This window comes from Nesoenas mayeri, assembly GCF_963082525.1.
Source record: "Nesoenas mayeri genome assembly, chromosome: 1".
NCBI classification, from domain to species: Eukaryota; Metazoa; Chordata; class Aves; order Columbiformes; family Columbidae; genus Nesoenas; species Nesoenas mayeri.
The window spans coordinates 81,196,302-81,340,480 of record NC_137541.1 but is presented as its reverse complement, the minus strand read 5'-3'; the positions used below and the strand labels follow the sequence as shown (position 1 = coordinate 81,340,480).

The 144,179-nt window shown below is 40.2% G+C and overlaps 1 protein-coding gene across 2 annotated transcripts; it reads right to left on the bottom strand.

Moving 5' to 3' along the window:
• Positions 1 to 37,006: 37,006 nt before the first annotated feature.
• Positions 37,007 to 138,263, bottom strand: RERG (RAS like estrogen regulated growth inhibitor; the record flags this gene model as incomplete). Of its 2 annotated transcripts, XM_080363480.1 has the most annotated exons (4): positions 37,007 to 37,414; positions 38,122 to 38,195; positions 52,872 to 52,928; positions 138,203 to 138,263. In XM_080363480.1, 4 exons carry the CDS (start codon positions 138,261 to 138,263, stop codon positions 37,007 to 37,009), a joined length of 600 nt encoding a protein of 199 aa, XP_080219606.1. The 2 variants fall into 2 exon arrangements, with proteins under 2 accessions (XP_080219606.1, XP_080219607.1); XM_080363481.1 differs by lacking the exon at positions 52,872 to 52,928.
• Positions 138,264 to 144,179: the final 5,916 nt, after the last annotated feature.

The following is a 144,179-nucleotide window of genomic DNA, read 5'->3' as shown; positions in this document are numbered from 1 at the left end:
TCGGCAAATGATTGTTGGTATTTGCTATGCACCCAGTTGAGCTCATCAGTTCAACATGTGTCCGAGCTCTTTTCACTAAATAAGGGCAAAATTTTCCACTCCATTTGGCTCTGTGTTTTGTGCAGTCATGGCACCAGTGGAAGCCTTCTGTACGATGCAGCTGTAGACCATGCAACTGATATTGAGCTGCTTGAGCTGAAGACTTCTAGCAAGGGGGAAGAGCCTGATCTCCCAAAGACAACCAGGATGCTGGCTTATATTGTACAATGTAGTCAGGCAACGAGCTACTCAAGCTGGCAGTAGTAAAAGGGACAGGAAAGGGGGAAGTTGAAGCAAGGCACAAGCTGGATAACATAGGCTAGCTAAATGACTGCTGAACAGCTTTTCTGTGATTGCAAGTGAAAGAGCAAGTTCTCTCAATAGTGGGTCCATTTAAGCAAAACAAACTTACTTGAGTGCTGCTCTCTGGGAGTTAGATCATTTAGGAAATGAGTAATTCTGGTGAGACTTGAGGACATTAGTGTGTTCAGTACTAGCACCTAATAAAACTGTGCTGAAACACAGATTGTAAGTAATGACAGATTCCATTAATCCATACCAACAACTTTATCTCATGTATACTTTAATTAGAGTTGCAGAGTAACTAAATAATTCCTTTCAAGTAAGCACTGAGTAGTCTTGTTGATTATCTGAACTACAGCTGCATCTGCAAACTAGGCTGGAAATCTCCAGGGAACACACTTTTCATTAAATTTCTAATTCTTCCCTTTTCTAGCTATACTGTGAAAATGAGAGCATCCTGCTAATAAGAGAAGCACGTGAAAATGAAAGGGGTATGTGGAAAAATAACAAATTCTCTTTGTCCTGGTTTCCACTGGTATAGAATTATTTTTTTCCTGGTACATGGTAGACTGTTGTATTTTGGATTTAGAATGAGAATAATGCAGATAATACACTGATGTTTTAGTTCTTGCTAAGTAGTCAAGGACTTTTCAGCTTCTTACACTGTGCCAGGTGCACAAGAAGCTAGGGGAGGGGCACAACTGTGACTGCTGACCCAAACTGGCTAAAGGTATATTCCATGCCATATGAAGTCATGCTCAGTATATGTTTTGGAGGAAGAAGGAAGAGGGAGGATGTTCAGAGTCATGGCATTTGTCTTCCCAAGTAACGGTTACATGTGATGAAGCCCGGATTTCCTGGAGATGGCTGAACACCTGTCTGCCCATGGGAAGCAGTGAATTAATTCCTGGTTTTGCTTTGCTTGCATGTGTGGCTTTTGCTTTATTTATTAAACTGCCTTTATCTCAACTCTCACATTTTCTCACTTTTCTGATTCTCCGCCCCATCCCAATGAGGCTGAGTGGGCAAATGGCTGCAAGATACTCAGTTGCCAGCTTGGATTAAACCACAACACCCTCCTACCAACCTTAAAAACATTTAATGTTGGATTTTATGAAAAGAATGAGAAAAATGATTGATGAGTTCTGAATTTATCTGCTGAGGTTCAGCCATTCCTAGGACTTTGCTAACATCAACAGGCTCAGTGCCAGGGAGATGTGCTCATTTCTCAGCAATGACCTTTCTAAAAGTCAAACTTTTCATACTCTCTTTGGCAGCAGATGGCTTTGCTTTCTCGTTACTATGTTGTCAACTGTATCAGTAAATATAATGCAGATTATGAGCAGATATTTGCGATTGGGATAATCTGAGTGTATTAGCTCTATTTGGAAGGAGTCTGGCCAAGTAAACAAATTATCAACATATTTCATAGAGGCCATCCAACCAACAAAGAGATCTGTAACTGACAAGATGATCTGCATGCCGAGACTTAATCTAAAAAATATACTTTACTTAAAATTAGCTAGGAAACTTCAGATAAAAGAGGGCTTAAAGATTTCATTGTCTGACATACAGCTAATCCTATATGTCAGAGCTGAGCAAACCAGCTCTGCTATACATAAGTTGTCAGCTTGAACTACTATAGCTAGTACGTAGACACCCTTAATGACATTATATCTAAGTTATCATTTCTCCTTTCTCTGCACCTGATGGCTAATACAATCAATGGTGTTAATATTTATCTTTTTTTTAATTCCATTTTCTCATTTAACAAAGCTCATCTGCTGTCCACTCAATTTCCATGTTTGTCTGGATATTCTCCTTGGGCAATACTTTCTTTTTCCCTGAGAGAAAAGAAGGACCCCTGGTGTCCCTCATAAAGATTCACAGTACAAAGTCTTTATTCCCCTCCTCAACGTTACGGGTTGGTCCTCTTTGGTTTCATCAGTCATAGTGTCCATCAGCATCTTTGCATGTAAAAGGCATATGTATACTTCTTCAATCTCTAATAAATGTTGTTTGACTTGAGAAATCCAGTTAACATTACACGGCTGGCATAGGAAACTGAGAGAAGAATGGCAAGAAAAGTATTTCCTTCATAAACATTTGTAAGGTAAATTTATTCTCCTGACTAAGTAAACCTTGTCTTGTGTCCAGCCCTACTGCCTTGCAATTGCAGTAATTTGAGGTGAAAAGTTAATGAAGGTGAGCAGGGAGAAGGGTGAAGAGAGCACAGAGCCTTAATTAATGTCATCCAACTTGGCACATGTGCACTGCAACAAACCACGCGATGCCAGGCAAAAACCACAGGGACATGCCCTTCCTCTGTGTCATGACTGATGTGTCCTAGCTAGCATCTGTACATTTTAGAGAGACATCAGTGAAGGCAAGGAATCCAAATAGGTAACTTGTCATTTAGTATCTACTATCCACAATCAATTTCCTTTTTTTGCTTCCCACCTTTTGGATTTCTTCTATTGTCTCCTTGATGAGAGAAGCTTCTAACATCAAAACCTGGTTTCCTTTCTCCCTTTGGTTTGGCAGCTGCAGCCTGTTTGGCAGTATGTATTGTCAGACTGCTCAGTGTTTTATTTCTGCTATGGAGAAATGTATGGCATGAGTCAGAATTTGAATTGCGTAAATTAATTTATTACTTCTGTATTCTTGGTGAGGTGGTGGTTGTTTGTTGTTTTTTGTTTGTTTGTTTGTTTGTTTTTTAATACTATATTGGTGGAAAATGACCTTGTTCCAGAAGCGATATTGTTGGTTGCAAGTCTTAGTCTGGGTCCTGGTAGCAGCTGCAGTGGAGGAAGAATTGCTTCTGAAGGAAAAGAAGAAACCCACAGAGTGAACCATATATAAAATCTTAATTACTACTGTTCTAAGCCACTGACACACTTGGTTGCTGAATCTGAGATGAAATGTGAGCAGCATATCACATGAAGAATGAAGAAGTACACCATTATCTCTTAACCATAATGGAACCTTACAGACAAATGATAGGCTTTTACATGGTGAGGTGGTAAAATGCAGCTTCACTTTTGGATTAGTCTGGGGACAGCTGATGCTGATTTATATGTTACTGAGGTGGCTTGGCAACAATATTTTTTCTAAATGTTAAACAAATTCATAAGGCCAGAGATTCTTCATCTTGCCTAGAAGGCTATTTTGCAGTTTTCCCACCTCTGATTATGTAATTGGTCAGTATTACAAAGACTGGCAATGATCTTTGCATCTCTTATTAACACAACTCCACTTTTTTTCTCCTCCATCCACAACCCTGTTGCTTTGGCTGCTTCTTCTGACCTTTTATATTGCTGCAGTTAGACAAGCTATGAAAATATACACCTTACTTCCAGCACTTCTGCATTAAATGGATTAAAAATTCTTTCTGTCACTTCCGTATCAATGTAGTAGCAAAGATCTTACAGGGAAATTAATGGAAATGTTCCACTGTGCTCTAGGCAGATGATATGGATATACAGGAAAAACAAATTCCTGTCCCTGCTTAGCACCTGCTGTACCCAAAAGATAATAGTTACCTTGTAAGTAATTGGAAAGAATGAGTTTCTCTCTTCATCAAGCTGTTTTCTGAATTGCATTTTTCTCCGCATAAACTCCCTTCAGAAAGCATGCCTGGTAAATAATTAGAATTGCAGATTGTAGCATGTTGCTTGAAGATGCTCTTAGAATTAAGATGACAAATGGTGATTAGTGTATAAATGAAGCCACAGCTATTCCACTGACCTTCAAAATGTAGTTCTATCATGAACAGAAAACAGACTTGGACGTTTTCTCAGTTCCATCAGAGTCAGGCTCACCCTTTAGAAATGCAGGATGCACTATTTTTAATGCAGAGTGACAGCAATGGTTTGATCGTTAACGGCAATGTGGTTTTGAGAGTTCATATTTCTAAAGTGTTTTGTACACATGTGCTGTGTAGGTGCTTATGAAATTAAGAATAGCTGAAATTAAGAACATGTGGTTCCTCCACCTTGAACGGGACCATATTATGAATGCCTGTATTTCTCAGACACTGTATGTTGATTTCAGTGAACTTTGGATCAATCTTTTCTAGACTGCTTTTAGATATTAATCCTATCCAGTAAATTCACACAACCTATTCTACCTAGAGGTGGCTCCTTCTGTGACAAACCATATGCACAGGTGATTTAGAAAATTATCAGAGATTACCTGATGCTAGTTCCAAACGTGTTAGAGTGCTCTCCAGAGGATGCCACAGAGGTGGTCAAACTGCAAATTTCTTAACCAGTTTCGAAGTCGGAAAACTTCTGGATTCAGAATTTTATTCCAGAGATACACTTACTGCCAGGTATTTTGATCCTCATCCTTTTCTTGGCAGCTACCCTGAAGGCATCAGTGACAATACAGTAGAAGTGACCTCTTATATTTCTGATCGTGCAGCCTGTTTTGGATAGACTGAAACAGCAATATTTTCTATATTGTACATTTAATTTCATTAAAGGACATATGTTTGTAATTCTAAGGAACAATGATATATCTCAGCCTTGTTTTAAAAATAGTGGCAATATGTCTTATCCAAAGAAAAATTGTCCAAGTGTTGAAAATTCTGGCAAGTCTCAGAATAAACTGTTGGAAGGCCCTGACCATAAATCCACTTGCTTTTCTGCACAAGATCCAGTATTTTATCTCGTCAGCCTAGAATCACTGATAACTACTTTTTAGTGTGAGAAGGCTCACATTATATATCACGCAGAAAATGCTGAAGAAAGTCAAATGGTGTGGCAGGTTTGCTATAGTGGGTATCGCAATGTGAGTAAATGGAAATCAGAATTAAATGCTGATAGGATAACACAAGTTTTTTGGTTTAGTATGTTCTACATTTATTGAAAAGTTTGGGTAAGTGATCAGCATCAAAACCGCTGGTGAAGTACTGAGATTCTGATGCAACAGCAGCTTCTGTATTTGAATGGATTCCCAGGATCTGCACGTGGCAGCCTACTTTTTGTCCAGTTTACATTGGTTATCTCTTGATAGAAGGAAACTTTATAGGATTCAAACCCCCATGTCTTAGGCTGATTAGTTGCTTCTTGTTTGGGGGAACTAGCGCTTCATCAACAATGCTGAAAAGCTGCTCTGGACATTTCTTACTCTCAATTCAGACCTCTTGCTGCTAAGTGGCAACAAGCAGCAGCAAAGAGAGCTTGAGAGTGTCTTAACTCTTCAAATAATTTATTGATTCTGCAGTGACAGAAGCCACTAACCACCACAATTCACCGTGGCTTTACAGTTCATCCTTGGTTTTTGCAAAACTATTCAGATTAGAGAGGATGCTCCTTTCACTCCATTGCTCTTACTAACAAGAAGCAGTGAACACAACATCTAAGGACACTGGCACCTGGAGTTTTAAATCAAAGTTGATATGAAAACAAATTCTAAACTCATGCACAAAATATTTTTCTGAAAGTGTGGCTACTGTCACCCAGGAGTAAAGATAGATTATTCTTCCTGATGCTATCAGGCTTGTCAATTTACAGGTTTGTTAGCTTCTTGTGACTATACATTTGAATGCTACTATATAAGGAAAAGTATACTCAAACAGCTCCTGCTTAATTTTGTTTGGATGCTTCAGCTGAGGCGACTAACACAGGATTCCTGTTGAAAGTTTTATGAAAATCAAAATTTGAAGGCATTTCCCCTGGTGAAATAATCATATACTATTATACTATACTATACTATACTGGAACACAAGAGGTTCCACTTAAATTTGAGAAAAAACTTCTTCTCAGTAAGGGTGACAGAGCACTGGAACAGGCTGCCCAGGGGGGTTGTGGAGTCTCCTTCTCTGGAGACATTCAAGACCCACCTGGACATGTTCCTGTGCAACCTCACCTAGGCGTTCCTGCTCCAGCAGGGGGATTGGACTAGATGATCTTTTGAGGTCCCTTCCAATCCCAAACATACTGTGATACTGTGATACTGTGATACTGTGATACTGTGATACTGTGATACTGTGATACTGTGATACTGTGATACTATACTATACTATACTATACTATACTATACTATACTATACTATACTATTATACTATTTTCCCCAAAACAAGCTTTGGTCTAAGAGATGGCTTTCAGTCCACTGGAGAAAGAGAATCTTGGAGCTACTGCTCCAGAGGAAGTGATAAACTGAGAAAGTAAGTTACTCAGCAAAATAAGCTGCTGTCTTGAACAGTGCTTTGATACCTGAGAGGAGGTGGGCAGGGTGTGGGGAGAACAGGAGGCAGGAAGAGAGTGGGAGGGAGAAGTGAGCCAGAGGGTAAGGGATGTAAAGGGGAAGGCAACATCTTAAAGAAGTGCAGGCTGAGGCGTGATCTTGCTGAAACTGGTTGCTATGTGAAAGGATCTTATGTGCTGTTGGATGTCCTTCTGAATGAAGAGCTCTGTGTATCGTCACCTGCAGTTTCTGAGCAATGAAAGCCTGGTATCATTAATAAGATATGAAGCACTTGCTCCACCTGTACTTGACAACCAGGTAGTGTATAGTCATTTCTGAATGAAATGAAATGAACTGCTACTTGACCAGACAGCACTGAATTGTGAATGGTAACATGCACTTATTAGTCTTAATGTCTTTGCCAGAGCTGACTTATTTGTTCCTGTTGCCAGTTCTGCAGACACCTTCCCAATAGCTGAATGTCCCCACTAACTTTGTTCAGATCCCCAGTGATATTGTAGAAGAAATGTGGTTTAATTTATGCTTCTAGTGCTCTCATTTTAAATAAGGATGTGACTTAAAAACACACTCATTGATTTTCCAGTCATGCCAGCTGTAAATACCAGACTGATAGTGGGTTGATTTAGTATTCTTGGTACCAGTGCTCAGCTCCAGTTTTTGAAATTGAGGGTTGAGAACTGAAAAAATATTTTAGAAGACATGGGAGGATGTAACGTGTCAGGACTGATTAAATTGAAAATATACTGCAAAAGCTGAAGGGGTTGGAGATGGGAAAGTTTCTAAACAAAAGAGAATATAGGAAAGGCTGTGCGACCAGTGAGACCTGGGCAGGCTGGAGAGTTGGATGGGGAAAAATTTAATGAAATATAACAAGGGCAAGGGTAGGGTATTACACCTGGGCAGGAGCCAACCCCGGGTTCCAATGTAAGCTGGGGAGTGACCTGTAGGAGAGCAGTGTAGGGGAAAGTGACCTGGGGGTCCTGGTGGACAGCAGAATGACCAAGAGCCAGCACTGTGCCTTTGTGGCCAAAAAGGCCAATGGCATCCTGGGGTGTATTAGAAGGGGGGTGGTTAGTAGGTCGAGAGAGGTTCTCCTGCCCCTCTACTCTGCCCTGGTGAGACCACACCTGGAATATGGTGTCCAGTTCTGGGCCCCTCAGTTCAAGAAGGACAGGGAACTGCTGGAGAGAGTCCAGCACAGAGCAACAAAGATGATTAAGGGAGTGGAGCATCTCCCGTATGAGGAAAGGCTGAGGGAGCTGGGGCTCTTGAGCTTGGAGAAGAGGAGACTGAGGGGTGACCTCATTAATGTTTATCAATATGTAAAGGGTGAGTGTCACGAGGATGGAGCCAGACTCTTCTCAGTGACAACCAATTGTAGGACAAGGGGCAATGGGTACAAACTGGAACACAGAAGGTTCCACTTAAATATGAGAAGAAACTTCTTAGTGAGGGTGACAGAACACTGGAAGAGGCTGCCCAGGGAGGTTGTGGAGTCTCCTTCTCTGGAGACATTCAAAACCTGCCTGGACACATTCCTGTGTAACCTCACCTAGGTGTTCTAGTTCCAGAGGGGGGATTGGACTAGATGATCCTTTGAGGTCCCTTCTAATCCCTAACATTCTGTGATTCTATGAAGTATAGAAGTTGCCATACTTCAGCCAATTGATATGTATTATTCCTCACTTATCAATTCACTTTTAACAACATCTTGTTATGGTTTTAGACTTAATATTTGGATTTTCTTTTGAGACCCTATTCCCAGTTTGAACTGTTTCAAGTCTGTACTCAAATCAAAGAAGAGCACAGTTTGTACTTTGCTGTGTACACAAATGTTCTTCTCTTTGGTTAATCATTTCAGTGCGAGGAGAGAGCGGAGTGGCTGGTTTGTTTATTTTTTATGAATGCAGTACCCATTAAAACACAAGATTTAACTCTTGTTAAGGACTCTGGTTCCAGTGCAGTGAAGGAAGCACTTGGACTTTAGTTTTGACTGATTAAGGGTAAAGAAATCAACATTCAGTTTCATGCAGAGATCTTGCTCTTTCTGTGCCTTGGTTGCTTATTTCCAAAAGAGGGATATTAGTAGTTCTTCTCTCACAACGAAGCAGTGAAGTAATGCACAATAGTTTCGGTTACCCACGTAGCTCAAGCATGGGAGATGCAAAAGTACCGGTGACTCAAGGCTAGAATTTACACTGAGAGTAGTCAGAGGCTTCTATTTCAGTGCTTTTTGGCTCTGACTCTATGTTAGAACATATTGTATAGTGCTGCACCCAGCCTAATCCTTTTCTGGGACAAAAATAACTGTGAAAATGCTATAGACCATGTCTGTACTGTATGTAATTACATGCTGACTTGGAAAGAAAATATTGCATTTTGCCTTCAAGCGAGTTCTCAGTTGTAGGAGCAGAAAAGTAAATCTGCTTATGTTCAGGCTGAAATTATAGAGGACTTTTGTTAGAAAAGGAAGTCTGTCTTCTCTGCAGTGGTTAGGAAAGGGAGTGGAAGCTCTCTATGATCAGGGCTGTTCTTTCCAACCATCTGGCAGAAGTGGTGACTAAGACAAAAATATCTGAGAACAACAATGAAGAGGAGACTGAGGTGCTTGAAAGGTGGGCCTTCACATGATGGGATGAAGTAGAGGGAAAGGAAAATTGAGGTTGACTGTCAAGAAACAGATTTCAAACAAAAATTGTGGAAATGCTTCTTGCTTGAGTTACTTAATGACAGAGCATGCTACTGCCTGTTTTGTGGAGGCAGGAAATTGGTGTCTGCCTATTGAGGTGAGTCAGGGATGCTTGATTTGTTCAAAAACATTTCATTAGGGTGTGCTTAAAAAGAAATAATTGCAGGGTTTATATAACTTCTATCTCTTCCTCCTAAAGACGTAATTTCAGAAAAGCCCAGAGTCTAGGTTGCATGGGGAATAAAGATGATTTTAAATGTCTATTTCACATTAAAATTTGTATAAGTGTTCTGAAGGTCATGGAATTCATATGGTGCCAGAGGCAGGATGTCTAATTGGGCACTTGACCATTTCTCCACCCCCAGATCTGTTAACCCAGCTTATATGGACAGTGGAACAGATTTGAAGGGAGGAGTGGAGTTTTCTGCTCTTTCTCTCCTGGGATGACTGCTGCCTGTGTGTAGAGTCTTTTTCCTTTTGCACAGTGGCTAGTAGTTCACTTTCACCCCTGCTCAGATGGATCCTTTAGCATCACCCTGGGGATGGTGTGAGTTGTACTTACCACATGCACATAAAACCACAGAAGATTTTCCTTCTTTGGTTTGACTTGAACTGTTGAGGCATGAGAGAATTGCTAGAGAACATTTGGCTCTGTGTTTTCCTCATAATGTTTCTTTAATGACTTGAGAATGACCCAGTGTCAGGACCCAAAGGGACAGAAGTTATTCTGTATCCTCTGAGCTGAAAGGTTAGTACTGAATTAACAAAGTTTGGCTTTGTGCATAGCTACATATAGTAATTGTGGGCTTCTATCTCTGCATGATTCCTTCATCTGTTGTAACAGCCACAAGTCATATATAAATAAATAAAGGGCTTCAACTGCTGTGATACTCTTCTTTGATACAGTTATAGACAGAGCATTGTAGAGCTTGTGTAAAATGCTGCTGGTTTTTGTTTCGTTGGTTGGGTTGGTTTTTTTGTTGTTGTTTGGTTGGTTTTTTCCTCTTTTCAAGCTGTAGCATATCTGACCCTCCAGCAATTCTTTTTTCCAAAACTACTCTAAGATACTGCAAACACAATGGTACTTTAATCTTCATGAAAATGACCTCTGTGAAAAGTCTGCTTGGATTAGACTAGCCTTTCTTTTGTTGAGGAGGAGCAGGAAATTTTCCCAATATTCTCCCTCAAACCATTTAAGTGTGTGTGTCTGCGTGTATAAGTTCAAAATTGTTAGAATTTATATATTCATATATATGAAAGTATAAAAATTGTATGTATGTATAACACCTGAATGTCACTATTACTTGGCAATGCTCTCGTTTCTCTGTATTTCGGTTATGTAACATTTTATTCTCACAGTCTGCTTTCTGAATGGGAGTGCATTGGCATCCACTTAGTTGACTTATCTGTAGTTATCTCTTCAGACATTTATAATTTAGCCCACACACACTGGAGGAGTGAAATTAAATTGCAAAACCACAGGTCATTACTGGCCAGAAACCTGGCTGCATTTCAGGGAAATTCATCAAAGCTTAAAAGGTAAAGGCAGGCTGGTCTGATCCACCCTCAAAGAACACACAGGTGTTGAAGAAAGTGGTGTTGATGGTTTAACATGTCTTTCTACACTCAGGGTTGCTGCAGCTCAATGTGCTAGAGATGCTGTTTCTTAATAAATGTTAACCTGAGTTTTCTCTGATATTGACAGCTGACTATGTGCTTCCAGCTGAAACAGTTTTTAGCTAGCTGAAGGCAAGCCACAGCTGAAGCAAAACAAATAGAAGTACATATTTTCTAAGATGCTGTATCCAAATTACCTCTAAAATGCTAAGGTGTTCAGGTCCTTCCTTAATAATAAGGAGGCAGAATGGGAAAGAAACAAACCTTCAGCATTTATTTAGCTACATCCACAATACTGATCTCTCAAGGTAGCTATTAGCAGCATGTACTCCCCCCAAACCCTGATCAGATACTTCCACTGGGTGTCTGTGAATTATATATGTGCTTTGCACCATCTAAATTCACCACAGTCCCTTCTGTTGTCCTCATCTCCTCTCTAGCATTTGTCATGCTTCACTGAAACAGCTTTACAAAAGTGAGTGAAGAGATTTGTATGTATGAGAGTGTTTTGATAGCAAAAGATTGATGAGCCTGACGACTTATTTTGCAGATGTGTGGCAACCCATCATTTCACTGGGCTTGTCACTGTTTCTCCAGAGAACTTTGCTGACTGTCTCATTAGATCCTCTTCTCACAAGAACTATTTTCTGTGCTTTTCATACTGTAGAAACCACAGAGTAAAATGTGCCTGTTGAAAGAGTGAGATATAGTTGATTGCAGAAGTGCAGCATGAATTCTATATGTGAAAAGGAAAAGTCTGTCAAGGCAGCTGCCCTTTTTGAGCCTGTCAAGAGAAAAAGGCAGGCTGCAGTTTGACTAGTCATCTACAACCCACATCTCAATTACTAATCCTCTGCTTTTGGAATCAGAGCAAAAAACATGGTGAGTGCTGCCTAAAGCAGCAAAGCACCAGTGACAGAAGCTTCATCCATTTTCTTCTCTGGCTTTTCTTATTTACGCATTGATGAGACATGACCTCAGTCACCATTTAGAAACTGGTGATATGACAACTCACAGTGGCCTTTTGCTGTCATTAAATCCCTCCCATTCCTCTCACAAAGTCTGTCTGATGCAAAGTAATTATGATGTGGATGCTTTTCTTATTTCTTTACTTCTGCCTCTATGGCTGGAGCGAAGGTTTCTTCTTCTGATGCCCTCTAAGTACAAAACTTCCACCACAGTTTTCAACAGAGTTAAACCAGTTCAGTTGTTCAGAGAAGTATTTTTGTCCTGGTTTTGTTAAAAACAAGACTGGTTGTCTTTTAGTGATTTTTTCTTTTAGCTAAGTTTAGGTGGCTGTACTTTTCTGAGTTTTAGCCTGCATATTTTTTCCTAGGATGCTGTACTCAGTGCTGATAAGAAGGCCAACGGAATGCTGAAGAAGCTCATGTTTAGATTTATTACTATGGTAGTCAAGAAAGACTGATAAGTTTTCCCACATTCCGATGTGAGAGGGGCGTGTTTGAGGAGGGGTCAATGGAGCAGGTGACTAGAACTGACCAACGGAAGTATTCCATCCCATAATAGTCATACCTCCTATAGAAGAGGGTGATCACGAGGGTCACGCACTCTTTGACCATGGCCGGCATCTAGAGAGGACCCTGTCTGTCTGCCTGTGATCTACAGGCGTCAGGCCCTGCATCCGTGCAACCAGGTTCCAGTTTGCTGTGGAGTCCCACCCATGACTTCCAGGGGCCAGACCTGCACCTGGTGGAGCCACGCCAGCTCCGCGCACCCAGCTCCACCGCTGCTGGAGTGACGCCAACTCCACATCGAGCACTTGAGATTGGTTTTGTATATTTTGTATATATATTCTCTATTTATTAGTAGCATTAGTAAAACCCTTAACTCTCCAACTTGAAGTCTCTCTTCCTTTCCTCTTATCTTTCCAATCATCTTTCCGATCTAAAGGAAGGGGTGGCAGGAAATGAGGGGATAACAGGGAGCGTCTGCCACAGTTTATTGCCGCCTTGCTTTAAACTGTAATAATTTTGTACCTTGATTTGTTTTGCTTTATCTTCTGTCTGCATATTCTTCTTTTAAATAGAAAGAGGCCATGACAAGCTTAATTTATGGCCTGCTGCTCAGTTGGAATTATCTCATATTTTCTGCTGCCCTTACTTAATCTGATCTGTGGAGTTCAGAATAGGTTGACCATGTTGTTGCAACTTGAGATAACTGGCTCTTATTCCCAGCTATGGAACAAATTATCTTTGTGACCCCCATATTCTCGATTGCTTTTTGAAATGTGCATGGGTTAATTCTCTGTCTCATGATACAGTGACAGGCTCTGTGACATTTTCTGTATTCCTAGAAAAGTGGGTGCCTTGCTCTTATTATTAATATGTATTATAATGCAGGTTATCAACCTTCTATGAGCTGACTAAATCCAACCAAATAACTGTGTTGCACTTGTCTATAGTGTCTTTGAAAGCAAGTAATCTGGCATGCTACCATGCTCTGAAAATCAAACTATATGTCATATCACTGAAGACCTCTAGCTTGCAGAAATTCTCCCCTGTCAGCTGTGTGGGCAGCTGTGTTACAAACAAGAAAACCTATCCAGGGGCAAGTGTTTGCAGTCATAAAGTTGGATCTTAGGAAAGGTAGTATGAATGGCAACAAAAGGTAAATGGAGTTAAATATTAAGCATTTATTTGCTCCACATATAAGTACTCCTGGCAGTAGTTAAACCAGTTTCTTTTCCATCTGTTGGGGAAGATGTTGCACTGTCAACAGTCCCTTGTGGTGTTTGGATTTTGCCATTAAGCTTCCATCCACCATCTTTAACATAGTAGCATTTAGGTGTTTAATGCATGCTTATGCAGGACCTCACTTATTATTATTTCACTTGCATTTTTTTTTTCTTTTGGGATGTGATTCCCTCATCCCATTTCCCCTCCTGCTTAACTCTGAGACATTCCATGTTCTTTGGTGTTGAGTGCTTTCAGTGTTGAGACCTGTGTTTCTGTACATAAGATGTTGAAAAGTTTTCTAGACTGTTACAGGTCCATCTGCTGTATAAATGCTGTATATTACCATTTTGAGTACTAATAAAAATATCATTTTCACTTCCTTCTTGGAAGATAACCACCTTCCTTATTCCTTGTAGGCAATGTGTGAAACTGCAGTAATGTGCAGCACGCTGGGGTTTGTCCATCTACAGACTGACAAATGGATGTCCCTGGGCTTTGGAGCAGTTTGTAACAGGGGGAAATATCTGCTGTGCACCCTAGAGTTCAATGACATTGATGCATGTTTGGTCTGTAGGGTTTTGATGGCTGGCCACCTCCCCATCAGGAACACCGTGCCACTAGGTAGCAGTGCTGCCGAGGCCTACCCTCTGGTGGGGACTGCTATTGGCAGGGGATTCCCAAAAGAAAAGTGGCAATTTTAAATTAATGAACATTTTTCAGCTGTAAACTGATCTGAGAAAGTCAAGTGCTGTAATCTTGTCTTCTTGTTTGTTCAACTGTGGAAGTGAGCCCATGTAAAAATCGGGTCCATAAACTTTGCTAACAATTTTAATTTTGCATCTTATACCTTTTTGAATCTTAGTGTACTTTTTTTTTTTTTTTTTCTTAATACGGAAGCCATATACTGTGCCTCAGAAAGATGTGGATACATTTTTTTGCTTTACATTTTGAAAACCCGATGAAATTCAGAAGTCATATTCTGAAACTTTGAAATACATAACCAGTCAAATGCAGGTGGATCTATCTTGAAGGTTGTTTTCTCAAGTAACGTAATTATAGAAACATATTATACATAATATTATTGTGTCCTTTAATTTTGTTTTATGACTTGTTCTAAGTTATTAATATATCCAGGAACTACACTGGCAAGTATTCAAATATTTATTCAGGGAATCTAAATTAATTGTCTGAAGTGAAGGGTGATCTTTCCTCTCTTTCCATTTTTTCAAACAGACTATTTCACATAAAATGGAAAAATTATTTTGAGTTGCTTTATTGACTTATTTCGGTGCATACCAGAGATAGATTGTTGCATTGTATTATTTGCTGAGAACCAGCTCTGAAGGCAGTCAGCAAAAGAGCATGTGGGAATGTGCATGGGTTTTTCTGCATTTTTAAAAAAATAATCTTGCAGGAGGGAAAGACCACTTCACTTTGTTTAACATTTTTTGGCAAAAAACAAAGGTATCTTCAGGCCTGAGACTGTTGATCAGCAGTGTCAGTTTTCTTTTCTGCTTTCTAGTTGCTGCCAATAACGCTTGACTGTTCCCTTCTCCATCCCCTCTGCATGTAGTGCTCCACACCTATTTTTACTAATAACATGTACAGCGAAACCTGTTTTCTTAATCTATTCTGATATCCTATTCTCCCAAGGTAGCAAAATTTGATTAAATATGGTCACCCGAGCTCCACTGCATTGCCTTCCTCTGCAAAGGTTGCAAATAGGCTGTTTAGCCACCTTCTTCCTCCCTGTGGTTCATTCTCCCCTCTGGTTCGAGCAATTGTTTCCCCGAAGGCAGCTCCATGACCCAAAGACAGTAAGGAAGTCTTTTGGGACATCCAGCAGTGCCACTGCAACTGAGGTCCCAAAGGGAAAGACATTTTAGGTTGTTCCCACAATCCAGCAAAAATGCTTTCTCTTGACTAATTATTTTCTTCAGGGCATGCCTTATCTCCTCTCCTTCTAAAACCTTTTTCTCAAAATTAAGAACTGACCTGTTGACCTTAGTCCCTCCATCATTATAATTTTATTTCTCTGCTATTTTGTGCTACTTCAGCAATGTAAAATTATCTTCTATGTTACTCAAACAGCTGGTGGAGAAAAGGGTTAGTTAAGACTATGGAAATTTTCTGAGCTGGACTTCAAACTCTGCTTAGTTTACATATTTGCAGGCATATGAATCTAGGTATCAATATTGCCCAACCTGCATGTTGCAAGAGAATTTAAATCTGAAAAGGATCCAAATTTGAGGGATGTTCAGACCTAATGTTTCTGATCTGCTCATGGAAGATACAGGTTCCAGCTGTGAAATCTGAAACTTTGTTTATATTTCAATTTCTTTCCACAGTTTTGAATCCTTCTCTGACAATAATACAATTCCAGCGAAGGGACACTGGAACAGAAACAACACCAACTTTTTCTTTAGCCACCTGGCTACCAGGTAGACAAGAACATGCTTGCTACAGAATGCTTGCCTTGGTAGAAACCAGAAACTTCCACCAACCTTCCAAAGCATACATTGATCAATAGTATGTTTCTGACTAAATCCCACTTGTTCAGCACTCTGGGCCTCACTTGGAGTCACACTGAGGAGAATGCTGGACCCACAGAGTCTGTTCATTGTTGTTTTGAAATCCAAAAGAGAGAGAAAGTTGATTATGTCAGCATCTTCTTCAATCTGTAATTCATCTTGCTGCTTCCTTTAGTAAATACTCAAGATGACAAGAATTCTTGTAAATTCTGTTTCATTATACATCAAAGTGTTGGCCATGCTATTGTACTGTTTTAAAAGATGCAACCATAGCAAAACTACCTATGAGAAAAGTTCTGAGAAAAACTTTACCTGTTCATAAAAATAATTTTATTAATAGGTGTTTATGTAAGATTCTAATGGCATTATAAAATTATAAAATTAAAATTGTCTGGAACTATATCTGGCAAAGCAAAGTTTGAAAATCTAAATATTTGTCACTTTTTCAGACATAATCCATCATTACTCTTTGACCTACCTTTGCTAATCTTCTCTGATCAATACCTCAAACCTGTCATCTAACACATTTCATATATGAATCTCAAATAAGGGCATATGCCATTTGCCCCATTTACAAATAAAAACCAGTTTCATAGAGCTGAACTGATTTTACCACTGTCACTCAGAAGAAAAAGACTCCAGGACTGCTGCCTGCAGAGTGTCTGGAGTCTTTATAATGCAATGTATCGGGGTTTGTCCTTTTTTTTTTTCTTCCCCACAAAGGTTAGTTACCCTTTCTTAGCAATCTAATCCTTTCATAATGTCTTCACATTTAGATTGAATACATGGAGATGGTGGAAATAATTTCTATCACTGTCTGTGGAACGTGGGATTCAAGGGGTTATGAAAACTAGTTGACATTGAAGAGTAAGAAGAGGGAACTGTTAATCTTTCTTCTGTTGTCTAGTAAAATTTTCAAGGCTTTGTGTACCAAAACAAGCTGCCAGGGTAACTACAGCACAGATACATTTACTATTTGCCTTCAACTCTGGTGACCTAGTTCTGTGATTGAGAGCACAGAAGCAGACCATACTGTCTCCAGTTATGGTCTCCTCATCCTGATGATCTGGATCTACGTGAGTAGTTTCTTTCCAGTGTGTTATAACCATGCAGTTTCAGCCTCCTAGGGTGAAGTTCCCTGGATTTTATCACTATGTAGATAGTACATTTCCAATAAATAGTACAAAATGTCAGAGGGTGTGACTGAGGTGTACTTGAACCAAGCAAGGCAACTCCACTAATAAATTACAGCTCAGGAATCTTGAGGGGGTTGATAAGCATTACTGTCTTTTCAAATGAACAATCAGAGCTCAGGGCCAATGTAGATGTAAGTTTTATAGCAGAATCCAAAGTAGATTGCTGATCTTTCAATTCCTAGATAATTTCTTAATATTTCTTAGTGGGTTTAGATGGACTCAAAAAGAGACCTATTCCCTTCTGCTGACAAACTGTCTGTGTAAACCATCACTGGAGTGATCACTCGACCACTTAAGGAACCTGAACATACGTAAGTCCATGCGACCTGACGAGATGCATCCCACAGTCCTGAGTGAACTGGCTGATATAGTTGCCAAGCCAGTCTCCATGATCCACTTTTAAAAAGGGTAGAAAAGAGGACCCCAGGAACTACTAACCTGTCAGCCCCACCTCTGTGCCTGGGAAGATAATGGAACAGATCCTCCTAGAAGCTATGCTAAGGCACATGAAGGGCAGGGAGGTGATTTGAGACTGCCAGCATGGCTTCACCAAGGGCAATTCCTACCTGAACAACCTAGTGGCCTTCTACAATGGAGTAATTACACCAGTGGATGTGGAGGGGTTGCTGTTAGATGGAGATTTGTTACTGAACCAACCAGGAATTTCAAGGCTGGGAACAGGACCTGCTGTGGGAGAGAAACAACTCCGAAATAACAAGGCCCGAACGTAGTGTAAATCAACGAACCTATCAGCAGTGAGACTTCGGCGCATGGACAGCTTGTGAACATAGATGATATCCAATTAGCGAATGCATGCTTAGAGCGTGGACGTGTGATCAGAGAATAATTGCATATATAAGGAGGCTTGTTTCTGTAATAAATGGCTTTGCGTGATTCACATTGAATCGGAGTGCTGAGTCCTTTATTCACTCCAACAAATGGTGTGACCCTGACGTGATGCTCTGAACGGCATATCACTATGATTGGGGAAAAGCCTGGAGTGGCCTAGCCAGAGGCGGATCAGCTGGACTGAGAACCCAGCAGAGGCATATGGACATTCTGCAGATAAATTTGCCGAAGAAATCACCGGAAAAGGTGAGCAGCTAGGGCAGGAGGAGGGAAGAGTGAAGCTCCTCCTGATATTCTCTCTGTGAGAGGACTTAAATGTTAAGAAAGTAACATACACAGACTGTTAGTTTGGTGTAGAACTAATGGCTACCTGGCAGAAACTGAGAAGGCTTTTAAACTTGAACTTTGGGATGATATAGGGCAGAAATTATGGGATAAGGTCAGCAATGGAGGTAAAGAAGCTAAATCGTTAGCAACTATATGGAAGGTTACAATTACCACCTTAAAAGATCTAAAGGCTGAACGGTCTGCTTCTGCTGGAGTTTTTGCAGCTTTGCAGCCTGATAAGAAACCTGAAAGTCGCTATGAAGTTTAGCCGGCTCGTGTCTTTGATACCCTCCCTACTCCATCCCCTGTTGTGCCTTCGGCGCTCCCGTTGGCTCAGCAGTCCGGGACGGGGGGAGGAAAAATGCCAAGTGGGTGGCCTCCTACTCAATTACCCAACCCTGCTGAGAATAGCAAGTCCAAAGAATTGGAGTCAGACAACGTGCCCAAGGAACCTGTGAAAGCTGAGAATGCTAAAGTCATAAACAAGTGTACTATCAGTCCTTTTACCAATTTGTATCTGCCTTTACCACCTTTTAATCCTCCAACTTCCACAAGAAAGCAGAAGGAGTCACCGGATAAGAACTGGGCAAAAGAACTGTGTGAAAGATTAGATCAGCTAATAGCGAGTGAATCGAGCAGTCGGCAATGTGGTTATGATGATCGTGACGTGAAAGGGGATGCGCCTGGGGACTCAGGTTATACAAATAATTATGATGCTAGAAAACATTGGCAAGAATGTGCACTGTTCTGAACCCCACTGTTACTAATGATTCTCCAGCACCATTCAAGTCTGTGTTATCTGATGACTCGGATGAGGGTCTGCAGCATTTTTTTTTGAAAAGTTAACAGGAAAAAGAGTATGTGTACATGTTGCCTCGAGATCAGATAAAAACTATGAAAGACTCAAGCAAAATTAGACCTATGTAACGTAACGGCTATAGATCATTTAGGACGGAACAATGGGGACTCATTGAAAGGGGCAGGTATCCCACAACTCTTGGAACAGACACTAATTGACACACCACAATTACAGGCGCTATTAGTTTCTGAAATCCTGAGGCAGTCAACGGATCTTGCATATTAAGCTATGATAAACGTGCCTGAAACAACAAAGCAGCCAAATCTTTTATAACTACTATCAGGGTCCCAGTGAGAATTACATGGAATTTATTGACCAACTTCAAGAGGCCATCAATAAGCAGGTTGAAAACTTAGAAGTTAAGGAAGCACTGGTGTTGAAATTCGCAGTAGAGAATGCTAATATTTGCTATCAACATGTTATCTGCGAGTTTTACAGTACATATTATGTACTCCTGTGTATTGCCTCTCTGAAAATTAAGCAGCTTGTCAGGAATGTGAGTTAATTGTTTTACTAGTTGTTTTTAAGTGTGCCGTAAAACCTTCTCCCCATTTTTCCCAATCACACTGCAAGCAGCCCTGTGCTTTCCACCCTCCCTGCCTCTTCTCATGGTTTTTACTTGCAAGATGGGGTCAGAAATTAGTGTTTTCAGTCGTGTTCCTAAGTAATCGGTATTGGGAGGTGTTTTAGAACATAGGAAAGCACTTGGAAATAGAAGATATTGAAATTAGTGTTGGCTGCTGTATAAGTTTGAATGATTGGGAAGTGTCTGGAGAATAGAATCTTGAAGTATAACACTTTGTTGCAATTAATGTTGTTTTTAAGGTGAGAAGAGCAGGACAAAAATGAATCTCTACAAGAGATCATTAAATCATTTCAGACAGTTTTACAGGCGGAACAATTTGAACTTCAACAAGCTGAGAGAGTTAAGTGATAACATACAGGTCAGAAAACTTGCTGAAGTCTGCAAGATGCTTTCTTTATTAACCTGTTTTCTTTGTGGGTACCTGTTTAAGCATGTTGCAGTTTTGGTAGGTCTTTGTTATATGGTACGATAAGTTCACAGACTGCTAAATCATGAGAATCCATTGACTCAAAATGTGCATGTGTGATAATACAGAAGACCATGAGTAATTTAGTTCATTACTGCATGAATGTGATGGTAAAATTTTTGTGTGTAGTAGCTGTTATTTTTCTTCCTAGCATGCTAGCTTTATTCTGGTATCCAGAATTGCGCAACTCTGCGATAGGCTGTGTCTCATCTCGATGTGCTGGATTTGGCTCTTTTGTATGCACACCATGTAAAGAATTCTGGTTTTGGGATAACAGTGGTAGCGCACCAGACGAGACACTAAAAAAAAAAAAATCCTTGCCCAGACCAGCTTGCTACAGCGGCGGGGGGGTGGGTGCCGATGGGGCTCCAGTGCGCACTGACCTGTTTTTTCAGGGAGACCCAGAGGTACTTCCACCTGGCTGAGTAGTAAGCAGTTCAAAGGTGCAACGCAAAAATTGAGATATTGTCTTAATTTAGTGTAACTGTGATCCATCTGCATATTTGAACTTGGTATTTGGTTTTTATATCTGAGCTCAGTATTTTAATTTGCATATATATATATTTGGTACCAAAAGAATTTTGTCTGGGGAGATAATTACAAAATGGGAACCGGTTCCACTACTGAAATACCACCTTGCTTCCCCTTAGGATGCATCCTTACAAATTAGAGTAATTGCTTATATTGTTATCTAATAATTTTGAGACCAGAAAAGAATTTAAGTTGTTAAACTTTGATTAGCATTGAATTTATGTGTTTGTTGGAGGTATGGGAACTAAAACTAAATGCTATGATACATGTGAATTTGGAAGAGGTTATATTTAAAAGTTGCTAGAATATTAATTGATTTGGATCTAGGAAAATAGAATAATAGATTTATGTTTATTATACTGGTTTTTGACATCTGTAAATTGTGAAAAGTAAATGGAGCTAAGGAATGTAACTATTGCTGAGCTACTTGGAAGTGCATATAAAGTGTATTATGGTTGGAATGAAATGGGAAAACAAAAGATCAAAATATCCCAGGCCTGTGTGAAGCTGCAAGATAAATTCAGCTCATTGTAACTGAGGAGTTTGCCAGAGCCTCCTACTTTGTACTAGCGATTACACCAGCTGTGTGGCCTTGGCTATATCTAAACTGCAGCAAAAAGAGTAAGGAAAAAAAATAATAGAAAAACCTGGCTGCCCGCTTTCAAGGCGGTAAAAGGGGGGTTTTCTCTCCCTCACACTGCAGCGATGTTGTAATACTGAATGGAGCAGCCTGAGGGTGAAATTTAAAGGCATCCCTAGCAGATCCGTAGTTCTAATGAAACTCAAAAATTAAACCAAAAATTTGTTAATAGACTTATTCTCTGGTAACTAGTTGTAAAAGACTTCTTAGTAAATTCACCGTGATAGTTTTTGAGATCATGAGAAAGAAAGAAAGAAAGACTGTTTTTATTTTTTGAGACCAATCGAATGCCAAATTTGGAACAAAGTTTTGCCATATGAATTCTTGTATTTGCCAGAAAGCCCTGTACCTCTCTTGGGTCAAGTTTTGTTAAGTAAATTGTAAGCTCAAATAATGTTTTCTGAGAATTCTGTATAGTTGCATGTCCTACAAGAAGCTATGTGGATGGTGCAGACCTGCTTGCTGCAAGTGAGAAATCTCCAAGGACATTTCAAATGCTGTATTTCCACTACTATTAACAGCCAGTGTTTCAATAAAGCAAACACTACACTGATAGAACTGAAACAGGACTTCGATCCGATAAGGGAAAACAATATCCAATAAATATGACAACAAAAATGGAATTAGAGACTTTGATGAATAAATTTCTGACAACCTTACAATCTAACTGCATTCGATTGGACTTGCAGATTTGTCTATGAAACAACCTGTGGCTATTGTTGGACAGTATGATGAGAATGCTAGCAGACTGATATACCAATTGTTACTCTGATCAAGAAAATGCAGGAAATGAATTTAAGTCTTAATAGGCCATGATCCTTTTGTTATATATGTACCATTTGTGAAATTTAATTTTGATTTTAGGTTTGTAATCTATGTCCTTGTAAATTGCACTAGCTGGTTTTCTTAATAGCACAGCTTTTAGCATGCATAAATGTAAATTGCTGCAGAACCTGCAAGTCTTTAACATCAGGTCACAGACCATACTTGTATTTAGTCTGATCCTACATACTTGCAAAGTTTTTGTTGATGGTTCTGGGAAGTCTCATAAAGCTTAAGTGGTTTGGTGTGAAGATAACAGATGGCATCATTCTGTGAAAATTATTGAAGGTTCAACCCAATTAGCAGAACTTGGCGCAGCTTTACATTACTTAGAGCTTTTTAAGGAGGAACCTCTAAATTTGATTCGTGATTTTGAGTACGTACTCAATATCCAACGCACGTATCTGATTCCGAACTTTCTCTTTTTTTTTAAGAAAAAAAAAAGGGGGGGAAGTAGGGGAAACACCACAAAACCAACTGTCAAAAGCATTGTATGTGATGAAACACTTTGCAAGTATGACCCAAAACCATGCTAAATCAGAATGAACCTACATTAGTTATGGTCAAATCACTAGTTAATGGTAAATGGAAAAGGCCACATCGATTGATAACCTGGGGAAAAGGTTATGTTTGGTCATTACAGGCCAAGGATCGAAGTGGATTCCCACGAAATGGGTCAAGCCATGGCTGAATAAAGACAACAAAGATTTAATGAATGCAGGTGGACAGGAGGGAGATAAGTTGTGAGGACTGTTTCAGACGTAAACCATGAATCCTAATTCAGTGTTATAGATGCTCACAGACCTGGTGATCTAGAAGCCTATTAGCAAGCAGGTGGTGTACTTTCTGTGGAGAATGGCAATTTGAACAAATAGCAGGAGAGCCAAAAGGGCGATATTACACTTAGATAGTCAATGCAAAAATGAGGTAAAATTATGAGACATTCCTACCATAGTACCTACTGCACTTTTTCTCACTGATCTAGCAGCTGGTAAAGCTTTAGGAGACATATTAAAGTTCAGCTATTGTTCTTTTAAATAGGTTAATTTAACTCTTGAAATACTAATAATAGATGTTGATGGTATTAGACATGTTACTCTACAAAATCACGCAGTTATAAATGTTCTACTTTTAACATTAGGATTATGGTTGTGCTGTATTAACTTATTTGTTTATTCTAAATCTATTAATAAGTGCTTTAGACAAACTAGAACCGTACATTAATAAGATGGCCGTAGTAAAGTTAAGGTTTGACATATAGCTTATAAGTTTTGGAATAAGTGGGTAGTTGTTTGATCTTATTAAATAAGGCTTAATTGCATTATATGTAACTGTAATTATTGTGTTAATCATGTGCTGTATATTGTAGTGTATTTCAAAGATGATTCAGCACGCTGCGAATGGGGCCTGGCTGGTTCAAGAAGAAAAAAGGGGGAATTGTGGAGGGGTTGCTGTTAGATGGAGATTTGATACTGAACCAGCCAGGAATTTCAAGGCTGGGAACAGGACCTGCTGTGGAGAGAAGCAACTCTGAAATAACAAGGCCCGAACGTGGTGTAAATCAACGGACCTATCGGCAGTGAGACTTCAGCACGTAGACAGCTCGTGAACATAGATGATATCCAATTAGCGAAGGCATGCTTGGAGCGTGGACGCGTGATCAGAGAATAGTTGCATATATAAGGAGGCTTTTTTCTGTAATAAATGGCTTTGCGTGATTCACATTGAATAGGAATGCTGAGCCCTTTATTCACTCCAACAAGTGGACAAAGGAAGGGCTACAGATGTAATCTATCTGGACTTCTGTGAAGCCTTTGACAGTCCCCCAATAACGTCCTTCTCTCTACATTGGAGAGGTATGGTTTTGATGAATGGATATTTTGGTGGATGAGGAACTGGCTAGATGGTCGCACCCAGACATCAGGAAGAATTTTTTTACAATAAGGGTCGTGAAACACTGGAGCAAGATGCCCAGGGAAGTGGTAAATGCCCCATCCCCGGAAACATTCAAGGCCAGACTGGATGGGGCTCTGAGCAACCCGGTCTAGTTGAAGAAGTCCCTGCTCATTGTCAGGTGGTTGGACTAGATGACCTTCAAAGATGCCTTCCAACCTGAACTATTCTATGATTCATGTACTAGATCATTTTGATATGTAAAATGAAAAAAAAGAAACATCAGTCATTCATTAGAGAGAATGAGAAGCCACCACTATTCTTGCTATTATTTCACAGACTGATGAACTCATGGATCCAATTCAGTATGACTTTCAGCACTGCCAACTGGGACAGTGGAATGACAAGCAGCTCTTGGGTGAATTTTCTGTTCTCTATTCACAGCGTTGTGTCTGGCTAATTTTTCTTAGGGCAAAAATCCACCGAGGACAGGAAAAGAACAGTGGAGCAACTGTGATCTCAGTGAGAAAGCCACAAAGCTTAGTTTCAACATGCTATATTTTAAAATTCACTTGGCTTGCCCCCTCCCATCACCAGTTAAGTATTTGTTTCCAAAATACAAAGAAATTTTGTTTGAACATGAAATTTTGTTAAGCATTATATAAGGTGGTCTTTTCAGGATGGTTAGCTGACTTCCTATGGACAAGGAACAATTGCCAGTGGAGAAGAAGCAAAGCTAGTGACTGGAGACAATAGAGTTTGTGTACTTTCAGCTTTCATATTCACCAGAAACAGCTGACATTAGAAGCAATAAAATAATTTGATTTCATTGTCTAATCAATCCTTTTCCTTTCAACATATAGTGCTAAGAAGATGCTAATTATGAGGCTATGCTTTTCTGTTGCCCTAATATAAATTCTCATTATCGTGAGTGAGAATAAGGAAATAGACTGCCGTAATGCAATGATGAAAATTTGTGCATGATGCCATCACAGGAAAATTCACCAGAAGAAAAGGGAAGTAACAAGCAACAGGAATATTTTATTTTAGATTTTTTTTTCTGCATAGAGGCCAAAATTTGAGGTGTGCCAAGTATTACAGCCCTAATCCTGTCTGGTGCTAGCTATTTGCTCAACACTAGCTGGAATACATGGAAGAGAAAGTAAATCTCTCAGTGCCAAGGAACTTGATTTAAGTAACATACTTTGAACTCTTCTGTTAAATGTCTTGGAAAGAACGGGTTTTGACTTGGAAAGAAGACTATTTTTTTGACTGAATTGAAAGTGAGAAGTTGCCTACGCAGAAGGGTAGAGAAAGAAAACACACAGGCCTTAAATGGTGTCATTAATTTAGTTAGAAGAGTGCAAGACAGGTTAATAGACCCAAGATGGCGGCAGCTTTTGGGGAGTTGCCAAAGCCTCAGTACTGACAATTTTTGTTGTTATCCCTATGACTTTTATCCTAATGACTTTTGTTGTTATCCTAATGACTTTTTTAAAGGGATATGATTGGTCTGAAGATTACTATGGTGGTGTGGACCTGTCTTCAGATGTTTGAACAGGTAGGAGAAAATTTGTAACAAAAAGCTTTTAATAATGAGCCTCTCTGCCCCCCCACCCCTCCCACAAATATCTAACTGTGGTGTTAATGTTCATGAAATTTTTTTATCAACAAAACTGGAGAAAAATAGTTGCTTTTGAAAAAGCATCTTGATATAGGTTAATCATTCTGGTAGGAACAGGACCCTCACCTCTTTCAATTTATTTAGTCCAGAGGAAGGGGAACTCAGTTTTTTGAGAGGAGCTGCTTCTTGATTTTTATTTTCTTTTTCAATCCTAGCATCAGAGGGTCTTCAGATGGTTACCACCCTCTTTTCCATGGCAGGATGTCTGGGTGAGGCATGCTGTAGAGGCAAATATTTAAAATTTCTCATAGAATTGCAAGATAACCTAGGTTGGAAGGGACCTAGTCTACTATCCACTCAGAGGAGGGCAAGCTAACATCATGTTCCAGAAAAGGGTTTTCCTTTTCCTCTTTTGTATGACAAGCTATGCTTTCTTTAAAGAATACATTATCCATGTGAAAAAAATAAACCAGTTAAAAATGCTTTTATCAGCTAGTATTTGTGTGTCTGTGTGTTCAAATTATGCAATACCATCACTTCACTTTGTTAGGAGTGATGACATACAGGAGTCAGGATTTATTTTCAAGATATGACAGTTCTTCCTGAACTGAATCTCCAGATGTTAGTGTGTCCTGTAAGACTTAGTCATTGCCGTACCCACACAGTAGTCTAACATAAGCTTTAAAAGAATTCTTGAGATAGACTCAATTGGCAATTTTATTGCAGCCTCACGAATATTTAGGTCATTTTTTGCTCTCTCTCTGCAGTCACAAGATTTAAAACCTGTGACAATGAAAGGTTCATAGAATCATAGAATAATTTCAGTTGGAAGAGACCATCAGGATCATCAAATCCAACCATAACCTAATTCTAACACTAAACCACGTCCCAAAGAACTTCATTTAAACACCTTTTAAACACCTCCCGGGATGGTGACTCCACCACTTGCCTGGACAGCCTGTTCGAATGCCTGACAACCCTTTCTGTGAAAAATTTTTTCATAATATCCAATCTAAACCTCCCCTCACACAAATTGAGGCCATTTCCTCTTGTCCTATCACTTGCTACTTGGGAGATGAGACCAACAGCCTCTGTGCTACAACCCCCCCTCAGGTAGTTGTAGACAGCAATAAGGTCTTCCTCCAGCCTCCTTTTCTCCAGGCTAAACAGCCCCAGCTCTCTCAATCATTCCTCATCAGACTTGTGCTCCATACCCCTCACCAGCTTTATCACCCTCCTCTGCACTCTCTCTAGTACTGCAATGTCCTTTTTATGATGAGGGGCCCAAAACTGAACACATTATTCAAGGTGGGTCCTGACCAGCACCGAGTACATCAGCACAATCACTTCTCCAGTCTTGCTGGCCATACTATTCCTGATACAAGCCAGGATGCTGTTGGACTTTTTGGCCACCTAGGCACACTGCTGGCTCATATTCAGACGGCTGTTAATCAACACCTGTAGGTCATTTTCTACCAGGTAGTTTTCTAGCCAATCTTCCCCAAACTTGTAGCACTGCCTGGGGTTGTTGTGTCCCAAGTGCAGGACCTGGCACTTGGCTTTGTTAAACCTCATCTACTGGCCTCAGTCCAACAATCCAGCCAGTCCAGATCCCTCTGTGTGGTCTTCCTACCCTCAAGCAGATCAACACTTCCACCCAATTTGGTGTTGTCTGCAAACTTACTAAAGGTGCATTCAATTCTCTCATCCAGATCATTGATAAAGAGATTAGATAGAACTGGACTCAATACTGAGCCCTGGGGAACACCACTGTGACCAGCCACCAACTGGATTTTTTTCCATTCATCACAACTCTTTATGCCCGGCCGTGCAGCCAGTTCTTTATCCACTGAAGAGTACACTCACCCATCTTCAAGTATTGTTTTTGATCCATGACACAGGACCTCAAGAAAATCCCTGTGTCATGAGAATGATAGCAACCTGGTCTCATAAGAACTGTGGTGACAGCTTTTACAAAGCACTGTCTACCCACTAGTAGAATAAAGTCGGCAATTCTTTTAAGGCAGTTGGGCAATTAGATAGGCTCAGTTATGACTAGTGTGATATGGATTCACTGTGCCTTTTTGATGAGATTATAAATCTTAATTTCTCATTTTAATGCCTACTGTCTCCAAGATGTGGAGTTCAGGCTCCCATTATGCCAGGAGTTGTATACATATTTAACATGATATGCCACAGAAATATGAAAAGGGATTAGGGGGTCAGTAAACTGGTATTCCTTGCATCTGATAAAGGGAGGAGAAGTATAAGAGTAAAGATTCAGATCCAAAATTTACTGAAAACATACTATGAATGATTTTTATTAATAAAACAGTTTAGTTCAGTAAACTATGAAATAGGTCTTCATTAATTTATTTGCTCAGCATCAAAGTCGTAAGGCAGTCTGAAAACTGAACTTAGTCTCAGTGAATGTCTTTAGGGTGTGAATTGCTATGTATTCTAGACATGTCTTGCTGTATAACTTCGTATTTGAAAAGAAAAAAAAAAATTCAGAAAATTGCGTCTCAGCAGTGTTGTTGATACATGCACCAGTCTTTGGTAGTTCTAAAAACTTTTCCTGACTACTATGAAAGTCTTCCATTGCTACAAGTTCATTTCAAGTAATTAGAAGCATCTTATTTCCTTCTTGGAATTTCATAGCCACAGTAATTGCATGTTGAAAACACCATGCTTTTTTGTGCTCTTTGTGTTTAAAGTTCAGACTGGGTCATGGAAGCAACTGGATCAAATCCATGAAGAAACATGTGTGAAAAGTCCATAGCCTTTCTGCATTGAAGTTGAAAAGCATGCTGTGGCTTTAAATCAAGTGCAGATGATAGATTAAGAGACATCATCTGCAGCTGGAGTTGTTGGTCAGCTGAGTGGTGTGGCCAAGAACATGTCTTGGCAAGCCACATTGAAGATCCATGATGATGCAGATACAAGGCTTGCAAACCCCACTGATGTGGTATGTTTCTTCTCAAAAAGCAATTGCATTAGAAGCTTTTCTTTGAGATACAGTAACTAGTTTTTTGAAATATCTTTCTGGAGGCTGAAGGAGCCTCAGGAGACTGTTCTACCCCTTCCTCAGTGACTAGTGATGTGAGGTGGCCAGCCTCAGCCATAGTAACACAAGGTGGCATCATGTAATCTGAGGAGGGTAATGGAGCGTTCAGCAACAAACTTTCCCCTCTGGATCCCCAGGTAAGCACAGAGTGGAACACAGCCTTAAATATCTCTGTGCCATCTAAATGGCAAACAGACATTCAAATGTGTGAGTGGAAGCAAATGAGCTCTGGACAACATAGACGTTATTTTCTGACTTGAGACCCGGACTAAACAGGCAGAAGGAATAACTCACGGAACAAAAAGCACGTGCCACATTTCCATCTGAAATGTAGTGACAGCTTTGGAAATGTGTCAGTGCATTATATTGGCTCTGACCTTTGTATCTCATTTAGCCTTCCTGCAAGGGAAGCTAAATCTCATTCGACAAATCTCCAAAGCTTGCTTTACCTCAAAGGAGCCATTTCAGTATACTAATAATTATTGAACAAACAAACAAGAACACACAAAAACCCCAACCAAAACCAACCAACCAATCAAGTCCCCAGAAAAAACAATGCACACACAAAACTCAAACACACTAACAAAACAAACTCAAAAATCCACCCCCAAATCACTATCTTTTTGCATCAAAAATTTTCACGTTTTTCCTTGAAGAGGACAAAGACATTAAAAGAGCCCCAAATTTGGTGGTGAAAACTTTGGGCCAACAGATGGATGAAGCATGGCAGAGAGCATCCTGCCTGTTGTGCTACAGATGTGTTCATTACCTTCTGGACTTCTGTCTGCAGTCATCTCTCAAATCCCAAGAAATGCTTAAGGGCAACTAAGGTAAATTAAACATTGTAATCCTTCAGTCTCTAGCTCCTTTTTCTACTGACATATGCTTGCAAAAAATTGGAGTGGTAGTAGTTTTAGTGGGAAAATAATCTGAAACCAGGCTGGTACCTAACTCTTTGCTTCAGAATGATGACAAACCTAGCCCAGAAATGAAGACCTGATGGCCTCCTACCAAAACATACCATTTCATCCATCTCCTTTTTCTTCCCAGGAGTAATAATTATTTCAAAAGAATCCAAGATTAAATCTCAGATAACAGCTCATCACTATGTATAAATGTCAGAGTCCATCAGGGAGTTTTAATTAGCTATTTTTCTAGCAAGTCTGGATCTCTCTCTTCACTACCTTTCTTCATCTTTAAAACAACATTTTGTCATTTCTGATTTCATCCACTAGATGTTTCTTATTGAGTTATAAACTTTGAATGTTTTACCTCCACATCAGGGAAATACTGTCCTTCAGAGAAAGTCCCTGAAGAAAGTTGCAGGCTTTTTGCATTTAGTGTGGCTATTTCAAATACTGAAAAACACACAAAAAAAAGGAAAAGGAGACTCATGGATCTATTAAAAGAAATTGAGATCTTATACAACTTATCCAACATTCTTTGTTCTTTTCAGTTCACACGAGCATATAATTTTTTTTGTTTAAGGATTTCTGTTAAATACATTTGGCATAATAAAACTATGCGTATTTAATATTGTTGATAATACTGCTTTGGCTTTGAATTCTATTCTACAGAAGTGAAATACGCTCTGCTTTGAGAGTGCAAAAAAGAAATAATTTGGATTGGAGTAGATATAAACTTTTATGCCAGATTTGTACTGAATTGAGTTGAACTTTTACATGAATGTGATTGAGACTATATTTGTCCTTAGGAGGGACAAGATTTTTGGATACCAAGCTTCACTGTTCACTGTTCTAGCAAGGGCTTTTGCATGGAACTACAGAAAGCTCTGCACAGAGAAATCCTACGAAGAAGAATTTTTTTTTTTTTTTTTGAGCACAGACTGAATAGAACTGAAAGCTTCACATGAGTTTTCTGGATTGTTTTGAAAGTAGAAACCAGTGACTCAGAGGATGTGTTCTATTGCTGACATTTCACAAGCCACTGTGATAACTTAAGACAACCAATTTACCTTTTCTATGCCCAGTCACCTCCTTTATTGAAAACAAAAAAAGTGGTGTTTTTTTTTTTAGTTAGATTTGCAAAAATAAACAAACCCAACTCTAAAAATCAAAATATTCAACTTCCTCTAATTACTTATTTTGGTCAGATCACCTCTGTGCCGGTGTTAATGTACTAAAACTTGCAATTGCTTTTCAGGAAAATGTGAATTTCACCGTTATGTTCCTTTGGGGTTATTTATTGTTTCTTTTATTTGTTTTTTTCCTGTCGAAAGTTCCTTCTCTCTGTCTCCTTGGTATACCTTGTAGCAATGACAATTTTGATTAGGCTAGAGGAAGCAGGATGGAGTTAAACAATGTGTACTAACAAAGTAGTTTGATAATAAACCATTAATTTCTACCCATATATCCTCAGTACTTAGAACTTCCAAGATTTTGAAATTAGGTTCTCTATATTCCTGATACTATATAAATAAAATGAAAAATGAAAAAAAAAAAAGCGTAGGTTTGGTCTGTGAGGTATAATTTTAGGTCTGCCTACAGATGGTTTTGATTTTTTGGATTGTTATCATTACGCACGTTAATATTTCATGGTGGGATGTAGCTGTTCCTAGTGATACACAATGTTTCAGTCTGGCTTAGGACCATGCTACTTGAGAAAGTGGTCTACACTTTAACTACTAGATGATCCTTTATCAACAGAAATGGATTCTCAACCCTTCAGAGCAGCTATGCTCAGTTTTAAGAATTTACATCCAGAGGCATTTGTAAATATTGCATTATTGTGAGAGGGACCTCCAAGAAGCAAAACAGACTATTTGCTCATACAATATCCCTGGATATCAGAGTATATTGACATCTGTCATTTAAAACAAATGAACAAACAGACAACCACCACCACAACAAAACCAACCAAAAACCCACACCACCTTATTTTAAAACAATAGGAGTTCGAAAAGAAAAATGCTGCTTTGGGGAAATTAGTAGAGGTGAGAGAGACTTGTTCAAAACAAACAGGTAGAAGACCAAACTCCCATCATATTATCCAATTTATTAGATGACAGTCAGTAGTGTAAACTTACCTTCCAGTTTCCTACTGGTCTACTTCTGACCAAAAATGGAGGATAGTTCAAGTGGACAAATGAGGTTGGCTATTTGAGTGTTTTTTCCACATGTCAACTACCAAGGCTATGAACCAGGGGCTTGACCCATCCCCTGCATAACCCCACTGGGAACTTAGCCTGTCTCTTTTTGCTGTGAGCTGCAGTAATAACTTTCCTCATGTGGAACTGCATTTACTGAAACCAGAGTGAACTGGCCTCACAAAAGGCATTGTTATCACCTCCTAGTAACCTTGCAAAGCACAGGATGACAAGATGCTGCTGTGTGTTTTCACAACCCTGCAGTAATTAGTGTTTGGCACCTGTAATGGAAATAAAGTGCATAACTTCAGAATTTTCAAAATGGCACTGTTTTCATTATATGCTTAGTTTTTCAAAGAACATAGAGGCAGATACATCAAAATGCCAAGAAACTTTTTTGAATTAAAGCCTCTTTTTTCTTTTCTTCTCAAGGTATGCAAATAGATTGAGCCATTAAAGAGAAAGATAAAAGGAAACTCAAACACTGTTTATACACAGCCTTTATGACTGCAGCTAGTAATTTTGTAGGAAACATTGTTTTGACTGGAGCAAGTTATAGTGCAGCTTGACATAACTCAAGGCTCCTTTGCAGTGCTACAGAGGCAGCGACTGGAAAGATGCCTTACCTAGTTTTGGAAGGTTTCACCTCACAGCACAGACCCTGCATCCAGACTTCATGCGGTGGTCTGCACAGGTGGCATTCTTATACCCTTACCCTAGCCCTAATCCCTAACCCTAGCCCCTGCTGCCATTCAGCTGCTTATGCTCATGCTTTGGGTTACTTAGTTGGCCCATGTTTGGAGGAAAAGAAGAGAGTGGATTACAGCTGGTTCCCCTCTTCTGCAATGGAGCTTCCTCTGGTACAGCTTAATACCCGCACTATATGTGATTGAATACCACTGACATAACGTACCTTAAATAAGGTACATATAATGTACCTTCAGAACAGCACTGCATTGTATTTACCCTTAGAAAATGGGCAGAGCTGTCAGCATGAAAAAGTGCTGTTGTCAAAATAACTTGCATAGATCTCCTGAACCTTTTAGCCCAAGATTTTTCCTGAGAAGCTTGGGATCAAGATCCTTGTTATTTAGGTAGCAGGACAGAGTTTGGGTGGAGGGTTTCACTGAGGTAACTTTTTTTTTAATAACCCTGACACTGTAGCTTTTCTCATCAGCCTTGAAATAGTTAGCAAGGACATTCAGTTCTGTACTTCACAGTAGATGCTGCCTGACCTCTCGATTCTGGGCCTAACAGCCAAGTAAGTTCAAATAAACTGTTCCAAATGCAGAAGTGCTAATTCAGGCAAAATTCACTGTTTGTTTTCTTTAGGTAAAGACTAAATCAAAACTGAATCAGGACTTTTGGAATTGGCACCTTAAAAGCTGAAAGACAACACTTCAGAGACAATTAATAGAAGATCAATGCATTAGAGTTCAGTACAGAGAGCACAATTTTTTTATTTTTTTTTTAATATATATATTATCTACAAGCACAAGCTTTCATATTTTTAATGTAAAAATGCATACAGATCATAATATATATAAAAATCAACTAGCCTTGTAGCAAACTGCCAGATGCAACTATCCCCAGGTTTGGGGACAACTTGTCTGGATCCAAGTGCAAACCCAGTGGCTGATCTTCACTTCCATCTGTGGTTGCACTGAACCCCCAGATATGAAGATTCTCAAACTTCCAGGGAAGTCTTGGTTCCCGATCCAGGTCTTGCAGCATGGGCATGACTAACTCTTCATCAATTGAAGATAAATATTTAAAAACTTCATAAATGACAATCAACTTGTTGTAGGTAACAAGTATCCATTTAACCTGTCCTCCCCCTTCTTGTTTATCATCCTTTCCATCCTCTCTCTGCAAAAATGATAACAGGCAGAGGAGAGGAATTTAATGTTAGCATCATCTATGTACATTTATATAGCAGCAGTAGAAACAGAATTTAAACTGTTGATGTCTGCTGCAGAAAGGCTACTATATGTGGGTTCATGGTACATTTGGCCTTCTCAATGCTTGGGCACTTTTTTGGCTCAATTTGTACATTGTAGAAATATGACACATTTCTAGCATAGCCAATGATATGTTGCAACATTGTGAGCAACAGTAAATCAGACTGCATTTAATAATATGTAATATGTATAAACAGATTATAATATACTATACTATAAATGGCTTGACAAGCAGCCCATTAAACCAAGGAAAAAAATAATGAGCAATTAAGTAAAGAAATTTCTGTTTGCGTGGGAGGAAAGGTCACAAAATAGCATCCTCCTTTTGGACTGAGTGGTCATCATGTTCAACAACTTCCAAATTTAGTCTTTGCAAAGGAATGTTACTATTTTTCTTAGAGGTTCTTTGCGTAACAAGTCATGTCTACACAGTGGAACATTTTCTTTCACCACGATTTTATAACTTCTCCATGCAGACATTAGAAAAAATTATATAATTTGCTGAGATTCTTTTGGAAAGTATTTGGTCCACAACTTAGCCTCTCCTTAATTTCAACTCTCCTAATATGAATATGGTTATTTTATTTTCTCTTGTAATTCATATATTACCTTTCTGTATTTTAAATACAACATTACTCTGAAACCCAAGAAAGGTTTTCAGAGAAAAGAACTGCTGAAGTTGTCTTAGAGAGGGATAAACCAATAGAACAATGACATAACAACTTACCTCATCAGCTCTGTCGCCATGGAATTGCAGGTAAGAATTTTGTTTACTTCAGATTCACGCAATAGCACTGACTTGTAAGATAACTGAATGACTTAGTGAAATGCTCACTCTGGCTTCTAACATACAAACATACATGTTTGCAAGTTCAGACCTTCCTCTTATGAATACTGATGTGTGAACAGGCACTACCTCTTTCTTTTACACTTGTATTGATTCTGAATTACTAATAGGACTAAAAATGGCAAAACTTCTCTTATTTTTGTTTTTAGCAAAAGGTAGAGATATGATCAATAGCTGGGGAATAGGTGTGTCATGGAGACAGTGATGTCACTTTTTGCAAGAACCTCCTGCTTGGAAGCACATGGTGAAGTTTCTATTGCGGTGTGTGTAGCTGGTATATGGCAACATATCCGAATGTGAAGACCAAAATATAGATATTGATTCTAGAAGAATGGAATGAATTTTTCCTTTTTAGAATGGGAGAAACAGAGAAAATAAACAACAGTACAAATAAAATATACACCTGAACATGGTGTTCTTTGACGCTGGTTGGGTAAAATATACAGATGACAGACTTTAAAAAAAATTACTTTGGTAAAGTATCTTTATGCAAACCCTTTTGAAAAGTCTTGACTTACAACTTTTGTCTTTCCACAGGGATAGATAGGCTTGATTCTCTAGACAGTTCCACCTCTTCTGTGGCTACCTATAACTGTATAAAAAGCTGTCCAACCAGACATCCTTACTCTTCTACATCTGTGGCAATTTGTGTTTGATAGGCTTTTGGTGTTACTTCCTCACAGAGGCAAATAACCATATGAAGTACTAAGCAGTGGAGAATAAAGTTGTAAGCAGTTGCTACAAGATGGCTGTTCCTCAAAGAAGAATACTGTTAATATACCCATTTATTATCCCAACCTTTGGATGTGGTTCTACATAGTGCCAGTCTGATCTTCACACTTCACAGCCCAAAGAGATGCAACACAACTGGTGGGAGATGAGCACAATCTGAATTAAAGTCTTTCAGGCTCAGTTACATAGTTAGTATACAGTTAATAAGCCAAGTAACAAGGCAAAATTTGATAGCTGGCTTAAATTAGATGCATAGGGGTGCAGACGAGAGGATTAAAAAAATGGACACCTTATATTGCAGGCACAAAAATCCAGTAAAATGTACTTTCAACTGAATGTGCCAGACAGAGTCACAAAAAATCTGTGCTAGTTTAAACCAAAGAGTGCTTCAAGCAACATCTGCAAGTTTAAACAGCTGAAAATTATGGCCTTTTGGTATGGTAGAGGCCATTCACATCTGATTTACATTTGGACTTAGATTTTAAATACTTGCCTTTGCATGGATTCAGTTCCTCTTTAGTATAAAACAGAATAAGAGGAACTACTTGAATTTAAATAAGACCAAAACAAAAATGTAAACAAAAGCTAAAAACTACTCATAACTAAATCAATAGTAATATGGTTATTTTTTTAGTTTGATTTCCTAACACATAGACTCCCATTTCCCTAAGTACAGTACTGCACTTTTAGTGGGAAATGCTGAAATGTCACTGGACTAGATGATTATTTATTGATGAATTCTGCAGTTTCAGAGGGTCTGGAAAAGCAGCTGAACTTCAGCTCTGTTGAAATCTGTGTCTTCATGGCTAAACACTCCAATAAAAAGACCTATATTTTGTGCATACTTCTCTAAGCACTCATAGGTTTGAAAAAAATAACAACAAGGAAGGACAGTTTGGAGTAAAAGCACACAATGCACCAATCTGGTGAAAGATGTCAAATGAACTTTCTGGTAAAACACAGCAGCCTCTACGTGTATTCAGTCCTTGAGAACACCAGTTGTCATGGTTGTTGATGGACTGAGGACTGAATCTTACTTTCCAACAGCTATTGAGCAGCTGGCTGGCTGGAAATGATGTTTAGGCACTACTGAGTTGCAGGGGATTGGAGCCAGCCTTATAGAAGCAGAACGCACTGTCGGTGCCAATACCCACAATCATCTAGTCCTTTGGAGTTTGCCGCCTTTTTTTTTTTCTACCCTCCCGCACCCCCTTCCCCCACATTAGCCAGAAGCAGTGTGGCTAGATACATTTTATAACAGGAAAAAATCTGACCCCATGTTACTCAAAAAGGTGGTGTGGTTTGCCTTTTCTATTTTTTTAATTGTAAAGCTTTGATCATTTTTAATTAAATGTGCTCTGCCTGCCTTGTCACTACTCCAAGTGAATATGGTCTAAAATGCTACTCTGGCTTAGCTGCTGATCTTTGTAAGCATCTTATTAATTGCCTGCTTGACATGGGTAGTGGAGCTTCGTCTCCGAGTCTTGCCCTGGACCATCTTTCGACGCCGTACCTCACGACAGAGCTCATAGAAGGCCTCCATAATGTTGCCCTCTCCTGTGCAAGCAGAGCACTCATAAAAAGCACATGCTAGTTCTGTGGCCAGCTTTTCACCTTCTTCTGTGCTGACCTGCCTGGAGTGATCCAAGTCTGCTTTGTTCCCCACCAGGATCAGGGTGACATTTTTGGGTTTTTTAACTTCATCCAGCAAGTTCTTAAGTGGCAGCACTTCCTCAAAGCTGCCTCTGTCTGTGATGTCATAAACTAGCACAAAGCCTTCACCCCATCGCACATGTCCTTCTTTCTGAATAGCGTCCTCCTGTTTTGAAAAAACAGACACTAGCCTCAGGAATTTGATTAATGAAGAAGACACCAGGTCACCAAATAGACATTGGTTCTCCAAAGCCATGTACATCTGCTTTACTTGATACTTCACGCACATCCCCTTTTTTATCATGCAGCCTAAGAGATCTACTCTATCAAGGTGTCTTGGGCTGCCTGTGGGCAAGCTGGTAGCAGGCAACTAGAACAGAGTGTCTGCTCAATGATACACAGCACACAAACCACACAGTACTGTGCAGCCTGAGCATCCGCCATGTTTTGAAAGGAAGGGAGACCTGGCTATGGCAAACCTGCTCTTTATTTTGGTGGGAATCATTGACTGAGGCTGTCAAACTTCACCACTTGAATGCAGAAATAGACTATGACTTCATGCATAGTAATAATGTGTTGCTGGGTTGGCCTTCAATCATGGAATGAAAATAAAATCATTTTGACCCCAGCATAAACCCTGACTTCGTTTGTTCTTCCAGTATTCAAAAACTCTTAAGCAGGGTCCCTTGCAGAAGGGTCTGGATCCAGCATGCTGGGTCCAGCTGCAAGCTGATGGTGGTAGAGGACGGAGAGCTCTGCACAGAAGCAAATCTCTGTCCCTGGAAGTGGAGCACACCTGCCACCCACCACATTGCTGCCACCACCACACTATCTGAGCCAAGATATAGGATAATAGTACGTGTACCCACGCACCTGACCAGCTGTATCTAGTATCTCCATGGAAACCACTTCATCATCAATGGTAGCTTGGTGACGATACGTAGACTCTAAAATAAGAACACATTTTGTGAAATATACTAAAAGAAGGTGTAGGGGGTTTTGGTTGGTTGGTTGGGTTTTTTTGTATCTTCCTTACAGCTATCCCTGCACAAGACCTGACATGTGACATACAGCTTCCCTAAATTTTATTTCTTGGAGCTCTTCCAGCCATTCTGGACCACACTCAAGTCTTCCTTTCTACAATGGTCACTGTTTTACCTCTCCCCATATGTCACAACTCTTTCTCTCCCATGTCTTATACCTGCAAAGGCTGTGACTTTGGATCCTGCACTCTTTGCCCAAAAAAAGGACAGAGTTTCCTGTGGCAAAGAGCTCTGCAAGGCTGCAGCCCATTTTCCACATTTACTCATAGGGAAGGCTGCCACCTATGAAACTAAAATACCACTACTCTCAAAGTATCCAGCTCAAAAGTCTGTCACTGCTTAGGCTGAAGTCTGACAAGTTTAAAACCAGTATGGTTTCAAATCAAGGAAAAAAACAACTAAGCTGAGGCCTTATACTATGATAAAATTACAGAACAGTTAGCTGTTTTAGGAATGTCTCTTTGAAACATGCTGAAATCATTACACTCCCCTCTTCTAACAAGGGCTCAAGCAGTGATTTCCCTGTGTATGATTTATAAGGATAACCACAGTGGGTATTAAGTATTCACACTATGCTACACGATAAAAAGAGAACATATTTGCTGTGTCCTAGGTTCTGGAACCAAGCAACTAAAAAGAAAAGTAATGACAAAAGGACTTATTTTATCTTAATGAGCTGATAAGTTCAATTTGATAGCATTTGACCTAAAACTTGGAAAATTATCTGTGCTAACATTCAGATTTATTACTGTTGCCAGCTCACAGATGTCCTATATCAAAAGGCAAATGTGTATGCTGTAAAACTGTGGCCAGTGACTATGAATACTCTGCATTGTCAGAGACACAGTTCTTTTATTCGGTGCAAATCTCTTCTATAGGAATGAAGGATATATTTAAGAAAACACATTTTTTTAATTTGAACTTCTGAAAGGACTCCTTTGGTGAATGTAATTGTTTATTACATACTTCAGAATGTCACCTCTTCATAGTGATGAATGTTTCAATGCTGTCAGTTTCGTAAGCACTCTCTTCCCAAACCAAAAATATCAGTTCCCTCCTGTCACACCTTAATTGCTTTAAGTAGCCCAGCTGCCTCTAATAGGGACAAATGGTCAACTTTATTAGGCAGATGGCAAGTTACCTTGCTGTAGGGTTTCAGGCAATGAAGACTAGGTTTTTTAAAGGCTCTAAATACCTCTTCTGTTTAGTATTGCAAGGTTCATGAAGGAGTTGTATCTCTGTAATCCTGAGGTTATATCTATACATATGAGTAAGATTTATCTAAGTCTTTCAGTGATGTGTCTTATCTGTCCCTTTGGTTCACCCTCCTAGCTGCAGCAGTTTCCCCAGGAGAACGCAGAGAAGGCAGGAGCTCTAGTTTGGTGTGGAAGCTGTGGTGATAACCCTTCAACCAGTTATTTCAACAGCTAAAATGTTCAGTGCTAGGCTGAAACTCCCTGTGCAGCACTTGATGTCCAAGGTCATTTAAGAACTTAGATTTTGTTTCTTTTGGGGAAGAAGAGGTGGCTCTCTAGGTGAGTAATGTGATATTAGTTCTTCCTTGTTTAGGCATTGGAATGCTTAAATACCCTTAACCATTTGGCCCTGCTTGACAAGTAGCTGCTGAGAATTGGTTCACACAACTTGAGAAAGCGCTCACCCTACCGCATTTGCAGTTTATCTGTGAAATGTCCTTCTTAGGAGGCAGAGTGCAGCAGTCTGTACAGCTGTTATCTGTGAAATGGGAGAATAAATCTCAAGGAGATTTCTGCTTGTTGCAGAAAAGCAGCATGATTCTTAGATGATACGTGAGTTTTTAAATAGTACTCTGGTGGCATTTTATGCTGCAAGTTTAACTCATTTTGGCTGCTCATGTTGGGATGGAATTTTATCTTGGAAGAGTAGCACTGATTTGAGTCAGATTAGTGTAAATGTATCTTAGTAAATGTGTGTCTGTTCCTGTGCTTTGGAATGTGTGGTATCTGGGTGAATTTTCATGAAGAGTGTAAAACAGCTGGACATTTAAAGCAGTTTTTGGTGTCATTACAGATATGGCTTCTCCTTCAAGGGAACAGAATCATCTGAAGAATTTGGTCATCTTACTGCTATAAGCCCTGAAGTTGTGATTTCCAATTTGTTCACATCTATCCCACTTCACAAATACATTGCCTTGCTTTGAGATTTATTAATGTCATTTTCCCTGTGGCACTTTTTTTTTTTTTTTTTTTTTTGAGACATGCAGCTAGAGAGACATTAGTTGACTTGAGATACCTCCTAGGTCACTAAATAAAATCATTAGCAACACAGGTGTCTGTGTCTCAGCTAAGCAACCTTGACTCCTATTGGAGCTGATGAAGTAAAATAGGTGCTGGATATAGCTCATTTGATCTCCTAGGATAAATCACACTCCAGAAGTACTTTAAAGTCTAATGTTGGTCAGATCAATCCAGGCTGTAAATATCTTATGCCTGCATCATCACGGTCATGTAGAGAGAGTAAAGCGTAACACTGTACCAGTGGCTACCTAAATGACTAGAGGCAATTTTCTGAATTTTAGATTGTCATTTGCACCAGGTGGCACCTGTATATTATATTTATATCTATATGGCTACTATCTCATGGAGGGAAAAGAAATCTCAGGGCTGTGTTTTGCTCTTCATAGACTCAGTGTCAAAACTGCTAACCTCAAAACAGAGTTGTGGAGCTGCTGCTGTTGACTTAGTTGTGGTGTGCCTTACACAGCTAGTGCTATGGAAATAGTCATATCTGGTGGTTTGCCCTGCTTCAGTATAAGTAAATCTGACCCTTTCTTGTTGGTTTGGGAGTGCGCTGTGCTTCTGTTTATATTCCCAATAACTAGATGAAAGGTGCTGATGATTGTGGCTTTGAAAGCTGATGTCAGATTTCAGGGTCCCACTTGGTTACAAAGCTGCAATCCTCCAGCATCCTTGCTGTGCAAAGCACTCTTGGTTCTCACAGTTCTACCATTTCAAAAATTTACATTTATTCCAGAAACTTTTAGAGCTGTCAAAAGGCACGAGAAACATGTTGGAAAGTGGTAACAGTTGGTTTAGTTTTAAGTCTACAATATATTGTAACAATAGTTTGTTAATAGTAGCTGGAAAAAAAAATTCAAATTACCACAGCTGCTGAATAATTATGGAAATAATCTATTTTTTGAAGGGGGGGAGGTGGGGAATGCTCCCCTGGGGCTCTATGTGTTGATAAGCATATTATAATACCAATCTCCCTATTCTTCTAAACAATATGATTTTTAAAAATGCAGGAAAAAGAACTACTAAAATTTTACCTAGAGAAAACATTGAACCCCGTGATCCATAGACTGTCCATGGATGTGATGTTCGGTTACACCTTGACCACATCGTAGCCTTGTGCTATGCTTATTGTAACACAGTTAATAGAGTTTTGGCCTATAAGACTTAGTTGCTCATTTATTAAACCCATTTGTCCAGGACTGTCCTGATCTATTGAATATATCTATTCCAAAATATTATATTTTCTAAAGAAAAACTGTCTTCTGAGAAGTAATTGCTAGATCTTGATTTATATTTGCAGTGATGTAAAAAAACTGTTTTCAGTACTTGTTTATTTTGAACAGGCAAAAAATTTGGGGGCTATGTCACAACTCTGGAATTAAATATTTGCATTGTAAGGGTTTATTGCTTTTAGGAAAACACTTGTAGGTAAATCAGCTGAGATGGAGCAATGACATAAACCATTTAACATGTAAACTTAAGTAACAGATTGGTCTCTCTTGTTTGATTTTAAGTACAGAGGGACCCAAACTCAGAATTTTAGTTAATTTTTGTCAAGAAAGGTTAATAAAACAAACTTATAAAAATGCACTAAGAAACTTGGGTCTCATGGTGACTTTCAGACAGTTGGATCTGTGAACTGAAAGAGACCTAGACAAAAGAGCTTTTGTGTAATAATTATAGCTGAGTTTCCAGACGAAAAACCTACAGCTAATAGTCATGAACTTCTAAGCTACGTTTTATGGCAATGCAGCAGTATTTTTAAAAGACTAAAATTTCCCATAATTATCTCTGATTACATAATAAAAGTTCCTTTTTTTTTTTTTTTTTTCCTTAAATAAACTCCTTGCTCATTTAGACTCCTGTAAGCTTTGACATCCATCAGGATGGCACCTGTCTCTACCACATTTGAGAACAGTGACTTTGACAGCTTATTTGTAAAACAATTTACGTCCATTACTAACCCTGGTGCTGTTTGATATGCTCTCCAGAGACTTCCTTCAGCCTGCCTTTGTGAAATCTGTCTCTCTCTGCATTTCCTTGCTGCTTCAGGAACATTCCAGCTTTTAGAAAGCTGTAAGTTGAATGTACCTTCCTGACTTGGAAAGTCTCCCCTGCCTTCTTCCTTCCCCTGCCCTAGCTCTTCTCAAAACTCAACGGAATGTATTTTTGTTGCTTGCATCTGGTTGTTGCTTACTCCATCAATTATTTACCTCACAAGAGGGTTTTTATTCTGCAACCATCTGTGGTTTTACAGTAAGCACAGTACTGTCCTTGTGTATTTAGAACATATTTCTAATGCTGATGCAGCGTATCCCCACACATCTCTCTATTAACTGATATTACAGACCCCAAAATAAGCACAGTTATTTATCAGTAATACCATCAAATGATATGCCATGCATTGTTATTGCAATCATTATCACACATAAAGGAAGAAAAAAATATTCAAAAAAAAGTTACTGAAAAGAAACTATTGTGACTCTGGCACCTCTGATAATTGGAATTGGACTCATCAATGTCATGTTTCTGTGTGAGTAACCCCAAGACTCTGGAAATACAGAAGAAAAAGTTCCAGGAGGTTGTACAGTACCTGTGACATGCTTTATATGTATGACTACCATATTACATGAACATTCTTGTCAAGCTACAAATTTAAACCAAAATGTGTATGAAAGAATGTGGTATTTGCAGTGATATTTAATTGAACTCTAGGGACTCTAGCCTGCTCCACGTGCAGTCTGCTGTTGTGAATGCTGCTTTTGAAATTGATATGGTGAAGTTCAATGGAGTTTATTTTCTTACTTCATTTTTGGCTCTTTTGGCTGCTTTCTACAAGACTATATTTGCTGTAATCAGAGTTGTGATTGCAGTACAGCAGGTATTCCCAAACTAGTCAGATTAAAGCTGAGCATTAAAAAGTCATGTGGGAGGCACTGCAGGCAGTGAGTGTGTCTCACTGCTGAGCTGCTTTTAGTTGCCTGAAAAGGCCAATGCAAAGCTCTCAAATATTTCTGTCTTCTATAAATCCAGGTTGGGCAGAGGGCAGAGACCCTATTAATGCTGCTAAGGAGGCACAAGGCAGAAGAGCCAGTGTATGCTCTAGGTAGTCTGCAGGCATGTGCCTTTGCACAAGTCAAGCTGCAGGGGTGTCCCTGGTCCATCCAGACAAGCAAATTCTATTAGTAGGTGATCTTAGATTAAGCTCCAGGGGCTGTGAGGACTCATGGGGGCCATGGGATGCTCTGTGGAGCACAGGGACAAATGAAAGAAAAACCCAGCAACTGCAGTATGAAATATGGAGAACAAATTCAGAACAAATGAGGCTTCATTAGGTCTGCTTCTTAGTGAGCAGTTTGGGTTTTATCACGTTTTTCTATTCTTAATAAAGTGGGAAGGAAAATAGACGACTAGTGCATCCATAACTCCACTAGACTATGAAGTTCTCATCTTGCTATGGAAAGATCTGTTGCATCTTCAAAATTTGCTTTTTAGGTAGAACGCATGGGAGATATAAATCTAGTCTTGAGAAAAGCATTTTTTTTCTTGAAGTGTTGGTGTTTTCAATAAATAATATTTTGACCTCCAAACAGAAATCCAAGAATACAGTTCTCTTGAAGATACCTCTAAAAATAATGGGAAGTGTGTCTATTTGTTGGCTTCTGCTGCATATGATTTTTCTGCTCCTTGTGAACACTGGCTGTTTTTTGAGGAGAAGGGGAGTGGTGCTATATTTCCTTCCTTATCAGTTCTGTCCTCATCAAGCTTGTACTGAGATAGGCAGAGAAAATGTGCACAGATACCTGGGAACTGAATGAGTTAAGGCATGCTAAAACAGTTGATAAAAATAACCAACTAAGCTGAAGCAGTGGTAACTAGCAGGGGGAAAGCTTCAAGGCTTAAACTGTGTGGGGTTGTTGCTGTTTTTTAATTTTCTAATTTAAACTTTCCCATCAATGCTGAGCAGAGGCGTTAGTTCCTGGTGGGAATTATGCCTGTGACAAGTTTAATTCTAAATAAACCATTTTGCACCACGTTTTTTTGTTTGATTGTGGCAAAAAGTCTTTGTTAGCAAAGCTGTGAGTTTCACCTTATTTCTGCCAATATAAATGAAAACTACCCAGTGAGACTTTTCTCACACCTAAAATAAGCAAAGCAAAAGTCTGCTCTCCTGAAGGTGCAAAAGCAAACACTGGAAACTTCTTCTCATCTGGAGAACATTTCAGAATATGATGAGCAAGAAAAGCAGGGGCAAAATATTTTGCAGCTGTAGCTATAGCCGGAACAGCCCGTGCCATTCCTGGTATTTGTTGTCTGTTGAGCTACTGTAAAAAGGCAATCTTTTAATTACTGACATCAGGAACATCTTTATCTTGAGACTTGTATGAAAGAAATCAAACTACATTTTCAGATAACTGCGTCCCATGTTATTTTAAGAATCTTCTTCCGCTCCTCTCAATTACAATTTCATCATTTCGAGCCTTTGTTGAGCATGTTAGAAGCCAGTGTTGGGGGATTAAGGTGCTCTAGGTCATATCAGTCCATTTCCTTACAAACACCTCAGAAAAATTATGAATGTTTTCACAGCTTATTGCCATAATACATTCCATGTAAAATCCTACTGCTGAGTAATATAGTAAAAATGATATAGCATATTAAGTGAATATCAAGTTAAGGTTTCTACTGTTTTGAAGTGGGGAAAAATAAAAGCCCAGAAAGATACTTAATGAGGCACGCTCTCAGCTATTGAGGACTGAATCTATTAAGCCCTGAGGCAGAAGGAATGAGTAATTTTGTTAATGAAAATTTAGGATGTTGATAGCTAGACTCTGGCTTGAAAATAATGCTGTTTTCCAGCAATTTATTAAGTGTCTACACATTTGTCACAGTACTCCCTGAAAACAGGTTGGCAGCCATTCCTCCTAGCCCCAAATGGTTGGTTACCATTACATCTCACTTTGGCTGAAAGCCCGTGCTGGACCACATGTGCTATTGTGCTATTCCTAGCTTGTGCTTGGATAAGCTGAAGTTGTCAACATGGGTTTCAGATGAAATACACATCTTGTGATCTTCAGCAGCAAAAGCAAACCTGGGGAGAGCTGAGTGAACTAGAGAGAAAATATTGTCCTTGAGTACCTTGTATTTGGTTCTGAGGATCTGAGCTCTCTTTCATGGCTGCATTGGCACGAAGTTCGCCTAGAAAGATAGTTCTTGTATCTTTTCTTGCTGGAGTAAATTATTTTTAGTGAAGTCTTGCACAGCTATGCTGCTTCTGGTTCTCATCCGTTTTGATAGAAGCTAGTTTGGATATATTCCTACTCTGCTCTGTTGTTTATACCGATCTGTATATACCGGGTTCAGAAAAGAGACTAAGGCTAACAACATTCGCTAGGGTTGTAATGTTAATTACATGATGTATGCTACCTGCAAGCTTCCTTTGTGAGCCTTTAACTACACCGTTTTGCTAAAAGTAACCCCAGCTACAGATGTGGTTACACAGGCAAAACTACACTTGTAATGTAAAAATAATCTTCCTTGCAACAAGCTTTCCAATGGGAAAAGCCTTCTTGCCAATGTAAACAGTATCTTCACAAAGTGTTTTATGTTGTTCTTGCCACAGCAGTGAAATTTAAGCTGGTCTAAAGGAGACAAAGTTCTCTGCTCTCAGATAATTCAGGGCGCTAACAGATGTATCTCTCTCAGATCTCTCTGGTGTAGCTTTCCACAGTCCTTTGGCTGCTTCATGTCATGTTGCACAAGTACAAGGCTTTCATGAGTCTTTCATAAGTTAACAGGACAGCAATTTACACCACCTTATCTCCTATCATTGCTGCTTTACTAATACCTACACATTTTACTCATGCTGTCTTATGGGCTGAATGTATGTTCAATTAGGTAGCAGTTTATGGAAACAGCGCCTTTTTTTTCCCCTCCCAGCTGAAAAAGAGTGAACAAAAGCCTGAGTGACTTAAAGAAATTGTAACATAGTTGGACTAAATACTCTTTAAAAATGTGTGGCAGAATGCAAACCCCCTCTGTCCCCCTCCCTCCTTCAGTATGCAAGGAGTAGGCACATCTCCCTCCCTCTGCTACTTGAGGCTAACAGCTTCTTTTGTTTGGCCCCAGAGCACCCTGGCCAGGGCCATTAGAAGAAGGGAGTGCCGAGGCGCCAGTGAGCCGCTGGGCTCCTGCGGCTGGTGTGGGGGACGTTTAGAGGCTTCAGGGGCACCCACAGCCAGTGTGGGGGTGCAGAGAAGGTTCTAGAATGCCTACAGTCAGATCTGATCAGCCAATATAAAAACAGGATTCTCGTCAAGACTCCGCCCATTGTCGCGGGTCTCTCGGAGCACGAGCCAGATGCTGCCGCCTAGAGCCCCCCTCCCCGGGATGGAGACTCCGCTTGCCTGCCACCATGGGTGTGAGTAAAACTTCTCGCAGCATTGCGAGTACATTTATACTTTCCGTGCACATTTGCATGCGTAACTTTCCGTGCTCAATACGAGCACGTGTATAAATTATTTCCTCACACAATCGCGAGTGTATTTTCCTTCCGTGCTTCCACATAAGCACGTGTAATATTCCATGCACATTTGCACGTGTAAGTAAATTAACCCTCGCAGGATTGCGAGTGTATTACAAATTTACCCTCGCGGAATCGCGAGTGTACACTTTCCCTATTCACTACGAGTACATGTATCTCTTTAAAAATAATCCCGCACCGTGTTCAGGCAAGTGTGTATTCGTCTTGGACTCAGGGCCGGCTCCGGCATTGTTTTGAGTGAAGCCATGTGCATGCACACTGTGGACCGCCTGTTGTATTAGTTGCTGCCCCTTAATAATTTTCCTCAACTGATATCCGAACCTTTATTTAAATCACTTTGGAGTGCTAAAACCCTGTTTCTCACCAGTTTAATAAAAGTTGTTTTGGACCCTGTTGTCCCTTAAACTAACCTCGCGGTACCTCCATGACAAAATGTCACTATTAAATCTAGTGGTCCTTGCAAAATTATAGTTTTTCTTAAGACTCATGTTTCTTTATGGTTACCTCTGCTTCTTCAAAGTAATGAATAGTCTTTTATCTATCCCATTCAAATTAAATGAACTCTTTTCTATCTCTCTTTGCCTTCACAGATGGGCCAATCTGTCATCCACTGTTCTGCCAGTTATCTGCTCAGAGACAGTTTTCCTTTCAGAGGATTAGCAAAGTTGTATGAAATACGTGAACAGCTAGAGAAAGAAATCTAGGGGTAGTGCAAGAAAGCCAACTGACTTTTAGAAAGGTCAGCAAAAATGTTAACTCCTTGGTTACTGTTATTTGCATAAGTAGGCTTTTGTTTAAAATTCAGTCTTTGAAGGAAGGCTTGGTGTTTCCGTACACCTTTGGTATGAGTGTTTTAACTCCGTAAGTATTAGTTACTTAAAGGATTTAAAACGCTTCTAAGAGATGAAGGATTTTATAAGTTTGAAGCAAAGGCAGAGAGATTGCAGGCAACAAATCAGTGACAGAATCAAGAAAATATCTGAGGAACCCGTCTCCTGCACTTCCTTGGGGTTCTATTTGTTTGTTTTTCTTCCCTGTACAGCAAAAAAAAGGGCATTTTAAGTTCCTGCACCTCAAAGCACCTGATTCTCCCAACTGTACATAAAAATGTTAATTCATAACTAATTACACAATCTAGTTCATAATCCCCTCTTTTATGAATCTTGAATATCCCGGCTCTCTTTCTACTTGGGCAAATTGTCCTGATTATGGTAGAACAATGAATATCTTCTCAGTGAAATACTGTAAAATTTATTTTAAAAAGCTTTCACTTAGCTATAGCTAGAATTTTCTTCTTTCATCACATGGTCCAGGACATTCTCCCTGCCTGTCATAGCTTATGGAGGCAGGTAATTTGCTGTTGCCCATGAAGTATTATTCTGCAGGCCATCAGTGCTGTCTGTCTGCTGATGTGATGGCTCTTTGGGCTTCATTCTCCTTTCCCCACCCCTGTCACCCCCTCAGGAAAAAAATAAATTGACCTGTTCCCTTGATGACTTTGATTCATCACCTCCAATTTTAAAATCAATTAAATATAACTTTTATTTTTGTTTGATGGCAAGCCACAGTATCTCTCCAGCTTTGAGGTCAGGTGAAGACACCCTAAATTCCAGGCACTGCTACTTGCTCATAGATGAAATTGCTGAGATTCAGACTGTTATTCCTGTTTACTAGCACTGAGGGGAGCAGCTACTCCCAGCAGCCTTGAAAATCACAGTGTGAAGCCCTGGGTCACTGAGGTCCATGGGAGTCCCACAATCAGGCCAACTAAAGGTCTTTGCACCTCTACCTTGAACGTCATCCCCATAGAATATGTCTATTCCTGAGATGATGCTGGCTGGCAGATGTTGTGCATTTTTACACTTCCATTGTTGCAGCAGCAGCCAAGTTGATGAAGCCCTGAGAGGTCCACTTGCAGTGGCACTGCTGTGAGACCAGTGGCTTGCCAGCTGCAAACTCTCCCTGAGCCAAGCCACCTTGGTGGCAGGCAAAGTGTCAGCCTACTGCCACCCAGTTCCTGGCAAGCGCTGCTGAAATGGTACATAGGAATGCTGGTTTCCTGCTGCTTCTATGAATCTCTCAAAAGAAAGATTTATCAACAGAAATATAGTATGAATTTCCAGTTGTGTATTCAATCTACCACAGATGTGTTGCTTATCTTCATGAAGCACTTCTAGGCTGTGGCTTAAATGGTGCCCTAACCAGGCCAGGTATTTTTAAGCCTTCTACCACAACACTGTATTTGCTTATTAATTTGCAAATTGTGTTCTATTTAAAAAAAATAAAAACATTAATGAATTTTGGTGAAATTCATATGGTAACCCGATCCCCTTTCTCAGTACATATTTAACAGCTAAAGAAGACTAGGTTTAATGCCAAAATAATATATTCAATATTTTGGAAAAAAAGCATATATATTTATTTAAAATATGCACTTCCAGGCCATTTCTACATAGAGCTCTCTCATTGAACATTCTAATTCTGTTTCATGCATGACATAGGTGTGTGATTTACTATAAAGACTGAAAGTGGAAATTCATTCACAGAATGGTCACGGAATTACTGGGGTTGGAAGAGACCTCTAGACACCATCTATTCCAACCCACCTGCTAAAGCAGGTTCATCTAGAATAGATGGCAGAAGACCACCTTCAATCACGAGATTCACCTCAATAATGCCAGGTAACCACTTAGCCAAAGGGATTAGGCACTTTAAAAAAAAAAAAAAAAAAAAGAAAAACACACCAAGTTGTTGACACTGACTTGCCAGTTAAGCAGAAATGATGGATAGGTCAAGACTGGTGGTTAACATTCCTCAGAAAACGACCTTTGCTGCAGTTGTTACCCCTTGGCTTAGAAAAATAAAACAAAAAGCACGGTGCTATGTACTTTCATGAAGATGCAGCTGTCCTACTCATGCTTGCACAGACCCAACATCATGCACAAAAGTGGCAGAACTGCAAAGCCCTGACTTCAGCAGCAACCCCATGTGCCAAAGCTTGCAGGATTCAGTGATGGTCTTCCTGCCAGAAAATGTTATTTTGTGGTTTGTAATTTGGCTCTTGAAGACAGAGCGGTATATCCAGATGCTGCTAAAAATATGGTCCTTCATTTCCTTCTGGCAGGTTAGAGCAGTAAAGACTGTTTATAAGGTGTGATTTTTCCTTTCCAGTGAAAATGTGCTACCCTTGAATTAAAAGAGAACAAGGTTTTATAGCCTGATGCTTAGCTTAGCATAATGTTGAATTTCCATCAGACCTTATACAGCTTGGTGACAGCTGTCCTAAAAATAGGAATTACCTGAGGATTCCTTACATCAGCAGGCTAATGGGTGGTTCAAAACTTGACATAAGGAATAAACTATAAATATGACATTTTTGTCACAGCCCCAGTAATTTTTACCAGAACCTCCTGTTGCTTAGTAGCTACATAGTTTGCATGTGTTTTACCCCTGCCCTTTCAAAATTATTTGACAAAACTGCTTATTCTCCCTGTAAGGAAAATGGGTCTGACTGACACAAACTTTTTATATTGGTAGAATATGTAGATATCCCTCTTTCCATCCAACTGCCAGTCCATGACTGCTAAGAAAAAAAACCATGCATTCCACTAAAACTTTTCAGTAAATTAAGCTTGGAGATGCTAACAGGCAACTGGACACTAAATCATGATCATGATAAAGACAGAAATGCTTTCTTTCAAGCACTGTTTCTCAAAGCTTTTGAAGCTATGGTCCCTTTCTGATTTATCTCTGAAGGTCTGAATAGTGGTTAGAATTTCAAGAGACTTTTTTGATTTTTCTTTCCAAACTTCAGAGCCTCCTTTGAATCCCATTGTGATCCATAGTTTGAAAATAGAATACTTTAAAAAAACAATCTCTGATGGGCAGCTTCCACCAGAGATTATTGTGATTAAGAAATAACTTACTGCCAAGAGTTTATTAGTTTTTTAATTTCTCAATCCTTTTCCTCTGAGCAACTTAAACCATTTAGCTTCACAATAACTGTAATACATAACTTAGGCTGCTATCCTCTAAACTAGATGAGAACATAGATTTCAGTAAGTCAGAAGAGATTTAATTTTTGTTTTATTGAGATGGGACTGTTGTCTGCATTAAAGCTTTCTGTGTCGCAAACAGAAGATTATTAGATTCCTGAGGGGCATGGTTAATTTGCAGTTGTATTCATTTGTAAAGCAGAAACAAACGTGAAGTCTTGCATACATAAAGGGCATGGGGCCTTCATAAGGGTGCAAAAAAATACCTTGCAGCTTGCTAATATAGTTTGTATTTAAACAAGGCAACAAGGATAATTTTGCATATGCAGTGTTCCTGTAAGAAATTAATGAATTTGGACTACACTGATGCAAAACACTTTATATAGTTTTATTGTCAAGTTCTTAAAATGATGTAATAGTGATAGAGATGTAAAGAACTGATACTAATAATACTAATAGGACATTATAATGAATATTTCACTGTGCAGTACAAGACAGGTGACACGTAATTCACTGATTAATATATTGATATTAGGCAATAGAAGAATGCTTTTGAGTTCAGGTTGATCTGAGAATTATTTTCCCAGGATGAGATTTCTGATACCTTAACAGATGAAAATACTTAGTACTATACTGGATACTTTGCTTTGTTGAAAGGGCTGCCTGGGTTTTGCAATAAATGGATTAAACTTCATCTTTTGTTTCTGCTGTGCAAGCTTGATTTGTTTTCTGCTTCTTTAGTGAGACCTCTTAGAAAAAGAGCCTTAAGAAAGAAATAGATATTTAACTGTATGATCTGTATTTGAGCCTCCAAAGAAAGGTTAGGAATGAGATCTCAACAGATTGCCAGAGAAAAGGAAATTTCATGCGCAAATCACTGAGGTATTGAAGGTGCCTTCTAAAATGTGACTCATCTCAGACTTCTTGGCATGAGTTTTCTCTGGTGCAGGGCATTCAAGTATAGGGTGTTTAAAAAAGATGAACCCAATTTGAAATCACTGTATCTCTGCAACCATGAATCGTCCATGAATGAAACTCTTACTGCTTGAAAAGTCAGGGCATAGAGTTGTTTGTTTGTTTGTTTGTCTTTTTAAAAAGGCTACTAAAACTTGATAACTCAGTAAAAACCATTTGTAAATTTTTGTGTAATTGTAACATGCTGCCATTGTGAAATATACTGCTTTAAAATTGGGTCCATCTTTTTGAAATGCCTTATATATGCTAACTTAGCAAAAACTAAGAAACTGGACCTTGGCCCAAACTTTAAAGCAAGGCCTCTAATTCAGAGAAACAGTATGACATCTCTTTCTGACAGATCTGTGTCAGCTTCTCAAAAAAATTCGAGGGGAAAAAAAAAAAGGTACGTAATTTTTTTTTCCCCTTGAATTTTTTGAGATCTGTATCCCAGCCATCTTATTCTCTAGCAACTGATGTTTGGGTTACCCAAAAGCAGAAAACTGATCTCACACTAAATAATTTTCAGTGTGAAATACTAATGTAATTGCTTTCAATGGCAAAATTCCCACTGACTTCTGTGTGGGCAGAAATGTGCCTCATATATTAATTCTGCTTTCATCCTTGTTACTGCTTCTCTGTTCTGCCATCTTAGGTAATAATTTGTTTCAGCTTTAAATGGCCATAGAGAAGATTTTTTACAGCAAATTTAAAGGTTGACTGAGGCTTGGAATTTTAACTCTATGAATTTCCATTACTTCAACTGTGCAATTATATACAGCATTCCATGTGTACAGAATAAAGTGCAACCTACCTAGTGTTGGGTCATACTCCCAGATGAACCGTTTGGTCAGGAAGCGTACAACGAGAGCTGGAGGAACAAAAAGATTCCAGGTGAGATGTGTAAGTCATCAACTCATCTGGTTTTACAAGCAAACTTCTCTGTGTGAATGGGCATATTGCAGTTCCCCTGAACTGTGAGCAGAAATCCAAGGTTGCTCATTGCAGCAGTTGAGACCTTTTCACTGTTGTGAACCCCTTTACACTTTTGGAAGGGGGGAAATAAGATGAAAAAAGAACCCCAAACATGTTACAGCATTAATCATTCATTCATGTAACAATGCAGGACAAAGAACACCAGGAGGTTTTCAATGGTAGTCGCTCACTTGTTTCCACTTTTTTGTTTTGGTCACGATAGCTTCTGTCTTTAAAAAGCAAAACCAACCATTTTCAGTGCTATGAGCAGATGATCATTGAAAAAAAATACTGTTTTGGATCCTTGAGATTTCCCATAACGAGTGGAAAAAAGCTTGGCAGTTTTTTATTCAGGATGCTTTGAACCATCTGACCTAGTGGTATTGAAAATAATTTAATTTTTGAAAACTTTCCCTTCAGATTTTAAACCTTGTAAGGTAAACATAATTGGCTAAATAGCTTCCTTCTGTGTTTTGACATGCCTTCCTTGCAACAATTTACTTCCATGTTTTGCCTACTTGTCACTTGAAGCAATCAGCTATAATATTTTAAAGCAATGGTCAACAAGTGCTATTCATGAATTTGCAGAAGTAGAAATAAAGCTTTAGATTTTTAGAGCACTGGATAACAAGTTATCCGTTTCAGTTTATGGGCTAAGATCTTGCTACTTTTGTTCTTACATTTAATTTTTTCTACCTCTCCACTTCCTTTAAAAAAAAAAAAAGTAACTTTTAAAGTCTTTGTCAGGATATTGATTATATTCTAATTTAAAATTAAGCAGTACCTTGAATTTGTGGTGGTATAAACAAAGCATTCACCACTGCCAACTATTAAAAACCCTTTCTGCATTTCCAAAACAGAGGTAGAGGCATCAGTGCAGTAGCTATGACTGCAATGATTTCAGCTATAGGAAAAATTTTGCTTGTTGTCAACCCTATGAGATTGTTCTGTTTTTCTTTCAGTTGCAGAAGGGAAGTAAAATGTGACAGCTAAACCCAGTTCTGATCCTTTTCAAAATTAAAGCCACCAGAATCCCCCACATCCCAGATTTCTGTGCCCAAGAGTAGGACAAGGCAACACTCTGCAGAATAAATAAAATTAATCAAGCTTTGCTTAATTGGAACCTGGTTTTTAAATACAATCAGAACATTAGTTTCCAGGAATATTTAACTATGCCTCACACTTGAAGGGGTAACAAGCTGATCCTGAGGAAATGAGAACACTACACAAGAAGCATTTTTATATTGGTGTTATGATTTTGGAGGCAGCCTAAATGAAGGAGGTGAGAGGACAACAAGCAATAAGAATGAAAGGTTGAACTAAACCACAATTGTTGAGATGAGCCTGGGAAAAAGGAGGTACGCCTCTGCATGCTGGATGAAATGGTACAGGCACTGAGTGCTACAGAGATGAAGAAAAAGAGATCACAGATATGACCTCTGGTGAGGCAGAAAAACAGTAGATTGTATTCATCTCCAGTAGGGAGGCCTGTATGCAGAAATAACAAATAATCACATATGAAGGAGAAACCTGAAGAAAAGAAAGGAAGGGTGGGAAGTGGCTGCCACATGCAGGACCAGATGGCAACTAGTCTCCCTTGCTAGCAGGTCTCAGTGGGGAGCACAGCAAGCCCAGTGAGTCGCTTGCCAGGCACTGCCAGCTCTTGCGTAAGACTTGCTTGCGTCTGGTGAAGGGAAAAAAGTGTCACTTCAGCACTCTAGGTGACTAAGAAGTGTCAGCTTCAGACCCAGGTGCTCTGTGCCATTTTTGGGGGCGTGCACATGGGGAGCCATGCAGAGCTGCTCTTCCTGCAGGGCTAGCTCTGCTCGGCCTCTCCACTTCTGGCCTGGCCTATTCTCTCCTGCTCTCCTTCATGGCAATGGTCACAGCCCATCCTATGGAGCTTCTCACTTCCACACTATTTCACAGGGCTGAAGATTAGATGTTTAAACTATTCCAGCTGAGGTAAACTGTGAGGTAAAAAGTCCTGCTGAAGACATCATCATGGATGGAAAATAAGCAACAGAGATCTTCTTGTAGTATAATGACATCCATATTAGGACCATGACTTCAGAAGTTACTTTGTCTAAGAATTGCCACATTAACTCTGAGAGCCAAGGAGAGCATTTCTGCATAGGCTAATATATATATATATATATACATACATATATATATATATATATGTATATATATATATATATACAAAAAATATTATTTCCTAAGGAAAATACTCTTGATCTACTGTCTGTTCTGTTTATAACTATTGCAAACTATGTGGGATGGAAAATGTCTTCACTTTTGCCTCATTAGGGTTGCTTAGCCGATGAGCCCCTGACATCTAGTTGAGTACTAAAATGATGTATTTGACTTTGAATGTTTTCAGTCAAATCAGATAGCAATGAGAAGAGAGGTAGGAAGGGCATTCAAGTGCTTGGGCTGTCAGTTTGGAGACCAGCTTGCTGGCTTGTGCCAACTGCCCTAGTAGTGATCCCTCTAGAGCAAGGGTATTACTGTGGAGCCTTTTTGTTTATGCTGAGCTCATTTACTGCCAGATTACACCCCTTTTTTAGTAAAATAACTTCTGCCAGCAGAAGAACTGTAGCACTCAGACTTGTGCTGCTGTCATAAACGACACTTTGGGCAAAGCAGTAAAACTTCCATGTGTCCTTAGCAATGCTGCATACAAAGAGCTGAGATGGGCATTAATTCCTTCTCACTTAGCAAAGACGTATGCACCCTCTTTGACCTGGCAGCCTTAATTTAGTTATGCTTAACTCTAATACTAATAATAAGCCAAAAATAACCCAATATACTAAAACCAATAATCTGAATGCCAGGTTTTGATTCAAACTAAAATTGAGGTTGAGAATGTCTGAAATGCATTGTTTTCTGATTAAATTAGGTGACTAATTCCAATGTTCATATTAAAATGACCATTTCCAGTGCTCATTCTCAAAGAAAATGAAATGCATTTTGAAGGAGGGTTAAGACTGGAATTGATGCAGCACATGATAGTGGATTTCATAGTCCTCCACTGAGACTAGTCCAGGCCTTTCCTCAAACACTTACTGCTTGTGAAATACAAGAATTTGCAGGCTTAGAAGCAGAGACTCTCCAAAAACCTGCAATTTGGATTCCCACTGTGTTTTTTGGAGACAGGACTGTTACCTAAGGGAATTGATGTAACGTCCCGGCAAAGGAAGAACAGACTCATGTCTCTTTCTGCCTTTCCCTACACCCTCACTTCCAAGTCAGCTGTTGTGTTCAGGGTTTAAATTAGGGTAGAACTTGGTCCAGGATTTTCATTCACTCATGTTTAAGCCCTCTGCTTTAGAAGTTTTTCTTGGAGAAGAAACATGACTATCTGTCAAATATATTTGCAGTCTAACTCCATTGAAGACAAAGAAGTTATATCAGGAATTAACTTGGCATATAAACTGACATTATCAACCACATAATTCGTCAATTTCTTTGGGACCTGTGTGGCTGACTCCCTTAATCAGCTTTAAAAGTCTCAGTCCATATCTGTAGGAACTTTTTTTCTGGTGGTGTTTTGTGCCTTGCTTTAGGTCTTTGTTTGAATTTAGTAACATATAAATGCTCTGGCTAAATTTACAATCTGTCTGAATACATATCTCCATGAACTTGTTATTGTTCCAACTAATACAGGCTAAGCTTTTGGGGGCAGAATGGAAGAAGGGTTTTATTTGAAAAACACCCCCCTTCCCTAAAAGCTACAGAGTTCAAAGTTATTCTAAGAAAATAACAGTTCTCTGCAGTGAAATAACTGTATGATGACTCTTTTACACCATGAGAATTTTCAGCTATAAAAATGGCCTGAAACTAGGCCCTTTATTTCACATATCAACAAGTCCATTCCTGGTGCCATGATGATGTGTCATCAGTAAACCGTATTTGGCAGGAGGCACCAGAGTGGTTAAAACCAGAGGTTATAATGATCAAAAGGCACTTTCACAAACCAAGTATTTCATTTTTTTTTAAGCATATATTTTTGTTAGAGAGTTCATCCCCCATTCACCCTCTTGGACGCCCTTCATTTATTGAAATTCCAGTCCCCTTGGAATACGTGGTGAGCTCCAGCCTGCTGGATGGTGGTGCCACAGGATTCTGGCAGGAGATGCACTGCCTTCTTAAACAGCTCTGTGTCCAGCTTTGGGAAGTAATGGTTTCTTTTAAAAACACTACCAACTGAATTTACTACTGAAACTGCAGGTTTTTTGGGGAGGGGTGCATGGGAAAGTATAAACTTGTAATGCAGAGTAATTTTCTGATCCTGGTATGTCATGGATGTAAACATGCAGTCATTACTTCTGGCTCTGCATATGTGGGTCAGGGTTTCACCCAGTTTTGACAGTATCTCTGGCAATTCAGTGATGTGGGGATATGAGCAGTGAGTGAGACATCAACAGGAGGATTTTTCTGCCTTCCCTGTTCTCTTGGTTCATTCACTATGGACACTTCTGATGTTAAGACCTAACGTAAATTCAATGGAGCAAAATGAGATCAGTGAGAGGAAAACAAAGGAAGAATTATACCCCAAAAATGGTCTGTTTTACACTACCTTTCTGTCTCAAACTGCATATTTTACACATATTTTAATCGCTGTCTCATGCAATGAAGTGTTTAGAGAAATCACTGTGTATTCTTGTGCATTTTGTTTGGTAACAGCACAGTGAAGTCCTCCACTGAGTGATGATATAAATTTTAAAAATATGTATACGTTTATACATAAATATCAGAGAGAATCAGAGGAGTGAAAGTGAGAAAACTCAAGGGTTAAGATAAAGGCAGTTTAAAAAGTAAAGCAAAAGCTGCACACACAAGCAAAGCAAAACAAGAAATTCATTCACTACTTTCCAAGGGCAGGCAGGTGTTCAGCCATCTCCAGGACAGCAGGGCTCCATCACACCTAACTGTTACTTGGGAAGGCAAACACTGTAACTCTGAACATCTCCTTTGCCCCCCGCCCCAGGTTCCTTTTCTTCCCCTACCTTTATATATTGAGCATGGCATCACATGGTATGGAATACCCCTTTGGCCAGTTTGAGTCAGCTGTCCCATCTGTGTCTCCTCCAAACCTTTTGTGCACTACCCACGTTCTCCTTGGCACGCCTCTATGAGAAGCTGATAAGTCCTTGACTGCTTAGCAGCAACTAAACCAGTGTGTTATCAACATTATTCTCATACTAAATCCAAAACACACCACTATACCAGCTACTAGGAAGAAAATGAACTCTACCTCAGCTGAAACCAGGACACTCACCAGACAGCACAGGTGGGATGCCCAGGCTTAGGGGTGCTACCTGCCTGTGTATGCACTGGCATTGAGTCTTGTGGGAGCTCCAGCCCTTCTGCAATATCTAGCTATGCCACATCCTGCTTTCATAGGCTTGCAGCGTTTGCACTGATTGAGTGAGACATTAGGGAATTGTTGGTTTGTCCCTTTACTGAGATGTCTGGCTTCCCATGCTAGAGGCAAAATTTGCCACTATTCAGAGATAGGGGAGAAAGCAATCTTGGCATAGGCATGTTAGCAGAATGAAGGCCACTTCCCTTATTCAGTACCAAATAAAGAAAATGCAGGAGTCATTTATCAAAATTTTTGATTATAACCACATCCTAATGTTAATAGCAGAATGTGTTTCTTGTCTTGCTTCTGGTGTGGTAGTTTCATGAGAAAAAGAATCTCTCTGTATATTCATCTGGAATAGTCAACCACGAATTCTGCAAAATACACCTTTATGATAGTCATTCCTCCCATCACCACTGAACAGGAGGATTTTTGTAGTAATGTTCTGTCCGTTGCTTTCAGTGCTGGAGGCATTTTTTTTTACAACAGCTGGAATACAAGGAGGAGGTTTAATTTATATTATCCTGTTCTGAAATATACTGTTGTAATACAAGATTGTTTATTTTACAGGGCACCACTCGTAAAAAAGATAAATTATCAGACTGATGTGTCTAATGTTTTTGATCATTTTAGGAACATAGTGTATAATAACCATACTTCTACCATTTCTCCTCTCTTGACTTCACTGTATAAGTTATTATGTTGTCTCTTTGTGAAACCTAAACTTTCTGGTGTGCTATTACTAACACATATGGTTTTTCAAAACATAGTTAATGGTAACACCTCCAGATGTCTGTGTCTGAGACAGTATATTTCTGATTGGGCTGTAGAGCAAGTCTTAAGGATGAAATCACACAAATAACTATTGCTTTTCTAGAAAACTGATACATGCTGTTTTGAAAGACACTGGGCAAAGTAAAGTAGAATAGGATTCTCAGTCTAAAACTTTAACATAAGCCCAAACCCTCCCATCTCAAGGTGAAAAAAAAAAAAAAAGGTGATTTATTTGGGAAAGAATTGAAAAAATAAATAAAATATTTTCAGAAGAAAGAAGGAAAGAAGGGGTGGAAAGATTTTTTTTTTTTCTTCAAAAATCCAGTCCTCCAATCCTTCATTAGGACACTGGCAAGATGACAACATTTTCAGGGGGCCGTAGCTTTTTTTTTTTTTTTCCCCTTGCATTTCTCCCAGTGATGACTTCAGAAAATATCCTACTTTCTTCTTTTTGTCAAATTAGTTTGTCATCTTTAAAAGGAAAAAGAAAGAAAGAAAATAACGGATCGCAGGATGATCTGTTTATTGTGAAAGCATTTTTGTATGAATGAATTTTTGTTGGAAAATGCACTTTGAACAGAAAGGCCATTTTTTGGAAGTGAGCTAGTTTTTTAGATTTCTTTTTCAAAGGAAATGCCTGAACACCTCACCATTTGTTCTTAAAGAAACTGTAACTTAGGAAATGTAGATTTAAATCAAACAAACAAACCCAGCCTCACTAGCCTACCTTTTGTTCTTTTATTCACTGCAGTGTTATTTTGTATTGTACTGGAGAAATGGACTAAATTGTGGGGCTTTTTAACCAGATCCGCTGTTACAGGGAGATGGCAAAGATACGCTTTCTTGGCTGTAGCATCCACCAGCTACTCAGTTTCAGATTATCTGTATGTCCCAAAAGGGCTCAAAGTTGATTTTGCGCTGCCGGTGGTGAGCAGGTGCAGGCAATGTGAGTTACGTGAGTGGCATTCCTGAAGGAAAGGCCTGGCTGGCCATCTGGGTGGTGTCTTGAGCTGCTCCTAGAACAGTGTGGAGCTGCTGCCTCATTCTCTGACAGTGCAAAGGGAGGAACATGCATGAGCACAGAAGGAAGCCACAGACAGTATGGGAGAGTGGGGATTTTTGTTGCTGTTGTGTTTTTTGTTTTGTTGTGGGTTTTTTGTTTGTTTTGTTTCAGTTTTGTTTTATTTTTTGGTTGTTGTTTTTTGTTTGGTTTTGTTATGTTTTTTTAATGCTGTTGTTATTTTTTTAATTTTTGTTGTTGTTTTGTTTTGCTTTATTTAAGGCTCTCCTTCAGCTCTTCCTATGACTCTTGCTCTGATCCCTTCCCCTGCTCAGATGGCAAGACATGAATAGGAGAAACTGGAAGAAAGGGCAGAAAAGTGAAGTTGCCTTATTAGAGAAGGTCTGCATGTCCTGGGAGAGCTGTGCACGCCTTCCACAGGGAGTAGGGGAAGAAGTGTGGTCTAATGCCCAAAAGAGATGAAGAAATTTTGCCAACAAAGTGAAAAGCCAGCTCTGTGTGAATCTTTGGTCAGCATAGAGGCTGGTCAACAATGCCCAGGTCTTCTGCAAGAGCATCCTGCTGGCCAGCAGCAACCTGGCTGTAAATCCTTATCCCTGCTTATCAGGAGTCCACTACAAAAAAGCTCAATGAGCTGGATGAGCACTTGATAGTTTTGGGGGCTGGCTGGTGTTTCAGCATCCCACTGACTGCTGTTTGTGCTAGGAGCAAAAGACATTTTGTTTCCTGGGGTATGTCCTGATCTGACAAACACATTTTGGAAAGATGAAACATACTCTTTTGCTACTAGGCTGATGACATAGTGCAATGCTAAATGTTTAAAAATGGGGTTTTATCAGGCCCTGGTGAGTCAGTCTGAATGAGAGGGCAGTTAGCATACTGTGAGCAAGGCCACTGGCATTAATTCTGGATCACTGCCTGTATTTGTAACCTTCACAATGGCAAAAAGTACCTTTGTGAAAGTGCCTTGCTGTGCTACTGTTTCACCAAGTCTGTATATGTGAGCACAAATGGTAACTAGAAATGGCAGAAAGTCTACCTTCTCCCATTTATCTCAGAAACCCAGTGATGTAAAGGGATGCAAAGGTCTCCATTTCATTTTGGTAGACAGCACTGGGTGTTTCTGTGTGGTCAGTCTGAACAGATTATCACTCTCTTCTCAGCCAAACTGTAACTCATCTTAATTTAAGTCTATGTGCAGTTTATCAGATGAGACTAGATCTCACATCAAATGAAAAACAAGCTGTTCCCTGGGTTTTTCTGTAATATACTTCATTTCTTTTACATCCACACCCTGGCTTTCTGGGTCTGGCTCCATGAAAATGTCAGATAACCTGGAAAAACTTTACATTGCAATTACAATCCAGCTGGAGTAGGATATACAGTAAAATCTTGAAAGATCATATGTCCTGTGCAATTTCCGGATTTCTTTGACAAAGGAGCTTAGGTGAACACTAAAAGCTTGTATCAGCCTTATTGACTGATTTGTGGCTCATCAATCGATACAGGCATGCCTGTAAGGTGCCTGTGTCACAGGAAAATGAAGAATTAGGGCAACAAAATACATTGAAAACTGACTCATGCATTTTTCATGATCCTCTTACTTATAGGACCTAAGCATTGATAAATGTTGCATCTTTTTAATACACTGTACAATACAATATTTATGGGAACCCGTTCTTTTCAAATTGTGCTATTAGTTGATCTTGCATTGCAGCTCCTCGGCTACCTGGAATTTTGAAGGCAGAAGATAAGGAAGTTTTCTTTCTGACAGGCTCATTGCCAAGTACCTGAACTAGACAGCTGGAGAAGTTCCCAGAAAAATGAATGGAGAAAGGCATGTAAGAACAGATACATCAGACAGTGACATAAACCACAATGGTTTTCAGGCTTGTATGACTAGTTAGTAGCAACATAGTGTATAATCTTCCAACTCCCTCTAGCATCTGATGGAAAGCGGTAGCAAATGTCCTGACAGCTGTTCTCATGTTTTATCTATGCTTTTTCTTTTTTTCACCCTCCCTCGTTTTCTCTATGTTGTTAAGACATCTGCTCCTGTTAATTGCTTGCCACCTGGAATTTTGAACTTTTGTTTGTACCAGCAATCTTTTTTCTTTTTTTTTTTTTTTACGGCAAACAATTTTGTCATTACACATGAAGAATTAAGAGACACAGCAGTAGGAGCAGAGAAGCTCTTTAAGAGGCAAAGGTATCATTTCCAGAGTAGGGTTTGTGATACTAAACAAGAAGAAAAGTGAATGACAGAAAGGCTGTGATCAACAGTCGAAGTAAAACATAAGTTAAATGCTATGGACCACATGCTTCTTTCTCACAGTACAAAGAAGTATGTGCAAAGTGGAGAAATGATTAGCTGAAGAAGAAAGCTCAATCTGAATAAAGGTTTTCTAACAGGCTGTAGAGGTGCTCATTTCTAGAAGCAAAAAAAACGATCTTAAGGGAGATGAGACTGGTAAGCCACCTTAAGGGGATGTAACAGCATCAGTTCTTTTCTTTTGTAGAGCAGGCTGGAAGAGCAGGTGTGTTCGGAGAACAGCTCTTCATAAATCACTAGTGACCAAATCCTGTTTAAATCTGAAGCCTAATTGATGATCTGCCTAATCTCACATCACTACTCATCCCATACAATCACTGTCAGTAGGAAGATTAATACACCCCACAACCTGGAAGTAATGATTTCCTATCAGAGCTATGGCATGTTACAATGGGCAAAAATAAACACTGCTATGTGGTCCACCGAGTATACTACAGCATGGTGTGCTTGGTTCCCAGTACTAGTAACACCATTAGATGAACTTAAATTAATTCATTGTTTTGATAAACAACTATCATCTCTTATGTCTGGCTGCAACTACAACTTTATAAGCACTCATTTAGTGCCTGTAATAATGTAGGAGTTATTATTAGCCTTCTGCTTGGAATCTGGACACACAATCCTGGGAACTGTTCAGAGTAAACTTTAAAATTATGTGTGTGTGTGTGGCAGAAGTAAAGCATGATCTAAATTTAAATGGTAAATTTCTGCTTTCCTTTTCAATGTTTAATGACATTCAGCTAATAAACACCATATGTCTCCAAACAAAATAAAAGACACAGTAGTAGATAATGGATGTTGTAAAACCTCTGACTTATCTCAAGTCTGAAGCTTGGAGGATTAACATAACTTAGTTTATGATGCTCACGACAGCTGCCAGGAAACCTGGCCCTGCCCCGTCAGACTGCAATAGCTACAGGGAGTGTTATCCTCGTCTCAGCTATGTAACTATATACATTTAGTTAAAGGTCTGCTTTAAGAGGAAGCTCTGTGACTTTTATTCATGGTGAATAAGTTATACTCCAAAAATGTGAGTTGCTATCTGTGTGAGATCCTCTTGTCCATAGAAATTACACAGATAGAAAAGATAACAAGTCATAGATTCAGGAATCTTCCAGTGATTACCTCATTCAGTGGTTTATCCAGTTTAAAGTGACCTTACTGATGGGATTTTCTTCATTCCTTTTACATGAGGCTGCAAACACCAAGTTCCTGTTTATTCCACGGGGATGTTAAAGATTCCACAGCAGTTTTGCAAGTGCATTGTGTCATCTTCCCCTGATAGGAACCTCTCCTCCTTCCTGAGGGTCTGTAGGTACATGCTGCTGCAGTGGATACAGTGTCAGGGTCTCAGAGATACTTCAGGACCAAGGAAGTTTGTAATTATGGTGGTAGTAGCTTCTATTTTCTCAGACCAGCATGACAAACCTCTCATTGCTGAGTTTTATTTTCCACGCTTTTTTTTAAGAACACTTCCTCAGTTTCACCCCATGGTCTTTTTAGAGTGAGTAGAGAGAATATAAACAATTTCACTTTCTCTGCCAGCACTTGGATAAAATAATATACATTTATTTTTCCTGTTACTGCCCTGCAGAGTGCTGTTTACTGACTGCAGCAATCTGCATTTGCTTAGCCATTCACAATGACATCATATGAGCTGTGAGGAAACTCAGCCATGGGAATCTGCAATTTGACAAGTAAGAAAACCTCAAATTGCTCATAATGAAGGCTGATACAGTGGCTAGGGAGCCAATCCAAGACATGGTTTACATTCCTGCTTTGCCATGCTTTCTGTTTGGCTTTGGCCAGACTAATGGGTGATCACATTTTCAAATCTCAGTGTGCCCAGCAGGGCAGAGAGGTAGCCAGCATGATGCCCAATAGCATTTAAATGGTGTTGGTCTCTAAGGATGTCCTTCCCCAGTGTTCTCTCATCCATCTCCCCCCACCAAGTCTCTTGTTGTCACTTCTGAGTCTGTAGATCTCCAAGTCCAACCACCCAGCTGTGCTGATTCATGTGTTTGTGGGGATGAGCTCTACATGGAACTAATGAAATTATCCTGATTCAAAAGATGTTCTTTCCCCAAGACTGTTTTGGTTTTGGTTTTTATTTATCTAACCCTGATCATTCCACTGATCCTGAAAAAAGGCACAATGCCTCCAAAAGCCAAAGTGGCCAAACTGAAAGCAGAAGGCAGTGTGGGGAATGCTTAAATTGGTTTTGCTGCTGAAGAAAACACACCCTACACCTGGTGATTTAACTTACACTATGGCATTTTTAGAAATTTCTTTCACAACATAGCTTCCTCTTTCAGCCTCTCACCAGCTTTTGAAAAATTTGGTCTTTAGTTTCTGTGCACATTCCACAATTTCATGTGAAACCCAGGTGTAATGGTATTGTTGCCAGGATAAATGGATTATCACTGTAGACAAGCTGATGCTGACAAAGCAGAAGTGTTTTGGAAATACATATAGTACTTTTTGCTTGGATGCTGAAACAATGCTCTCACTGATATACCTTTAAGGAAAGCATTCATTTTATTTTCTCGTTTGTTAGGAACTGCCTTTTCAATGAGCTGTTTACAGACAGCAAGGATAGTCTATAAACATCAATTCCTTAAATAGTTTTAAAAGAGGATGCAAATTTAGCTGATATTTTTCTTTCTTGATGCACCCTGACGTAGCCTCCCTAGGAGACAAAGATGAGTCTTGTGGTCTCACAAATGACTCTACTGCAGGGTGGAATGAACTCTTCAGCTCCAGCTGAGCTCAAGACAAAGCTGAGAGATTTGCTCACTGTTCTTATAGGAGCAAGGGTTATTTTTCAAGTAGCCTGATCCCATCTCTATTGTTTTGGATTCATATAGAATAGAAGGTATGGTCTTTAAGCTCCACTTACAGGAGTCTGTGGCCTTGCTGCTTAGATGCCAAAGCACCTGAGAGCGCTTCAGCACCTCCTGCCCATCCACCTGGAGCAGATGTGATGGAGCCCTAGTGACATGTAGCCTCAGGATGGCAAAAAAAGCTGCAGTGCTCCTGCTCTTGGCCCCAGCAGCATTGCTCCACCACACTTGTGCACCAGGCATGCTTAGCTTCTCTATGCACTTGACCTGTTGTCCTGGAGGATGAGCAGTCAAGGCAGTGATTCCTGCTCTCCCTACTGTTATCAATGTCAGAGCTGGAGGAGGAATTTTGTTATTTCTCTCCATTCTCTGAATTCCCTTCCCTCCCAATCCTCAGGGTTTTGTCCCTGGCCCCACTCCCCACCCCTCGCCCCTCCCCCCTCTTCTCCCCCCCCCCCCCAAAAAAAAAAGCACAAGAAGAGATGAATTATTCACTATAAAGGAATGAGTATGGTCTGGTTAGAAAAGGAGCATGCATTATACTAATTCTAATTAGATAAAGTACAACATTTAAAGGTATGACACTCATTAATAGAGGATATAAGAAGGCCAGGACTGTGTGTTCGGGAAAGCAGAGAAGCAGCAGGCTCATTGCAACTTATTGTCAGATAAGCCACTGTGACAGAAGGCATAGGCTGAAAAAAGAGAAAAACATTCCTCAAAATCAAGCTGACAATGAAAGGGCAGAAAACTCACGTGCCATTGTAATTATTCTTAGAGGAATATGTATCAGAAAGCTATTTTTGATTGGGCTGTTAAATTGTTCAAGAGTTGGCAAGTGGCCTGCCATTGCTCAACCTAGCTATATATTTCTGGGATGACTCTTGTACTGAATTCTTCCTTCCTTGAATGGAGCCTGAGGCAAAACCCACTGAAGTCATCAATATCTTTGCCTTCCTTTCTGTAGGTTGAAGCTCAGGCCCCTGGGGAGTTGTTTAGGTGTGATAAGCAATATTCTCAAATTGATACCAGCAGTAGCTCCACCCCTACAAGACAGAAGTTAAGACTGAAATCACTGTGCCTGCAGTAGCTGGAAACAAGAAGGCTTAGACTAAATTACTGCAACAGAGGGCAGTCTCCTAAAGAGCGAGCTTCTCATCTCTCCAATGCCTGCTGTGTGAGGGTTCTTGCAAGCATTTGACTAGATACTGATCTTAAGACCTAAGTCTTTGCTTTGCTATTCATGGCTCTGAAAAGCTTGTCTGCACTGGGAAAATCATCTCACGTGTAAATTAAAGTACATCTGCTATTTCTCAATAGCTCTCACGTGGATAGGCTTACTCCTAACTTCTCTAACAAAACTTGGTTAAACTAAATCAACTTCAAAAATCATTGGGAAGAGGATTGTTAGGTCAAATTCTAACTCTTTGGGCAGAGAACTTAACAACTGGCTAGCTACTTTTTCTCCTTATTCTTTAATTGCTCACCCACTTGCCTGGGCCTTCCACAACTGTCTAGATGATGCTGGGGGGAGGACTGCAGCCGCTCACCAGCTGTTGCTGGGGGGGTTTACACTCTTGCTGTGAAGTGTGTTGGCAGGTTATTTTTCTTAGAAGCATGTACTTTAAAAGTGTCCAATTTGGGTGGAAGGCATCAGTCCAAGTTCTTACCTGTTTGTTCCTGTCATTCGCATGAAGCAAAGGCCTCATTTATTGATTCCAGTGGATCTTTCTTCAAGCTATGCTAGTTACTAAAAAAACCCATGTAGCCTAATACAGGAAGAAAACAACATCCCACAAACTTCTATAAACACACAGGTAATTCAACATGAACAGTAACTGCTAGCTGGATTAGCCTCAGATGCTGCTTCATCACAGTCTTGCTCCACCAGACCTGAACTAGCTTCCCACCAGCTGTGACTAGAGCACCTAACAAATGGCAGATGGATGTGCTGTAAACCACAATGGGTGACTAATGCATCCAAAGAGCTATCTCAGAGCTGTGTGCCAAAGGGATCATGGTAAAAATGCTGGTTTAGTACAATCAGAGGCTTGAGGGGTCAAACTAGTTAAATCGATATAAGGGAAGTAGAGGAAGTATGCAGAGAAAAATTAGTATCATTATGACTAGCACACATTGCCCTAGTTGGTAGAGATTTTACTGGAACTTTTTTGATGAAAATGCTGCTATTTTAGGCTATTGCCACTCCAAACCCCAACCCCATCTTCCATTTTCTGAAAGGACAACTGAAATACTTCCAATTTCAGTAAAATTTCATGGTGGGGTTCCCCATCCTTCTGCTTGATCACACTCTCTTTCTTTTCCTGGCCTTTTAGGAAGGAATCTAATTTTTTTTTTTTTTTTTTTTTTTTTTTTTTTTTTTTTTCACTAGAGGATCTTCAGACAAAAAAATGTAGTAACTTTTCAGCTAACTATGGTTTGAACCAGTTCTTAGTAATGATGTTCCCCCATACCCTGTCTTTCCCCTTACTCATCCAAATAGCATCGGCCACATTTCCCACTAGTCTTTAGATTTCGGTACCTATGTGAATCTTGATTCTCAAACATAGGCAAGTAACCTGTGATCTATCCACAGAGGAGACAAGTATATGATTTAAGCCAAATTAAATTAAATTTAATTCAATTTGAAAAGATTATGTAGTAGCTAAACTTTCTTATACTTCTCTCCAATAGGACTTGAATTGCCATAAATATGAGGCTTTTTCTTCCTTTGAACAGTACCAAGTATCATAAGAAAGGGGGTTAATGAGTAACTACTCATGCCATAAACTTGGTGCATGGCTGCATAGCTGATGGCTCATGGGTCTTTTCCACCTAGTCCTGTCAAAAAGATTTTTCCACTGCTCTATAAGTTCATAAACTATATTTGTCTCCAAAAGCCCAATCTGAGCAAATTCCTATAATATCATTTGTTCTATGGTTGTCAAAATTTTGGATGACCTGAACTTAAAAGATTTGGAAGTCTTTAAAAGGCATTTGAAAGATTTCCCAATCACATCAGTGAGGACAGATATTTTTCAAAGGCCCTGTTGAAAGTTCTAATTTACCATAAGCATGAGTATATTTAAGTCCTTATGATGCAAATAGAGGCCTAATCAGATTTTCCAGAAGCACCAAGTTTCCTGGAATGTATTTGCAGCTCTAGGGACATACTTATGTTTAAAATTTCAGCCCTCAGTCCCTGTTTATAACTTGCAAATTCTGTAATTTTCATTATTTCCAAAAAGAGGTACAACCTCCACTCACTTTGCAAGTACTAATGCACCCTGTGCCAGTTTAGACTTCTGTTACAGGTGATATTGGCAATATCTCTAATTATTCTTATAATTTCTATTTTAAAATAATCAGAAGTTTTGTGCATTAATATGGAACTGGATTAACATTACTCTGGTATATGGGAAAGCAAAGTAGAGGTGAAAAACCACGAACATAAATCAGGAGCAAATACAAAGTTGTTAGAGTGTTTTGTTCCAACAATGTTTTTCTGAAAGTCAAAGTAGTATGTTTTTTGGCTGCAAATTCTACCAGCAGTATTCAAACAGAGAAAGGCAAGAAAGAGGGGGAATCCAGGGGCTTAGCTGAGAAATAATCAGAAGGCTTCAAATGATCTTGGGTTAGGTTCTTAACCCTAAACAAATCAGTGCACAAGCTCCTGCATCCAGTTTACTTAATAGACATGAAATGTATAGTTGCTCACTTGCCCAATCAACTAAATGCAAGAAAACTTAGAGGCTTAGGCTAAGATCTAAGCTGTGTCAGGGAGCTATTCTCAATACCTGGCTTAACCTCACAAGACTAATTTCTCCAAGATATTTTTCTAATTGATAGATTAGGCTCCTGCATTGGATTACAACCTGGAGGAGTCCTTGTCTGTCCCTTGGCAAAGAGTTGCAGGGAGCTAATGCCACATTTAAGAACATCCTTCCTGTTTTTTCCCATGACATAGACAGCTGCCAATAATGTTAAGAATATTTGGGTTCCTTGAGTATGCAGAATAATTTTGGCATATGGTAGGAAGGTTAGGGACAGCCCAAGGCTCTCTGTGACTAAACAGAGTCTGTGGTTCTTCACAGCGAACTGTTAAGAAAACTCATCTGCTTCTCTGAGTAAGACATGACCGAAACAAGAGGCCAAACCAATCAGCATCAACTGACCAGGTTTGACTTAATGTTTGTACTGCAGAGTGGGCATGTTTCCAGCCTAAATGACAACCAAATTCAGACTTGACCCATTTAATCCAAGTAAAAGGTAGTTTTATTTTAAGTCTGAGGTTTTCTGTGTGTTAACAGAAAAGGACTGCACAGAATCAGAGGCAATTCACTGTGAGCAAGATGAATGGAGAGAAAGAAGCAAGAAATGTCAGTAGATCCCCAGTGGAAAGCACAGCAAACACTGACCCAAATGCAGTCCACTATTCAAGTCAACTGACATACCAGAAAAAGCAAAAATGAGCCCAGCAGATCCGCAAGATTCACCTTTCTGCAGAATTTCTATTTTGCATTGAAGTTTATATCTAAAGTAGATGGACAGGAAGAGAGAGGAGTGACCATTTATCACTGGCCAGAAGCTCTAGAGGCTGGATCTTCAACCTACACCTAAGAAACACAGTCAGACTTGAGCAAATGATTCTTCTGATCTTCAGAGGCACACTTACATGCAGGGCTGTTTCTGACATAAAAATGACAACAGAGCAGAGGGTCACCCACACAGATAATGGTGGCAATCTTCCGGCTACACTGCCTTTCCCTCCATTCTAGACTTGCTTTTATGCACTAGTTTTGATAAAGTTAGCATAGAGGCCTCTGCAGCAGAGTATTGACAGCACAGGATCCCCATTTCTCTGGATACCTTCCTTTTCTTTTACCAGCTGCATGACAGGTTACTGCCAGAAAATCAACACAAAAATGGATATGCCATGTAATTAGATGAAGCTCATGCATTCAAGCATGCTTTGCATGGTAGCTCTGGTTTGCACTCAATCATAACAGCCTGCTGAGCAGACCTGCTGCAGTTTAATTAGAGTGTCTAAGTGCACCTCCTGTTCCTCTGTAATGACATTAGTCAGAAGTGAGCTGTCTGGTTCCTGCCTCTCCCAGGCTATCGTGAGCTGTTGATGTGGAGCTGGCCAGATTGGTTAATTGCACTCCTGACTTTTAAAGGTCAGGTCTTGCAGAATCTAATAACATTCAGATTTCCATAACAAGGTAGCTTGGAAAGAAGAGCCTGGGTTCCTCCCATGAGATGCTGCCTATTGAGGTGTGTGACAAAACAACCACCCCCGCAGCATCCTCCAGTGGAGCAGCTGGCTTGCCCAACCAGCAAGGCCACAGCCAGGCAGTAAAGGGCACTGTCAAGGGCAGCTTCCCCTTGGGTTTTGAGCAGCTGGCATTCTGCAGGGTTGCACTAGCTTCTGGGGGTGTGCACTTCAGGAAAGAGGACAGAGTGAAGGAAAAGTGTATTTGAAAGGAAGCTGTAAGAACAAGTCACTACTCTGCTGATTTGCCCTCACATAAGGGACTACATCATATACTAGAAATTCTTCATCCTTGGCTCATTGCAATAGGAAAGCTGAATGGTTCCTCAACCAATATCAGTTGGGGTAGAAAAACTCAGAAACCTGAAAACTGGCTTGAGAAGATTCAGATGTTTCAATAAAGGATGTGTGTCCTCAGTTTCATGCATAATTTAACTGTCTCAGTGAGGAAGGGAGTGGACCTACTGAAGGGGAGAGTTAACTAGGATCTATAGTTTTTATGGTTTATTCGTCAAAGCTAATAACCTTTGAAAAGCAAATTCCCTTCTGTTTTAACCTCCTCATAGGAGAGAGCCCATCAATCTGCATTGCAAGCATCTCTCTCAGCAGAGGAGGGGAAGCAGCTGAGGGCAATCGCTGCCCTTTTCTCCTCCCTGAATTCCCTGGCAGACTGGAAGCTCCCCTGGCAGGAAGGGAGAGAGGTCCTCAGCTGGAGCACTCCTTCTTTCTCTAAACAGATCCTTTTCCTTCTCATGTAAGCAACTGAATGAAAAGGCTGTAAGTCCTAAAAATCTCCAGTTCCTCCACTGTTTCTAATTCAGCCTGCCTTGATACAGGTGGTCTTCACCACAATAGCCGCGGAAAGAGGGACATTTTGAGAAATGTCAATGAGGAACTCTTGCTCTGCTGCTTCCAGAGGAAGAGGAATCAATCTATTTAATTACAGCTGGGACTTCCACTTCTCTTCTTGGCAGACAGTCTTGTTTAAAATCTTCCGTTTGCCAATCCACAACTGAGTTTATACAAGATGAGCAGATATTTTTTCTGTCTTTCTCTGGTTGACTGTTTTCTGTCATTGTTTGTCAAGTAAAAAGTTTGAACAATTACTTTTATATATTCCTTTGTTTTCTTCATCCTTTTCCACCTGTTCTTATTGTGCTTTTAAAGGCTATTTCCTTTGAATTTTAGCCTAGTTTTTGCATGTGCTTATTTTCAACTGACTTGCATGTAAATAATGATCAAGTGAGCACACAGTTGGAGTAAAGAGCGATGTTTACAAACTGATATTAAAACACTCTGCTTGTTTGTACAAAACAGTAATTGAATAAACACTAGTTATTAGTTTACTTGCATATTTGCTTTACATTCTTTTACTTGGTTTCCACAAACAACGTGGGATATTTGTTCTATAATTGTGTTTAGAATATTTTTTAAAATCCTTTATAAAAATACATTTTTGCAAGAATAAGGCTTAGGGAGTAGCTTTAGGTTTTTGACATTATTGCTGCCTTCCAGACTATTCATGTCCTTTTATTTTTTTTTGCTATATATACACCCACTCACTCCCTGACAATTTTTAGTTGCTTATTCTCCTGTTTCCTCCACTATACTCGTTTTGCCTAAAGTATGCCATAAAATTAGTAAATGAGAACCAAACATACTTGTATTTATGTTTCACATACTAAAACAGCTTTTAAGATTTTTTGTTACATACTTCCTACATTGATACAAACTTTCTTTCACAAAACCCAAGCACCTGCTGCTGCTCCTTACAATCATGTAATGTTACAACTTCTGATTTGTTTGCAATTCAGTGCAGCTTCCAGATCAATTTCAGCATTACTCTTTTCCAGATTTCTCACCTAGTGCTTCTAGACTTTTCATTACTTTACATGAGCTAAATTTTGGGTCCCTAATTAGTGTGCATATCTAACAGCCTTCAATTTTGACAGTCCTGCCAATTTATCCACTAAAAAGCAATTGATGTTTCCTGCTTTCCAGTAAATGCTTAACAACTGCACACTTGCATGTAGCTTCTATTCATGCGATGCTTTCAGCTATATAAGTAAGTTAATACAAATATTTGGTACTAGCTCTTAAATAATTCTGTTTTCACTCACAATTCTGCAAGATGACTTCTTCACTAGAAGAACATATTTTGGCACTTTATGATAAACACAAGGTACGCAGATACGGTATAACTTGCTGAGAGCCACCCTCCAGTTCTGGATTCCATCAGGTAATGCTACTGTGTGACATTTATCCGTGTAGGCTGAAATCATTCTGTAAAGTTAAGACTTTATTGCCTATATATTTTCATAAAATATAAAGTATATTACATCCACTAAGTATAATTCTATGAGGAAAAACAGTGCTCAGATTTACTTTGAATACAATCTTGGTTTCATCCAAATTAATCTGTTTACTTGTTTCTGTTACTTGAAGCTTCCTTTAAACTGAAATTGCTCAGCACTTCTTTCAAAGTTGGAAATAGTTTAGCTGACTTACTTTTTCTATTAGTTTTTCATGTGCTTCTGTTCTTGTTGGTTTTGAATGAAACCTGGAAAAAGCCACTGAATTTTCCTCACAGGAAGTTCTCTTAAGATTCTGATAGTACTTGTGCAATCAGAATAGGTTGCAACAAAGTATCGAGATGTTTCTGCACATGTGACCACAGTCCTGAGCTCTGGGGGCACCTACATGAAGCACTAAATAACATAAAATGTGCAGCCTCATGAATAGCAGCCACACTGAGTAAACACAGTAATTTGACAAGTTTTCATACCATTGCAGAAGTTCAAAGTAGGTATTCATTAGATTAAATGTTCCTTCAATTTGCCATTGAATTACTCTCTTTTTTTTTTTTCATTTCCTTTTTTTTTATTTTTAGCATTAGGATTCACCTAAAGCAACAAACAATGCAAGGTATATGACAGCAAGGGTATTCCAAAAATTCAGAGAGCAGGTGGGGGAAAAATTGTAGGTGCATAATTCTGTACCTGCAATGATCTATCTAGTAGTTGCAAGTATCTTTTTCTATATTTTTCCCTTACCTTAAAACTTACTTACACATATACCTTTCTAATGTACATTTAGTTGTATATTTTTTATCAAACTTGGAGTCACCTAGACTGTTAATATTTTTGCATATGAATAACATAGAATAGGGAGGACATACAATTAAATAGTCACTAAATCCCAAACTGACTCTTGATTCTTTAAGCTTTGAATTACAAAGGACATCACTCTAAGATGCCAGAGAACATGTACATTTAATATGATTGTGTTCCAGGTGGCTGAACTACACAGGAAAGCTGAAAGACCTCATGCAACAAGAGGGTTCCCACAATGAGAAGCTGGGTTCTATGGTTCATTCCTCATTGCCGGCAATCCTAGTCTCAATGAGCATCTTAATAATGTGCAGGCTCTAAAAATCTCAAATGTGGAGTCATACCAGATATTTCAAGGTAACTGGAGTAATTTTTTTGCAAAATCTCTCTCAGTTATAAATCCCAGAAGCACAGTGACACAATTTGAGGGCACTGCTCCATGTTCCAGTTGTCTACCAAGTGGTGACAAGGAGGCAGTGACCATTTGGTCTGCTTCCTTCCTGGGTTGTGAAAGCCCTAAGGAGATCAGGTCAGAGGTCTCACTGGCTCTAGCTTAAAGGAATATGGTCAGTGAACCTGCACAAACTACAATGAGCAGTATGGCAAACCCTCTGTGTAGATTAGACCAGTGTGACTGAAGCCAAGAGGCAAGTCTGATCTTCATGTGAGGTTCAGTGAAAGCAACAGATTAATGCTGATTTATACCAGCTGAATATTTGGTCCAGTAGCACTGGTTTGACTTAAATGCAAAAAAGGAAACTGTTGCCAAAAATTAACATCTCCTACTGTCAACACTTTTTAACTAAACAGGAATCTCTGGAGAAGTGAAGGGGGTGAGGTATAAAACATTGTGAGATTCAAGGTGGCTGTCATCTCAGCTCTGTGAAAGACAGCTAATATTCTACAAAAGTGTGCTGCCATAAGATGCCCAGTTTTATTTCTAGATGTAGTGTATTCAAAGACCTTTTCAGATTAGGATGCATATACTATCCAATCTTTTTAGGAGCCAGGACAGGAGTAAATCTTGTCATGATCTTGTAAATATTACTTGATCTTATAAATTCTGGCATGTTTGATTACTGCCTTCTAGGGCTTAACAATCCTGACTACCCAACAATGTAGACCTCAGGGTTATTTTTTATGCTGTGGAGTCAGATCCTTCTGGTTTAGTCATGGATTAAACATTCCTGGTAGTGTGAGCCCAGCATTTATATCCACAATAAAACAGACCTTGGGCCTCGCACTGATCCTCTAAAGGTCTAAATCACGACTCTTTCATTAAGTCCTCTTATCACCTATAATTAGAGGTATTTATTGAAGACCATAAACTGTTTCAACATTTTGACAATGAAAATCATGCGGTGATCTTCTCTTAATGTGCAGTGCACAAGTTAAACAGCTGCTGTTTGGAGTATTATTTCCTCTTATTTTGTTCTAAGCTATATCTAGCAGCTATTAATCTTTCCAGAGAGTGATGTTCTCTCATTGTAACATTAGAGAAACAGGAAGAAGTGACTAGATTTCGCCTTTCCCTTCATAATTACGTATTCTCTCTTACTTCTCATCTGTACTTATTTTTTATCCCACATTGTGTAGATTCTGTAGTGCCCTCCTCTGAATTTTTTAAAGCTCAACTTTTTGTTAAGGTACAGTTGAAGCAGTCTAGACTTCAGTAGTTAGGAATGATTATGACGATGAGTTATTGTGCAGTATAATTGTATTATGGTAGTTTTTATGTTGGACTCTAGATCTAATGTAACAATTTGACAACGTTTACTCTGGAACCAAAGTACTGCCACAAAGAAGGAGCAGGCAACTCAGGAGGACTACGAGGATGCTGTGAAGTTATGCAGGGAGAAAATTAGAAGGGCCCAAGCCCAACAAGAGCTGAGCTGGTGTACCGCTGTGAAAGGCAACAATAAATGTTTCTATACATACATAAGTAACAAAAGGAGGGCTAAGGCGAATCTCCATCAGTTATTGGATGTGAGGGGAAACACAGTGACAGAGGATGAGAAAAAGGCTGAGGTACTAAATGCCTTCTTTGCCTCAGTCTTTAATAGTAAGACCAGTTGTGCTCCAGGTATTCAGCCCTCTGAGCTGGAAGACAGGGACAGGGAGCAGAATGAAGCCCCAGTAATCCAAAGGGAAATGGTTAGTAACCTTCTACACCACTTAGACATTCACAAATCTATGGGTCCAGATAGGCTCCACCCAAGTGTGCTGAGGGAGCTGGCGGAGATGATCACCAAGCCACTTTCAATTGTTTATCAGCAGTCCTGGCTAACTGGGGAGGTCCCAGTTGACCGGAAGCTGGCAAACCTGACGCTCATCTACAAGAAGGGCTGGAAGGAGGATTTGGGGAACTACAGGCCTGTCAGACTGACCTCAGTGCCAGGGAAGGTCACGGAGCAGATCATTCTGAGTGACATCATGTGGCACATACAAGACAACCAAGCAATCAGGCCCCAGTCAGCATGGGTTTATGAAAGGCAGGTCCTGCTTGACCAATCTGCCTCCTTCTATGACAAGGTGACCCACTTAGTGGATGAAGGAAAGGCTGTGGATGTTTGTGGACCTAGACTTTGGTAAAGCCTTTGACACTGTTTCCCGCAGCATTCTCCTGGGGAAGCTCATGGCTTGGGCGGGCATACTCTTGGACATGTAGATGAGGTTCTTAGGGACATGTCTTAGAGGTGGACTTGGCACTGTTAGGTTAACAGTTGTACTCAATGATCTTAAAGGTCTTTTCCAACCAAAATAATTCTATGATTCTCCTAAGGCACAAGTAGCTATTTCTCTTCAAATGTAGGAAGGTTTGAAGAAGATGAACACTCTGCCAGTCTTTAAAGACATATTGTTCGTTCTCCTGCTACGGGCTTCAGCTCTTTTTAAAGTATATACTCTGGTTAGAAACTGAAGCTTGAAAAGTTGTTGTGGTGCAGGAAATTCATCACGGGGAGGAGCTGCCTTGCTTCTGCTAGTTAGACTGGAGAACTGGCAGCTCCTACAGTAGACAACTGTATTTTGTTGAGCAGCAATGCTTTAGGGTTTGCTGGAAAATTACTCATATTTCTCTTGCACCCTCTGGATATCATCAGGAATCACATGCACCTAAGAAAGTCTTTCAGTCTGAGTTTCTACTTCTCAAGATTTGTCCTGGGATTTGAAGAGGGCAAGGAAAGAGCAGAGCCTTTGATTTCCAATCAAGGCTGTAGCCAAGTGGGAGGCTGCTCCTGAAAATCAATGCAACTGATGAAGCTTGGCATTTTAATTGTCTTGTTTGAAGAACTAAATTAGGTTATGAAGAACAATGATCAGTGACTGTGATTAAAATTTTGAAATGTGCTATGTATCCTGAGACTTGTACTAGTGTGTGTGTGTACTCTGCAACTGCTAGGTTTGAAATGGCTGTTAGCAAAAAAGGGGCTAAGAAAACAAGGGTCCTGGCTGGACATGAAGAGTGTAGACCCTTCATTCCCATGTAAATATGAACAAGGAGGTATGTTGAGATTCCGTTTCTGAAATCGAACCCTACTCTGAGTCTCTCTCAACATCTTCTTCACCGTAGACTTTCTATGAGACTTCACACCTAAATTCACATCCACAGGATATTGCACAGCTTGGGAGTAACTGTGACCCAATAATAATGCTCAACTGATCCTATGAGGGAGATGATACAATGAAAGGCCATGGTGATTTTCACTTTTTTCCTGCTTCCTGCAGATGAATGTGAGTTGTTTCCTACTAATACCTTTGATTTACATCTCTAAGGATTTTCCTCCTTACAAGAATGCAAATGATGAGTGAGTCAGAGTTCACTTAGGAGAATACCCACCTGCGATAGCGGTAGTGTTACAGAATCATAATCCCATTGCATGATACAAACCCAAACCTTTTATGTCGATACAGCTATGGGAGAGCTCATATACCACCAGATGTATCAACTGAACAAGGTTATAACGTCAGCTTGGGATGATCTCTGAGAAGCTAATATCCACAGTTTATCTCAGCTTAAATTGCTCCCACAGATAAAAAAATAATTTTGCTTTCTAAGCAACCAGCAGGATGGCAACTCTGTTGTGAAAAATGAAGATTGTATTATTTTGTCAAGGACATTTATTATCTCTGACTGGGAGAGGAAGGACATTTATACTCAGAGCAAGGCTACCATGTCACAGAATTAGTGGAGAAGTTAAGAGGGAGAAGGTAAAATAAAAGTTTATTAAATAAAGATTTTACAAACAGTGGATGGGAAAATTAGATGCCATTGCTCTCTGCGCTGGGGAGATACTTTTTTTTTTTTTTTTAAATGAAGACTACACACAACAAGCCAACCACAAAATAGGCTCTGTCTTACAGGAAATATAGGAATTGCTAAGTCTTATTCTGCACATACAACTTCCACCTCTTCACTGCCCAGTTACAATCATGCTTTGTGCAAAACCAATGAATCAAGTGACTGGAAAGGCCCTGATGAAAATAACATACATGCTCTTATACTAGTGAGATTAAACAGATAGCTTTGCTGCAAGAGATCAGTATCAACATTTGTGACACTACATAAACCACAGTACAGAAAGACAATTCCTACTCCTTAAAGTAGACATTGACATAAAGCAGAGCAGGTCAGATAGTGAACAGGAATAACTCTACAACTACTCTGAGGTTATCCCTACCATTAGTCGATTCCAGTGCTATCTATTTATACTTATTCACTAACATCAGTTTCAAGAAGAGGGGAAAAAGCTACGTAGTATAAAAGCTTCAACATTTTGTAATTGATTTAGAATTTAATTCCATTATGGATTATGTGTTGTACAAGTATTCAAGATCTTCACCTCTGTTGCTGCACAAATCAGGGGATTAGACAGTTTTTATGCCTCCTAAGCAGGACTGTGGTCTTGCTTATGCTACAGCTCTTTATCTTGGAAAACCAGACTTAAACTCTAATTCAGTTCATATTCCTTGTTCATGTTTGGGGGGATGGGAGTGGGTGGGGAGGGGGAAAAAAGACTTTTCTGGATTCTGAGAAATTCCCACACACTATGGACAAATAAAACACTGGGATCGATTTCTATAATTCTTATAAACTTTCCTTTTCCCCCTAGAGTATAAGCTTGTCTTATTGCCTAAGGTAGGAGTAACTGAAGAAGTCAAAGTATTCAGTCATTTCCTGCTTGATGCTATGAGATTATATCTCTTTTGCCTTAATTTTCTTTGGAGCTTCTTTCCAAGGATGCTACTGTGTTCTGGATTAGGTCACACTTTATGCTTTTAGTCTCTACATGCTCACACAGTAAGCATGTGTGGCCTCAGAACACCATCTGTAATTACAGTGCTTGCTACTTCATACAACACCAGTGCTGCTGCCTCTACTTATACCTGCATTTTACATAGTCTTTGGTTTGAGCCTCATTTCATATCTTAGGTTCCCTGTTATCTTGCAGCTGTAGTCCTTTGGCCTGATTGTCTTTCCAGGGTGTACCCAGGCTTAGAGACTGAAAGACTTTTTTTCCCCAAGGTTCCCAAATGCGGATCTTAAACCGCACAAAAAATAAGCCTTAATTCTGAGAGGAAGATAGACTTTTGAAAAGATTAGGAAAATATGGTTGATAAATACAATTAAAGGGACTGCAAAATGAAGCTCCAAACAGGTGAAATATGTCATTAGTATCCCTTTCGGTCACTTGTGACTTTTTATTAATGAAGGACATTTTTGCAACCAGTCTATCAGTCACATTTGCTTTCCTTTCAGAAATATGTCAAGATCTTTATCATGTTGCTGCTGTTTGGGATTGCAAAATGGCCTGGAGCAAATATCCAGCTCATGTAATTTGACATAACTCCATGGAAATCACTGAAGCTATGAATGCTTCTCCAGGGAGACGATCAAACTCAGAGTATATGTGTATCTGGGTTTTTTTTTTAGGAACAAATTTTCAGTTTTAAACATTAAAAAACCTCACAATTGTGACTCAAAAATTCTTTTGGTTTCCATCTCCCCAGGTGCTCTAAAGTCACTTGCCATTTGGTTGAAAAAAACATCCTGAGCAATTCCGGTCTCAAAGATTATTTAATTTATAAGCTATGAAGAAACAAAAATAGCTGTTTAGACAGCAGAGAATGGGTCTTTCATGCAGACTCTGCGTTTGATAGTTGTGATTTCACAAGCTGTGGCCAAAACCAGGAAACAAGCAGATCAAATTTCTCATGCTGTTAGTGCAGTTGATATTACCTCAGGGAAGTAATTATTGACTCAGGGTTTGTTATAATGCAGTGAACATAAACAATTTAAAACCACTCTGTACTGAATTCCCGCCCGACTCTCAGAAACCAGCAAGGGACCTTTCCGTGCTTGAAGGTGCTGGTAGATCTGTTTTTCCAGAGGCAGGCAGGCCAGGGAGAGCAGTCCACACGCAACGCAACTTGTAGTATGCTGCTCTTATGCTGTGGGAGCCACAACAGACTTAAGCACAACCAGAGTGGTGGTCTGATCACCATCCATATACACTTTTCAAGAACCCAAGTGAGGCTTCAAGCTGGAAGGAAATGACTTGCTGCTGGGGCGAAGGTTTATCCTGCAGATGATGGACCTAGGGATGGAGCTGGGACACAGAGACAGCTCTACTTGGCATGGTCTAACTGCTAGTCCCTTTGCACTGTACAGCTGCTCTCACTTGAGGGCTCAAACATTCAGATTGCACCAAGCAAGCTGGAGAGGATATATCACTCTCAATGCTCAAATCAACAGCGCAAATTCCAGTTGGATCAAGTTTGGATATGATGTAGGCAGGAACCCATCTCTACAAGCTGTAATGCATCTCCAGTATCCTGGCTTATCTCCAGATGCATTTGGATGTGAAAAGACTTTTGAACAATGGCCACGTGGAACACATCTGAACCAAAGATGAAAAGGAGCATAATCTTGTTACTGCTTTCCCACATACCAGTTGTTAGCTCCTAGCACAAACTTTTTGGTTCACTTCTAGCTGAAAGTCTGACAATGTAGAAAATAGAGCTAGTCGTGCCTGCTGCCACTAGAAATGCTTCCCCCTGGGAATCAGTAATGCATTTAGTAGATCCTCTTTATGAACATTTTGTTGATTTCCCAGCTAGCAGCAAAATACTCCAAAGATGAATTTTACTCTGTTCTGTGCAGATAATACATGTAAGTAACTCCCAAGGACATAATGAAATATACAGTGGAGATGCATTTCTACAAAAAAAGTATTTTCTGTATTTTCAGGTTTCATGGAGCTGTTTTATCATTAGGTTCCTCCAATTTTACCATAGTGTATCCATACTTTGATAATTCCGCAAATATGAAGATACATTTCACTTTTATTTTGCTCCATTACCAAACATTTATTATACAGAATGAAGACAGAATCTGGCCTACAGTGTTTGCTAGTGTTTAGAAAACACCCATCGCAATATTTAATTCATTTCAGCCAAGTAAATTCATTTTTCTGCTCTATTTTGTGTCAGATTATGATATCATTTGTATCTAAGGAATGTTTTCTGTATAGGAGATTAATCCCAGTGTAGAAGGGAGCACTCGAGCAGCATGTACATTCTTTGCTTCATGGTGATACACAGGTCTTACATGGTTTCTCTGTGTTTGGGTGATCATTACTCTTGAAGATGCTTCCACAGTACAAAAGTATGTGTAGTACCAAATTTTTCTGTTAACTTGCTTGAACTGCATATCAGATAGGTGAGGTCATCCATCAAATTGAAGACAGAGCATTTCCCTAGTTTCCCTGTTTTGCCATCACTAGTATGTAGTAAAATGCAAATGAAAAGCATACTTAAATTAATGTTACTTCTGCCTTCACTATCACCCATATTTGGAATATGAAGTGAATAAACATTTATGAATATCAGTAGCACAGTCTCAAGAGGGAAGAGTGGCCTCTGACCTAAAGTATGTTTTAACTTTGTCACAATGTGGGAGGAGATCACAGTGTCTTTGTGGCTCCATTTCCTCATTTGCAAAGTGCAAGATGTAGCAAGATCTTTATTAGTGGTAAAGAAAAACTTTAGGCAGCCTGAGATGCATGCATGGCTCCATATGGTCTTAAAGAGCTGCTGGAAATGTGTCAAGGAGCAGAATTTGGCTTAATGAGTTGTTTCCCAAACAACTGAGTGGGAGTGGGTTCTTCTGCCCCAGCTAAATGTCATGGCAGGGGTGATATATCTTAAAACTTCTATAATGTTCAGTGAAAAGGTGATTCTCTGTCTTCTACAATATTTATTATTATTTAATAACTCTTCCTTTCAGCCAGTGGCTCATCTATCTTCCCTGGCCTCATTTCCTAAAGAAAATCATCCAAATTCAGGGAAAATGGAATTCGTGCTTTTTTTAAGCCATGACAGACTCCAACCTAGAGAATTGGTTTCTCCCCTATCTTTTAATGTCCTATATTAATACAAGCCTTTCATCTAAGAATAATAATGGACTTGGAAGTTGTGTAGAACCTTTACAAGAGTGAGAGCTAATTCAGAAAGAAATAAGAAGTGCTGTTTTTACTACCAACATAGTGAAATAAGGATGATTTCCTCAGCTAGTCCAGCACTCTACTTAGACTAAAAATTGATTTATGCTTGCTCTGGATTTGGCCCTACTTTCTTATGGTGTCCTATGTGGGCTGTAAATCAGACATGCCATACAATTATGCATGATCTTTAGCATAACTTTTCACTTAAATAAGGTTTTTTAAAATAAAGATTCATTTCCCACAGACTTCTTTTGTTTTATTTGCAAAATGTTGAGGAACATTTTTGTTTTGTTTCTGCACCAGCACAGAGGAAAAATGCAGGCCTCTTGGTTTTCAGTTGCTTTTCTTTCACTGGCAATTTTAATTACTTTGCAGTATAGACCAAACTTCTGCCTCATAGGAGCATATTAATTTTCCATTATGAAGTAAAATATTTTCCTTTTCCAATACTAACCACCATAAAATAAAAACAAACCAGCAAAAGAATTAAAAATATGAACAGTCATGTATTTCTGAGACTTCTCAAAGCCTCAATTATTATTCTCTTAGACATCCTCCATTAATAATACTCTCTAAGATGGCTTGGAATCTTCCTAATTTCAACAGGATAAACTACTGCTTTTGGCAGTGTTACCCTCAATTCTTTTCATACTAGTTCTCACATAAAGCATATCAGCCATTTCTTAAATCCCATTGATTTATTCTCTTACACTCAACCAGATTAGGATAAAAATGCAGTTAAGTCTTTTCTTCCCCTGATGTGAGATCACTGCACATTTTACTGTTGTTAACAAACACTGTCATTACAGATTAATTGTCTTATCTTTGAGACCCCTGTGTGGTCTTCATTCTGCGCACAGCCACAAGGTGCAGCTTGTCTCTCCAATGTCTGTACCAGTGATGGAAACAGAAGGCTTCTGAAACGACACCTAGTGAGCTGTAACCACCAAATCAATGGTTTATTGCTGGATGTGAATATATTCTCACTTAGTCTCCCAAAAAGTTATTTTTATTATATTGGGCACAGTGTTGTGAAAAGAGAGTGAAATGAATGGGCAGCAAAATATAGTTAACCCTGTTTATAGAAAAACTGCAGAGATACATAGTACAGCTGTTTTAATTACTGATCAGCATACATTTATGCATGATGAGAGATAGCTTATTAAAATATCTAAACATAATTATTTAGTCTCTAATCTAGACAGGTCTGACTCTCCATGGCCAAAGGCAGCATGTCACTTTTCCTTTGGTATCTGTAATCATAAGCTTTTCCCAATCTCCTCAACAAGCCTTTCAGTATGTAGAAACTAAATGCACATACTTCTTTCAGTTTATCAGTAGAAATAATTGATTCAATAAAATTCTTTTGTAACCTCCTTGTTTGAGCACTCTGAGACTGATAATTTATGGACTTCTCAGTCCACGATATCAATTAGTCCTGTATAAAGAGCTGCATATTTTAATAGTAGTTTTATATATCCCAGTTTGTTAGCATCTCTCTGAGAAAGAGTACCATGTACTCTGCCAACAACATCTGCCCAGACCAGTATTTTTAAGTGGATCACACTACCACCATTCAGGCCTAACTCCACTTAGAATCACACAGCTGCCTTCACATCACCCAGCACTTTGTCTTGATCCCCTATAGACCTTGCGGCTCTAAGAGAGAGTTACTTTCTTGCAGTTTTTCACTTATAGGTGCTTGATATCTCATGTAGGCTATACAACAGCTTGAAAGAGTGGTGTTTCTGTAGCCCAAGAGGACATGCGATTACTGCATGCCATGGGAGAGTAACAGGAGAGTATTTAGGGCTCTTTGGAAGTGCATGGCTGGTGGGGAGGTGTTTGCTCTTTATTACTACTGCTATAGGAACAGTCCAGAGAGCAAACTATTCCCAGAATCACACTTGGAGGGGAGCAAAGGAATACAGTTGTTTTACTCCATCCTGTGCAGGTGACCAAAGGACCAGATCCGGGACCAAAGCATGCAGGAAAGTTATTTGACAGTATGGACATTACTCTGACCAGATTTCTTTGCAGCTTGAGTCTGACCTTATGTATACAAATATGAGAAGGTAGTGTGTATTCTCATCTGACTGGTTCCCTTTCCTTTTCTATTTACATTAGGTAGATGCTTAGTTTCCTTCATTTTAGTTGTCCACAATTCAACAGCTTTGTAGCTTCAGAACCAAACACATGAAATTTAAGAGATCTTTTTTTATTAGCTTTTTCTCTTACTTATCCCAACACTGGCTATTTATTTTACAGTTCCTAAGGCACCCCTAATATTCAATCTTTTTTCAGTGCTGTCTTCACCACTTCTACCCCCTTGGCTAAAAGGTGACTCAGATGTTACAGTGTGAGTTGTTATACATTCCTTTCAGGGATATTTAGAGAGATGCTTCAGCTATAAAGATTGTAACCAGATCTCAGCCTGTCTGAAAGGCTGGCTATGTTTTGATCCAATTGTTCTGGTTTATATCCATGTCTAGCAATGTTTAGTTATTCTTTAACTGTAAGTGATGTTATTCATATGCATATTTGCTGTAATTTCTTCTTTTATAAGTGACATTTAAAGTTTTGCTCTCAAGAAATTAGAGTAGCAATCCCTGAAGCATTTAAATTACTTGAGTGTACTGGAACATTTCAGCTATTATAAGCTGAAAATGTTAGCTTCTGCCATCAAGCTAAAAAAGTTATTTAGAAAATCATGCTGGCAAATATCTAAACCTATCACAATAAAAACAAAAACAAACAAACAAACAAAACCCAAAACAAGCAAACAAAAAACCTCAAAACAGAACAAAAAAACAAACCAAACCAAACACCTGAACAAAACCACCACCACCACCCTCAAACCCCAAACTTTAGCAGACTAAAAACTTAGATTGCAAGGGCAGGAAATATAAGTCCACTAATTGTAATTTCATTTTAAAAGGCTATTTTCACTTTTAATACTTTAGCTTCCCTTTGAGCTTATTTCTGATCTGAATTCTGTTCACACTAAGTGATGACAAGCTTGCTGCAGAGGACTTGATTCTGAATAGGAGCCCTGGGAACACAGCGGGAATCCTGCAGCAGGCACCCCAGGTGCAGTGTGGTATTCTTGTCTACTCTTTCTTTTCTCTCTTCCCCTCTGTCCACTACCTAAGCTGGGGTGGGCACACTGCTACAGCCATAGCTGCTCAATGCAGTCAGCCCTGATACAGTACCAGGATTCAAGTGATGCTCTCCAGCTCTGCTCCTTACACAAGTGAGTGCCTTCAAATGTCTTCAGATAGGTTCAATGAAACAGTAAATGCAGAGATCCTGGCATTATCCTTTCACAGTGCTCATGTTTTTCCTTACAGAGGGGCCTGGCGAGAGGAATGTCCTGGGTCATGGCTGCTGCCCTTAGTGGCAGGACCGTTCGACTTCATCCCCACCTCCGCTCAGCTCTTCTCTTTCCAAGAGGTAGGCAGCTACGATCAGACCATGATGGATGTGCCCTCAGCACAGCCAGAAATGTCTGGAGATCTACCCTAACATTCCTCTCAAATTACCTGACTACCAGGCTCAAAGGAACATGGAGGTCAGCATGTTGCTCTGTGCAGGTCTACAGCTGAAAACCATTGCATTAGTGTTATTTTTCTGTGCCTGTGTCTCCAGACCACTGCAAATATGAAGACAAGCTGTTTTATCTGCTGCTTTTGGTGCTGTAAGTCAGCCACGTTTGCAATGTACTGGGAGTTTTGTGCACTGAGCCTTTTGCAGCTCCACTGAAGGGAAGCATCTTCTAGTTGGAGAGCAGTTCCTATAGCCTGCATCACTGTGCTCTCTGACTGCCTGTCATCCTGGGAAACCAGTGGGTACTGAAAAAATCTCCCTTAATCAAATGAGAAACAAATATTCCTACTTAAGATTTACATGAGTACAGGTTACGGGGGGAAGGATAGGAAGCCACTTACCTCTGGTAACAACACAGCTAGTTTTTGTTTTCAGTAGAATATGGGGAGTAATTGAGGCTCAGCAGCCTCCCACAGCTGGATGGGGATGGAATCTGTATGCTACGGTATCAGTCCAGGGACAGGAGAGGAGGTAGAAAAGGAAGGAGGTTTGTAAACAAAGTAATAATCAAAGGAAAATGAAGCTCCAGGGAGACAGAAACCATTTCTCAAGTCAGCAAGGGGTCTAATCCAAAACATTATTTCAGAAAAAAACCAAAACCAACCAAACAAAAAAAACACCACCCGCTCCTCCCCCCCCAAAAAATAACAAGCAACAAGACAACAACAAACAAACTCAAAAACCAAAAAAGAACAGTGATCTTGCTTTGGAAACAGCTTTTCCATTCCTGATTTGTTGTCATGCTGTAAAAGGTGTAAATATAAGGCTTTACTAACCTGAGGAAGAGAAATACAGTGTTTCATTTGACTTGAACAAAATGCCCCAGCTGTACTCATTCTTTCAACTTGGCTATCCAACCTCCATTTCTGGTGGCAGAAGGGTACTCCGACCCACGTCTGAGCTCTCAAGCTTCTAAAGGCATTCAGACTTTCTTCCTGCTACGTCCGGTTCCCACTGCATTGGCATGCCCTCCTGTCACTCCTAATGGAAGAGTTCTGCAAAGTTGACAGGGTCATCTACCAAACTGTTTACGTTACAAATCAAAGTGCACAGCAATGGAGCACCAGACAATAGCAGTCAGTGGGGATAAGTGCTGCATTTTTATAACTATATCTTACTGAACTGCGTATGTATGTTTATATCATTACTTGCATAAAATGAAACAGATATAGCCCATTATGTAGTATTAGCTTGCTAAAGAAATGGGTACATTGTTATTGAATTACCTAAACCACTTTGGTTCAGTGCAGTTTGTCATTAACTGCCAGCAATACCTCATTTTTACATATGCTTTACTTCCTATACCTATGGTTTCTACTAGGATTTAGTATACTGAACTGGGAACTGGAATCAAGAAGTCAAGGATGGCAACTTTACGTGAGGGGGAAAAAAAGTGCAATTGCGTATCTCCCCCAAACTAATGCATTTTGGATGGAGAGTGTTTTGCAGCTATAATCTGGGTCGTAGGTGCTGTGTGTGAATATGTGCAGAGCTGATAGTATGCATGAAGCAGATATTTAGGTGCGTCAAGAACTGTGTACATAATGTGATGTTTGAATAATTGCCATGATGGACAATTAACCTCCAAAAGTGTGCTTTAGAGCATTTTACTGTGCAGCTGCAAAAGCTACATGACTAAGTGGCAGTCTATGAGCAGAACTGTCTGCTTGCTCTGACAGCATTAATTACAGTTCATATCATCCAGTACTACCGTGAAATAGCAGGTTCATGACTTTGCCTTACAGGTCATCAGAAGAGCAGCTTAGACAATCTAAAAATCAGGTATATGAGCATCATTCTCCTGGTTTTCAGCCATAATTTCTGAAAGCAGAGTTTTTTCCTTGAATTATAGATAGAAGAGCTAATCAGTTAGAATAAGGTTAGAGTGGGCATTTTAGTCATTCAGTTATGGATGAAAGTCACAACATATTTAGATGATCTGCTTGTCAAACTCAGATAAATGTGTTCTGTTAACTTCATTTTGTGAATACCTGACATGATGGCCATATCCTCACATGTTTTCCTCAGGTCGTTTCCAATGAAAGCACACCTAAAAATCCACAAGGACATTACTGTGTATTCAATAAGAATGAGTTGAAGAGAGAATAATTGTCTGCGAAGGAAGTTTGATTCAGTGTGCATCAGAAAACACACAGGTATCCAAGGTATGACAACACTCCTAAAAACCTTAGGCTTGATTTAATTAACACTATTAAACCTTAAAAGTGCTATGACACACACAGGAAGAGCTGAGGCAATCTTTTTCTTCATTTTTAACTTAAACGAGGGAACAACCTTTGAGTGAAGAAGCATCTTGGGCACTTTCAGATGGTTTTCACTCTCCTAATCTCTTTTATCATCACTCTATCAAAGAATATGCTTCTGATCCTTACAATGTAATTTCTATTTCAAATATCATACTTATTTCTTAATCTATAAAATAGAAAACAACCTATGAGTGAGGCAATTTTTTAATACACTATTCATGTAGAAAGCAAATACCTGATAGGGGTCTCATGACATGAAGGATTAAACTCAACCAAGCTCTCTTCCAGTTCTGTGTGACTATATCTCCACTCCACCATTTACATATGACTGATTTATTTGCATGAAATATAGTCAATTTTTTCAAGTATGTTATGCGCATAAAATTAAAGGGACATAATTTTTTTAACGCCAGCTGCCATGGACAACTGATTTTTTTGTTGTTGCTGTTATTATCAATATGCTTACGAAGTTTGTAAAAAAAGAAGTCACGCTTCAAGTATTGAGCATTCAAGTTGTCCACAATATCTTAATTTAATTATTTTGTGTCTATTATACAACCTTTAGATACATGATCATGTATTATTTTTTCAAGAACTCTGGTACATTTGATGTACTGGGTGGAGAGGAAAGGAAGAGCCTTGATCATGAAGTTAGTTTCAATATATTTGAGATCTGCTTCATTAAACGGAGGTGGACTCTGTGCAATTAAGTTTTGGATCTGATCGTGTAAGGATCCACTTGAGAAAAATGGCCTTAACATATTTGATGCTGCAGCAGTAAACATGTTTAGTAAAAGGAAGGTCTTTACTTCCCACCTAAGAATTACTTATGGTTATGGACTACAGCTGGTCATAAATTTGTCATCAAAACCATTCTTCACCTAGAAATTGACTTTTGTATAACCATAATTTTTATGAAATATTTTTCTATATAACCAAGTCCACATAATGAAAAAATTATATGGTAAAACTTCAGTTTTTCAGCATGCTGTGTTTCATCTCAGAGAATTAGCTCCCAGCTCTCACTGCAGTCAAGACTAGGACATAAACAAGTATGAACATACTTTTTTTTTAATTTTGACTCTATTCTTCTTAGTCGAATGACCTTCAAATGAAACACTTCAATATACAGATCCCATATTTCTTCAAGAAAAACAAAATAAAATACACCCCTCAAGAAGAGAGTATAATTGTAAAACTCATCCAAGTGTCCTGTTATTTGCATCTTCATTGTTTAGTATCACTTTTATTACAAAGGCCTTTGGTGACTTAATAATGTAGCAGCTTTGTTGAGCTGATTAACATTGTGATCTGTGCTTTTAAGCTGTACTGACTAAATTGTGGTAATAGATGCTTTAGTCTGTGGGCTTTTTTAGGGTTGTGAGCACAGAATTATAATTCCCAGCATTATTGGAATAGCAAAATGTCTTTTGCTTTATCCCTTCAAAGTGCAAAAGAAGACATTTTCAGAAGTTCTACCAAGTCATATAGAGTACCCAAATACAATTCTGTTGAGTACGGAGGGGGGGGGCTGTCTCAAATAAGTACTTGTTTTTCCTATAAAGTTGTGATTTCTCTTTAAAATATATTAAAGGCTAAATTTAGTTTCCTGAAATAGGATGAAACCCAACATATTAGTATTTTCTTCCTAAACTTTTATGGATGGGACTGTTGTTTCTTTTATATTTTTATTCAGCAAAGAACCAGTTCTGAGTCTTTTCTAAACATAAAAAAGTTATGGTAACAATGCACAATGACTAAAAAGGGAGATTTAATAATTCTTTTAGATTTTACAGAATACGGCACACAAAATGCCTGAAGCAAGCAGAAAAAGGAACTTGCATTTTAAACCTAAACATTTTATTACTGATGAACAAAAGAAAACATATAGGAAAGACAATATAAACAGTAGAAGAGATGCTGTACTCCTCACTGACTGAGCAATTCCTTTCCATACCTGTTTCTTCATTGTGCTGGGATGCTTGAAAAGATAAAAGCTAATTTGAACTGATGATATATGTGCCTAGAATCTGTTCCTTCCTATTTTAAGAGTGCTCATTTAACACGTATTGGATCAAATTCTGCTTTCAGTTATATAGGTAACTGCAGATTAATTTTATTGATTTATTTGAAATTCCTTTGACCTTATCTCAAACAGAATTTGGTCTTTTGTCATTAAATACATGGAAAAGTGAAGAGGTGATAACATACGATTTTCTTTGGGTTGGTCTGTGGCGTGTTTCAATTTTGACATCTGTGTAGCAGGGGCAGAATACGTATTAATAAACTAAACACTAAAATGGCTCCTCTCTAAAAAAATAGCAAATTATTGATATTATTAAAGCAGAACAGATTCGGTGGGGTTTTTCGTTATTGTTTGTTTGTTTCTCTTGACACAGGCAGACTTGTATTTTTGTGTTATCCTTTGAAAAGTAGGAAAGTAGTTGTCCTCCTTCAGGTTGTATAACCACTTTGAGCTTGACTTCCTTCTGTTGGAGTATTCCAGGACAAGAGAAAGGTACCGTTTTGTTCTGCAATACATTGTGCAATTACTGCCTAGAATGTAAACAAAACCGTTCCCAGCAGATGAATGACTGTTATGACAAGTTTTCCCGAATTCAAAACTGGAAGTCTAAGGTCTTTGTCATCCTTAGACCCACACTCTTACATTCATTTTTCAAAAGAGGATTTAAATAATCCTATGTATATCAAAAGGATCTAGATTCTTAGACATAGGAACTCAGAACAGGCCATCATTTTATTTTGGGCAATTAGTCATTGCCCTGTCAATGCCTGCAGAGTTCAGTGGGAGCTTCATATGTATAAAAATGGTCTTCGACTTATTTAAGCACTAAGGATTTCTAACAGTAGTATGAACTACAGCTCTACTGCAATACTTTAATTTCAAACTTGCCCAGCTTTCCTAAACTCAGAACTAATATCTGCTCTACTACATCAGATTTGCAGTGAGATAAACTAGTAAAATCTCAGTGACACAAAACTACTGTGGCAGAGTAGGGAATCTGGTCAGAGACCACCTCTTTTTGTCTCTTCATCATTTGCCACTTCACAGTAGCATGAAAAGCCTGCCTCCATGCTGTGAAAGTAATGAAATTATATGCAGAAGGGCTGCAGGATGGTTGTCCATTTTCAAGGTCTCCCAGTCACATATTTAACCAGGGCACATGAGGAACCCAATGCTAATTCAAACTATTCCCAAAGTTGCCCCACACCACTCCAGATTTCTAAAGTTTGTGCTGCAGCTGAGATATAAATTTCCATGTGCATTCCTTAGCATTCAATTTCCATGGAAATTGTTGAAACTGGAAAATAGAAAGCACCAGACTTTCTCACAAGATTTCACATGCTCCTTGGTTTCTCTGGGCTCTGAATTGCAAAGGGAGCGTTCTCTCCTGTGGAATTTTCTGCTGCCTCTGTTTCTGGTTGACATCAAGAAGTGTTGAGGTATGTGTAAAAAAGTTAACTTCTCCCCTTCCCTTCCCTTCCCTTCCCTTCCCTTCCCTTCCCTTCCCTTCCCTTCCCTTCCCTTCCCTTCCCTTCCCCTACCCCCTTCCCTTCCCCTGTCCCCTTCCCCCCTATCCGCTCCTGAATCTCAAATAGCACGCAAAGTTCAAATGCAGTTACAATTAGATGTCAGTTGTAAGTTCTCCATGTCCTCACTACAGATATTTCATTGCTAAAAGCAGCCTGTTAATGTCAAACATTTCCATTCTAGCATTCAGAGATTATGAGTTTATTGCAGCAGCTGTAATCTTCATGTTTTTCAGTGGAAATATATTAGGAGACATTTTAAATGCATTTTCCTCTATTAACATAAATCTTGGCATCTTGTGTAATAAAGTTAAATAACAGGGCATAAATTACTCCCAAAGTCCTGAAAGAATAAAGAAGTCCTAAAGGAAAAATAATATTAAATTAAGATTTCAGGTTTAAAATTTTGCATAGGAATGTAATTCCTCAACACCAGGTAGTCCTTCTGTCATCAGCATACAAAAGCTGAGGCACTGGTAATGGGACACAAAATTTTTCATCAGGTTAAATCCCTGTAGCTCCACAGTTTGTGGAAAACATGAGACTCCACTGTCTGGCTGCTTCTTGGTGGCTTGTGCAGGGAGACATTACAAACAGGCTGGAATCTCCTTGTATCTGCATTTCAAGTTTTTTCCCCTTTCAGGCTAGCTATACACTAGGCTGCCCAGGCCTGATTTCAACCTAGACAGCTCCAGAACATTCCCCAGCAAATGCTCTATGATGCAGAAGGAAAAGGCCATGGGCAATGCACCTCTATGCACTGTGGGTTTGTAGCTGCCAAAACAGCCCATAGGCACCCTTGGCAAATTTTACACTTTGCCTGCCTGGGCTGGCTGCAAACCCCACAGCAATCGATGAGCAAGCTGAAATCCCACTCCAACATTCCTCCTTGAGCTGCCATCCTCAATAGCCATGTCTTGCAGCCCTTAGCTTCAACTCAGCCTGCCACTCCTGCCACCTCTCCAGCACACTTCTTCCACCTCGGCACTGGTAATGTGGTGTTAGGAGTGGCTGCACGTGGCAGCTCACTGCAAAAGCCCTTGAGCTGGATGTATGGTAGCACATCGCAGGTTCAGCAGCTGTCACCAGCACTAAATGCACCTCAGAGAGAAAATTCTGGTGCTCTTTTCTCCTCTAATGCACACATGAGAGCTCATGCTGTTGATGGCAACTGAATGTGTTGGATGCCTACTCCGGATTGTGGCTGCAAGTCAGCAACATCTTTGAGCATATATGTAACACTGGGGTTGAAGTGGTGGATCTAGTGAGAGGTCTGAAGGTAAGCATGCATTCAAATACATTTAACGGCATGTTGTTTAGATTGTGCACATATGACGGTGCAGCTGTTAGGAGAAAACAGAGATGGTAATTGATGGTGATTCAGCTAAGCATTTTGGGTAATCTCTTCAATTAAAGTGCCCAAATTTGCACTTAATTTATATTTAGTTAGATTGTTGTCATGCCTTAATAAAATAATACAGGCTTGTTAGGAATTTATTTATGGAAACCTTATTTCATTGCTTTGAAATTACAAACAATCCGTTGCATACTCAATTTTATCAGATGCTCTGGTTTAGATGACCTTTTTTCCTAGAATAGCTGCTTAACTAAACTGAACAGAGTCTATTGGCTGGGAACTGCAATGGAGGGGGTATGCATTGGAAATATGATAACTGTGCATGGTGACAGACTTGAGTACCCGCAGTCTAGGTGGCTGGGTGTCAACACTGTGGTATCCTGATACCAGCTTTGGGTAAATGAAAACTGGCTCTGGCCTGTCTTCACAAGTGAATTTCACCTTGTCATCCAACAAAGCAGCCCTTCACTAAGCATCTGTTCTCAGACTTGCCACTTGGCTCTCCAGAGAGCAGCCTTACTGCTTACATTAATGTGACTTCAGAGAGACTGTTTGCATATGCCCAGTTTGGTATGTACTGAAATGTGACCCTAGTCTGCACCAGCAAGCTCAGCCCACAGCTGAACTGAGTCCACAAAGCCAACAAGAACCAACTTTTTTCCACAGCACAGATCTACAGAGGGCTTCTTCTAAATACCATGCTAAGTACAGGTATATAGAGACACTCTCTCCCTCTGTGCCTTGTGCAAATGCTTTGTGCTTCTTTCGTCTTCTGCTTGCTAGACCTGTGTCTGTGCTAGCTGAATAAACGGATATTATCCCAGGAAAATAAACCCACAGGAAGGCAATAAAACACAAGAGGCAGTACCAGGGACTAGCCAATCTGTCTGTCCTGGTTTCTTAGCTTGATGCTGAGAAAATGCTATGAATGTTATTTCCAATATTAGTTTCTGTGCACCCTTAATTCCAGTCTTCCCTTATTTGCCACCACTTTCTTCACCCATTCCATTTTTTTAATTTGATGCATATTTCTGTTTAGCAGCCTATCTAATGTTTTAATTATTGATTACATAGTTTCAAAATCGAAATCCAAGATGGAGAATTTGCAGAAGAAAGACATTACTTTGGGAAACACTGTACATGCAGAAGTCAATGTAGTGAAGTTCTTGATATAGTAGCAAACCACCTATAATTTTTCTGCCAATGAACAAGTCTTTGTGTGCATGTCAAAGCACTCACTCTCCCACTCTCCTAGAACTTTCTTGCACTCTTAGACAGAAAGCTGAAAACTAAAATGAAAATAGAGTTTCATGGCTTGTATACCCTCTATGCCTGAAAGTGATCTATTTTTGACTCTCATTATCTCTTTCTCTTGGCTTGCTCAAGTGTATTTTAAAGTATTTTCTACCATGCATAACATTTTACAAGAAACCAAGTTAGAATAAGTTTTGCAGTATGTAAGGATTGAAGCTCTAGGTAGCCATTTTAGCTTCTACAATAGGTTCCAGGAGGAAGTGAGGCATGTGGGACACGGGATTTCTCTCACAGATGTCAAATGAGAACCCTGCTAGAAGCCCAAACATGGACAAAGTACTTTCCTGTGGCAGCCCTTTATGCCATTCAGGGATAAATAAAGAGAAGGTGAGGCATGAAGGGGCTGTCATAAATTCTCTGGGCCAGAGCGCTGCACCCTCACGTGTGCTGTAAAGCCCAAAAGGGTTGAGCTCTGAATGTTCCTGTTTATGTGGCATTATATGGCACAGGCTGCACCGTCACCCATGCTGGAAGCAAGTGAGTGGTGGGCACTGATGGTACCGTTACCTCTTTACCAAGCATCCTGTGATGGCAAGTGGCTCTGAAGCTGGAACACATGGTACAGCCTGAGTCAACAGCCTCATCTTGCTTCTCCACTTGCCCTTGTACTGCTTCTGCTGCAAACTGCCTTATGCACTGAACAGCTGCTGTTGCCAGCATCAGAATCAATAAGTACCAAAAGGGAGGCACTGTCTCTGGTTGCTCATTTTTGCCCAGGATATTAAAGAAATGGTGAATATATTGTATTGTGCTCTTCCTCTTTTATATAGGCTTTATTAACAAATCATTGAAAATAAGAACCCTGAGGTCACCGAATCTGCCCTGTGGAAGTTCAACTATATCTGTTCTTGACAGATGTTTATCTTCTGGGTAAAAGCCTTCTATGATTCTTCAGCCTTCCCACAGCAATCTGTTCCAGGAGTCCATCATCCTTGCTGTTAGATGTTTGTCCTTAAAGTCTAACTGAACCCACCTTACTGCAAACCTAAAGCCACTGCTTTTGTTGTACCCACAACTACATTTTAAATATTGGAGAATACTACTCGTTGCTCCAAGTAACTGAACCCACCTTACTGCAAACCTAAAGCCACTGCTTTTGTTGTACCCACAACTACATTTTAAATATTGGAGAATACTACTCGTTGCTCCAAGTAGAGTGGAGTGATTATTTCACCATTCTTACAGATTATATTCTGTTTTAAACATACCCGTATAATATTTTTGCTATTTGACTGAGGCTGATTGACTCATGGTCATAGCTTCTGATTCATTATAACCCTCAAATCGTTGCTGTATAAACTGATACCCAGCCAAACATCCCCAAGGCTGTGTTCACATCATTAATTTCTTCAACCTCTGTGTTGTCCACGCTTCTTGTCCATCCCAGCTTAGTACATTCTTAGTATATTCTCCATGTCATAATCAAAATTATCAGTAAGTAAACTGCAGTATGCCTCTCAGAGGTCAGGGGCTAACAAAGAATATTTGCAAATTGACCCATTTTCTCTCCACCACTGCCTCTCTTCTCTGTTCAGTTCTTTTACTGCATCATTTTCCAGAGAGGTCCTCTTTGAGGCTTCCCTGTGCATGAAAATTTCTTATAACCAGTTTCTGACTGAACTGGGAAAAGCTGCTCTTTATGACCTACTCAAGGCTAAATATCTCAATCATGTCTTTGGTGTCAGTGTAAAGCACCAAAGCTCACTTGTTTCAGAATACTGTCTTTGCTACTTCATATTAAAATCCAACTGTGATTTGAGATTTAAAGTTCAAATAACTTCTGCTTTTTCATTCTTCTGAGTGCCTTGGTAAATGATGCACTCGGTCTTGTACAGCACCCATTTTAGCTATGTCTTATCTCTATTTAAGTTTGCTTCTTCTGACCACAAACATAAACCTGGCCAACACAAAAGAAGCCATCACCACTAGCAAAGACTGGGTCAAGAATTATTATAGTAAGCATATCTAATGAAGTCAATGTGAAAAAGACCTGGAGAGACTATTACACCTGAGGACCTTAATAAGTGATTCAAGCTGAGATGCAGCTTTCTCAGAATTTCCACTGGGATGAAGCAGAATGGGTTATCATTGGAAATTTCTTGCACCCAAAAAAGTTAATTTCTAACTTCTATCATTTTGTCATTTCTAGTGAAAATTAATGTTTTTCCTAGACCTTTTGCTCTTGGAGCCATACTATGGTCTGCTTTTTTTTTTTTTTTTTTTTTTTTTTTTACTAAGGAAGAAATATACAACTCTTGGTTATAAAGATGAGATTAAAATGTAGTCAAACATATTACCATGAAACACAAGGAACTTTTTTTTTTTTACAAACACAATACCACTAGCTTCTGAGGACATTCCATAATTTGGGGTGAAATCTAGGTTACGATTTTTGAGTCCATAGGCTTGGCAGTATGATTTTGGCCTGTAGCTCAAAATGTGGCCTTCCATCTGCACTTTGGGAATCCATTACCATTGTCAGAAGCACATAGTGTAATATAGCAACTGCCCAAAGCAAAACAAAACAAAACCAACCCAAAATACTTCAAGATACTATAGTCATTATACCCATCTGTCTAGCTATTTATAAACTGGCTAGCTGAGGTGCTCTACACATTCTGGAAGCAATAACTTGCCATTCCTGTTTATTTTTGCAGGTGCCCTTGAACCAAGTAAAAATAGCAAAGTGGAACAGGGTTGAGAAGGGGACATTTGTTTGCTGCACACAGTGAAACAGTAAGTCCTTCTCTCAAAGCCTGAGAAATGATACATGAACTGCAGTGAAGTATTTCTGGATTTGGTTCAATTCGTTTTGACACTTTGGGGAATACTAATTGAGTGTTCAATAGCTTCAACACTGTGGGAGTGGGGTAAGCCAATCCAGGAAAACCATCAGCCATGGGGAAACCAATTTCCTCTCTCAGACTTATTGTTCCTGTATGTCAAAGGCAATCCCAAGAGATTCTACCTGTTGCTGACACATTCCAGAAATAATTTCATTTTCCTAGTACTTCTTTCTTTTTTTTTTTTAAATCAGCACAAGCAAACGTGAGACTTAAGTATCACAAGGTCAAAAGAGAAAGCATTATCTAATAAAAAAAAGGTTGAGAAAATAGGTAAGGTAGTTTAAAAAAGGCAAAAATGCCAACCTCCTAGTTTCTCCTGCCCTTGGCATGCTATGCACTGCATGTATCTATGTGTGCACAAATAACTAGCATATCTGAAAAAAAAAAAAAATTACCTCTGCTGATATTAAAGAGTGGCTTTGCTGAACTCATCAGAATTACGTATTTGTTAGATCATGGCTGCTTAGCTCCTTGCAAAACAAAGAGATAGATGGTCCTTGGAATGTGAAGCTATGAAATAAATATTGCTAACCCTCAGCTACAGCACTCAGCTTCTGCTGAAGATGTGACTACCCCACACAGTGAGGACGTCATGGAGCAGATCATCCTGGGTGACATCACATGGCACATACAAGAAAACCATGTGATCAGGCCCAGACAACATGGATTTGTGAAAGGCAGGTCCGGTCTGACCCACCTGATCTCCTTCTACGAGAAGGTGACCCACCTAATAGATGAGGGAAAGGCTGTGGATGTTGTGCACTTAGACTCCAGTAAAGCCTTTGACACTGTATCCCACAGCATTCTCTTGAAGAAGCTGGCAGCTCTGGGCCTGGATGGGTGTACTCTTTGATGGATAAAGAACTGGCTGGAGGGCTGGGCCCAAAGAGCTGTGATGAACAGAGCCAAATCCAGTCAGTGGCTGGTCATGAGTGGTGTTCCCCAGGGCTCAGTATTGGGGCCAGTTCTGTTTAATCTCTTTACCAATGACCTAGATGACAGAACAGAGTGCACCCTCAGTAAGTTTGAAGATGACACCAAGTTGGGTGGGAATGTTGATCTGCTGAAGGGTAGAAAGGCCATACAGAGGGATCTGGACTGTCTGGATTGTTGGGCAGAGGCCAATTGTAAGAGGTTTGGCAAGGCCAAGTGCCAGGCCCTGCATTTGGGTCACAACAACCTCAGGCAGTGCTATGGGCTCAGGGAAGAGTGGCTGGAAAGCTGCCTGGTGGAAAAGGGTCTGGGGTGTTGATTGGCAGCCATATGAATATGAGCCAGCAGTGTGCCCAGGTGGCCAAAAAGTCCAACAGCATCCTGGCTTGTATCAGGAATAGTGTGGCCAGCAGGATTAGAGAAGTGATTGTGCCACTGTATTCAGTGCTGGTCAGGACCCACCTTGAATCCTGTGTTCAGTTTTGTGCCCTTCACTACAGGAAAGACATTGAGGTGCTGGAGAGAGTGCAGACAAGGGTGACGAAGCTGGTGAGGGGCCTGGAACACAAGTCTGATGAGGAGCAGCTGAGGAAATTGGGGCTGTTTAACCTGGAGAAAAGGAGGCTGACGGGAGACCTTATTGCTGTCTACAACTACCTGAGAGGAGGCTATAGCACGGAGGGTGTTGGTCTCTTCTCCCAAGCGGCAAGTGATAGGACAAGAGAAAATGGCCCCAAGTTGCACCAGTGGAGGTTTAGATTGAATATTGTGAAAAAATTCTTCACAGAAAGGGTTGTCAGGCATTCGAACAGGCTGCCCAGGCAAGTGGTGGAGTCACCATCCCTGGAGGTGTTTAAAAGGTGTTTAGATGAGGTTCTTCAGGACATGGTTTAGTGCTAGAGTTAGGTTATAGTTGGACTCAATGATCCTGAGATCATCTTCCAACCAAAATGATTCTATGATTATATGATTTATGGCATGCCAGATCTAGCCTTACTCTTCACCAGCATTTGAGAAACTACCAGGAAATGAAAGACCTACATTAGAAGTAAGACCCTGTTTCTCATTAGAAACATCTCCCAGTAAACATCCAGAACAAGAAACAGGCATCTCCCAGATGCACTTCTCTTCCTTTTATATAGAGTAACTGTTCAAAAGAAAAAGATACAATTATCAGATGATTTACATAAATATTTTACAAAACTAGTCTCTCAGCAGTTTCAAAGACATTGCTTCATTTCTCTCCCATTTCCTGCAGTGATATTAGTGTCATCTGGAAAATTTACGTCCACCTGACAACAAATATTCTGATGAAACTAGTAGCAATGGAGCAACAGCTTTGAAATACTCTTTGCACTTATTGCATAAGTAGTCAGTATTAAAGATTTACTATGTGTTTCTCCACTACATTAAAAGCCTATACTTTAATATTTTAAAACTTCTACACCTGTGTACCAATAGTATCATATCTGGCAACAGTACCCATTCTGCTGGAGGCAGAATTCAGCTACGGGAGAACCTACTTTGGTTCTTCTTGTGTTGTGGCAGATCCACAGTAGGTCATAATTTCTTGCCTACTAGGTATTTTCACTGAAATTTCAACACATAAAGCTATTCCTCATTTTACAAAGTTTACTAGTACTGTCATCACTGTTACCCTAGGATCTCACATTAATGAATTTATCCTCACAGCACTCCTTCATTAGATGCCAGATTTTCCAGAGAACTCAGACTCAGTTTTTTGAGTGCTCAACGCCTAAATTGGAGCCAGATTTTCAGCAAAACTGGATTATTTTTTAGGTTTCTAAATAATGAGCAAGTTTTTCAAAGTTCCCAACAACTCTCACAGCAGTGCCTACTGCCCAGATTGTGTAAGAAGCTGAGGATCCAGTGTGCTAAACTTCTTAATATGAATATTAAATTTTGGTGCCTAAATGGGAGGTGATTTCCTTGTAAAGTCTGGCTGTCAGAGTGGGAGGCTGAGCTCTTTGAAAATCTGGATTCCTATTGTAAGGTTATAACTACTTTGCAGGAGACAAACCGGCAGATAGAGCGAGACCCCAATGCAACAGAGCCTTTGCATAACAGGTGGAAATGAAATCACAATTCAGGCTCTCAAGCCATCCTTTTCTGTCCACATATGTTCTTGCAAATTGGCCTGCAGTACAGCTGGCTAATAATAGCATATGCGTTCAGCTCCAGTGAGAGCTGCATGTCAGTGGTGTGCAAGGTGGGCACTGTCTAAAACGCAAGCTGAAAAGCATCCTGCATGATGACAGAGCTGCTGTATGTGACATAGGGAATGAGACAGAATTAAGCAAGTTCCTGGAAAGCTGCAATATAACACTTTTTCTGCCATCCTCATACTCAAGAGAGCTGAGAAAAACAAAGACGTACTATCTGTGCTTACATCTCAGAATCAAAGCAAGCCCAGGGGGGAAAAAAAAAAAAAGAGTTATTTTGCTTTGGTTTTCTGCACTAATTACAACCTTTTACTGACTCTAGTTTACAGCCTGAATATCATGCACCATGATGTAGATTCATCCACTGCAACTTGAGAATGCAGTAAGGTGCATGCCAGCTGCCAAGGGCTCCTGCTCAGGACAGCGGCAGAGTGGGAGAAGCCCAAGGGACTGAGTGAACTGATAAGTCTGTACAGCACAAATATATAACACTTTATGACATAGAAGCAGAAAGCAGGACTGGCCAATAGCTCTTGGTCATTCTGACAGTTTACTCGTTAGGTCGCCCTGGCTTCATTTTAGACTGTGCTAACTTGCTCTCTCCAAGACAAATTTGCTTCAAATAGAGTTAGCCCTGAGCTCTTTGGTGCCACCAGGTCTCAGGGCTAAGAACTCCTCTTTAGATCTATTTTGTGTAGCAGTACAGGCACAGCCACAAAGCTCAAAGCAACCAGCCTTGCCTAAAAGCAAGGTTAATTACTCTGAGCAGGCATACATTCTAGCTGGATATTTCACTTCTGTTTCCCAAGCAAACCTGGTTAGTGCTCACTTGGTGAGATCTGAACTTACTATTTCACATGGAGTTGCCATGCCCAAGGTTGAAATCCCAGCACAGCCATGCCCAAAGCAATGGCAAAACTCAGTGATTTTGGTGGGGCAGGAGGTCGGCTGAAATGAAAGACTGTATAATTGGTTATCTGTTATGGATACTTGGTAAGACACAGGAAATAATACTGATTGTTAAGTTATCTTATAATCCTTCCTCTCTTTGAAAGTACAGGCAGAGATAATCTTCAGGCATTCTTACCCAAGCTCTGGTGATTGTTAAGGCACCATATTTTTCACTTCTACTAAAGGAAGTTCAGTTTATAAGGGACTTGAGCAAGGTGGCAAGGGCCAAACTGGCAGCTGTGCTAAGCACTGACTCTGCAGGCAGAGTGGTGGTTGCTTCTCATGTGTAAAGGATGTTAAAAGATGTTTCAAGGTGGATCCAGATTCTCAAGCCTGAATTGGTGGTACTTCACAGTCTTTCATTAACTCTGCTTCTCCTGGTCATGCATGCAGTTCCTTTTCCATTCCTTCCCTCCCTATGACATCTTACATTTTTAAAAGTGCTTCCAATCTGGCTGTGTTAATGTGACAGATGGGAATGCTCTGGCAGCTCCCTTCTGGTGAAACATTTATATGGTGTTGTATGGCTTCAGAAAGCAACATATTAGGAAATGGGGGGACGTCAGGGAAAAGTGGGAATAGAGGGAGGAGCTTTTATATTTTAATTTCAAGCAGCAGGAGCCCGAATAGAGTAATAGCTCTTCAAACATGAATCCCAAAGCAAAGAACAAAATGGAAATTGGAGAAACATAGACTAGGCAGCTAGAGCAAACTTAATGCTCTTAATCACTGTGGACCTAGATGGCAATTTGTTTGCAAAATGCCCAGGGAATGGGATGGGATGCCACATATGGGTGTTTTAGCCACAGAGAAAGGTAAATCATTGCTTAACTTCATTAACAGGGCCTAATTCGGCGAGTTACTTGGGACATGCTGAATACTGAGCATGTGAGGAGCTGTACTGATGTGCTCCAGAATGGCCAAGAAACTGTGGCTCACATTCATGGTCCTGTAGGGAGGGAGGGTGTGCAGCTCCCATAGGAAAGCTGCCTTCTTCACAGCCAGCTGGGATGTTTGCAAAGTTTAGAAAGCGGGAACAGTAATTACCATCGCACGGGTGGGCAGGGAAGATATTTCTGGTTTTCCTCACACCCCCTCCTGGTAATATCACTAACATGAGTACTCCCATAATGCGTAATATAATGGTATCCCAGCAACCGTGCTGAAATAATACTGTTTTGTACTTTATGTATAGAGCAGTACCTGCGCAAAACTCAAAGCTCTTTACAAAGACAACAACCATAATTATCCTAAGGGCTAATTTTGTAAATTAGGGAGGCACTGGAATACCAGTGATGGTTTTGCCAATCAAACAGAGGGAACAGATGTGTACTTCTCCTGAAGTCATTATTTATTTATTTTGGCCAAGAGCAGGTTCCAGTATGCTCTTCTGGATAGCTTCATCACAAAATCAGCCTTGATTACCTGCATGGCTGGGTTCAGCTCATAAAGAGGCACTATCTTTCTGTGTTTTGTTACATTATGTTGTTTAGAGAACCAGAACTCTCTTGGTAGCTGTGGTTCAACATACCTTTAATCTAGTCTTTATTTTGCCACTGCCAGATTGGACAGTTAGACAATGGGGTATGCTTTCCTGTTTGCTTAGCTGGAGCCATTGCACTTTTAATGTTTAATACCACTGCTGAGAAAAATTCCAGCAGGGTTGGGTTTTTTTTCCCCTCTTTTTCCACTGGCATTTGCTTATTTATCAAAATTGAAACATTCTGAAGAGGTGGTTTGCTTTTGACAGTCTTCCTTCACAACCCAGGAAGCTTTGGGATCAGTCCACACAAAGGCTGTGTTTCTTAAGGCTCCTGTCATTGCACTGCCTGTGGGGAAGAGAGCCAAGATATCTGCCCCAGAGTCCTAGTCCCATGGCTTTTTCTTTTTATAGAGAATTTCAAAATATGTCTCTTGTCAGAATAATATCGAATTTTGAACCATCTAAGTTCTCTGTTGAGCAAAATCACCTTTCAATGTAGAACTGCAGTATTTATTCACTTAACACCATTGCCAGAGGCATCAAAATACAAAGGAGTCCTATCTGGATATTTATCTAACACTTGTATTACAAATAGTAATGCAGTGTCTTTCTAGAGCACATGTGAAATAGAAGGTCTCTTCTCTTTCACTTACTGCCACTCAGATGACAAAGTCTAACTGGAAATGAATGCACTTTGTTAGATCTTGGATATATCCCAGATGCTTCTCACTGGCTTTTCCAATCCAAATATCCTCCAAGTTTTAACAGCCATGGTATTTTTAGACCTCTCTAGCATCTTCCATCTTAGAGCTTTGTAGCAGGCCTTGGAGGTGGAGAAAACATTACAAGTCCCCATTTTGCAAACAAGAAGCCTGAAACCGGGTGGTTGCCAAAGATCACAGTGCAGTTCCAAGGCAGTGTGAGGAGAGTAGGACAGATGGCCACCCTCGCGGGAGAGAGGAGCTATGTTATTTCTGGCAGACTCAGGCACCTCCATTCTGCTAGGATGGCTATATGACCCTTTCATTTTCTGTCCAGAGGATTCAGGTAGCACTACTTTGTGCTATGAAACAGAATCCTAACTTTCCCCCTAAAAAGCCTGCATTTCAGGAGTCAGCAAAATTACTTTCTCTGAGTGGCAGACATGCCAAAACGGGAGACATTTTCCTGGCAAGATATTAACATCCTTAACTGTGCTAACAGTAAGCAATCTCCTGTCCCTCTCCCCCCAGCTTTAATGTCCTTAATGGAGAGGGCATGTTAAAAAATGGTGGCTAGTCTGGCTAGTATAAGGCACAGAAAGTAGTTTCTGTGTGGCTGGTTTGCCCTTCAGGATGTGGGTAGCACTGCTGCTAGGAGCAAATGCATAACCACACTGAGAGCAGAGCTCCACATCCCTGTTGTGCTCCAGTTGTGCCCCACAGTGATTTAAAGACTAAATATTTAATTTATCCTGCAGAAAGCACTACAGTGTTTGCTCAGGAGCTTGATATGGCACAATGGCGTTCATCTTGCAGGGTATGGAGAACTTAGCATCTTGGGCTGTTACCATATATAATGTTTTGGGAATCAGTGAAGTATGTTGCCTATATATAATCTGTTACCATGGCCTGAAAACATTCATTTCCAGATAGAAGAACAGCTGTAGTAAAGTAGAAGTTGTAGTAAATACATGGCATATAGCTCCACACTACATTAGAACTGCTATGAAAAGCAAATCAACCAAATCCGTTTCTTCCAAAACCTCCTGCCATCTGCACGCTAAACAACTATCTAATTTTGCTGGTGGCCTGGCAGAACTTCTTTCTTTCAAATTAGCAGGGCTGCACCTGTTTGCTCAGTGCTCATGAATTTGACTTACAAGCATAAAATGACTTCTGCATCTCCAGGTCTGTTCTCACTGCAGTTTGTGGACTATGAATAATTAACTACAGTCATCTGCAACACGGGCATCTGTTCTGGCACATGAATTCAGTTTTTAAGCTGCAGCTCAACCCTGCACTTGAAAATAATTTCAAATTAAGTCTTCTAATTCTCACTTTGATTCACTTAAGGAATATAAGAAGTGACAAAGAACTGCACTTAAACTCATCCTTTATGGCAGGAATCTAAGTGCAGCTCTTCATCCCTTCTTCTTGAATTACCGAAAACAAATCAATGTGGGAATAGCAAGAAACACCTCCTCTTGCCCTACTAATTCTTGTCAATGATAAGCTTGTTTAGCTCAGAAGCATTCTTATTTATAACTATTTCTGTCTGCTTTCACATTTATAGCTTTTTAGTTCTCTTTGATGTGGCCTTTAATGCCCACCGAATGGCATGATGGTTAAGGAGAAACTGGCTGGTTTTGAGCTGTCTGGTTGTATGCAAGGGAAAAGTGAAACTCTCTGCCTGTCCATCTGCAGGTATGCTGTGTGAAGCCAGTAGAATAGCTATGCCACGTGAATCCACAGTAACACAACATCAAAAACCTAGAGTATATGTGATCATCATGAATCTCAAATGCAAACAGTGTGTGAGTGCAGAGCCAGGTTGGAGCACCAGGAAGGAGTATGCCAAAACAGTGGCAGATGTGACAGGGAGGGGACAGAACTGGTCCATGAGGCTGTGAGCAAAGTTCTTCAATGTGCCATTTCTCCTACAATCAACAGACAGAGCTGTGAGGAAGAAGGAACAAGACAACTCGGATTAACAGAAGATTAACCATTCATGGACCCAATGAATGTCATGGGACCCAAACACAAAAGGCTCTTGGGTGCCCAGTCCAGGATGCTGTCAGAGCTCTCTTTTCTCCAGGCTGGTGTTTTGTTTGGCATGTTTGTCTGTCTAGGTATATATATTTTACTCTAGAACTATTTCATAGGCATTGTTCTGCTCTGCGAGTCCTCTTATGATAATCTTTGTTCTTGTGCGCTCTTTGTCTGTGTTTGCATAGCACCTAACACAATCCAGTCTGGTGTGCTGATAAATGAACTGCTACAAGTTGATACTTATGGTATCAACTAAATCTGGGAGGAGGGACACTAACCAAGTCCAAGGTTTTTTTCAGATGTGGGTCCAAACAGTAAGCTCGGGTGTCTAAAGAGGTGAGTTTACAATGCAACCATTTATTCAACTGAGGCTTTACATGCATTATTGGAACATAATATGCTTCAGCTAACTAGCTACATGTCAAATTTGGGTGGAGTTTGGTCAGCAAATTATTAAAATAAGAGACAGATGGTAAGACAGAGCAAGACAGTGTGACAGAAAAAAATATGGCTTCCTTAGGAAACCAGCATGACAAAGACAACAGTAACATGAGACATTTGGATTCACATTATATTTTCTCATTCCATTCTCACACTTTTCCAGAAGTAATTCCTCTTACAGTTTTTTTCCCATTTCAATTTGACTTGTGTTTCTTATGCAATTACAGTCACACCTCCCAAAGCCTGAGAGACAGAATTACAGTGTATAAAATAATGGGCCAGAGTAAGTGGTGTCTCAATAACAATCTAACAGTCATACTGCTATGCTCTTGCACATCCAGAAAAATCTTCTACGTGATGATTCTGTTAGATAAATTCTACAATTTTATAATTGTATGCCATTCTCTTTTACTTTTTTTTTTTTTTAGCAACAGCAATTCCAAATTCCATATAAATCCATTAATTCCCATCCTAAGCAACCCAACTCCAGCCGTATAGCCCCATCTCTAGTTTTAATACCTCCTTGCTTAGGAAAGATTAATTCAACAGTCTGTCGAATTCAAATCACTATTTAGAATTATGCATTTCTCTGGTTCTCTCCTACTCAAAAAATGCAACAAGTTGGCTAGAATCAGAGACTTCTACTGAATCTTTGCTCCTAAAGGACTATGCTTTTTGTTCAGGACCGCTGCATGCACAGATTCTATATATCATCCTTTAACACAAACTCCTGCTGCTAGTGAAGGAATTTGAGAATTTGAGCGTGTAACTGGGGTTTCATTCCTTCAATAAGCTTAGAATTTTCAATGTCCAGAATCCTCTCAGCTCCTTAACATATATTTTCTGAGCCAAATTCATCAGCTGTTTGAAACATGCCTTTTTTTTTTTTTTTTTTTAAGCTGGGAAATGATAAAAGTTCTTGATATCTCTTTTAACAAGATCACATAATATTACTTGTTTTGCGTGAGAAGAGCTGTTAGCCATCTTGTTATGATCAAATTCAGTTTTACTATTATTTTCTATTCTTCCTGCAGCTTCAGCTGGATTTTTTTTTTTTTTACTCAACCATGGGTATGGAACTGCTGAAATGGGGTTTGTATGTTCAGTTTAAGTTTCCATGAATCAAAGCTTCGGTCTCAGTCATTACTTACTTTCCAACTTCAGACGACAATTAGGAAGAGAGATTTGAATTCTTCTCAAACACAACATGCTTTGCTTTGACATTTCCGGAGTTGTAAATCAGTTTTGTACTTAAGCTAGCTTGGTGGTTTCAGTCCCCAGACCTGCTGGAAAAAGTTTTAAAGGACAACAGTGCTTCTTTAAATTGATAGTGAATAGATAACGGATAAGCAATTACCTCTTCATACGATGATACATTACTTATGTAAAAAACATCTCTAAGCAATTCCAAGCAGCTAAAGATGACAGGTTTCTAGGGTCTTTTCCTAACTCACTTCTGAATACCAGTAGCAGAAACAGTATTGTTGTGCACTGTGATTTATTGTTATAGGAATATACACCTGACTACACCATCTGCTTTGCTAAATGTTGTTTATTTCTTCCACAGTGTCCTGGTTTTGTTAAAAACAAGTTTCTCTTTCAGTGAATTTTGCCTGTCAGCTAAAGCCTTCATGTTGGCTGCGTTTTCCTGGAGAGCCAGACACATGTTTTGGTGAGCCTAGCAATGGAATGCAAACTTATTGATAAGCATGGATGGACATCTCGCGAGAGGGGCAACGAGAAACAAGTGACCAAGAAACTGACCAACTGTGTATGACATTCCATTCACGTGAATACTTCATATAAAAGTGGGAGATCACGAGGATCTCGGCCCTTTTCCCTTTTTCCCGATGGCCGACATTAGGAGAGGACCTTGTGAGTTGTCCCTGTGAACTGAGGCCTAGTGAGAGACTGAATCCAGCTCTGGTTGGCTGTGGAGTCTAATCCAGGACTTTGGGTGCCGGCTCTGCAGTTGCTGAGACTTTCAAGATTGGTTTTGTATATTTTGTATTATTTTCTCTATTCTTATTAGTAGCATTAGTAAAACATCTTTAATTTTTTCCAACTCTCTTCTCTCTGTCCTTCTTTTCCTCCCAATCACCTCTCCTTAGTGGAAAGGGGGGAGAGGGAGGGGCAAAAGGGGGAAGTGGGGGGGAAGAGGGGGTTAACAATACATCTGCCAGGGTTTTATTGTCACCCCGCAATCTTAACCCTTGACACATAGTAATAAATAAATAATTTAAAGCTATGTCAAATGTGCTAACACTTACAAAATACCGTCCAATAAAATACAATAATAAAATACACAGGGAAATGTAACCATGGTACACCTAACTGGTTTTCTGAGCAATGGAGATATAGCAGGGACCAATGTTGCTCATAAAATGTGGAAGTGAACATGACAATACAGATGAAACAAAACTATATTCCTTTCTCAAGGCAAACCTATTTCAGGCTCATTAAACCCTGCTTAAGCTTTGTCATGCTATCTTTTCCCTTTTATGCTCCAGTTTAAGCAGAAGCAAAGAGCCCCACAAATCTCATTAGAAGTGTATTTTCACGAGACTTGCGAACTACTTTTGGATGTTCTGAAACTTTTGATAAATACAATCGAAATAAATTTTTTGTGTTCCTTTCTGACCAAGTTACAGGAAAGAGTCTGAAATACCTTCTTAGACAAGAAAATAGTTTTATAATAAGATTACTTACAAAACAGTTCTCTTTCTTTCATTTCAAAGAAACAGTCTGTCTCTGAGGTTTATGAGCCATCTCCTTCCTCAGTATTTCAAAATGTGAAATATGCAGTGGAGCATTTTAAGGCCTCAGTTTCACCACAATTCCTAGTGTAATGAAATAGGATATAAACACTGCAGAGGCCTTTTGTTGACCCTTTGTTCAAGGCTGTATGCCCAAATATCAAATCTAATAAAACAATGGCAAAGTAGTGATGGGATGACTACTTCATCTCCATCTTGGAGATGTTCCATCATTTCTCTTTTGCTTTCTATTCCCTTTCTCTCTCTCTCTTTTTTTTTTTTTTTTTTTTTTTTTTGGTTAAAAGTCACAGCCTATATGGTTTATGATATCTCTGCATAGGGTCTTTCAAGCAGATCTGTTTTCATATGTGCTGCAGTAGTATCTAACCTATACACTGCGAGACTATCTGCAAAAATGAAAAATACGACAGATCTATGGAGATCTATGAAAACTTGAAGCAGAATACTGGTAAGTTTTCAATATATAACCTGCTTCTCAAGTCTGCGGCCCATTGGAAACTCTACATAATAGGCTGATAATGCCCACATCCTGAGACAACTTGCATGGTGTTTCTGCACAAGCACAAAAGGATTCCTTTTTACTCTGTTGAAAGGCAGCATTTGATAAACTCTCCCTTTAGCAGCTGAAAGACTGTGGTTTTCCTGAATAACTCACAGGTTACAGAGACAAAAACTGCGTCATTAGTAAGGCCAGTATCAAATGTAGCTGTAAATCATAAAAATTCAGCTTTTACTTAAAGACATCACTTGTAATTTTGAAAATACATGTTTAGATAATTTTCCTCATCATGAGTAAGAGGTCAAATCCCAGCTTTAAACCCATGTTTTGGCACCACAGTAACTACTTGGCATGCTGCTTTTCACAGGATGCAGGAATGGGCTCTGGCTGACCACTCAGGTACATTATTCTCGATTTTGGTAGCTGGGACTGGACCGTTGCACATGTCCAAAGTATCTGTACTGCTAACAGTCTCTTCCAAAATGTTGCATACTTGGATACGCCGTTATTTACTTCTGTTTCATGGGCTTGGATTATGAAGTTTGATACATGCTTATAGTGTGGTGTCTTCTCTCTCCATCAGCTTTCTTATAGAGACTGAGAGTGCTGGGTCTGTTCAGCCTGGAGAAGAGAAGGCTGAGTGAGGATCTTATCAATGTTTATAAATATCTCAAGGGCGGATGGGACCAGACTCTTTTCTGTAGTGCCCAATAATAGGATGAAGGGCAATGGGCACAGATAGAAGCACGGGAGTTTCCATCTAAATGTGAGGAGAAACTTCTTTACTTTGAGAGTGCCAAGAGCACTGGAACAGGCTGCCCAGAGAGGTTGTGGATTCTTCTTATCTGAAGACATTCAAAACCCACCTGGATTCATTCCTGTGCAATCTACTCTAGGTGAACCTGCTCTAGCAGGTGGGTTGGTCTACATTTTCTCCAGAGGTCCCTTCCAACCCCAACTATTTTATGATTCCGTAAAAAGCCCTGCACAGAAATCAGTAACTGTCTCGGGGCATGGTATTATGAAAAATGCCAAATCCAAAAGCCTGAGTTTTTGCACTAGAAGGATGTGGCTAAAAACATTCTCTGGGAACTCAAATTCCTTGCTGTCTGGGCATTCATCTATTGTAGACCTAAATACTGTGCTTGCTGTAATCACTTATTTGTCACTTCCTTTTAAAATGTGTTAGTACAACTTTTATATATATATTTATCTGTGTAGATATATTAGAAAAGTATAAAATCTTGCTATGTGCAGTGCATGTTGCTGTAGCAACAAAAATTATTTTACGATGTCTCTCCTGAACCAAATGATGACTTTCTGCCTCAATATGCAATTTATATCAATTTATATCAATTCCATATACATATATATATGTACACAGTTACGATAGCATAAAGCAACCAAAGAAGCAGTGAGAACTATTTTCCAGTATATAATCCTGCAAAAGAGAATTTGGGGAAGGCTCTATCTTCTGGCCAGAGTTAAATGAGCAAAGGAGAAGCCTTTGGAGATTTCAAACAGGACTGGCTGGGACAATTTTTCTGCTTTGCATTTCTTGTGTAAAGAGCTGCTTGAAAAATTTCCAGCTGACTTTTTTTTTTTTCTCTTGGAAAATGTCAATTCTTGGAAATCAACAAGTTTCATGGGAATATGATTATTTTTTTTTAAAGTATTTTCATTGCAAAAAATAGTAAAAAGTGAGTGGTGATGACAAGGTCAAGGAATGTTCTGATATTTCATTTCAAGCTTGTCAGTTTTAACATTTCATCTTGCATAAGATTTTAAACTGAGACAAAAATGAACTATGACTTATTTAAATACGAAAATCACTTTATAGTCAACTTTTGTAATTGTGTGGAGTTGGAAACAGGGTGTGCTTAAAGTACCAGATCTTTTGTGGAGCTCCAAAATCTGCTGCTGTTGGTTTCTGCTAGAGAATCTTTTCCTGGGTGTAGGAGCTTGAAACAGGAGTGGGCAGGTCTGTGAGTTCCCTCTGCTTGCCCACTTGAGGAACCAAGGCACTGCTGTTATTGATGGGTTTAAAAGAAGGCTTTGGATCTCTTGGATATTTCTAAGACTGGAACTGTAGTTGGTTGCTAATGCTTTCAAATACTATCACCAGATTACTTGCATCCCACATCTTACCTTGTAGGACTGTGACTTTAATAAATCCTAAACTGTGGTTGATGAGGCTCCATGACCATTCCTATGAACAGTCATGTGCACATTTATCCTTCCAATGTGATAGAAGTACTATATCATCAAGTTTGTTTTTAATTAGCAGTCTCTGCTCACGAACATGACTATGCAGCTTCAGGTGCTCTAGCTGCTGTGGTTTTCCTTTTATTAGAACAATGGTTTTAATTTATTGTAGGGGTGATTTTTGGTGTGGAGCTGGAGTGGGTGGTGTTGCAGGGCTAAAGTGTTTTGGTATTTAAACTTGTAATAAATGTTAAAACATTTGCTTTTCCTGGAAGACAAAATATATATGAACATGAAACACTTCTAGAGAATAAAGTGCTCTTCATTAATGTGGACACTCATGGTCAACTCCTGGGCTAAAAGTGTTTCTTCTTCTGGAGCTAGTCTAACTGGAGAAAAGGAATCCATTTCAACTTAATTGAATGAAAACCTGCTCTTAAAAATGGCTTTTATGAAGAAAGTGTAATTTTTGTAATAGAACTATATATTAATGATTTCCTCATATGCAAACCATACCTATATTCAGGCCAGAAATGTGAGATTCAGCAGATGCCTCTGGTCTGGTGGTGGAAGAAGAGCAGCTCAGAAGTACAAGTGCCCTGTGGGCTCACGTATTGAAGCCAGTGGCCAGAACCCTCCTGTCTGATTCCTGATGGGAAGCACTTGTACCCATCCTTCTATATTAAGGTAGACAAGCCTGATATGAATGCCTGTTTGAACAGCATGGGGTCAGACCTTTACAGACTTTTTGCAATCCCACTTCAAAGGCCCTTCCTACCATGTAAGCTAGACATTTTCTCTTATTCATCTAGCTTTGCTTGTACTTATTTCATCCATACCCAAGGCTGCAAATATCCTCCTTTATCAGTTGTTTCCCAATGTCTTTCCTACATGCTGAGAATCCAATCTGTGTCAAGGTACACTCTCACCACTTAATGGGAAAACTCTGATATGGTCTAACTTACAAGTTATACTCAGCTCCAGTTATACAACTTAGGTTAATGCAAGTAAGAGCTGATCTCTGCATACTATAGTCAAATAAACCTTGGGACAATCTAGGATATTTTCCTAAATGATCTGAATTCATTGTTGTGTCTGTTTATGAGCACATGTGCAGCTTCTCTTTTTTTGCATTGCCTTATTTCTTTTTCAAACTTAGTTTGGCCCAGCTGATAGGAAATAGGCCAGAACCTGCCTATAGGTGGGTCCTTCCCCTTCTCAGACTTAACCCTGGGCAGCAGGTGAGCCATGTGGGTCTCAGGTTGCTGCCATGTGCAGCACTGAATGATGAATGAGGAACAAAAAGGAACACCAGGATGCCATCAAGCCTGTCAAACAGGTACCACAAGACCAGGAAAGTTTGAACACTTCTTCGCTTGTCACACCAGCCTGAAAAGATTCTCACAGCTTTCATCCAGTCTCCAGCCCTGAAAAGACTGGAGTTCAACTAAGCTTTTACCCCATGAGTCAGAATCATTGTCCATGATTTTGGGTGCTCTGCTGTTTCATCCCACACTGTGTCTGCACTATTGATGGAGCTTTGGCCTGGCAGGCTTGCTGCTTGCCCATGCTGTTCAGATGCCAGTCTGCTCTTGGGTGCAAACTCTGGACATCTCCAAAGCACAGTGGACAGACTATTTGAGTCCAGTTTACTTCCTAGCCTGGGGGTCAGATATGCCTCCATGTGCTATGGATTCACTGTAGACTCAAAGTGCTTTGTGACAGTGTTTGCCCTATAGGGTTCCTTGTTTTGAGAAAAGTTTTGTCCAGAAATCATCATGTGGTCAAAGCTGCGTGGCAAAACACAATTAAATAAGCAGCTTCATCCTAGGACCCACAATGCAAAGAAATAGGGTTTTGGCCTATACTTCACCAGGCACCAGAGATGCAGCACTAACATATTAAGGCAGTGCTTTTCTGTCCCCTGCTCTGGAGCCAGACAGGCTGGGCCATCTCTTCCTCTGTGTGCCAGACACAGCACATGAAAGTGGCAAGTGGAGCAATGTGTCTTAGAATGTGATAGGTGAGGGTGGTAAAACAGGAGGTTCCAACCAGGGCAGAGAAAAGGGAGGCCAGAAGATTATGAGCAGAAGGTTAAATATGCAGGAGTGGGTAAAAAGTCATGTCCTACCTGTCTTTGTATTGCTTGTGCCTCTCATGGTGTGTCTTTTATTACTCTGTTCATGGTAACTCCAGTAAAAGGGGACCTGAGGAAAGGACTGCAGATAAGAACTCAAGAGGAAGCTGATAACAGTGAGGAAAAGTATGCAAAGGGACTCCCAGGTGAAGATGTGCAGCCCTTGCTTACTACAGACTATCTGCCTTTGCTTGTCCAACCCAAGCATCATGCAGATCCTACAAAAAAACTGCTTTTAAGGGGATGTGAATGATTTGATGTCATGAAAACAGAGGTGTTGCCTGGCTGCAGTCAATGGAAAGCACTGAGAAACCTTCCTAGGTAGAAAATGTTCTGTAGAGAAGGTTTAGTATTCGAGTCTGAAATATTCAGTGGGCTTTTTGTTGCTCTTCTAGACTTCGGCTCGACTCATTTGTGAGGCCCTTCTCCAAGAAAAATGTTATGCTGTTTCTATGGGATACGCAACAAACGAGAAAGTTTTTTCAGGATCTGATAATCCTACTCCACTTGCATGCCAGTGTATCCTACTATGTGACCTATGCATGTATCCTACTAACTTGCTGCTAGCTGCTGGTACTACATTTTGATCCAGCAGCCACCAAAAACTTACATGTGTAAGCACCATGTGCTGTCTAAAAAAAGTTGAAAACCTTTAGAGTTTAGCAGCACGTGAATTCCCTAAAGACACAAAGCCTGTCTCAATAAGACACTTAGTATGATGTATATAGGTTCAACAGACATGCTGGAGAAGGGAAGAGTTCAAGGACAGAAGATGCAAGTTGGTGTCAGAAGGTCTGAAAGATTGTCACTTTGCCTTGCTTCTGATAGAGTACTCTCACCAGGTACAGCTAAGAAACTTGCTCTTTTACTAAGTTCAGTCTCTACACATTTCAGTGCCACTCTTGACAGTCTTGGTGACATTATCTGAAGTGATAATGAAGTGCAATTCCATAGTCCTAAGGTCTAGCTACAGAAAACTATCTCATTATCTTGAACCACTCCTGCAAATCTTGCTGCAAAACCTGTTAAGAAATACTGTGTAAAGCATTGAAGCCCCTCCACACAGGGAATATGATCACGGTGGCTTATAAACCAGGATGCAAAACTTTGACAGTTCCACATGTAGACAAGTCATTTGATATCACACAGGCAACACTGTAAACTTTTATTTTACTTCTAGATCCCTGGTGGGGGAAATGAAAGATATACAACTTGAGCTCATGGAGCTGTACTTTGAGCAAGGACAAATACCCAGAGAGGAATTCAACTAAATTATAAAAGGCTTCATTTAAAATCAGGATGTTGTACAGAGAGGAGAACAGTCCTTATGCCCCGAGTTAGCACTGTCCCTTCTTATTCCAAAGCCATTTCCTTGTCTTCCAACTGCCAACACAGTTTTTTGCAGGAGAAGCTCATCTTGGAGCTGCCAGTCATTGCAATGCGCTGAAGATGAATTAGGTTAAATGCAGTTATAAGGTTGTGCTTGCTCATTTTGTCCATTGGATTAACAAATTCTGCACATCTTCCATGACATACCTATAGCTGCAAAGCCACCACGTATGCAGGCAATGATACTGAGGGAACGTCCTTTGGCCTGCACAGCCGATTTAATTATGTCATCTGGTGTAAGCTGTCCTGACTAAATTACTAGGTGGAGCAGGGTGTGTATATAGTAGTCATTACTAGTAAATCTTCATACTTACAGTAAAAGTAGCGATGCTTTTCACCTAACTCCTTGCTTAGTACTGACTTCTGATTAGTTTTCTGTCTATAACCTTCATTCTTGAAAGGAGGCATTCTTAATTCTCAGTGCACCATGATGCCCACAGGCAGGCTTAATCTCTCAGCCCACTTGGTTGCCATAGGAAAAGGGAATCAGGTATACATCTAAGGGCTAATAAGTACCACTGGTATATAGCATGAAGATGTTCTCTCAACCACATCACTCCCTGGGACAGAAGCTTCTATAGGGAGAGCTATTTCAGATGAGTGCTTCAGTGCCAATGGGAAAAATATCAGGAGAGAGTTTAAAATGGACTGAGAGGAAAAACATTTTCTTTAAAGCAACTTGCTGAGTCTCCTGCATTCCATGATGAAACATTTTCTAACCTCCAGTCTTTTTAAAGGCAGTGTATAAGACCACTCCTTGCCACATAAAGAGCTCTTCTGCTTCTATCAGAAGCTAACGTGCTTCCAACTTTTCAGAAGGGTCCTGGTGTATCCCTGGGTCAGGTACCAAATGTGTCAATGCTCTGCTCCAAGGCAGCACCAATTGGTGTTATTGCCATTACTGGCATTTTGTTTTGCTAAACCTCAGTGCAAATTACTGATCTAGCAGTGACAAAAATTTCTATTATAGTAGGCTGTGTAGTATCCAGAGTGTTTGCACAGGGATCCATGGATGCTGATATGCTCTTACATGCTCAAATTGAGAACAGAGATATGCCATATTCAGCTGAGGCTACAAAAATACTCTGTGTGGGAATTATTCACCGAAGCCCCCAGTGCCAGCACTTTCTCTTCTAGAAACCATTGTTTTTGAAAGCATCAAGGTCCCATCCTCTGAACTGCACAGACTTTCCAGCAGCATAAGTCTCTGTTATTTTCTCTGTTTGTACTTGTGGTGTTTGACTAGATTGCTCTTTGAATGTGTTCCAGCAAAGGTACTTCAGGCCAGCATGTCCTAGCCATGTATGAGCTTGTGTGCATAGTGAGTTTTAGTGGGGGAAAAAAATGCCTCAACAGTGAGGTGGGAAGAAATGAAGAAGCACTAGGATATGTTTTGTAGGACATAGTGAAGTCATCTGAGTAGTGGACTCTGGTTGCCCCAAGCAAGAACGGCTAGAGTTGAAGGCTCCTTGAATGTACTGTGGGTGCCCATGAGGTGCCCAGTGAATGGACAAGAAACTCGACTTTGTGAAGACTGACAGAGATGTTTGGGCAAGATGGTGAAGATACACATGAAGAAACAAGCTCCTTAGCTAAAAGTATTCTGATTTTTGTCTTTGTCTTCCCTGGGAAACGGGAGCTTTCCCCGTATTCTCCCCTCCAACATTTCTCTGATGTTGCAGTAGCCTCTAGAACAATGCTTTTCAGACTGTGGTTTCTGAATTGCTGGTGGTTTGTGTGATACCTTGAAGTGGTCAACAAAACAATTGGTGAAAAAAAAAAAGTGAAAACAAAGGTCCCCTGTGTACATGGCATATAGAATGGGGGAGGAGGGAGGCATTTAAAGCTAAGCCTAACTCTTTGGGGAGCACTGCAGAAAGATTATTTTTTTTTTAATACAAGAAATTTATTTGGACATTAAAATATATTGAGGAAAAACTAATGTGGAGGCCAAGGAAGTAGACAGCAGTAAAATAAAACCCATCTACCTTTTCACTCAGTAAACTAATTTCCTCAGCAACCCTAAGTACACTCTGTTCTATATGGTATGTGCTGATATATCTTTTATTTCCTCCAAAAAATTTTTACATAATTGTAACCCAAGCTGACATGCTCACATGTGGAGTCTCCCACTGCTGTGACATTCAACTACTGAAAGGTCTAAAAGCATTTACAGTCCCCAGGCTTTGTTGAAGTAGATATATTCTAATAACCATGTTAGAGGTGAAGTGACTGACCTAAGGTTGTACAAAAGACTTGTGACAGATGGGAAACTTGAATTCAAGTCACTAGCTTTCAGAGTAAGACATCTGTTCATTAATGACAACTACATTGTAAGACATGGAGAACCCAAACAAATTGGGCCAAGCACATTTGGATAGGCACTACATCATCCCATTTTCCTTGCACTAGCTGCTGTGTGCATAGTCTTTCCCAAAGAAAGAAGTTCACCTACCATTAAGGCTACCTTGCATCTTCCACAGGGAGAACATGTAGACATATGACTGTTGCCACAGAGCAGCTATTAGATGTGAAATTAATGTCTGCTCCATGATTAATTCTTCATGTAACCCTCACTGAGCACTGGGTTGCACTTGCAAAAGCAAAGTTCCTTGCAGATACAAAGTAGGAGAACCAAGCCATTCAGTTGGGTTGATATCTAAGCTGTGATTTGGTTTTGAAGCCAACTGAGATGGCAAACCTGTCTCCAAAATCAGTGGCCCACAACATTAATACAAAAAAACGGCTTTCTGCTGACATATAAAATACAAGCTATAGAAGCATGCAAACTATACAAACTGCTTGTAAGAAAGACAACAAAGAAAAAGCCTCACAGAAAATGCATTCAGAGAAAGCTCTTTAATTTTAAGGACAAATATTCCCCTGAGTCATAACTACATTTCATTTCCCTATGTTAGAGAAGGAGGTTGTGGCATAAGTGAAATGGGAGGTTCCTCTAGTAAAAAATTCAGATGAGCAGTTGCTCCTTCAGGCATCTGCTTGTAAGAATATGCCAGACACAAACTTTGCATCCATATGGTGCATTGCAAACAAGGCACTCATCAGTGTACAAACATCAGCTGATTTTTGCACATCTTTTTTGTTTGCCTTATAGCAAACAGCAGAGAGTCCTCTAATCTCTGCTGGGGCTTGCTGGTTCTTACCATAATGAAAGAAAGCAGGAAATAAAAAGGTACTGTATTCTTCAGGGGCTGGGAGAATTTGAGGTAGCAAACAATTAAGTGACTCTCTAAGACCACACAAGGAGTGAACTATTATCAATAGCCCTCAGGCTCCTATCTCCTAGTCTGCAGCTCTCATTAGTAGATATGGGACTTCTCATATTAAAACCAGGACTGGTCTACATAAAGCATCATAAAACTTGGGAATGGCACTGATGCACCCACTGGATGTCCAGATAACCTCCTGGCCACCTGTGCTCCTTATGGCACCTGAGGACATAGGCAAAAAATCAGTCTTGCAGCTCAACTTCTCAAAATAAGCCACCCTGTGCTTGGGCACAAGTAGGCTGCACACCTTCTTGCTTTAGTGACTTAGTGTGTAGCCCTCTTAACTGAGAGACTTATGATATCAAGGCTGCTTATTCAGGTTGGTAGAGCTCTTCTGAAGAACAGCCTGGTCCTACAGGGGTTTTGATAAGGATATTTTAAAGTGCAGGGGTATAGCTAAAGTATTTGTTCACACTGAGACAGATCTAACTTTTCCTTTGCTTGAGTATAGTCACATTAGGTTATTCACACCTTAGAAAGAGGAGTGACTGTTTAGGGAAAAACAAAACAAAACAAAAACATTTTTAATAGCTCTAGCTTGAAATTTCATTAGATTTCTGAATAAGCATGTGTGTGTTTATCACTTCTCTTATAAAGGCAGTCCATACCTGCTTCCAAGGCTGACAAATGAAAAGGATGCCCTATGAATGGCTACCTATCATATGGCCCAGCAAGCAATAGAACTGTGCCTTCCAGAGAAAGGGCTCTTGCAAAAGAAAGGAGCCAGGCAGAAGCAGAATAAAACATAGGCCAACAACACAAGAATGACATCAAACTGAAATGCAATTGACCAGATTTTGCTTTCTGGTTCACCAGCATCAGTTTGTGTGGTCAAGCCCTGTTGCAGGAGTTTCTAGATGACAGACTTCAAGACACAATTTATCTGTTCAGCCTCAAGAAAAACCATCCCATACTGCTGTGGCTGTGGTAAAAGGTATCCCCTGCCAGGAAAACAGACTTCTAGTGCCATTATTCACTTTTTTAATACCTGTGCTGGGACTTCAAGTGCTACTTGCAATGGTTGTTTTTCTTTGATGCAGACCTTTGCAACAGATTAATTCCAGAAGTCTTTTTTATTTGTGGAAGCTGCAAGCAGATAAAATCATCCAGATGGCTGATGGCCAGCTGCAGGCTTGTTTAGTCACAAAAGTATTGCCATCTCTCATGACTTTACCGCAATTTTTCTGACATTTTCTACCTTTACTGCAGTCCTGACTGATGGCAGCAGACACACTGAGAATTTCAGCTTTGTTTGAAAGCCCCTGGAGATGTTTGTTTAGTCAACCTGATTTCACAGAAAAGTTTGAAAATGTTAAGCAGGTGTGTTCTGAAACCTCACACCAGAAAGCAAATTTTTTAAAAATCTTAATAGCAGTTAATCTAAAACATGGATTTTCAAAAATGAAATCTCCTGTCTTGGTGACAGTAGTAGCATATGTTCAGGAAGGTGGTTAGTCCTGATCTGATGGTATCTGGAAGTCTAGACCTAATAAGGAAAGGGTGTGCCTTACAGGAAAAACTTCAGCATGTAAAGTTACTGCACTGTCTGTGTGATTTGTTCCCTGTAACACAGAAGCATACAAAATGCCATCCCAGGTCAGACTAGCAGTCCATCTTAGGCAAGTGCTTAGTCTCCAACAATGACAAGAGCAGATGCTGTTTAGGGAGAGCATGTTAGCCCGGCTGCTTTCTGCAGTCCACTCCCCTCCCTGAGAACTGTTGTATTTAGGATGTCACAGGGTACATCCCTGTCTTCTGCTTTCAAGATCCATTTGTAGATCTGTTATCCATGAACTTGTGTAAATCCTGTTTGAACTTGCTGATGCTGCTTGTGTTTTAAAACTCTGGCAGCTAATTTCGGGATTTTGCTTCCCATTCTGTAAAGAAATACTTGCATCTGTTTTAAGCCAGTCTTATACTAATTTCATCAAGTGACCTCATGCTGTACTATTCAAGAATTCTGTGCTCATTTTGCCCACCACTTTAACGATGTGTAAACCTTCATCACATCTTCCCTCTGCCATCTGCTTTCTAGCTGGGGAGTGACATTTTTTTCCAGCATCTCATTGCAAAGCTGCTGTTAAAACCTCTTAATTTCTCATTCTCTCCTTTCCATTTTGACTGAAAAGCTTAACTCAGTCACAAATAAGCATTGCTTTGACTCAAGCCAGAGTTCTGAGAGCCACCTATCCTGCAGAAGCACTTGCAGAACTATACATCGCAGGAGAGCAGGAACTCCCCTCCACCTTCCTCTTCTCTTACTCTACTCCCAGGGAATCTTCTCTTTATCATCCGCACTTCGCACTTGTACAGCTTTTTCTATTCAAGGACTTTACACATTTCTCTGAAATTAAGAAAGCTTTCTCCTTGTATCTCAGCACAGGATGGTGAGCAAGCAACCTTGAAAAAATTTCTATCATCTTGGGGTTATATAACAGATAACAGCAGAATCAAGAACAGACACTAGAAAACTAGGACCAAAGTCTCTTGCTGTCAACCACAGCTCACAGTGGTTCGATTCAAGAGAAAATATCTGGATAACATTTTAATGTGACATTACTTCAGAGCTTTACACCAATCTGACTTCAAGTTTAATTATTGAAATATATGTATTTTTTCTGGATGCTAATTAAATACTGGTGTAGACACACTTGGACTTTAAAACTGCCATAAATTTGCTGTGTGCGTGTAAACACAATGCTAATACTTCTATTCATATTGAAACTCTTCTCTTTAGCAATTAATATTCACCGAGAATTCCCCTGGACATTCATGCAAACTTGTATGAATGACACTGCAAGTCAGATTATAATTCTCTGTGAAGTGCAAAAAGGCAAGAAGATGCTCTCTTCCTGTATCAAGTGAAGAAAATTACTAAATATTCTGTATGAAGCTAGTAAAGCAATTAATTCTCTCCTTTCAAAATAGATTTTAAGTCCACTGCTCAAAAATGTTCAAGCTCTTCTCAAAATCACCTGCACATTTTCTTATACAAAAACATAGAAATATGTTGAGGGAAAATTTCCGTAAAGGAAATATTTTTCCAAGGTATTTTTGTTAACTCTTTTAGGAACAGCACACCATAAAATGTTTAAAAATACTACAGTTTGGAAATTCTCACCTGGATATGAAGTTATTCTGACTATCAGTGAAGGATATAATACTGACAATTCAGGATTTGAGTTCTCATATGCTTAGTTTCTGGTCCTCTGCAACAGATTGTCTGAATGTCACAAAATAATGTGGCAATCTGAATTTGCAGACAGCTCCTGTATCTTTGCTAAAGATCAGACTTTTATCACTCATTATAGATGCAAAATGAATATGCTTCAGGTTAATATAAATACTTGTTTCATGCCCCTGCAAGCCACAGTAGAAACACTGAATCAATTCAGCTTTCAGAAAGCCTTGAGCAATGCAAAGCTTTGAGACGGAAAAAGCTGATGTGAAGGTGTTCGTTGTGGAAGGAAGTATCCCTGAGAAAGGCAGCAGAGCTGTAAGACCCCCTTTCCACTGTTCTTCAGCAAGAGACATCTTGGAGGGAATGGAAAGGAAGCAATAAGGTGGAGGCATTGGAAATACAGTAAAAAACCTTTTTTGTAACAATGTGTAAAAGAACTAGGCAAAAGACAGGGTATTTCAGGCCCTGAAACTCCTACAGGGAAAAGTGCTGGAGATGGATTTTCTGTCACATCACAGATACACTAGGCAACAGTCACAATTATCAACTTAACACTTGCATAGACCAGTGACAGTACACTATAAATAGATTCTAGCTAAGTTTTCAGTTCCACCTACTTAAGGGCTTAAGCAAACAAAAGTACAGTTTAATTAAGATATCGTAGCATATGGGATCAAGAACTACATACCAACTCATGCCTTTTTTTCTGGTTTTGCCCGAGTAATGCACAAACAGAAGTCCAAATAACTAGACTAAACAACCCCATCTCCCTCAGTCTCTCCCCATAGGTCTTATGTTCAAGTCCCTTCACCAGTCGTGTTGCTCTTCTCTGGACCCGCTTCAGCACTTCAATGTCTTTCCTGAACTGAGGGGCCCAGAACTGAACACAGTACTCCAGGTGTGGCCTCACCAATGCAGAGTACAGGGGAAGGATCACTTCCCTTGTCCTGCTGACCACGCTATTTTTGATACAGGACAGGATACTGTTGGCCTTCTTGACCACCTGGGCACACTGATGGCTCATGTTGGGCTTCCTGTCAATTAGTACCCCCAGGTCCCTTTCCGTCTGACTGCTCTCCAGCCACTCTGCGCCCAGCCTGTAGGGCTGCAGAGGGTTGTTGTGACCAAAGTGCAGCACCCATGAACTTCATCCCATGGGAATCAGCCCATTTTTCCAGTCTATCCAGATCCCTCTGCAGAGCCCTCCTGCCTTCCAGCAGGTCGACACTCCCTCCCAACTTGGTGTCATCAGCAAATTTGCTGATGATGGTCTCAATCCCCTCATCTAAATCGTCAATAAATATGTTAAACAGGACTGGACCCAGCACTGACCCCTGGGGAACACCACTAGTGACTGGCTGCCAGCTAGATGCAGCCCCATTCACCAGCACTCTCTGGGCCCAGCCCTCCAGCCACTGATCTCTGAAGATGTGAGCTAGACTTTTAGCTTCCAGGACTGCTTCCAGAGACAAATCTGTTTCAAATAAATTAATGGAAAAGCAACCTTAATCCTAAAATGCTGTTTGGTTTTTATTTCTTGGGACTTCTGTCTCCCATGCACTCCACTACTTCTTCACAGTGCGTCTGTGCCAGCAAAAAGGAGAAGTAATAATGACAGCTTGCCTACTTTTTTCCTTACACGGCTCCTTGAAAAGAAAGATAGTCCTGTATCCAGAGCTGGAATGTTTTACATAAGGATAAACTTGTGAGGAAAATTTAACTCCCAGCTCCGACACCCGAAACACAACTCAGGACTTTCAGAGGCATTGGCTTGCTACCAAACGTAATTATACTTTCACAAGCACAGCTAAAGCATAGTCTTGCTGACATGCTAACTCCCCTCTGTCATATTTTGAGTTCCTTCTCTGGGGAATGATGACAATAGAAAAATCTACATAAAATGGGTGCAAGAATATTTTTTCAACATGGACACAATCCATTTTTTTTTCTAACCTAATTATTAGGATGTATTACCTCTGCAGACATCTTCCAGAAAAAAGCACCCCAAAGCAGACACCCCTCATGGAAATATCCAGCCTGAACAGTTATATCTACACAATGTCCTAAGAAACTTAGATGAGATCAGGTACTCTTCTATTACAATTTAAGGCTACCATAAATAGTGTTGCTTCCAGTTCCACGTGACAGACTAAAAACTGAGGCTTAACCTGAACAAATGACACTCACTTTTGTCAGAGAAAGAAATGCAGGAGCTGTGATGATATCGCTGACACAACTCAGCAATTTGAAGCAGCACAGCTAAATAGGTACTCTTATTGAACTTGTGAGCCTGATGCTTTGCACACTAGTAACTAGCACTGTCTTCTCATTATTTTAATTGCCGAAATGCTCAACAAACCACCTCTTTTTTTTCCACCACTCTGACCAGTCTGAGCCAGGCTCACCTTGCCATGGAACAGAAAAACACTGCAACTGTAGACACGTCCTTGTTGTCCTGTGATAAGAAGCACTTTGCTAGGTGCTTGTATCTAAGAGATGAAGCCAGTAGGTTGTGCTAAGTCTGTATTTGTGTGACTGAAAAATCTAACATGTTGATAGTGGCAGTTTAAACCATGCAAACAGCACAAAGAGAGCTCTTGGTCCAAGCAGCCAGGATCTAGACTGAACTGGAGACACGCAGGTGGGACCCCTGGCACAGCTACCACCTTGGTATCAGTTTCTTCATGTCTTCGCCCAGTGCTTGTCCTCAGTATGTGACATATGTGCTACTGCAATAGTACTGCACTATTTCCAGTCTATTGCTTTTGCAAGGCAGGGGTGGAAAAGAAGTCTGAATTACAACTTTTTCTGATTATGAGCTTTTAGAGAATTTGTAGGAAGCACTCCAAATTCTGAATGTGAAACAACACAGCACCTATGACTGAACAAAAGGCACACCACATTCCTCCTGGGGTCTATGGTTTTGCCCTTACAATGCTTGCTTTTATATGGTATTTTGTCTTTCAATTCATTATACTATTTTCTCAGAGAGTCTGCTAGCAGTGGGGATACCCCAGACTCCTGCTTTCCTCCCTGGAAGTGCTACAGAGGGACAGCGAGCATGGTCCATGGAACAACTGACAGCCCTCCATGGACCCGTTTCAAAGCCCTCAGAAATAAACACATGCTTTTCCATGGATTTCCACAGACTTTGGATTGATCTCCAGATGTCTGTCAATACTTCTTAATTTTAAAAATATTGCTATGGAAACTAAATAAAGATGGCAATTCAGAGATACAAAACTGTATTTTTCTGGAGGGGGAGAAAGAAAAGTCTCTCTGTAAATTACTGTAGATTCTCCTGGATCAGCTCTGTTTAAGTCCCTGGACCAGCTAAGGCTTAAAAAAATATCGCAAAACACCTACCTTCTCACCTTCCCTCAGTGAGCATTTTGAAACATCTCCTTTTCAAATGTCCCAGAGCTGTCTCTGAATAAAGAGATCCTCCCTTAATCTGGGACATCCCTACCAGGTTATCACCTCTAAGGATGAGAAAGCAGTGAAGTATTGAAGTATGGTAGCAAGTGCACTACCTGTATGAGGATATTTAGGCAACAATGTCCTTTCAAATGCATAAGTTGAGGGAGCTGCTGTGACTTGGCTTCTTGAGATACAGATGGCATAAATCCTCCTACAGTAATGTGAAAAATAACACTTATCTGTGCACCAGAAAGTCTCAAGATGGTACAATTTCTTTTTTCTTTTTTTTTTTTTCTTTTTAGAAGTAGTGGCTATGAAGTTGTGCTGTGGTAACAAAGTTGCATGATCATGTCCCAGTAAGTCCTTGAGTGATATGAGGAGTTAACACATTAGTATCATTGCCTTCACTGCACACTTCTGTCCTGTTCTAAAAGATGGCCCAACCTGTAAGTCTTTTTCAGTACTGGCTACCCTCATGTGAGGGTTACAGGGATAAAATGAAGGCAGAACAGCCATTAGACATTATACAAGAGACAATCTTCACTCCCACGGTCACTTAATGACTCCGTGCATTCATGTACTTTTCTTCCACCCTGTTTTCACGGTGTTTTTTTGAGTGTGGGGTTTGGGTTTTGGTTTGTGGGTGGTAGGTATGTTGTGTGAGGGTCTTTGGTTTGGTTGGTTTTATTTGTTGTTGTTTATTTTGGGGTTTTGTTGTTATTTTGGGGGCTTTATTTGTATTTTGTTTTGGGCTTGGTTTTGGTTTGTTTTTTGGAGGTCTTTCTTGGTTTTCATTGTTTAGTTGAAGGTTTTTCTCGTGTGTTGGGTTTGGGTTTTTTTGTTTTGTTTTGTTTTGTTTTTTTCCAGGAGGGTTGTTTGTTTGTTTTAGAATAGCTTAAAGCCAGCAGCTCAGGCACTTTGCTTACAAGAATCAAATTTGGATCTCTTGAGCCATGTACCACTACTTTTACTGGGACACTGGCCTTGCTGCTCAGAAAGTCTGCGATCCAACAGGAAACTAGAAAATGTCACTCCATACTCTAAGCTTCAGACAGATAAGTTTTTTTAGAGGTCAATATTCAGACTAAATAACCCCAAAAACCCAATCACATTCATTTTGTTCTCCAAATACAAGAGCAACATCATTAAGACCATCCCTAAGACTCATCAGAAGCGGTAGAGGTATAACTGGATTATGTGTTACAAAAGAGACCTAAGTGCAAAACTACTATCACTAACTTAGTACTCTGGTAGGCACACTGTGCATCGTAAGTTCATGACTGCCCTAGAAACTTTTTTTTCTGAGCAGAACAGTTTGTGATCTCAGAGCACTTTTGCAATCAGTAGGTTCAAAGTGTTCTGAAATGTCATACAAAATATGCCTTTAAAATGCCACAGGAGTGTAGAGCCCCGACTTCTTGTCACTTATTAGAGTCAACAGAGAAGTCCTGGAACTGCACAATGAGTTAGTACTTTTAACACATGATGATGTCAGTCTGCCCACACTTGAAACTAAAGACTTTTTTTCCATCTGCTCTGTCTTGCTATCTACAAAACACAAAAGCATTTTAACTTCCACCAAGAGCAATGGTATTAATGGGAATGAACAGAAAATGACAGTGGACAGTCAAACTTCAAGGTGTTTTAATCATGAATGTGCTTCTCTAATCCCTGTTCCAGCTCCTACTGTTGGTATTTTCCTTGCTTTTTTGAACAACATTAATCTAGCCACCTCCTGTGCAGAAACTACAGATATGATCTAAGGCAGCAAGGTACTGTTTTAACTCAGCTGTGAAGGTCACACTTTTCTGTTAAGTCCTTGGCTTTTATTTGCAGCCAGTCCCTGTCCATGCTGCAGCACTGAAAACAAAAAGTAATTCCTGCAGCACTAGAATGTCCAACAATGTTTCTCAAACTTGATGGTATTAAAATTTTCACAGCTTACTAGAAAGTAACACTCAGTGAACCTTTGGCAATCAAAGAAATGCTATAAATGAGCCAGGTAAAACTATTTCAGGTGACTAAAAAGTCTTTTAGATATAGACCTAATATGAGGCAAGATAATAGGAGATGAGATAATACAAGGCAAGATGTACAATCTTGCACACGAAATTAGACCTAATGACACTGAAGTTTCTTCAGTTGAGTCTAGAGACTGCCTGCAGGAAATTATACTTTTCATACCTGTAAGGTGCTCAAACTTAAGAAAATGCTCTAGGGTCATTCTTCTGCATGTTCCGTGGTCTGCCTCTTGCCTCATCTTCAAAGGCATGCCAGGCTAGTCTGCTCCAGAGCTAGGAAAACAGAACAGGCAAAGCTCCTTTCCTAGCTCAGAATCCAATGTGTTTGCCTTCTCAAGGAGGAAAGAGTGGAAACAATGCATGACTTTCTTCCTTGCAGCCCTAAAAATATGCAGAGCTATATATACATAAGACCTGTCCAAATTATACAAATAATTCTTACAGTACAGACTCCCAAAGTCCTCCCAACATATGCTAAACTTCTACTGGTCTCAACCATAGTGGTGCCAAGCCAAAGCTCAGATGCCTCTTTCATACTAGATCCTAAATAGAAAATTAACGAAGAAAACAGTCATACTGAGTATGCTTTAAATAGAGGTAGTTTTCATGAGGGAGGATTGTGTTTGTTTTGGTTTGGTTTTTTCAGGGGTTGTATTTTGGTTTGTTTTCCAAATACCAGGTCAGAAATTGCAAAGAAAAATCCCCAAGAAATTACCAAAGTGATATTGAGGATGTATGGTGGGGGTGGTGAGAAACAGACTGGTTTAATAGCATTGAACAGTAATGGAAGAATATCCTTGCATGAAATGTAATTACATGAGATTACCATGGGGCACTGAAGATTAAAGACCAGATCTTGATTTCTTGCCTCAGCCGGTACTTGCTTTTATTTCAGTGAGATGGGATCAAATATACAATGAGAAAGAAAGGTGGTCAGCTGGCACTTCCAGGACAGGTCTGCCTTTTCCTCTGAAGGGGTCTGAACCATCCAGTCTGGTCAGTCACTTCCTTTCAAGCAAAAAATGAGCCTGGATCCTTTTGCTGCCACCTCCTTTTTTCATGTCTTACCAGTACAGCTCATTAATGACCTTCCTCCATTGACACTTAATTAGGACAATTTTGATTTACGTTTTTCACTTATCAAATCTCAAAAGCCAGGGTTTATTTCTACTCAGTTTTTATTGCTTTCCATCTATGGCCAAACTATGTTCACCAGCTTCCAGCTGGATTATTCACAGCCCTGTGTCCAAGCCTATTTCTATAGCCACAAATTCATCAATAAGACACAGTACATGAATATTTGATAATTAAAATACAGTAAGCTGTGTCCTAGATAAAGTTGTCTCTCGTTGTCCTCAACCTTTCTGCCTGCAGCTCTTCAGAGGCAGCTGTTGTTCTTTCATGATTATGGGTTTTATGGGAAAATTGCTGTGCTCTCAGTTTTTGTCATTTGATCAGCAAGGTAAACCCAAATAAACAGGAGTGGATATAAGGGCCACATCTGCAGTTGCATTTGCTTTGATATGAATTACAAGAGCTCTCGATCCTCCTGCTTTAGTCAATTCGTTGACTGTGGTCAGAAAACAAGGCAAATTTCTCAGCTCCCTCTTGCAGCATATGGAAAGGTAGTTGCACAGGCACCACATGGCAGCAGGAGGTGGGCAGCCTACTTCCCACTCCAGGCTTTGTAAAGAAGCTTGTTTGGCCAGATTCTCATCTGGGGTAAGCAGGCACCCACTGCCAGAACAGGTAAAAGACACACATCACTGAAGGACATCTTTCTAAAAAAAACATAAAATAAGGAGACTGATATTTTTCTCCACTCCTCTTCAAATATATCCTGTGACCTACTGTGCTCCATGTAGATAAAGGCCAAGTTTTCTTAATAGGAGATAAATTTCCCAAACCTTTGCTTGGCAATAGATCTAGCAGACACGGACTCATGGGACAAACTCCTGCTGTGGATCACTATTAAATTATTTCATGTTGGAATTTGGCCTGGAGCAGAACCAGCTCCAATGTATGTAACCACACAAGCATTCAGTTGGGTTAACCAGCAGTGCTTGGTGTCAGAGATTCTGCCACTGAGGTTGGTTAACACAAGGTGTTTGCTTTGGCACTCATAATCCCACGCTTCCTATTTTGCAGAGGTTGAGGTTTTGGGGTTGTTTTTTGTTTGTTTGTTTGTAGGGGGTTGTTTTGTTTTCTGCTCCCCATGGGTCTAATACAGCATTCTTTTGTGATGATTCTCCAATATATTTCTATTTATTCTGCAGCCCTATTTCAGAGAAGAAATAAACCACCCAGTCCAATTTTTTGGCTTCTATCTTTTTTCTTGCACTTTCCTGCTCCAAATGTCAGACTTGAAGTTCTCACTTGTAAGGCTCCTCGAGGGCATAGGTCAGTTGCTGTGTAGGTCAGGAAAAGATCATGGTTGACAGCTTTGTATAACAGGCTTCCGCTGTTGTGGGGAGTGGGAATTTTGTTTCCCATGGCAGGCACAGAGATAAGCCATGGACAAAAGCAGCCCTCTACAGTAGGGTTGAGAAAATCTATGATAGATTATATTACAGTTATATTCAGAGTTGGATAGCAAATGTAACCGCATAAAGGGGACAAAGAAGGTAAAAACAAACTTCTTTTTATGCTTGTGGTCCTGTGGGTCAAAAGGAAATTAAGCCCTACTGGATAAGTAGTGAAAGATAGGAATGCCAAACATGTTTTTAATGAAAATAAATGTTATTTCAATGCTTTATTTCTTTGTTAATATTTAGCAGCAGTGGAGGAGCCATAAAGGGTCATAAGGATCCAGCAGGGCCTATTCGGTTGGGGCTCAGATCCTGGGTAACAACTGCCTGCCTGGGAACCATCTGCAGCCCTGGACCAGAGGAGAAATCATGGAAAGAAGCTTTGGCAATGCCTAAGTCTCACAATTACCTTGGTGACTTGAGACTATCAGACTCCTCCTGCCTTCACATCAGTTTCTGTTTTGACCACTTGAGAATAGCCACAGTGGCACGCCCTGCAGGAGCAGCATGGTAGTGGCCCTTGTTCCCATAGCCCTTTGGAAAGCTGAAGGGCTGTTCAAGTGCTAAAAAAAATTCTCTCCCTGGGAGAGTATATTCTGTGCACTCTCCAGTTGCATCCTTCCAGCTTGAAAACTTTTCAAGCCACTTAGCTAAACAGTTTCCACATGGTAATGCCTTGCTGACCCAGGTCTCTGCTCTTGCTTGTCTGCAGCCTCCTCTCTGCAAACCCCTGCACAGCAGCAGCAGCAAAACAACCTGTGAACGTCAGGAGCCTCATGTGCTTTCAAAACCAGGCTTGATGTTTTCAACATCCTCTCTCGTTTTCCTGTGTGCAGACTACTGTCTAACATTTCTGGAAAGGCAGCCAGAGACTCCAGCCAATTTCTATGGCATTTTAAAGCTGCACATATGTTTAATATATCTACAACTTCCTTCCCCAGGGCTTCATGCTTCTCTTGCCATTCATCTTTTCATACTGTATTCATAGAATATGAGTTATCTACAGCATCACTACCATAATATATGGCATTTCCCAACACCTATATGGCAAATCCATTAGAAACTGTAACAGCTGCAGACTAACTCCAGCAGCGTGAAATGCTCTACCTGGTGGAAAACAATCACAAAAGTGCTTTTCCCATTCAGAGTTATAAAAAGGTGATAGAAACAGATGCACCTCCCTTTTCAGTTATTTCTCTGACTCCAGGAAGAGGTCAGAATCAATGAAATTGGAGGGGCTGGTTTTATCTGAGGCAAATGGAAAGAAATGCTCATTCAAACAGCAGGCCAGGTTAAGAGCTGGTGAGGTGGGAGTCCCATAACCAGTAGAGTGGCAAAGGGGAGTCCTAATGGCAGTGCCTCACAAATAGTGCATAGAAAGGGAAAGCAAGGCAAGGGGTGGCTTCTCCCAAAGTTGTAACTCTGCCTCTAGAGCAGCGAGTATAATAACAGGCTGTCAGCAATGCTGAGCGAACACACACTTGGAATAAAAGGAGCCAATAGATGAGGATGCCACACTTTCCTTGCCCAACTCCACTCTCCCGGTCACCACAGTGTTGGGAGTGCCTGCCAGGCGTGCAGTGAGAGGGTACAAACACCTCCAGTCAACAGCAGCTAATGACAGCCCTGTAACTACAGCTCAGCTGAAACCTAAAGCATTTTGTTCATCCTCCTTCTTCAAGGCAGTGTTAGTTTTTAATATACTTACATATTTATTTTTGGGTGCTGTAAATGTAAAAGGCACATAGGTGGTGCAAAGATATATGCAGAAAAAGAAAGTTTGCTTGGGAAATACAGGCATAGCTTGTTTCTCTTGCTCTGCTATGAACACAAAATAGGTGAATTTACACACTGTAACAGGTGAATTTACCTACTCACTATGACTAAGGCTAGCTATGTAAAGATACACACACTGCTTCCTTTTTTACCATGCATGAAGTTGGCTTCACACAAGGACTGTCTGGAGCAGTCAAAGCTTGGAGCATCCTCAAAGTCCATGCCAGGGAATGGTTTCCAAGACAGTGGTAACCCCTTCAGAGTGGCTCTTCTTTGCCACATCACATCATTGCTACGAGGCTGGCTCATCTGGATGTCATGAACTGAGCCTTTAGTGATGCACTGATAGTGTGGGCAAAGAGTAATGAAGCAGCTAGAGATGAGAAACAGAGATGGGAGGAAGTACTATGTGAGAAGGCTGGAAAGGCAACTGTATATACAAAGTTTTCATGTAAAGTACAAAGCAGAAGTGGTTCCACCATATACAGACGTTTGGGAATATGAACTAGAACTGGCAAGGGGAGAGGGAAGTGTGACAGAAACAAAGCAAAAAAAGTAAGGCAAAGTAAGTAAGGCAAGGGGTAGGCAGGGACTCCAGCTATCAAGGAAGCAAATAACAAGTTTGTGGAAGAATGAGAAGCAAAGCATTTTGAAAGAACCATTAGGGTCAGCAGCCTGTGAGATATCAGTGCATTCAGTAACCCTGTGGGGAACTGCAGACTGACAGAACACTGCAAGGCTTCATGGTAAGCAGGAGAAGGATTCCTGGGACTCCACCAGGAAGCTTTTCAGTTGTCTTTTGCCATGACTACAGGAGACAGAAGTGGGCAGGATGGCTATTTTACCAAGGCAAGCACTGCAGGGGGCGGCTGGGCATGGGTCTAGAGAAAAAGCTGTGCTGCACACATAACTCTTGAACCCTGGCATTCCTTCCCCAGTAATCAAGCAGCAGGCTATATTTAACTCAACCTAAACAGAAACAAAGAACAGCAGGACTAGTCTTAACTCTAACAGCTGCCACCAGCTGTTCAGAAGGGATGCAGGTAGCGCCGATGTCAGATGTAGTTAAAGGAGATGGAACAGGGAAGGCAGCTACACTTGAATGAACAATGTTCGTGTTTGATTAGGGAAATTCTGCTTTTTATTATTTCATGGTTAGCCAGAAGGAAGATCAAATGTTGAGCAAAGCATGAATGCTTTCTACACCAAGGACAAGGCTATGGTGAACCAGACAGGCAAATAAGCAGAGGAAAGGGAAGAAGTAACAGATACAAGTAGACCATCTTGCTAATCAGGGCAAATGCTTCTGTGTCTAGCCCAGGTAGCATAACAAGAACTAACAAATGCGGTTTTGAGAAAGTCCAAGCTACACTGGTTGTCATGCAGTTGCTGACTAAAAACTTGCATCTGTGTGGTGATGCCAGTAGGGCTTTTCCAAGCAGCATGTTGGGGGTGCCCACAGCTACTGCTGGTCCCAGTAGTGCCCTGCACTGGTTAATGTACACCCTGTCTGGCACCAAAACTGCACATGTTGGGGCCACTACAACAGCAGCCACCCTTCTTGTTGGCATGGGAAGGGCTCTCAGGGCCACACATTCATGAGTGACAGTGACTTATTTTGCTGATCCATGAACCCAGGGTTCACCCTCTGTATAGGCATCAGGATCATCCACTGGACAGGAATGCAGAAAAGTCATGGTAATGCAACTGGTTGCTTGCAATATTACCTGCTCCAAGGGGATATATTTGCATGCTTGCTGCGGGAGAAATCATCACAAAACCTCACCCAGAGTGACCTAATTACTGCTACATTTCTACTAGTATGTATAAACATACATGCACAGTACCTTCAGTGAACCTGTACCTAGTTGAAAGGTGTAAAAGCAGAGGATGCAAAAAGTGGGACAGTTTAATGAGTACTTTACCAGCAAAGTACTAGGGGACAAGTAATATAGGGGGTGTTAAACTTGATCACTGAATAATTGCTTAAGTATCTGGTTGTCATTGCCATTGTTAAGAACAGAGGGGAAAAAGAAAAGCAACTGATCTACTCGACTAGTGTAAAAAAAAAAAAAAAAAAGCCACAAAACAGAAAATCCAGTCTCTTTCCACACACATTTCTGGATTTCAGAGGCACCTTATTACAGTAATCTTCCCTAGATACCTAAATACATCAGTTGGTATAGCATGGACTTGGAAGCTTTTGTGGTAGCTTTTCCTGCCTTACTAGCAGAGTTGTGAGCTAGATGACTAATCACTCCTTAATATCTCATGTTTCTTCCCCGAAAGTCCCTGAAATTAAACTACTGGGGGAAAACACATGAGCAGGGATTTGTGACGGAAAAGTCACTTTGAAATGGGCTTCTTTCCCAGTAACCCGTGCGTTTTATTTAAGGGAGGGGAGCGGTGCTGAATTCAATTCTATTCCCCACATGCCCAGACAATTGCAAAGTAATTTGTGGTAGTATATTTCAGACATATCCCCAAATAATGAAAGCAAAACATAGATTTGTTGTAGGCCTCTCTGGCTTGGCTGTTGCTTGAATTTTTACTGTAGGAACTTTCAAATCCAGGTATCTTTCTCCCAGGTACACACCCCCATCCTGGGTTAGACAAGGAAAATAGCATAAGCCAACAAACACAAACCTACAACTACTCAGGACTTTCCCAACTGTGACACTACAGTGACTGAGCTTGGTGAGATCTTTGTTTCTTGGATGGCACGGTATTTACTGATGCCATTCTATTGATCACCCTCTTGCCCAAAAGCAAGGATTTGAGCTGTTTGCTGGATCAAAAGCTGATAATAGCCCCAAATCTTGTGTAGTAGCTGCATAAGAAAATGATTTGTGTAGCTGCCTAGAAGCAGACACATGTTTACTGGGGGGAGCCTGTGAGAACTTTAGTATCTCCCCTCTCACTTAATCACCATTAGAAACCACACACATTTCCATGTCACATACCACAGCTGTACAGCCCAGACAGACAGATGAGAACTGCATCTGCCCTGTGTATGGGTGCACCACACACGCTAATGCAGAAACTTGGAGTACTTGGCCTGGCAGACATACAGCAAAAAGGCAAGTTGGATAGCACATGCCACAGCTGGACATTTTCTCTTTTTTTTTTTTGGCCAAAATATAAAGGCTCCTAAGGAGAGGTATTTTGAGCATTCATAGTCAACTGAGTTATGAGTTGGAAAAGCATCAGCCATGCAGTATTATCCGGTACATGCCCTTCTCTTCTCCTCCTGGTTCACACATTTTCATTGCTCTTTAGCTTTCTGGGCACACACTGTACCTTGTGATGACAGGGAAGAACAAGGCCTTTAAGTCTTTATCAATTGTTTCTACTATATTTTTAAAATGAGCCATTTCAGAAATTCTAACTTTTGTCACCATAGGAATGAAGCTGTAGGATTCAGCAGAAGAATAATTTAAATGACAATGTTTAAGCAATTCACTTCAACTTTAATTCTCCATTCCCTCCAAGCTCCTCTTGAACATAAAGAAAAAAGACTTTAAAAGCTCTCTCTCCCACTCAGTGCCTCTTGACTAGCCCAAATTAGGAGGTGCAGCCCTGTTATCTATAGCAGAGCTTAGCAATGTCTCTTCCCACCCACAAAGTGTCTCCTCTTCTTCCTGAGTAAAGCATCAGCAAAGTGCTCCTTGGCTCAGGCAGATCTCCTATATATTTTTTTTATTCCACCCCCAGCTAGTTTAAAGCAATGTTTAAGGGCTTTTCATATAATAAGAACCAAGTGAAAGGAGGAGCATCCAGTCCAATGTACAGCAGTAGGTTGGGATGCCCATACCTGGTGAGCTTGCCCAGGAGAAGGCCAAACTGATCAGTGATTTACTACTCGGTGTAATTCTGAACCAAGTGTTTTAACAGAGCACTCTTACATGCCGCTTTCTGAGTTTGCTTGCTCCTCCTTTTCTATTTGAAAGGTTGAGGTCTACGTTAAGTAAAAATAAAAAACAAGGACAGGTGATTTAATTAGCAATTCTGCTGGCCTTCTTCAGCAAGCAGAGACAAGGCAAGGAAGGAAAACAGTAAAAAGCTGACACTTAGACTTGCTATGCCCCCTTGTTTGTTTTTTAAACCTTTGAACCATGGAAACTTCATAAGCAGCAAGAAGGCGGATAAAAGTTTTGTTTTCTCTGGCTTTAACTCTCTTTTGAGATGCTATCACTATTCTGACTTGTGAACAATGTTCTGTTTTCCCACCTCATGTTTAGAAGAGTCTTGGATTAATTGGAAGGGACTACTTAGTAGAATAAGGAATCTTGCACGCCATTAAACAGACATCTAGTACTAACAACAACACTAGGAAGTTCCTCAGCTTTCAGTAGTGGTAACAGCTCTATTGACTTTCATGGTGCATGAGGGACAGCTTTAATTCTACACATATCCTGAAGCACAACACTTCTTTCTTCATAGCTGCTTTAACTCACTGATCCAAAGTCCTGGTCAGGAACAGGAAGAGAAACCTCTCCAGGTTATTATAATATGTCTCTGTAACTTCACAGATGCTGTCAGGTGGTGAAGCCACTTAGAGACTAAGAACCTAATGCCTGGCTGTTACTTAGCAAATGAAGATGAGCCAAGAAAGCAAGCCAGTGACCATATTTTGGCATGACTTTCTGGCAATTACAGTGGTCTTATTTATCACCCAATAACTCCCTTTCATCACATGTATCTAGTGTACTCCAGTGCTCTGCCTTGCATTCTTGCTTCTAAAATCTGGCTTATCTTTCAGCTGTCTGGCCAAGCCTACTCTGGTAACCTATGGTCACAGGATCCCATCTCAACAACATATTACAAACTGGTCATAGGGATAGGGAATTACAGGGCTATACTAAAAAAAAAGGCACTATAAACATCAATCTAGTAGGCTACTTAATCTGACAGACCCAGCTATATGCAGACTACTTTGTGTCCAGCTGCACTTTTAGCAAAGGTGTAACAGCATTTCCACAGCTCTCATTGTTGCTACTGTTGGTTACAGGCAAATAGGTATTTTCAGAACTGCCCGCCCCCCCGCACTCCAACCACACACACTTTTTTCTCTGGAGTTGGACAAACTGTTGAAACCGAATCCTTTTATGGGAGTATACAAGAGGGGTTTTCATAAGCAAGCTGGAGATTCTGGGAGGCACAGCTGCTGCTCTGTGGAGGTGGCTCACAGCACTCTGTAGTCTCTCCACCCCCTTAAATTCACCTTGCTGTGCTGCCCACTTATTTGCGCCTTCATTTCCACACAGATTGACATGCGTGGTCACAACTAAAAAGAGGGGACCTTAGTCATATTTTATGTAATATTTCCTTGCATGTCAAAGGGAAAAAGGAAAGAGAGAGGAGGAGGATGTTGAAGGACTAGGGTGTTTTCATTGGCTTTTCGTGAAAAATTATCTCCCACCCAGCTCCAGGCCTATAGGAAAACATTTTTACCATAATGTCCTAGTATAGTGGAGTCTACAAAAAGGATTCGACAAGTGAAAACGGCTCTTGTTGATCCTGTGCTGGTGGGGCATTTTGACTGACTACTTAACAGGTAGTTTTATATTTTTTAAATCCAAGCTCTCAAATGATTAGGAATACCAGAGCGAGGATATGCAGTTTTCCTGCATATACTTCAATATCCTCTTGCATTATTTTGAACCCAGCCAAAAGACTGGACAACCACAGAAACCATCATCTGAATGCAAGACAAACCAAAAGGAGAACAAGTGAAGTTACTCGCAAAACTTGCACAGGACAGTGAAATACAAATACAAAAGAGGGGTGGGGCGAGCACAGCAGGGGAGAAGGAACAGTTTAAACTTATCCCAGTATATTATCAGCATTCCCTCAGGTATTTTATTCAAAACGGTAGAATTTAATCTGCATTGTCTTTGTATAAGTGGTATAATCTCTAACAACCTCTGCCTCACATACACCTTTTTTCCTGAAGGCTAACAGAGCTACTTCACTGGTAAGTGTTCTGGTAAAACACCTTCTGGGTAAACGTGCTTTTATAAGCAACCCATTCTGAAGCTAATGAAACTGTAATATGTTTACGGGCCAGAACACCGGCATTTCTAATACAAAAGTTACTTCATGGAACTGGAGTTGGTTGACAGCAACTGAGGGTCTTGCCTAATGCTCTTACCAGTACATTCTACTTCCCGGCTTCTCTTGTGCAGATTTCTCTAAAATAAACAGTATCTCAAATTCCCAAACTGGAACAGGAGCATGATTAGACTCAGTTTCCTTATTTCATCATCCCTGTGGTGCAAGGACATGTCAGAGCAGTCCTGAAGCTGTCAAATTAATGCACCACCAAACTACCTGAGAGAGTGTGCAACACTTGTATTACTCTTCTTGTCTCACCAAAGGCAAGGCTGTCTGTAGAAATGTTTCTTTTAACATTTATGCCTCCCCCTTGTGTTTCTACCATATTAACTCACCAGACTATGTTTATTTCTCAAAAGATCTCTCCTCATGCAAACTTTACACGTCATATTTTCTCAGTTTCCTGCTAAATATGTATATCCAAGATAGCACTGAGAATAAAAATTCTTTGAGTTGCTGAGTCTAACATTTCCCAGTGAAATCAACCAGAATTACAGCTATAACAAAGTTATTCAATATTTAACATAGAATCTTATCTTAGGTGACAGGGAGCATAACATAAATACCTTGATCTAGCGCAAGCTATGAAGAGACAAATTAAATATTACTAATTCTGTTCTAATAGCAAGAGGAATCTTGCTACTCACTACTTGAGAAGTGTGACTGAATTGGGGTGGGAAGTTTCTTTTACTGTTGCTGGGTTTCTTTAAAGCAATGAAAGTATTTTTAATTTGGAGAACATGGAGAAAAGAGTGTGGGAAGCAAGAAAGAGAGAACTCCTGGCCTTATCCTGACCTCCCTGACAAGAATAAGTTCACAGCAGCTATTGTTTTGTACAAAAAGTTTTTCTGCACAGAGGAAGCAAAAAGTTACCTGATGACAAGCAGAAGAAAAAAAAAATCAGACAGTGAACATACCTGACTTGCCCACGCCAGCTCGACCAAAGATCGCCAGCTTCACTTCTGCGCTCTTAGCCATGCTGGAAAGAATGGAGTGGCAACAAATTCACTCGATAATCAAAAGTGAAGCAGAAGAACTGTTCCCAGCTCCTGTCTTCGGCTTCACCATGTCATTGTGACGTCAATGCAGAGCCTGGGGAAGAACACCACGAGGATGGAGCTGCAAGGAGCCCAGCTCTCCCACAACCTCCCCCTTTTTTCATTTTTAAATAGTCACAATAACTGATGCTACGTTCCTGCTTTAAACATTGCAGTAACACCACTGACACATTAGGCTCTGTTCACATTTCAGATTTCTAGCTCTCGCTGTTTGCTTCACACTGGCGTTGTAATATTGCAAAAGGTACTTAACAACTCAAAGCACCTGCCTCACAGCTACACTAAGGTTTCTTATTCTTCCTTCCTTCCTTCCTTTCTTTCTTTCTTTCTTTCTTTCTTTCTCTTTCAGCTGCAATTGCTTATATTTACTGTATTTGCCTCAACTCCAATGAATCAGTTTTTGTAGAACATATTTAAAAGCCACGAGTGCTCACTAATGCTGCCTGCAGGTAGCTGGTCTTTCCTCAAGCACTCCAGTTCCAGAAAGGTCTCAACTACTCAGCTGCAGTTTTTTAAAAACCTCTAAGCACTTATACCTTGCCTATTCTGCTAAACAAATCCGTACTCTGAAGTTCTCTAGTGCTCCTTGTTTAAGCTGCCTCAGCTCATACATAAACATTTGGCAAAGCGTGGGTTAGAAAAAGGATGCCAGAATTTCTGGTAAGACACTTTTAATAGGCCGTGTGGGAATTATCTATATTTACAGCTTCACTGCATGACCTTGAGCAAGTCACCTGACCTGTCACTGTAAAATGCTTTAAGATCTTGGGCAGAAAAGGTCACCTGTAACAATGATGATGATCCTCACCCCTAACTAAAACCTCCAAAATTTAGTCTCCCTTTAAAACAGAGTAGAATATCTCTTATGACTGCAACCTGATATAAAGGTTTGCTGTTGTGTCAGTGTCCAGTTCAGCCACAAATTCTAACAGTGATGCAGGAAGCCCTATGTTAGTATTAACCACGTTACAGCAAAACTTACTACAAACACGTTTCTTAAAATAAAAGCATGGGGAATTTGCCCATAAAAACTAGCTTGTAAAAAGAAAGAGTAAAGATGCCTAATGTAGAGGAGAGTCCCAATATATCTCTGAGGTCTTTACATTCCCATTAATTTTGCCTAAGAGTAAATATCAGACCACGCTCACTTTACATGAACAGTTAGAAACGCAAAGTGTTCCAGGAGCTGTATCATCCATCTGGGTCGCTGTGAGGGGGACACCAGCATTTCCCTTCCGAAGAAGCTCCCAGGCGCCGGCTGGTATCGAACTCACACCCGTGAGGCTGCGCGCCCGGCCAGCGCCTGCGGCACGACTGCTGCTCCGCGCAGGCACCGCTCCCCGCCGCAGGGCGCTCCGCAGCCCCGCCAGCCTTTTGCCGGCAGGTATATTTTACATTTCTACGTAGACATTGATTCATTACCGCCTGCTCCATAACTTCGGGTGAGCTCTGCTCCCCGGCCGGGTCCCGGCAGGTGCCGCCCGCCTGTCGCAGAGCTCACCTGTACGCCCTGTTCTGCGTCCGCGGCCCCGAAAGCAGGGGGCACCCACTCACGCTCCTCCCCACGCCCGCCCCGCTACTCCTCCCCGCACCCGCGGAGGAGCCCCGCGGCTGTGCACAGCTCCGCGCCGCCCCCCCGGCGCTCACCTCTTTGCACGCAGCGAGCACAGCGGAGTGGCCGCGCTCGGCGGTGTGCGGGCTGCACCGCGGCGCTCAGCGACGGAGGCGCGGCCCAGCGCGGCTCGGCTCGGCTCCGCTCCGGCGCTCCCGCCGGCGACAGCGGCGCGGCCGCACAATGCGGCGAGGCCGCCCGCCCCTTCGCCCGCCTGGCGGCAGCTCCCGCAGCGCCCGCCGCCGCCGTGCGGCACTGCGGCGTCCCCTGCCGGTCGATGGGCGCAGCACGGCCGCCCGGCGCGGCGGTGCGGAGGGTGCCGGGCGGGGAGCGGCGGGGGCGCCGGGCTGGACACGGAGGGCGGGCGAGGTGGCGTCGTCCCGTCCCTGCACATTCCTGCAAGCGTTACCCGGTGACTGGCGTGATCTCCGAGAGGAACGAGCGCTGCCCTGTAATTTGGTGTAATTAACGGTAGCGTAGTCTTTAATTATGTGGGACAATGGCTGTTGTTCACATGCATAAATTTTGGCTAAGTGCTTGCTAGCGGGCCTGGCCAAGTTTGCTCCACAGTTTAACATTTCAAGTACTCTCCCTTCATCTGCTGCCTTACGGCTGCCCACCAGTACCACCCTTTATAACTGTACAGAGCCAGATCGTCTCTCTGTCCTGACAACCATAGCAGCGAAGTGACAGTAAGTTTGCTGCCTCATCATACTGCTTTCTAGTAGCACCAACTTTTTATGCTGCACTCTACATCCCAGCATAGCTTATGGGAAAGGAAAGCACTGTCATTTCAATTTGCAAATGGGGAAAACCAACTGTGTAATTACATCAGTCCCTCCAAGAGGCTGGTGTCAGAGCCAGAGATCAAGTTCTGAAATTATACGACCAAATTCACTGGGCAACTCTTGTTTCCTTGTGTATTAAACTATCCAGTAATGTAAAGATACATTAGTAACAGATGTGAACAAAAGCTGGAAAGCACTTAGAGTTCAGTGGATATTCCTCCTCTGTTTCTTTTCCAGTCTGGATCTGAATGAGATACAAGATAAGTAGAAGAAAAAGCTCTCACCTCACTGTTTTTCTTGATACAAAATTAAAGAAAAGTTGGGTTGGAAAAGATGTTTCATGATCCAAGTCTCTCTACAAGAGTATGATAAGCATTTAGGCGGTAGAGAGGCAGTCCTGAGGAGAAATGAGCACCTACTATTCCCTCCAAGCTGTATCAGCTGCAGGCACTCAGGAGCAGATCTTAAAATAGTTGCACTGCACATCATTCGAAGGCAAAAAAAATTAGAAGGCAGATGTGAAAGCAGTAGTGTGGTTTATGCTTTACTTGTTAAAAATAAATGCTGAGGCTTTAAACCTTCACTCTCTGTTTGGTTTACATAGTTTAGAGGGATTAGCTTTTTCCATCCTCCTAAGAGAGCAACTGTTGAGTGTCTATTTTGCATCCGGGGAAATGTGTATTAGTCTCGAAGCCTGACATTTGTTTTGTGTCTATGGAATTCACCCTGCATGGGGCTGTCAAATTAAAGACGATAACTGGCTTTTCCAAAGCAGCAGATAATTTATTGGTCATTAAAAATCCTAGTCGCTCTGTAGTCTGTTTGCACTGAAGTCTCTTGCGCCAGGACGCAAGAATTTTGTAAACACTAATCACGGACACAGGCAATGTTTTCATATGGTTGACACCATCTGGACCAAGTGGTCCAGGACCACTTCAGTTGCTGTTTGTTTTCTCTGTACTCTCTGTGCTTCTCATACATAATGTTGATAGGTCTATTTTGTTTTGGTTTTGGTTTTGGTTTGGGTGGGGTTTTTTTGTCTTTGGTTTTTGATTTTTTTTCCTTTTTATTTCCCTACCCAAAATAGGTTTTGAAAGCCTTAGGTTTTAGTCCTATAGAGCAAGGACCACCTTGCTTTGTCATAAGCAATGTTTTTTGGTAGTTGTGACTGACACAGTGTATTTTCTTGATGGCTTTGCCACTTCTGCTCATTCTGAAGTGTGCTCATGGTTATTATCCTGGCATGGATAATGAGATTGAGGTTTTCGCCTGTGAAGACCATCACCTGACTGACTGCCTGAATGACAGGGCAGGTTCCTTTTCTGGCCTTGCGACTTATGAAAATGTGGGAGAAGGAAAGCAAAGCTGAAAAAAGGGTCTGATCCCAGATGGCCTGTATGCTGTCAGTCCAAATTCAGCCTGATTCAGCTGAAGTTAGGAGTACCCCATTTCCTACCCCACAGAGCCATGTCTCCCCCTTTGTCCCTTGCATCTTTAATCAGTCATAAAGTTTCACAGCCTGAATTCATTTTTTGAAAATAGCACTTTGGTGTATTTAAAAATATTATTATTGTTTTACCAGGAAAATGAGCAGCCCCAGCACAAGAGGATAGATGGCTTTATGGGAATTATTGGCTGGAGTAGAGCTGAAGGAAACTCGCTCCTTCTTGTAGGCTTCTTTTCTACATAGTGGTGAAGTTTATCTGCCTGCAGTCATCAGTGAATTTGTCTGTGGCTTTATGCCTCCTAGGGGCAACACTGAGCCTTGTCATAGGGCAGAGCAGGTGACCTTCTCTCCCTTGGTGAGCCCAGGAACTACGGACCTGTTGCTGCTGAAGAGCTGTGAACATGGAAACTATGGCTGCGAGACCATGGCGGTGTAGTTATTCCAGGGTCTGTAACTTGGGCTTGCACCTCATGGTGCTTAGCTCCCTTGTTATCCACACCTGATTGCACCCCTTTTTGCTTATCCAGAGCAAGAAATTTGGTTTATTTCTGGTCTGGTAAGTGCCTACAGTTAGAGCATCAGACTACCCCTATGCACCAGTAACCCTAACAGCTGACAGGCAGATAATGAAATTGGAATGCAAACAGCTTCAAATGCAGGTGAAGCCATAGACTCTTAAGACAAAGCAAAATGGTGTTTCAGGACTGATTAACAGAGTTGCAACCAAGCAGTGACAGTTGACAGAAGTATTTTAGAAAGGTTCATGATTTTAAGTCCACTTAACTGGCTTACTAAGTGTTGCCAAAGTCCAGAGTGACCTTTCTGTCTGGTGTGAAGGTGCTACCTGTTTATCATCAAACACACCTATTGGCTTCTCATTTTAATTGTGGATGCTTATGGTTTCTGGAGGCATTTCTGTTATGAAAGCCAATGGCATTTGCTTCCTGAAAGGTGGGAAAGAGGACTGGTGTGACACTGCAGGCCTGACAGCTAACATATTAAGAGGATGCATGAAGAGCAAAGGACTGCTGAAGGTGTGGTGGTTGTGGTTTTTTTGTTATTTGTTGTTGGTTTGTTGGTTTTTTTGTGTGTTGGTGGTGGTGGTGGTTTTTTTTTTTCCAAAGCTGGAAATCTCATGATTGATGACCATTTTACAGGTTTCAACAACTTCTAAAACAAGATTTGGGCATGGGGTTTGATGACACTCATGAGAGATAAAAAGATGACAGACTTGGTTTCAGAAGGTTATATAGACATCTCTGAATCCTATGGAAATGAGTAGTATTTCACCTTCTGAGCCCCTTTGTGCAACTGAGTCCAAGTGTCTACAAACTGTAGAGCAGGACATACCATTGGTGACATGGTCAAGGAAACAGACTCCTCTCATCTGATTCCTGCAGTAAGGAGGTGTTTATTGGCCTCATGACTACTGTCTTTGCTGCTGCTGTAGAAGAGCAGCCCAGACCTGCAGTGAGGATTACTCTAGAATGGAGCACACCTGGCCAGAGCTGGATCCTTGCCTCAAACAGTAACTCATTGGTGACTTGGTTTACTTTTTTGCCTTTCCTTCCAGCACTCTCCTGAGAGCTGAGATGAAACTTGATAACTAGTAGAAAAACTACCAAATAAATAGCATGTTAACACAAATATTTGTAGCTATTAGTAAAGGTTCACAGGGAAACATTCAGATTGTTTTCTTCATTTTCACATAATATCTTCCAAATGTTTTTGTGTTGGCTCTCCACAAGGTACATAAATCTGTTCAGTTACACTAATCTAGTGCTGTGAAAAAAACTGCAGATTTCTCATTAAATTATGGATGAATTTTGCTGTTAGTTTGGTTTGTAGTCAGTATGAAGTATTGCTGTTTATAATTAATTTTGCATTTTCTCATATTTTCCCTCGTGGCTTATGAAACACTGAGTTCATATTGATGGGTTTTCTTGATTATACACTAAGGACTTATAACTTCTCTTTCTCCCAACTTTT